The sequence below is a fragment of the Topomyia yanbarensis genome, chromosome 2, assembly GCF_030247195.1.
Source record: "Topomyia yanbarensis strain Yona2022 chromosome 2, ASM3024719v1, whole genome shotgun sequence".
In the NCBI taxonomy this organism is placed as follows: domain Eukaryota; kingdom Metazoa; phylum Arthropoda; class Insecta; order Diptera; family Culicidae; genus Topomyia; species Topomyia yanbarensis.
Window position 1 is genome coordinate 304,195,366 of NC_080671.1, and position 121,896 is coordinate 304,317,261.

A 121,896-nucleotide genomic window follows, 5' to 3' on the forward strand; every position below is an offset into this window, starting at 1 on the left:
TTATTTTAATATGCAATTGGCCACGCTTGGAGGGATGTCCGATCACCATTCGATTAATCGATAAATCGATTGGCGGCTATGGTAATAGAATATTTTTTAATCGATGAGTTGCTGCGAACTAATCGATAAATTTGTCTCGATTATTGTCACGTTTAGTGCCAGAAAAATTCAGATGTTTGTTTATAAAATACTCTTAGCTTAATGCGCTAGTTTAGCTTATTTATATCTTTTACATATTATCGCATACAAAAATAAACAAATATTAGTGGCTACCCGTCCGATCTCCAACTGCACATTGGAGTCATTAATTTCTTTTGTTGTCATGCGTTCACGTTTTTAGTATTATTGCTACACTCATACAGATTACAGACACTTTATACACAGAATAGCGAAGTGTCAAAAATTGCAGCCAAACGGACTATCAAAAAGTGCAGCCAAACGAGCATAAGGGTTTTGAGAGGGGAAGTACATGAGGAAGCCCATGCAAAGCTTTTAGGAGCTTGCACGATGCCAGTTTACATTCATGGTTGCTAGTTTTACTGTTTTTCTCTCCGCAAGTCTGTTATATAATACAGATAATGCATATGTTATTTTCTGCTTCTTGCAATTACGGGACACTAGAATGAAACCGCCTTCGTTGATGTAAGTTTCCTCGTTGAAGGTGCTGATTTTGGTGATTTGGTGATAGCTTTTGCCATTGTCGTTACTGATTGAACAGTAGCTATAATTTTGTAACTTTTTTTGATTCAGCTAACGGTAATATAGATTGTGAGTTGGATTTTATTTCCATAGACGAGTTTTCTCTAGCGGCCTCAGAGCAAGGTTTTTCGTAATATGCTGTATGATCACAGAACTGACTTGCTCCACTTTTTGCTTCTACGAATCACTCGTTTCGATAAATCACCAATAACCAGTGAAAGTAAATCATTTAGTACTCGAAGAGCACAATATCTAACTTTGGTAAGTTGAAGAATTTGCGAAATTTCCTCTTATCAGTATTTGATACTGATTTAGCTCAAGATTTTTGAGACCAAGTTTGGGCTAAGCTTTTTGCTGTAATTGATGAGAGTACGCGATAAACCTATACCACTAATCGTATTCAAATGAGTATCATACACATAGTAGAACTAATTCGAATTCTTCGAAAAAAAGAAATTTCTTTGAAAACACTCATATCTGTTATTAACACTAATTATTTATCAATCTGATCTTTTGTTGCTAAATAATCGAGATAATCAATGAATCGATTAATAGTGATCCATCAATCATACTAATCGATTAGCACGAAAAATATTCGATTACTGAATAATCGATTAATCTAAAAAATCGGACATCCCTAATAGAATTCGCTGCGATTTTCAAGATTTTTTTCGCAAACAAATGCTTTATTCAAGCAATTATCAAGTAATAATCAATCCCGGGGCCCTGAGTTGTAGAGGGGGCCCGAACATTGAACAGAAGGAGTATTTCAATAACAATTTATTTGAAAATGTAATTAGTTTCAATATTAGTATGATTTCGTATAGCTTGCCTAAATTTTAAATTGCAGCATGTTAGAATACAAATATATGATTTTCTCAATTAGAAGATCAAATATTTCATGATGTTGGTGATTTGATGAAATATGATGATTTTTTTTTTCATCTCGTAAAAATATTTTTCTCTATAGCACGTATTTTCGATTTTAGAAATTATGACGACGTCGTAAGTGGTTTTATGGACGTTAATAAAATGAAAATATTGCAACTAATAAGGCCAAACTGTACTGTGGTCAAAAGTTTGTTCTAGCAAGAACAGAAATTACCAAATATGGTCCAATTTCTATCATAAAGTTAATCGTAAATTATATCATAACGTTTATACTGCATGAAAGAACGATTTTAATGTGCAGCGGGCAAAACGACAAGAAATCTATAGTTTCGGAAATATGCGCAGACTGATATTTATTTTCTATTTCATACTTTACTGTAATTTACTTATGGACCATTTAAAAAAATCTTAAGTGATTTAAAGTTCTGCGCTCTCGAAAAAATGAGTTTGATTCGTAACTACTAAAGATATAACAAAAATATACATTAGCAAGTTCAATTAGTCAAATAGAACTTGAGAAACGAGTTCTGAATAACCCGACAAATCAAGAAAGAAATGCACGAAGAAAACGAACCTATACTAATTTTTCGTGTTCACTTGGAAAATATTAATTAAATACGAGAACCCGTAAGTTTTTCATCTTTAACTAAATTTCTCAATTTAAATAATCTTTTTCCATTTTCTGGTATTTCGTTGAAGAAATTCTATCTTCTTCATATAATCTAGAGTTTCTATTGTTTCTATTTTTTCTCGTGTCCCATTGTGTCGCATTAGATTTTTTGTTTCTTTTTCCATTTCATCCAGGGTTTTTATTCTTTCCATTTTCTCCACTTATGCTTATTTTACGTTTTTAAAACATTTGGCTCAATTTCTATTTTTCTATCTTCTTTCGTTTTATACATGTTTTCTGATTTCCACTTCGTAAAATTTTACATTTTTTCCACTGTTACTTCATATAGATATGCCTTTAACGCATTAATTGTTTAAATTTATCCTTTTTCTCTATTATAATATTCCAATTTTTACGATTTCTTCTAGCAGTTTCATTTAGGGTGTGTGCTCCTATCGTTGAGGTGTACCTATAGTTGCAGTAGCACGCCTAACTAAGGAACCAACCATCAACAAATATTTTTTATCGATTCATCGTACTAAAATTATGCGACAATAAAACTGTTATTCTTGAAATTTACTCAAATAACTATTGAAAAAATTATATTCTTTGAATTTTGAGGTCCCTTGCACCTATAGTTGATCTAGTGTACCTATAGTTGCAAGTCCCATAAGAAATCAATGGGATTTGCAACAATAGGAACCGAAATAAGCGATTGCACAACTATTGGTACATGTGTTCCCATAGTGGTACAAGCGGCTTTGAATTCATATATTGGTTATTAAACAATCTTTATATTTTTCCTATGAAGTGGGGATTGAAAGCTTTCATTAAATAAATTATCATTGCCCCATCTATTCATAGATTTTTTTAGCAAAAGTTTTCCTTAAGTATGCGACTATTGGTACATCCACCCTATACCTATTTCAACCATTTTGTTTTCACTTGTTTTCTATATTTTCACTTTTATCCATGTTTGGGCTATTTTCACTTTCTCCTAGTTTTTATCTTTTCTCCAATGTATTCTGTCCAATTGGTTTCATTTGTTTCTATTTCTATTTTTTTTCGATTTCTCTTGTTATCATTCCATTGCACTTATTCAACTCCAAACCAGTTATTTTAAAAAATGCCCTTTTTCATAATTATTTTATTTTTATTCTTAACTATCCTTGTTCTTTATCATTTCTTTTATTTCGAAATATTTTTCTCATTTTCCAGTTTTCATGCTTTCCACTTTTGTTTTTTTTACCAATTTTTAAATGTCAAACATTGTGTGCTTTTGTTATTTCTACGTCTAACGCAGTGTATCCATTTAGTTTTTACTTTTCATAATTGTTTACTTTTTTGCAGCCTTATTTTTATATTTTTGTTGTATTCATTTTTCTTACTTTTGCCATTTTTCCTGTTTTCCATGCGATGAAATTTTATTTTTCATTTATACCTATCCTCATGTCCGCCTACTCTCTTTTGTCCCTGATATAACTGTTGCAACACCGATGTTGGAAATAAACCAAATTTGCATTATGTGCTCCTAGTTTCAAGATATCTGTATTTTGTCATGAAAAACTGTTCTTTCCCACCCATCGTATTCAGTTTTGAGATAGCTGTTAAATTTCGAATAAAAACTTATTCCCTTTCTCTTATATCAAACTGTGTTCTTCAGGTATCTGCTACGCCGCCATGATTTCAAAGTCAAGATCTAAAACGTCGCGTTAAGGTCGATCCACAACAAACATAATCGATTTCATTCGACACAACTTTGTGATGGTCCGGTTCGTTTAATTTCTTGGTATCATGGCGAAAAGTCTTTGTTATTCACTGACATGTTCAAAACAACACTTTTCTTCACTTTTCGGTCCAATTTTTTCACGTTTCGACAAACACCTAAAGATCGAGTTATACCGTACGGTGTATGATTAGTGCTAGGGACGTTGCGATATTTTCGATACTAGTACGGAATCGATACTTCTGTTTTCGATACTCGATTTTTTGGTATCGATACTTCAAGCACGATACTTTACTGATATCGATACAATCTTTACGATATCGAAAAGAATCGAAGGAACCAGTAGTTGGAAGTATTCGATTCGGAATTCTGAACGATTTTGAAATGATTTCCGTGTGAAATGTAATTACCTATTCAGGCTGAACGGTTGCGGAATCGGTTGTTGTATTTGAGTTGCTAAATAACTGGAGCACCGATTGCATTTGATAAAAAAATCGATTCCGAACATTGCCCATTATTTGACAGTCCATGAGACTTTCTGATCAGCCAACTATTTATTGTCTATCTTTTCTGACATTCGACGTCTGACAGAATCGTCGACGGATCAGACCAATAAAAAATATTTGTCGAAAGATTTTTTTCTTTTTGCAGGAGCAGAGTAAAACGTTGACTGACAAAACCCACTGCTGAATTGCCAAACAGCGTTGGTAGATTACCAAATTCAGGAAAAGCTACTGTAAAAGTTTGGAATCGAATGGCGATACTTTCAAGTATCGATACTACGACTACGATTATATCGAAAGTATCAGTAACTGCATTCGATACCAGTATTGATTCTAAGTATCGATGTATTTTAATATCGAAACGTCCCTAATTAGTGCAGAGCGAGCTTCAAGCAAAATAAGCAGAACAATCTGAACTGTCAGTGGGGCCCATAATTTGTGTGCCCGCTGAGATGTTGACTTATGTCAGTTCAATGCAAACGGGATAGGGGTGCCATATACGTGGTGTTCTTAGCTTTAAGATAGCTGTAAAATTTTTCGTAAAAAAACTTATGTTCTTTCTTTTGTATATCAAACTGTTTTAAGTTTTAAGATAGTTGCAAAACAACCGAAGAAAATCAGCGATGTTGTTTTCAGAGGCTGTTGTAATGTTGTTGCTCACCGATTGGGCAGGCTTGTTATTTGCTCACACAATGAGCCACAAAGAGAGAAATACACCGATTAAAAATAGAGCAGCAAAAAAACACTGCGATGTGCAGAACGACCGCACAAAGAGAAACTTGAAAACGAAAAAGAGTAAGATCTGTGCACCAAGAGCTGCACAATTTCGTTCAAAGAGTCACCTTGAAGAGCCACTTTTTTGTGCCTCCCCTCACTGGAAAGCAGGTAGGAAGGCGAATCAAACTAAAATTCAGATAAAGTTTGATCGGAAGAACGTTTTAAAAATATTTTTTGGTTGCCTTCTCTACTTATGTGCGCGTGGGACTAAGATGCACACTAAAGAGCCTCTTTATTACTACTCTTTGTAATGTGCAGCCATAGAGTAGAATACACGTGTGGGAGCAACGCACATCGGAGTGAAGAGTTTTATTGTGAGAGAAGAGCAGTGGTTCGCATGAAAAGTGCAAAGAGCGTTTGTTATTCTTCTCTTTATTTGCTCTGAGGTGCATAACATCCCTGCGATTGGGTCGAATATATTTTTTCTTTAACGATGTTTAGGTAAATCCAGACAAAGATCCGATCAGATCCATGCAATACCGACACCTGGATTATTGAATTATTGATAAATCGGCTTCTTTCATAGTTACTAAAATTTCGTAGAGATGATTTGAAAGGTTTTACGATCGAAATTTGGTCGATTTAAAATAAACGAATTTCTTTACATGATTTTCAAAAACTCTTGTCGCGTGCAAAAAGATGCCCCTTTTTTGTTTTTGACATTTGATCTTCATCTATAAAAATCTCGTCCAAGTAAGAGCAACCCAAAAAAAATTTGTTCCCGTTTCACCTGAATCCGACCTACTTTCACGACGAGTTAGCGCAATCGTTAAACATTGCCAAATCAACTGGCACCAGTGTGATGGCAACTGGAAGGTAAAAGTTGCCAATATTTTCAAGCATATGAAGTTGTCGACATTCACACAGAAATATCTGGTTTGGCAGGCTTTCTGTAGATGTGGTTGAGAAAACGACATTACGACCATCACGGGAAAAGGACATGTATTGATGAGCCGATATCTGGTTACGGAGTCACCTCTCTGGCGTCGGTGATAGTCACTCAGTGCGAACAGAGACCGACGGAAAATATACGAAATAAAGAATTGACTGTAACACCCTTTGAAATGGAACAATCGTTTGAATTAACAGAACTAAGAGTATTGTAGTATAGTCCTCCACAAAAGTGTCTATGTACTATACATATCCCTTTAGATCGCCCTATGAATTATATATGTATCGAGGGCATATATTGCTGAACGAAAATATAATAAGTTTAACTGCTACTACCTGCTACTCTGCAAGCGGTAGCCTCTTAAAGTTAGAGAAAAAATTCAAAAAGAGGCCATAAATCCTTAAAACGAAGAAATAGAGAGTTGGAATATTCCGCCAAAAAATGTATTTTTTAAGCCTCTACAATTTTTCTAAACATTGGAAAAATGCCAAGACTCAAATAAAAAAGTAAAAAAGTTTCTCTACAAACTTTCCATGTACACCTTACCATTTAAATAATAAATGAAAAAGTTATTTTTTTAATCATAGTAGATACCCCCTTAAATTAAAATTTGTTACCAATATATTAAAGGGCTCAAAAAATATAAAAAAAAACTTTCCAAAGACATTTAAGTGCTATAACTGATGGTTTCGTCTAAAATATCAATGTCCGGCTTTTTTTGATTTCGTCCCACTGTGAACCGTTGCAAACATCGATTAATAGAAGACGATGTACGATAGGCGAATTATACCGAAAACGAAAAGTGTCAATTGGTTGCTTCGTGTTTGCTATTTGACGTCCTTGGAATTTTTCATGGTGCTACGTTTAATCTCGTATACAATGACAAACCCTAATCAACTGATGAGCTAGAGGTCAACATTGAGGGCGCATAGGCAAAATTTTGTCTGCCGTTCTCGAAAATTGACCAGAATTAAGCCGAATGGGATTTATAAAACGTTGTCGCGTTTGACATTCTGGTTGAAAACATTAAATTGCATGGCATATGCTGCCAAAATAATCAAACAAAAATTGTTATCAACGATTTTTTGTGTCTCACATTTAATTTTGAAAAAAAAAATTAAATAAATAACACAAACCTTGACCGCAAACAATAACAAAATGTTGGTGTAAATCCCTATAACACAAATGATGTCGTATCTTCCATCCACATTTAAATCGTTGCGAATCAAGCCATCTCTTCACCAACGACTCAAACATAAAGGCGATGGAATTGTCCTGCTCCTAATGCAGTTAGTATGCAATTACATAATTATACATACACCACTCAATTTTTGTTGATGTCAGTTCTATAGACTCAGAGACAAACCGTACAATCGTTTTCTAATATTCAGAATATGTTTGGATTGATGTCTAATGCGTACGAATTTAAAGAAATCTTCAACGCGGATATTTGTTGCGTATTGCCATGGTATTTCAGTCACTGTATCCTAATTAGTCGACCACAAAGCTTCCTCCCCATTAAGCAATATTGCAAATTTCCTACGAGTAGCTCACATAAGAAAACCGGAAACATGGTTTCCACTTTCATAATACATTTTCCGTTCGTTTGCAGCTCAAAACAATTCCAATAAAATTAGGTCAACCACCCACACAGAACCGGCAGAATGAGCTCTAATCAATGTGGATTTTCAGTAATTATATAACGAGCAGCCCATAAACTCTCAAAACTAACGAACCCTTTCAGATCAGCCAGGCTCCGGTTCTTCCGCAACATCAAATCAGTCCGGATTTGGACAAGCGATACGAATCGAACTAACTATTCACCGTTACCACTAACATTTCCAGGCACTACAACACCACTTCCTTTTTGATTTGTGCATGAAATTGAACTGAAGACGAAAACGATTTGGATCTCGTTGCACTATATTTCCCATCAGGAATTGCAGCGCAGTCATGTTTTTATTTCCACATACTAAAGTGCACTGGATCGTTGGACGAAAAGGATAGTACCGAGTAAAGAATACGCGTGCAGTAAAATAGAAGAAAAACATGATAAATAAAAAATAGATAAATAAAAAACCGTCATTGCGCTTTCGAGGTGTAACAAATGTGTATAAGTCCTCTTTGGCATTCGGTAATGCCGTACAAGCAAATGTTCGTTAGTTCCTATACTTCGGATATATTGCTGTATCCATGTGATTCATGTTTACCCACAGGAAATAACAACATTTGTTGAATATGCAAATTGTAAGTTTGACACATTATTCTCGACTTTTGCATCAGAACCGATTTTAATGTGTGAGATTTTCGAAAAACTAATGAATTAAAGTTGTTGTTTCACTACAGTTAATCATAACAGTACGTTCAAGGCTGGAGAATGTTTATTTAAAATAACACTGTCTATAAATTGCGCATACTCAGGATTTGAACTGGTAAAATAAAAAAAATACATCGAAACAGTAAAAAAAACCGATTTAACCTACCTAGCAGTACGTATTTTTCATACAGCACACTGTTTGCTCATTCATAAGTTTGCAAAGCTTGTACGAAGTACGTATCCTACTAGAGATGGGGTGAAGTATCGAGTCCTGCACGAATAAAATCTCGAATAAAATTAAAGAATTATAGAAAGTCAATAAAATAAATAAAATTCGAGAAGTTAAATAATTAATAAAACAAATCGAATAAAATTAATATTAATGTGAACATAAAGAAAAACTGTAAAAAATCTAATTCATATCGCAGAATGAGCAATTTAAATCAAACTAACATTAAAAAGCGAATAAAAATAAATAATAGAGTAAAATGTATAAAATAGAATCAAATAAAAGTATAAAATTTATAACAATATTAAAATTAAATAAAAAAAACTTGACAAAATAAATAAAATCTATTATATAAACAATTAGAACGAATTAATAATGGGAATAAAATCAATCCAATAAAATGATTAATAAGAGTACAATTATTAAAATTACTAAACTGAAAAATGTCAATGAAATACAAAAATAACTGAATAAATAAAATCAGTTAAACGAATAAGATGAAAAAAGGGGCAAGTGCTCGGTTTATAAGTCTCCTCTGGCAATGAAAAAGAAGCAATTTTTAAAAGGGCTCAAAAGTTTTTGCATGCAGTATTTTCTAAAAAAAGTTCAATTACCGTATTTTATAAAGCAAAACAATCTGCGAAAAAGTTACAGAAATGAAAACTTCTGCACAAAAAACACTAAAAAAGTTGTGACATTTTCCACAAAAACAAAAATGGTGTTAAAAATTAAAATACACAAAAATATATTTTTAATTTTTTTATCTTTCGTCAACAAAAATTTAAAAAAAAAGAAAACTTTTAAACGTAATTACATTATGGAGTAACATCAATAAAGTAGGTATTTTAACGATTACTTCAAGCATGTTTGTAAATTTTGTACAAATTGACAGACAATACTATATTTTTTTATAAAATTCTAAATGTCATTTAAAATCAAATTGCATTTTACCAAAAACTCCAAAAATGCGATAGAATTTGAGATATTTGTAATTATGTTTAAAAAATATTAGTTTCGTAAAAGTATGTCTTGTTTATAAGTTCTTCGTGTTTAACCATCATTAACCCTCCGGAAGGCGTGCAAATGCCCCATTGAACGAGCAGCCGCTGGTGCTCTAAGACGATTTCGCTAGATTTTCTGAGCAGCGTGCACTCAGTGTACTGCGCGACTTCCGGAAGGTTAACTCTCAACAATCATATGTTTATCGTTTTAAACATAAAGAAAAAAAAAATTCAGTGTATTTGGATAATAAATTATCAAAACAAAGTTTTCCTAGCAAATTTTAGGCTATTTTTATGATTACATACTTGCACTCGAAAGCATTACTTGCTTATTAAATATGATTCAAAATGGCATTTCAAATCAAAATGCTCATAACAAAAAAAATCAAAGATGCAGTAGTTTTCAAGATATTTAAAAGTTTGTTCCAACAAATACAATAATTGATTTTGTTGAAACAAAATTTAAAATATCTTGAAAACTACTGAATTTTCGATTTTTTTTTTGCTTTTAGCATATTGAGTTGAAATTATACTTAGAATCATATTCAATAAGAAAATAATACCTTTGATTGCAAATAGCATGAATTACTAAAATAAAAATATTCTAAAAAATTGCTCTTGAATCATGAATCTGACTGTGGAAAATGTTCAGTCTTTCATGTTGGCGAAACGAGTTTTATGAATCAAAGATGGTCGACAATTTTAATGATTTTCGGACGGACGTGGATTTCCTCAGTTATAAAATAAAAACGAATGAAAGGGATATAATGGTTGAAAAAATAATAGAAATAATATGAAGAAAATGTATAAAATACACATATTGTGTATAATATCTGAAATGCATGAAATGAATAAAATAAAAACGCTTTTAATCCACCTAACAGTCTGATGAGACATTTCTTATAACTCTTATCACTCTCTTCGGATATTATATCGTTTGAGAACATTTAAAACTTGATGTTTCGCGATGTTTTTGATAACACATACTACATGGGATAGTGGCAGGACTCAGAGAATCGCTCAAATCAGCATAGGACAACATCAGTGCTAGAAATCTCAAACCAAATCAATGGGAAATCGAAAAAATGGCCCTTAAAATAGACATACCATCGAATTATCGTTAATGCTCTGTTAATAAAATATCTAAATTGTGGTGGGCAAACTGAATTTTCCTAAAGGGGTTATTTATTTATCATTTGCATGTATGAAAAAAGCCTTATGTTTACATTTGTGAGTATCGCCCTTTTCACAAAAAAGCGTTGAAATGAAATCGCAGCTCCTGATATCACGCTATCTCTGAAGTGCATGCGCGCATAGTTCCAAATTTTATTTCGACATCGACTTTTTCTAAAGGTGACTTCCCAGTAGTATCCTTGATTTGAATTATTATCGCTAATCCTAATGCCAAAGAACAAATAAAAACCTCTCGAAACGAACCGTTTGGGGAAATCACCATCATTACTGGAATTTTCAATTTCACGAAACTTTTCGATAGCCTTCCGACACTTGCGTTAATGCACAGGGTGCACAGTGCTCCGAAAATCTAGCGAAATCGTCTTAGGGCACCAGCGGGTCTAATTCAGAGCTATCTGCGAGTTAAATCTGTAAAGAACACTAAAAATTATTTTCTATTCCATAATTTTCAGTTCAGAAATTCGAGAGATCGTGATCACCGCAAGCCATGAAAAATAGACTACGTTGTGAAGCGATGGTCATTATTTATTAAAAAATCACGGTTAAATAAAAAATAAAACTATTAAAAAATTCAAATAGTTTATAACTTTCACAAACTTATTAGGAAACATTGTTTAATAAGCTTTCGTAATATTGTGTAGAAAAAAAGCTGAAAATTTCAGTATTTTCTCTATCTGCAACATATAAACCCTTAAGTATACCAATTAATTGGTATACGACTTGGAATAGGTTCGCCAAATTTTGGAAGAAGTCTATAAAATAACCCCTTGAAAGCTACCTAAAAATTGTTGTAGTTCGATGCAATAAAAAAATCATATTTGGCAATTCATATTTGGCTGATAAAATTGGGATGTCAATGTATTATAATAGATATTCAGCATTCGAAGAAGTTTCTTGTGAACGAGTATAGAACGACTTTGTTTCTACTTACTTGAAGTCAGCGGCATATCCAGAAATTCGGTTAGGTGGGGGTTTGGTGAAAATCGATCTTACTGTCCAAACGGCATAATTCCGAAACCATAATTTTTGAAGTTTTAAAATTATGCAGTATTATTTTCCAGAAAATCGTAACAAGGTTCGTGTCTTTGGCGAATTTGTTGAGACTTTATTGTAGTCATGAATATTAACCTGAGAAAATTCACATTAATACTTCTTGGACGATATACCGTCAAAATTATTTTGTCAAATGATGCGCTGTTTAACGTTTGTAAAACTCATCGAAGATACTAAACCTCCGAAATTGGCGGTTTCAAAATGATGTTATCTTGACCTTAAATTACTGTTTTTAAACATTTGACCTATACATACAATTGGTCATACAACAAAAATCAAATGCTCATCAAAATCGATCAGAACCTGCTAGAGTCGAATTGAAATCGTCATTTTTTTCATAAATTTCTCTCTACATTCGGAAAGTGTTATCCTCGTTATTAATCATATTACGTTTTCGTCTCAACTCGACGCATTCCCAAAATAAAAACCTGTTTTAATCCATCGAGTGGTGCAATTGTGCTTGTCTCATTTGTCCAGACTACGATTCCATGGCTGGTTATGTTCAATACAATGGTGGAAATGAATATTACATGTTCAGCACGATTTGCACATACATACAATGGATCGACAGCCACGATCTTGAGATACTATGTGATACTGAAACATCGCTTGAAACCAGCGGCGGATCATGGAGAAAGATCCGGGAGGTCCAGGTCCTGCCGAAAATTTTCAACTTGTTAAGAAATTTTAAACTAGTTTTAATTTTAAAGTAGCAACCCCTCACTGCATACTCCCTCCGGGCCGGTATGATTGACGATTTTTAGAGTGATTGCATAACCTTTCTATATGAGAAAGGCAAAAATGTACCAAAGTCCAAAGAAGTCAATTTTTGTCAAACATCTCAATGTTGCATTTTAAAGTCATTTGGCATCAAAAATACAAATTTGATTTTGAAAATTTTTCATTTCAGTTTATATGGGAATTTGCTGTGTGATTGCACTCTTCAACTCGTAACTCCGGCACCGGAAGTCCAATCAATAAAAAAATTCAATAGCAGCCGATGGGAAGGTTGTACCTTTCATTTGAGAGGTCCCATTTTTACCACATACACACATACATACGCACACAGACATTTTCCGATCTCGACGAACTCAGTCGATTGGCATATGACACTCGGTCCTCCGGGTCGGGATTAGATTGACGAATTTTAGAGTGAATGAGAAAGGCAAAAATATTTTTAGCAAATGTTGAAAGTTATGCATTTTTCTTGGTGAGCTGTTCTATGTTTCATAGACATTAAATCAATTTTAACTTCGCTTCCTATTAAATAAAGACCCTTATTACAGTACATTTCTACAAAAACGAGCTCAATTTGAAAATAAATCTGAGGATTATGATTGATTACAGAACTCTGGAATTTTCTATTGGAATGTTTTCAGGCAGGAATTTGATATTGATGCTATTAGACAACTGTGAAATCAAGACCAATAGATCAGTTACATATCAGGACTCCATTCCGACAATTTATCAAAAGTCCTAATGATGTTAACAACAACAGGTTATCAATCTACGGATCAGATAATTGTTATTGTAATATTGAATTAAATCAGTCTGCACCAATAAATTTTCAACTTCAATCCAATATTTTTTTTGGGTGTTGTGGGGGGGGGGGGGGGGGTGTTGTATGGTGTTAAACCCCAAAACCTTCTCTTGGCTACGCCATTGCTTGGAGTTATTTTTTTCGCTTTTCATTTTCCGATATGTTTCAGATCGATCCGATGGTTATAAGTTAGAAAAATTGCAGTCAGAAGGTTCGCACAAATGAACATTTTTGTACTGATAAGTTATCAAGTTCCTTCCAGACAACTTGGAAGTGTTCGGTGATTATTTCTAGCGTTTGTAGATAGTAAAATGAAATACAAAATTCGTTTTATCGAAATAATGCTTAGCTTATTTCAATGGATTATTACTATATTGAACAATAAATGGGCGACAAAGAGTAATCAACAAACAACAAGCCATAACTATTAAAGTATTCAAAATAGATATTTAAAGTCTTTAGTAAAGTTATTCGCACAAGTAAGAGCTACAAATTTGCTGAAGACATCATTTCGATATAATCACTTCCAAGAAAATTTGTGAAAATATCTCACTCATAGGGGGATTGATCAGCAAAACCACAATCCCAAAGGAAGGCCATATTACCTCCATTAAATTCTCCGAAGATACTATTGACCTAAAATAAGCCGTTTTGGCGTTAATAATAGATTATATGTTTTTGGTCATATTTCTGGCAATGGGAAATGATAAAAATCTTTCGTCCGCATTTAATGTTAAATATCTCTTTTGATAATAGTCCGATTTCTACAATCTATAGCTTGTTCGAAAGGTATTCGTTGAAGCTATCTAAAAACATATAAATTGTTAATCTATATTGTCAATTTCGACAGATAATTTTAAAAAAATGCGAAAACGCCATTTTTACGCATTCAAACATTCATATCTTGGAAACTAAACATCAGAATCAAAAACAAATTAATAACGTTCATACTGTTTTTTAGTTCTTTCATTTAAAGTTGGTTTGGATAAGATCGGTTCAGCCATTGCTGAGAAACACGAATGAGAATTTGTCCGTTACATACACACATACAGACACACACACACACACACACACACACAGACATTGTCCCAAATCGTCGAGCTGAGTCGATTGGTATATAAGACTCGGCCCTCCGGGCCTCGGAAAAAATCTTGAAAGTTTGAGCGAATTCTATATTTCTATATTTCTATATTTCTTTTATAAGAAATGTAAAAAGTAATAAAATAAACAGAATGAATAACTAATGTTAATAATATATTAGGTCATCAATTAAATCGTAAATACAATTAAATTTAAAATAAATTCAAAACAATTACAATGAATGCTATCAATAAAATAAAATAATAGAATGGACAAATGGATAATGTGAACAAAAGGACTACAACGATACAGATGAATGATAAGAGAAAAAACAAAGAAAGTGATGACAATACATAAAATTGATAAATTAAACAAAATCAATAAAGTGAAAGAAGGCGAGTAAAATAAAAGAGGTGGATAAACTTAATAACAGGAATAAAATTAAAAATACAAAAAAAATAATAACTAAACAAAATGAATCTAAAAAAATATAAAAAATAAACTAAATAATTAAAATAAACAAATGGAATACTAACTAAATTAATTGAATAAAATGAGTAAAATAAAAAGAAATGTTAATGAATAAAAAGAATAAGATAGATTTGAGGGGCTCACTTCAGAAAGTCCTGAAATGAATCTAAAATCCCTTTTATTTGACGTTTAGTTTCCAGCATCCGAAGAAGCGGCATAATAATTCTACAATAAACCTTTCAGCGCAAAGTGATGAACGTTCATACACAAATCGAACAAAACCTCAGAATATCGAAAAATATTAGACTATTGGAAAGTTTCTTACAGGTTGTTATACCTTCTAAGTTGACGGTTTCGAAATTATGTGATCTTGACCGTTAGAAAAGTTTTTGAACATTTAATGCATTCTTTGACTTTATTGACATATTATAAAAAAAATTATAAAAGCCATCTGTTAGACTAATTTTATTTCTGAACATTCACTAATTTATCAATCTTATATTAAATTTCAGCGTGTTCGAAAAAAAACCATTTTCACCAAACGTCCTCCCCTCCCCCACCCCCCCAAAACCAATTACCATTCTACGCCGCTGGTCGAAAGAATGTGAAGAAGGGGTTTTCGGATGCATCTAAAAATTGTTTTTCAAGACTAAAGTGTGTTTTGTAATATGAAAAAAAAATAACCAAGAAAAAACCTCAATCCGTGGCAAAATGCCTTACCGTTTTCGAGAAAAAATATTTGAAATTGCGTCACAAAACAATGTAATAAACTATGCCCCTTTAGCAGTTATGTGACCAACAAAAACACCTTTAACAGTCCAACGAGGGTACCCGGGTACCCACAAATTGAAATGCTCATAACTATGGCTTCCTTTAACCGATTTGGACACTTTTAGATGTGTTGGATTTGATTCTGTAAAATAGAACCGGAAGAATGGATCTGGTTTTTGGTAATCCGGATTTTCCGGAGTATTGTTCCAGTACTAGGATATGATTTGTAAATTTTAATAATGTCCTAGCAATATAAGTATCAAAACTCTTCAAATTGTCTCGGAAGTCTGTTTTTTATTGTTACGGGACCCTATGGCAATTTAAAAAATGGAATTGGAATGGAAAGGCTACTCGCGGCCCCACGGGAACCTGCTCCGGAATGTCCGTTCCGGGATCAAATCACCAAATGGTTCCAAAACCACGAAATACAGCCTACTGATGCAATTCCAAGAATTTTGATACCCATATTGCTAGTATTCCATTGAAGTTCGGAAATCGTAACCCACCACTAGGACCTGCTTCCGGAAACCCGGATTCCCGGGAACCGAATGAAGTAACCCGATTCATTTTTATCAAGTTCAAAAGTGGATGAGTTCCTGAATCCAAAACACCCAAAAGTATCGAAATCGGTTGGATATTACCTTAGTTATGGGCATTTTAGTTTTGTGGGTACCCGGGTACCCACGTCGGCCTGTTACGCAGTAAAAAAATTCAGGAGCCCCTTCTCAACACACCCCCCCCCCCCACCCTTACTATGTCAACAATATTATTAACCCAAAAGCTTGACTTAGTGAAATTCTAAGATGTCACAAAGTTTCAATTTCCAGCTATGGATAAAACATGGGAATTTCATTAATTGAAACTTAAAAAGGTACCCGGGAACCGCGTCGGACACATAACGGTTAAAAAAGTTTTATTTGCAATGCTCTCAGGTTAGGTCGTAGCGCATATACGAAGTGTCTTAGATCTGCAGAGCGGGCTGGTTTGCAAAACCTATGCATCGATATCTACAGTCTGATGGCGTTCTTTCACCTTTGGTATGAAACCAGGTTGCAGACGTCAAGAAAACTCAACGATTTCTGGCCTACAAATTTACTGACGATTAACAAATATCATTTGCCGAACTTTGAATCAGAACAATCTTTGACTTAATGCAAGGAGCATAAAAGGCGGTCGAACAGTGGTTTTAATTAACCTGTAATCCAAACAAAACATAAATGGTTCTTTTCACAAAGAAGCGAATAACAACCGGTGTTCGTCTCGTAAAGCTCTTTGACTCGGAGCTACTGTGTGCGGACTAAGTCAAGCACGTTGGAGTTATATTGGATTCCAAAATGAACTGGTCTGCTCACATTAAAATTAGAGTCCAGAAAACGTGCATGGACTTCGGGCAGTGCTGACGGATTTTCGCGAAAACTTGGGGTCTCCAACCAAGATACATCTATTGGATTTGGACGACAATTGTACGTCCAATGCCATCATATGCATGATGGATGCCTTGTGTGGCGGCAGAAAGGTGAGGTAGTGACAAACCAGTCAAACCATCTGCAAAGAATAACGCTCGTGGTATTGACTGGCGCGTTCACCACAACGCCTCAACGCACTTCTAAATATTCAATCTCTATAAATACAGCTTAACCAAGAAGCACTATCATGTGCATGGAAACTGCAGGTCACTGATCTTCAGAACAGTAACAATATTGATCTTACTGACAGTCGTACACGACTGTGGTCTCAAATGATTACATGGGGTGAGGAATTTCTTACTCCCACCCAGTGGCGTAGCCAGAAATTTGGTTTGGAGGGGGTTTTGATGAAATTCGCAAATTTTTTGAAAAAATGCTAAAATATAAGTTTGATAAATTATTGAAAACTCAAAAACATAAGTAGTCTAACAGATGTCATTCCAGTCTACAAACAAGAAGGATCAACATGGAACAGTTTTCAAACCTCTATAGATTATTTTCTTGTATAATATGTCAATGAAGTCAAAAATTGCGATCTTTTAAAGTGGGATAAATGATCTAAAAAAATTTCAACGTTCAAGATCACCTAATATAATAATCCTTGACTTTGAAGGTTTGACAACTTCGGGAAGTTATCAACATAAAACAGCGCCTGCTTTGCTATAGAAATTTTAGTGATTAACTCTCATAGAGGTAATTATGGTGAATTAATTTTTCAAAAATATTAAGAGACATGGTGCCTTCAGCAATGTTTTTGATAATGTCATTTCAAACAATTTCGTTGAAAATATGAAGGCTATATGAATTCAACATATAGGGATTTAAATGGACTGGGCCTGCTATATTTCTTCTTAGCGAAGAAAAATTTAGGTGAAAACTATTTTTTTCTGCGCTACGGATAAAATTGTTTGAAACAATCATTGCGAGTTGAGAACACAAAACCTATTACTAAATTATGGATGGATGGAACTGAAACTTGCGTTTCGACTTCATCTCATCAGAATCCGACACTAACTTGGTAGGCGGACTAAGCTTGCGCCGAATTGATGCTAGCTTCTGAAAATGGAATCAATCTTTGTGTTTTTGAGTCCTTTTAATATCTGGGAATTATTTGTTTTAAATCCAGTTCCCTTATTTTTTTGTAAGCTTCAAAGGCACCTTGAACGCAATGTGAATTTATTATTTAATTACCGCAGAAGAGATTTATCAAATACAGTAATTTCAGAATAGCTTGTTGTAAAGGTTTTCTACTACTATATTTCGATACTCTGAATATGTGGGATATTTATGTCTTTGACAAAGTTGTTTGAAATAGCACTTTCGAAAACTTTGCTGGAGACATTAAGTCTCGACCCAAATTTGGTTGAAGAGTAATTCTTGTCTATAATTACTTCTAAGAGGATTAACCGTCAAAATTATTCTATCAGCAGATGAACAGTTTTACGTTTTGAAATTCTTCAATGTTACTTAACATCGAAATTTGGCAGTTTCGAATGAATGTGATCGTGACCGTTAAAAATTTATCGAGCATTAATTTTACTTTTCTTCATTAGTCAACCTCACAACTTGCAGTACTAGTACGTAGCACACAAAATTTTAGTACACCATTCATTGCATCCTGCTAAGAGGCTATTCATATAGTTGATAATACAACAAAATTCCAATGCTCATAAAACCGATCCTGACCTGCTAGAGACAAAATTACATCAGCTTTCAACTAGTTTCTGAAATGTTATTCTTGTTGTTAACCATATTGAATTGTTGTCTAAACTCTACACAATCTAAAAAAATACATTTTCAGCAAATGTTGAAATGTATGTAAGTTTTCGGTAAACAAGCTTATGTTTTATATGCAATCAACCTATTCAAATTTAGATTCCCATTCGAAAAATTGTCTCTAATCCATATTTTGAAGCATCTTTCCAAAAATGAGCTCATAATAATTCAGACAGTTATTTTATTTTACATTGAAGTAATTTGACAACTATGGGATTTTGGCTAAGAGATAAGTTACAAGATCCCCTTCCCACAATTTTCCAAAAGTTCTCATGACGCTTTAAACACAGTTCTCAATGTAGTGATCAGAGAATATTTTTCCAAAAATATTTTGTGGAATATTAAATTAAATTCGTCAGCATCAATTTTTTTTCAATCCAATTAATTGGATTGAATTGGGCTACGCCACTGCTCCCACCCACAAGTAGTTTTTTCTTACAGGACATTCCATATGAAGATTTCCTCTCAAGAGGAGTGGTCGTCTGGCTACATGAAGAGACAATAAAACGAAAGTGCCCTGTTAAACTGATGGTTCTCTTATGGAGGCACGTATTGGTGTCTACTGTCTTGAAAGATGTTGGAACAGTCTCACTTGCTAGGTAGACACTGTACTGTATTTGATGCAGAAATCGTTTATGTGCGGGCTCCAATCGGTTCTTCAAAGGAGCTCGTCCGCTAAAGTTATAAACTTCTCCGAGCTAGTAATCGCATGCCGAATTCAAAAAAATTAAAATAGCATTGACAATACTATCAACCTCGTTTGAGAGTCTGGATATTCGGTACTACTAGTAATGAATGGACCGATTTGGTCGGAGCCGGTACAGAGATTGACTTTGTTGGTCCTGAGCCTGCTTTGCCAATTCCAACAAATTGGATAAAGGAAAAGACCCAGCCTTGGGTTTCTTGCTATTGGATATTGACTATTGGCGCAATCTATACAAATTTTTCGTCAAACAAAAGCTTTTTTGGAGAAACTGTTCCGTTTTGGAAACAACACTGAGGCATGTTGATCAAGGCTTTAACTGCAAACTCAATTAGTCTCATATCATCTGATATGCAACTGCCCAGCAGTAACGCATTTGGTATTTTGAATTTTCTGTTGTCCTTATATGGACGAAACTGTACTTCGTCGACTGAAACTTAGTAACATACTAAAGTTTTTAATCCCGTGCGGTAAAGAGCTTTAGGCTTTCTCGTAGACGATTTAAAACTACTTGTGATTTTAACTTAGCTGCTTTGTGTTTCTGTATTGAAATTTTTCCCAGTGTTCCAATTCTACATCCTCCTTTCCCTCTTATCAGGGAAATGAGGAGATACAGCTAGGCACAAATCCCCACTACATACAAAGAACGTGTAACTTGAGCCAATACATTCTGATTCCTGATTCCCTGGATGTCGTTACAGTGGCTTGTTATATAGTATTGTTTGATTTGAAAGATATATGTCTAAAAGATATTGTGTTTTGACAAAATCATTCATATCTCAGTCACTAAATTACATAACCATAACCAAAAACAAATTCATACCGGCTTGAACCTTCGTTCGAACCGGTCACATGTCTTGATAGCTCCTGGTTTACCTAGAGTTTTTCAACAGCAACAGTCTTTCTCAAGGCTACCTATATTTTCGCTCGATCAGTCTTTCTCAAGACTACCTATATTTTTTCGACAATTAGTGTTTCTCAAGACTGTCTGCTTTTTCTACTCAATCAGTCTTTTCAAGACTAAAACATTTTTCAAGAACAATTCAGCCTAAAGAAATATTTAATTCTTCCAACATGCCTGTGTGCCAAAAATTAAAGCTAAACGAAAAAGGGTATCTTCTCCGCCAGAAAATTCAATTGACTGCAGCAACTCATTCGATATTTTATCCGAACGTGAAGCTGACGAAATTTCTAAATTTCCTCGCATTGTGTATAATGCCAATGAGAAGAAAACGCAATCACCTCCGCCTATAATAATGATGATCTCCGACTTCAAAGCCTTTCGAACTGAGCTTTCGACGTTCCTTCCGGACGTAAAAGTCTCTTTTCACATTGGCCGAAGAGGAGAATGTCGAGTTACAGCGGAGGAATTGATTGGCCACAAACGACTACTCCAGTATCTTACGGAGAAGTTATATAAATTTTATTCATATGATTTCAAGACAGATCCAACGAATTGGAAAATTTACTTGGCTTTTCTCCTTCACAAGTTATTCTTATGAAGAGAAAGGCTAGCGGCGATAACACGCCAGTACGCTCTGGAATTATCCAGGAGCTTTATTTAATTCATTTTAATCGCAATAAGGTTAATAATTTGAAAATATTTGAAAAAGCACGTTTTATTTTCCACGTGCGAGTAAAGTGGGAACATTATACATTTGGACAATTCAAAATCTGACCCAGTGTCGTAGATGCCAAGGCTTTGGGCACGGCACCAAAACATGTTATTTGGATTCCAAATGTATGATCTGAGGTGATAAATCGCACACGAAAGATACTTGCCCGGTAAAAAAACCACAAAAAGTTTCAAATGCGCTAATTGTAGCGAAAATCATAAATCAAATTTCTGGGGTTGTCCTGTTCGAGAAAAAATTATAAATTCTCGTTCTAGACAACAAAAACAACAAATAAAAAATGCACCTACTTTTTCAGGCACACTTCAAGAAAACACATCCAAACGTGTTAATCCGATTCAAAATAGATTAACAACTTCTTCTACCTCTGTCACACTATCCTACAATGGTGTGTCATCTTATGCTTCAGTGGCAGGCAACAAGGCCAAAATGACGGCTACCGTTACCACGCCTACAAACTCGTTTGCACCCAACGCTTCCTTTAGTCCAATGGATCTAGGTAGCGTAACGGAAGAAAAAATTAAAATACTTGCAAGACTCTATGTTACCTATTATGATTGCCATGTTAAATTCTACCTCCACGTTTGAAGCTTTTCAAGCGAGGCGGGAATTTGCTATCAAAATTGTAATGAAATTAAAGTTTAACAATGACTTTAAATAATCATTTAAATTTATTAAATTGGAATGCTCGTTCATTAAAAACGTGCGAAGACGAATTTTTCAACTTTTTGAGGATATATAATGTGCATATATCCGTTGTGACCGAAACTTTTTTAAACCCAAATATTAAATTAAAGTGTAACTCTAATTTTGTTATTCATCGATTTGATAGAATTGTTGGATTCAGCGGAGGAATCGCAATAGCGGTTAATCGCAGAATCAAACATTCCGTTACGTCGTCTCTTGACACCAAGGTGATCGAGAGTTTGGGCATCGAAGTTGAAACTGATCTTGGTATCATCTTTATTGCTGCAGCCTATTTGCCTTTTCAGTGCACTGGCGAGCAAACTAATTTCTTGAAAGGAGACTTACAAAAACTTACAAGAAATCGGTCGAAATTCTGCATAATCGGTGATTTTAACGCCAAACACCGAGCCTGGAATAATGCTCAAAGCAATTCCAACGGTAAACTACTTTTTAATGATTGCTCTGCTGGTTATTATTCAATTTTGTTCCCGAATGGTCCTACGTACTATTCGTCTGTAAGGAATCCATCAACAATTGATTTGGTTTTGACAGATCAAAGTCACCTTTGTAGCAAATTGCTTACACATGCTGACTTTGATTCTGATCATCTTCCAGTAACTTTTTCACTTTCTCAAGAAGCTGTTTCCAATTCCATTAGCTCAGTGTTCAATTATCACAAAGCGAATTGGGAAAGGTACAAATCTTATATTGAGAATAATTTTAATCATGACCTTGATTTACAAAATAAAGCTGACATTGATACGGCATTACAAAATTTAAGTAATTCTATTGTTAATGCTAGAAATTTATCAGTACTAACAACACAAAGAAAAAATTTAATATCTTCAACTTCTGATTCCCTTGAAGACGTCAATATCAACGTTCTCGTGATCCTGCTATGAAGTGTATCTATCAGGATCTACAAAAAGAAATCAAGCATAGATTCACACTCCTAAGAAATGAAAATTTCGCAAAAGAGGTTGAACAAATCATGCCAAATTCTAAACCTTTTTGGAAACTTTCTAAGGTTCTTAAGAAACCTCAGAAACCAATTCCAGCTTTGAAGGAAGGTGACCACACACTTCTTACAAAACGAAGCAAAAGCTCAAAAACTTGCTCAGCAGTTTGAAAGCGTCCATAATTTTAATCTCAACGTTGTGAGTCCTACTGAAACCGAAGTCTTACAAAAATATGAAAACGTTTCAAATCAAGTATTGTCTCTAGACGATATTGTTGAAATAAACTATGATGAGATCAAAACCATCATGAAAAAGTTAAAAAATATGAAAGCTCCAGGTTATGATGGAATTTTCAACATTCTTCTTAAAAACCTTCCCGAAATCACCATGAGATACTTGGTCAAAATATTCAACAAATGTTTTGAATTAGCATACTTCCCTGAAAGATGGAAAAATGCCAAGGTTATTCCTATTTTGAAGCCAGATAAAAACCCAGCAGAAGCGTCTAGCTATCGACCAATTAGTTTACTTTCTTCTATTAGTAAATTATTAAAAAAAATCATCCTAACTAGAATGATGTCACATATCAATGAGAATTCTATTTTTCTTCCTGAGCAGTTTGAATTTCGTATTAGATTAATCATCAACTTGTGAGAGTAACTAACATGATAAAGGCAAATATCTCAGAGGGCTATTCCACTGGAGTTGCTCTTCTAGACATCGAAAAAGCTTTCGACAGTGTTTGGCACAAAGGATTAATTGCCAAAATGTAGGATTTCAATTTTCCAATTTACATAATAAAGATAATTAAAAATTATCTTACTAACCGTACCTTACAGGTTTCTTATCAGAATTGTAAATCTAATGAGCTACCCGTTAAAGCATGATGATACTAGCATCTCAGCCACTGGTAGGAGTCTTCGTATTATCTGCAGTCGACTGCAACGAAGCTTGAATATTTTCAATGATTGCCTGAAAAAATGGAAAATTTCCACTAATGCGGCAAAAACACAATTGATTGTGTTTCCGCATAAGCCAAGAGCTTCTTCTCTTAAACCAAATAATAACCATATTATTAAATTTAATGGTTTGAATTTAACGTGGTCAGATCAAGTTAAATACTTGGGTTTGATTTACGATAAAAAAAACTCACTTTTAAGGATCACATTGAAGGAATCCAAATAAAATACAACAAATATATAAAATGTTTATACCTTCTTTTAAATAGGAATTCTAGGCTCTGCCTAAAGAACAAACTATTAATTTATAAACAAATATTTAGAACGGCAATGCTATATGCAGTGCCAATCTGGGCAAGTTGTTGTGCTACTAGGAAGAAAACGCTACAAAGGATTCAGAATAAAATTCTGAAAATGATTTTGAAGCGTCCTCCCTGGTTTAGCACAAATGAGTTGCACAGACTCGCAAACATAGAAACATTGGAAATTATGACGAACAGTATTATAAGCAACTTCCGACAAAAATCGTTGCAATCTTCAATTGCAACGATTAGCTCTCTGATACTCCCTCTTCATTTACAAGACAAGCAGGTTTAAAACATCCTACTGAAAAAAATACTTAACTGCAAAAGCATATTATATCTTAATAATAATAATAATCATGTAAACAACAGGGATGAAAAGTCACCACTTGTGGCTGAACACCCAATATACTAAATTAGAAATGTAATGCATTCAATCAAATAGACAATTATATATATATATATATATATATATATATATATATATATATATATATATATATATATATATATATATATATATATATATATATATATATATATATATATATATATATATATATATATATATATATATATATATATATATATATATATATATATATATATATATATATATATATATATATATATAAACCTAAAACAAATTAATGTCGTTAAATTATCACGTTTGGCCTTTCGTTTAAAACTTGATATAAATACGCGCCCAGGCACACGCACACACACATGCACAACCTACAGCCGCACACAAAACATTGCCCATACGAATTGCTGATACTCCCTGTTGCTCTGTACGGCCATGAGGCATGGGTGCAGAAGCAAACAGACTATCGAGTGCTCGGTGTATTTAAGAGAAGAATACTGCGTTCAACACTCGGCGGATCAGTAGAAGATGAAGAATGGGGCAGATGCGCGAGCTACGAGCAGTACACGGTTAAATAAAACAACCTGTAGAATAAGTTCTTTTAACTTACTTTTGAGTTGTGCGTGGCTTTCGCACTTATTAGTGTTGTCAAAAACAAAACGAGAGATTCGAATCAGTCGAGGTTTTCCGGGGAGGAACGTACTTTTGAGTTGTTTGGGGTATACTCAAAATTAGGTAAATTCAACTTAAATTTGAGTATAAAAAACCTATCAATGAGTTGTAATTTTTGCCGTGGTTAAATGGAAATTACCTTCAACACGGTTTACCTAATTTTAAGTTCCCCCACGATACCACGAGATTGAGTCAAAGGAACTCAATTTTAGGTAGTTTTTCGTTTCCGTGTACCAAGTATACAGACATGCTGACGTCGGAGGGCTGACTATAGTGGGCTGGATATGTTGCGCGAATGCTGGAAGACAGACACCACACTAGATAATTGAATGTCGTTAAAATATAAAAAGAAAAGAAAATGTGACTAACATAGTAGAAATAAAAAAGGAAAAAAGTTAAGATTTTCATTAGTTTTGTTCTTATGGACGCCATATGATATTCAACGAATTCTTAGGCTCACTTTTTACTTTTTGATAAAAAAAACATACATGATTCAACGCAAATTCATAAATTACGAAATAAATTACTTGATGGGATCGAAACAACTATGAACATATTTTAACCCTAGAACGTTGCACTGGGGTACAAATGCGCCCCACGCCGTGTGAAGACGAGAATTCGACATTTACCGACCTGGGATCCTAACCATAATTCAATTTAGAGATCCTAGTAAGAGTAGGAAAAGGTGGTATAGCCAGTTTGCTTATAGCCTTTGTGGAAGCAGATGTCATAGCTGGCGTGGAGTATATTTGTACTCCAGTGTACGGTTGCCGTTAGTGTTTCGTCAGGTTTCATGCTGTCAGTGGAAATGTGATTCTTGACAATACCAGTTTAAATACCGGTTGTTTTACTATGTAAGTAAAAATTAGTATTATATAATTGTTTTTAATCATTTAATTAATTAAATTCAATTTTGAAGCGAAACAAAAACCCGTTCTCATTTTTGCTGATTTGTATTGTTTTATTGTTTAATTTTTCAAAGCAATGGCTCGCAAGTATAATTTGCGCACAGTAACTGCTGTAACAGTAACGTTGCGTGTTACCAATGTATAACTGGTCAGAAATATTTTTTCATTTCAATTTCCACCCCATTTCGAAGTATTTTCAAAAACACAATTTTTAAACTTTCACTCTTCAAAATAAATGCACTTTTTCAAAAATATTGAAATTGCATTTTATACCGTTTCAAGATCATTCTTTCAATTTTAAGAATCATTTGATTTTTTTCAAATCGGTTGAAAATTCGCAAAGTTATAGTAATTTTTGTGAAAAAAAGTCAAAACCGCTATTTTTTCACTTATTATTTTGTTCAAACATTGATAGAATAAGTTTCTGACTTTCACTTACATAGCTGTTTTTGCAATAAAAAAACGAAGAAACTGATATATTATACATTTTTTTTCTTTGCATTTTTACCTGCGAAAATTGCGATCTAACGCGTGGGGTACATTTATACCCCAGTGCAACGTTCTAGGGTGGAAAACGCAAGTGCAACGTTCTAGGGTTAATTAGCGAAACACCTCGTCGGTCTGGTTAAACAATGAGCAGGATCGATGTCACCAATCGTGAGAAATTAAATAACATTCAAACTCATGTACAACAAAGGTAAATAGCCATAGCTTTGAGAATAATTCGAATTTCGAAAAACTACCCAATTGTATTTATTTATCGTTGTAAACCCACAACAAAAAGTTCACAGGAAACTCTCGGCTGACAAAGAATGGTTTGCACGCTTGAAAGGATATTATTATTATTATTATTATTATTAAGATACTCATTTACGAAAGAGCTCAATTTTTGCTTAGGAACATTTTTCTAAAAGTAAAAGCTTTTGTACACTACCTGTTTGTGAAATTCTATGGTCACTTTTATTCATTTCATTGGCACATTAATGTCATGTAGCATCGGCGGAAAAGATGTCATTAAAAATCGACGAGTTGTATAAGAGTTAATAAAAGAAAAGAAAGGAGGTGTTAAAAAAACCCACAATGTCTTTTTTAAACATAAACTTCGAAATTATTTATCCTTGATCCACAATTGAGGGAGGTCCATAATTGTGAGATGTCAACTTTTTACCGATATTATTGAATAAAATTAGCAAGCGAACAGAAACAAATTGCCATACACTATTAGGCACATAGGACATGGTTGAAATATAGCCCTGACCTTAACGCAGCAGCAAGTCTGAATAATTGTCCATACCTTTTATTATCCGCGGCAATTTTGAATGATCAGCTATGCAGCATTTCCCAGCCAAACCAATTATTTGATTTGCCAACTTTCACTGGCAATGAAATTTCAGAACATTCACAAACGCCAGCTGCCTCCTATACTTCATGGAAGTAGTACTTTATCTTTTTCGTTTATCTCACGTTTGCCTACACTTTTTGCGGATCATAAATACTGCACTGATACAATACTTCACTCTAATAGGAATGTTACAAACTAGCTTTTCTAGTTTTTTTCGTAATTCAAATGTCGGAAGAACGATAGATTTATTAGAATAATGTTCAATATTATTTTTATGCTGCTGGAATAACTGGAAGCAAAGATTCCGATGTAATTGCTCTCAGAACAAGGACATGAGCATAAAGTTAGCAAACATACACAGAATCAGCAAAATGGAGAGGAGAGAGTTTACAGTTTAGTTAGTCCTTTTTCTTCAACACATCTGATGTATTTCTCGCCGCACTACCACCTAAATATATTCATACACCCTCTCACACTCATGCCAGATAGGGTTCGTCGCAGTTGCGGTAATTACCGCAACCGCGCGGTATTTATCGCACCCGCACCGCAAATTCTGCGGTGCAGTGAGACACTTTTTCCCGCAGATGCGGTGCGGGAAAAATCTTTTACCGCGCGGTTTTACCGCAGCCGCACCGCAAAAAAAATATAAAGTGATAATTTTGATTATTCTAAATTGATAAACAGACTGCTATTACGAAAGAAAATCTAGCTGTGTTCGAAATAATTTGACGCTAATATTTTTACGACATATTTTGGACTAGTTATTTTATACTTCTAAGTAAAACTTCACAAACTAACCATTTCAAATACATAAAATGCAAGATCCAAATAGAGACAAAATTATTAGATCATTAAAAAAATTGTACTCTTAAATCCAATTTAAAAGTGCATCACTTCTCCCGATTACTATTGGAAATCGTGGAATTATGAATCGTTTTTATTGAACTCTTTCTCAAAAAGTATGCTACATAACTTTTTTTCGCGTACTTCCTTTCAAATTTACTATAACTTTCTACCAAGTCCTAATATTTTTCAGTTAAGTTAAGACTATTTTGTAGCTTTTTTGCCAAATGCCGCATAGTTTGACTCCTGTTCACTTCAATTGAAGCTTTGTCATTGTCTCTTTGGGAAAACGTTAAAGGAAAATACATTAAATGCTAGAACTTTCGAACTAGCCTTTAGAAAATTACACTTCATGCATTTTTAAAGGAAGCAATCTTAGTTTTTGAATGAGAATGCATCTGTTTCTTGACGAATGCGGAAGTTAGAGTTTTGGGATATTTTATCCGTAAATCCCCTATTTTTAAAAACCATTTCTACTGCATGCTACAAATCATACATTTTTTGCAGTTTTTTTAATGTTCAATAATTCTGTACCGGTTGAGACCCGACTCCTGATTAGATGTAATGTATAGAGCAATTTCAGCGTTAATTATGGTGTCGTTCTTATTGATGAAATACAGTGTGTTTTTATTTCACTGTATTGGAGTATATGCGTTACTATATAGAAGTACTGGTATTTCGACGTTAATTTTTTTTTTTTTTTGGTGAAATTCCTTTAAGAATGAAAGGTGGTTTTTACTACGTAAATTCGAAAATCATCCATTTCATTTTCATATGTCAAACACATTGAAAATATGAAAATTTAAAGAAAAAAATATGCAACTTCATTTCTTATTACATTTTTATTCCACTTTTTTCAATTAACTGAAGGGTTTCTAAAATAAAAGTTTTCCTATTACTGCAGTAGAACGTTTTTGAATGTATAATGTTTGCCTTAAAATGTACGGAATTTTATTATTAGAAATGCAAAAGTTGATTTTTTTCATAAACATTATATTCTGAGGAATCTCTTAAAGTTAAATTTCGTGTAAATAAGAATAACATTTTATTATATATGGTTACACAAATGAACAAAACAACAATATTTTTAAAAATATAAAAAAATTACCGGAATTACCGCGCGGTGCGGTGCGTTAAATAAAGTGCGGTTGCGGTAAGCGGTGCGGTTTTATTATTTTTTTGCGGTTGTTGTGCGGACAATCCATTTACCGCCCACATCCGCACCGCGACGAACCCTAATGCCAGAGTTTCTCGATTGAATGGAAAGTAGGAGAGTCGATGGTGAAATGAACACATTAAACAAATAAATAGTTTCTAACTAATTATTCAAAGAGATACCTTAATCACCTTATATGCTTCTTATTATAGTTTGCATATAATTGGTGAAAATACGTCGACATAAAAACATTTTTTCAAATATTACTCTAGATTACAAAACATGTCCAAAAAATGGATTCCGTTTATAGCATGCGGGTAAATGAACATACAGTAGTATTAGTTAAATTAGTTAAATGAACACTTTCTGGTGATTGCCATAGAGGTTAAAATTATAGAAAAAACGCATTTAATCAACCCAACAGTGTGATGAGACATTTCTCTTCGGATATTATATCGATTAAAAACATTTAGAACATGGTGTTTCGCGAAGTTTTTGATAACACATGCTACATGGGACAGAACGCAGAGAAACGCGCAAATCAGCATTCTTCAATAAATGCATTTTGTAAAGAAAACTTACAAGGAATACTCATATGAAAAACTCCCAAAAATCACCAAGGTGTTTATTATTTACTATACTTTATCAGACAAAATAACAAAAAAAGATCGTAAACGTCGTTCGCTGTCAAATAATTCAATCGTTTCGGCAATTTTCACTGACAGAACCTGTTTTAATCCACCTAGTGGTGCTATTGTACCTTTCTCATTTGTCCAAACTACATGGCTGGTTATGTTCAATATAATAGTGGAAATGTATATTACATATTCAGTACGATTTGCACATACAGATACAGTGGATCGACAGCCACGAACTTGAGTTGCTATTGGGATTTTCGATTGATGTGCACCAATGTAGTAGAGTGCACTGATTTTGCCCTTTCTAGCAGAAGTGTCAATAGAACATGCCCAGTTTTGTACACTTCTGCTAGAAAGTACAAAAATGGTTGAGTTCCAGTGCACTCCACTACACCGGTGTCAAAAAATCGAAAATCCCATATGTGTCGGTTCAGAAACACTTAAACCAGTGGCGGATCCAGGAAGAAGGTTCGGGAGGTCTAAAAATCCCACTAAAAAATTTTCAACTTACTAAGAAATTTTAAATTAGTTTCAATTTTAAAATAGTTTCAGACTCAAAATCATTTCAAACCAAATTTTTCACTGGTTTTTATTAAATGCGGTTATTGCGTATTACGTAATGTGTTCATTTCAAAATCAAAATTTCAGACACACTAGGAAAGTTTATTCTGGAGGCACATTTTATTGGGGGAGCGGGCTTGACGAGAGGAGACTTGATGGGGGATGGGGGGGGGGTTAGGAAATCATCTTTGTCTGATGTGTGTGGGAGCGCGGGGAGGTGCTAACTGCTCACCGCGTACCCCTAGCTACGCCCCTGTCAAAATACAGAAAACCTATATTAGTAACAAAAAAATAGGGGAATAGGTTTGCGATGTTCAGTCATTGCATAACCTTTCTATAGGAGAAAGGCAAAAATGTGAATTTGCTGAGTGGCAGTACTCTACCACCCGTAACTCCGGAACCGGAAGTCGGGATTCAATGAAATTCAATAGCAGCCTATGGGATCGTTGTATCTTTCATTTAAGATAATAAATTTGAGACAATCGGCCATCTCCGAGTAACCGTTGTGCATTTGTTGGTCACATACATATACACACATACGTACACACACCGACATTTGCCGAATTCAACGAACTGAGTCAAATGGTTTATGACACACGGCCCTCCGGGATTAGGTTGACTATTTTCAGAGTGATTGCATGGAAACTGCCAGTAAAACATCGGGCTTAGAATAATTTGTTGATAATTGCTTTTATTTTATATAAATGTTATGATTGGATAATGTAGTACGCCTAATCATCGTTAGAAGCTCGCGAACGTTTTTTCCTATAGGATTTTTAAGACGAACGATGAGTAGTTAGTCCTGGATCATAAGACGATTTTGTTTTCCGGACTGCAGAAAGAACCGACTCACATCAACGGGAACATCACGAGCCGCGTTTTCGAGCCCGATCGCGGATGGCGCATCAGTCGTGAAGACACTCGATATGTAGCTGGCAAATAATAAGCTTTTTTGCCGCAGTTATACTCGCTGCTTCGTCCTAATAAACCTTCCTAGACGGAAGATCCGTTTCCTTTCTCTTAGTATTAACAAAAGACCAGAAGCTATTCTGCACGGGTACGTTCCAGATTCTGAAGCATTGCGTTAGACCAGACAGGTTTCTCAGGAGGTTGACATTTTGGCACGGATGTTTATAAACAGTCAAGCAGTAATTAGTTGTAAAGATCAACGGCAGCATCTACAGCGACTTGATTGTGTAGTACCCTCCAGTCGATCAACAACAGGAAGCGGCACAGTGCTACTAGATCAGTTTGACGGAAATTACGACGATCCACATTCAAATTAAATCTTTTGGTGTTTAGTGCGGCACGATTGTTTTATATAGAGCTTGGGAATACAACTAAATGTATTTTAGTTCCAATTTTGGCTAGTTTTTCGAGAACGACTGTAGAAATGTCTTGAATAACGCCCTTAATGTTGATCTCTACCTCATTACCCTTTATGTGGTCTTTTACCTACATGGTACATAAGAACTCCAATCCTATCCTTATGGACCGCGGCACCGAACTCACGAACAAGCTTAGTAAGGACTAAATAGAAAATGCAGGTGAGATATTTGGTCGTATGCTGACAGGGAAGAATAAAACTGAACAGCGTCTTTTCTCTATGTGATTCTGAACAGCGTCTGTTCCGGAACGGGCGATTGAAAGAGAAATGCGGTGCCTCGTCAGCTATATCCAAGATGACAGCTTAATCACTGAGAACTGACATACAAGTAAAGTTTTCAACTTGTATAAGAAATTAAACTGTCGCTTTGAAATGACAACAGCAAGTAGCAACTTGCCACTGGTCGGCGCTTCGATCGGCCAGCAATCGCTATACGGGACTTGTATGCAAACTTGGATACAATGGTGACTCACGCATGCAAACCTGTATGCGACGGTGATTTTCAACGTATTTTCATTTAAATGTTTACACAGGTTTATCGGTAAAGTTTGTTCTAGCTTATATGTCTGTTCTCTGTGGCTTAATTGCGAGGCTAGATGTCGCAGCACAGGTAAGGGATAATGCTGAGTAACCAACAAAACCATCCTGCCAAAACGTAACCACCTGCTATGAAAAGTATGCTACAACAATGCCCGAAGGACCTCCGTTAGGAGTGTATTTATTTTCATAAAAAAGTTTCAGGATATGTTTACCTGTTTGATTCTAAATGCACGATTTCTAAAATACGATAACAACGATACTCCCTGTAAAATGTAATGTAATCAAATTAAATTGGTTAAAAAGGGTATGTTCGGAAGTCAGAAGTAAAAATAATGATTGGTGCAAAATTCATTGCGATTTCTTTTTTCATATAATATTTAGCATTGCTCAACAGTGAAGTGAATGAAAATGGTAGCAAAATAACTATCATTAATATAATGACTTTCTTATGACTTGTTTTTGTTTCTATAAATCTATCTGAAAAATTCATCTCACATCAACAACATAATACTTTCTAAACAACAAACAAAATAAACGGTTTCTTTAACTCTTTTAAACTTATACATTTAATTGTCATTTCAAATCTTTCGAATTACACCTTTATTATAATAAAAATAACACAAATATGAAGAAACGATTCATCGTTGGAACCTAAAAGATGTCTACTGAAAACAAGTACGTATGAATGGCAAAGTAGTTTTGCTCATATCGGTAAAACAATAAATTAGGAACATTTCTAAACAGTACGGTGCTATCTTGATGCTCAACATTTGCTATTGCAGCCTAAAACGGCACGGTAAAACATGTAAACAAAAACATTCAATCAATATCGAAACCTAAATACAATTTGCACCAGGTTTTATGCTGAGGAGCATTACGTTTTCTCTCCCTGTCCCTTATAGCCCTTAGGAAGGCGCTATTTTGGTTATCCAGTTTAGTCATTTTTTGCATCGGTTGGCAATATGCTGATATTTGGCTATTAGCTTCCTGTGTAAGAATATGAGATGCCTTGCGGCATCCGTCGACTATAAATTTAATCATATATCGACGATGGTTTTCAAACGCCTGGGATTCGCCATAGAGCGACTGTAGCTCATCGCAAAATTTCAAATCGTATGCCGCCACGTTGAGACAAAACAAAAAAGATCGCAACTTGATCTCATGAGTTTGTTCTTTGTTCACACTGGGGGTTATACATCGGAGTAATGCATCTATACTTCCGACAACGTTTCCCATCAGCGTTCCAACATATTCCAGCAATTCTGGGAAATCATTTCCATCATGTTCGTCAAAATACGTTCCCTCAAGCATTTTTGTCAGTACAAACTGACGGTGATTGTAGCAGCTGTAGTCGTGGATGTGTTTACGAATAAACTTTTCAGTTTTGAGGATTTCAAATTTCAACAGATGAGGCGCCTTCATGATAACCCACTGCCGGTGACACCAAGCATGATAATTTGTAGTGCTTTTGTCAGCGCACTTCTCGCACAGACTTATTTCAAACGACCAGTCGATGGCATCAAAACCTGCAAATTAAATAGCGAACTAATTAATCAAGAGTATCGAAAGAAATTTATGGTTAGATCAAGCAGAAGTACATATTTACAAGTATAATGGTAAAATATATTGAGATTTTTTGCATATCGCAAAAAGACTAAAGTACTAATATTCAGTAGCATATGAAACCCCGTTACCTTAAGCTGCGAATTCAAAAAACACATGAATGAAATGCGGTACTAAAGATTGACGCTCATACTATCATTGAAAATTAAACATTCAAAAAGGTATTCAATTATCTTGTCTTATAATTATAATTATAAACAAAATGGTTGGCATTGTTATTGTTATTGTTATTGTCATTGTTATTTATGGGTGTGCAATAGGGCTGTCTCCGCTGCCAATTTCTGCAACCTATGTGCATTAACTGTACACCTACCGCCTCACCGTTGCACTTGACAGTATGTGCAGTGCTTTATGGTCACACCTATGACCGCGCACCCGGCTTTCTATGAGCGTTTTGGCGGCTCAGAGGCTGTCCTTCTATGTTGGTCAGAGATACATTGCTCCTATACACATCCATGCATACATGCATACATATTAACTCCGCTAGCGAATGACGGATCTCAATAGTAGCAGGTCAGTAATAATATACGTATCTGGAACTATTGAGAACCAGAGCTATAGGTCCAAAGCCCTGGTAAAGGAGGATGGTTGTGATGATCTGGGCCGCGGTCACCACGTAAAGCAAGATAGGTCATAACCCCAATTCCAAGGCGTGAAGCGACCCGTGCCGAGGGATGAGTGATCGAGGGGGTGAAAAAGATGCTCGATCGCTAACGGAGCCTGTGGGGGTACCTGGGAAACCCCCACAGTAAGCGTCCCTTACCACGTTACTGCGGAGCTCTGGCGTGGCAGACATTTATTCTCGCGCAACTCGTGGGTATTTATATGGAGATGAACAAAAACAAAACAAATAAACAAACGGAGGTCCCAGTCCCTTTGCTAGAGGTGGTTTGGCGAGGTCTCCCCCCCGTGGAGAGAGTAGTGGAGCGACGAGTGCTGCATCTGATAGCCCCAGTGACCCCCCAGCAGTGGTAGGAAATAGCCCTACCAACGCACTGGAAGGGCCACTATCCGCGATGCGCAAAGTGGTGGAGCAGCTTGATTCAATAATCGAGTTTACTAGCGCAAAGCAAAATATAAGCAAGGAGCTGAAGCAGAGCCTTCTGGTGCTCCGGAAAGCTGTTCGTGTCGCAAGACAGGAACAGCAGGCTTACGTCAAGAGGGTGGAATGTCGGGAGAAGTCCGACAGAGAAACCCAGACAGTGGCCTCCAAGAGGGAGGGAAGAGAGAGGGTCGACATAGGTACCCAGACAGGGGGCTTCACCTTCTATGGAGCAGCCATGTCGCTCGAAGCGGCGGCCGAGTTCTCCTCGAAGGGCAAAGGCAAGGGCAGTCGCAAGACGGCGTCGAACGCGACTCGCCCTAGGAAGTCGCCAGGCGAGGGTGCAAAAACCGACACCACACGGCGTGCAACCATTAAGGTCAAACGCCGTTTGGTCGAGGTAAGCGAGGGCGAAAGTCACCTCGCTGGGCAGATCGGTGGTACCAGCAACCCGGCGCAACCGGGATAGGGGGCGTAAACCCCTGGACGCTGGTGACCAAGAAGAAGCCGGCACCGACACCAACACCGCAGGTACTGCGGCCCGCGAAGAAGGCCAAGGACAGAGGCGAGGCCTTGTGGTTAAAAACCGACAAGGACAAATACGCCGACGTCCTTTAGTCGATGTAGGCGGCCGAAAGCCTTTCGGCCCTTGGGCAAGATGTGCGTAGCGTGAGACGCACCAACACAGGAGAAATGCTTATGGTGCTGAAGCGAGGCGCACAATCTAGTGCGGTGTACAAGGCCTTGACCCAAGAGGTCCTTGGTGAAGGCGCCCAGGTCAGGTCGCTAGGGGCGGAAATGACTCTCCAGTGCAAGCACCTGGACGAGTGCACGACCCCAGAAGATGTTGTCGCTTCCGTCAAGGAGCAATGCGACGTGACAATCGAGCGGGCCTCTGTGCGTTTTAGAGGGGGACCCTCTGGCACCCAAGTAGCCTACCTCAGGCTACTGAAGGCGGATGCCAAAAAGGTAACCGAGAAAGGTAAGCTGAAGATCGGCTGGTTGGTATGCCCAATTAGCATACCCCAGCCGCCTTCAGTGGATAGGTGCTATCGGTGCCATGAGTCCGGCCACAAATCCTGCGAGTGCAAGGGCATAGACAGGAGCAAACTATGTCGTCGCTGCGGCAAGGAGGGGCATAAGGAGCGGGGTTGCACTAAGGCGCACAAGTGCCTTATCTGCACCGCTAAGAAGCAAGCCCATAAACATGCTATGGGCGGACCTTCGTGTCCCTTCGGTGAGGTAAATAAGAAGAAGCCGTGAACGTCACACAGCTAAATCTTAACCATTGTGCAGCAGCCCAACAGCTGCTGTGACAGTCGGTCTCGGAGTCGTGTTGCGATTGCCAAGATCAATGGTGTGTTCTATTGCAGCTGCTACGCTCCACCAAGGTGGCCAATAGAACAGTTCAATTAGATGATCGACAGGCTCTCGTCAGACCTAGTGGGCCGGAAACCGGTAGTCATAGCTGGAGACTTTAACGCTTGGGCAGTGGAGTGGGGCAGCCGCTGTACAAATAGCAGGGATCAAGCGCTAATGGAGGCGCTTGCGAAACTCGATACTGTGCTAGCTAATAATGGCTCCGCTAGTACATTCCATAGAAAACGGGGTGGAGGCGTGGATTGACGTAACATTTGGCAGCCCGAGTCTGGTTCCAGGCATGGAATGGAGGGTAGACGAAGGCTACACCCATAGCGATCACTTAGCAATCCGCTTTAGGATCAACTATGGTGTGCAGCATCCGAGGGCGGGAGATCCCTGTCAGGTACGCGAGTGGAAGTCCAATCACTTCGACAGCGAAGCTTTCACCGCGGCCCTGGGACTGGAGGCCAACACCGACAGTCTAAGCGGGGATGCGCTGGTAGCTGTTCTATCACGCGCGTGCGACGCCACTATGCCGAGAAAAACACTGCCAAGAAACGGCACATGCCCGGTATACTGGTGGAGTGCCGAGATTGCAGCTCTACGGTCAGCCTGCCTCAAAGCTAGACGTAGGATGCAAAGAGCTCGCACCGAGGATGCAAGAGAGAACCGCCGTGAAGTGTTTCGAGCTGCGAAATTGGCCCTGAACAAGGTTATTAAAAGCAGCAAGAGAGCGTGTTTCGACAACCTGTGTGAGAGTGCCAACGCGAATCCGTGGGGTGACGCCTACAGGATTGTGATGGCCAAGACCAAAGGGGGCTCTTCACTCCCAGAACGGTCTCCGGACCGGTTGGCGACGATTATCGAAGTACTCTTCCCGTCTCGAGCCACAAGTCCCTGGCCACCTGCACTACGATGTAGTGCGGGCACGGCCGAAACGGTGGCTCCGGTGACGAATGAAGAACTACTCGCAATGGCTAAATCCCTAGCAATGAACAAAGCTCCAGGGCCGGATGGAGTTCCAAACTGCGCTCTCAAGGCAGCGATCATAGTGAACCCGAACATGTTCAGGCTAGCTATGCAGAGGTGCCTCGACGAGTGCCGTTTCCCCGATAGATGGAAAAGGCAGAAATTGGTGCTGTTGCCGAAGCCCGGGAAGCCGCCAGGCGACCCATCGGCATACAGACCAATCTGTCTGATCGACACGACTGGCAAACTACTTGAGAGGATTATCCTCAACAGGCTAACCCCGTACGCGGAAGGTACGGACGGCCTGTCAAGCAACCAGTTTGGCTTTCAGAAGGGTAAGTCCACAGTGGACGCTCTCAACTCAGTGATAAATACTGCCGAGATAGCGATCCAACGAAAAAGGCGAGGCATACGATACTGTGCGTTAGTGACACTTGACGTGAAGAACGCATTCAACAGCGCAAGCTGGGATGCCATCGCGCTCTCGTTACACCGGCTTAGCCTACCGGTGGGTCTGTACCGGATCCTGGAAAGTTACTTCCAGAACCGCGTACTGCTATACGAGACCGATGCCGGTCAGAAAAGGGTTCCGATTACCGCCGGAGTCCCACAGGGCTCGATCCTAGGCCCGGTGCTATGGAACCTCATGTATGACGGGGTCCTGAAACTGAAGTTCCCTCCTGGGATTAAGATCGTCGGCTTTGCTGACGACGTAACCTTGGAGGTCTACAGGGAGTCAATCCCTGAGGTAGAACTAACCGCTGAACACGCGATCAACACGGTGGAGGAATGGATGAGCGCGAGAGGCCTGGAGCTCGCTCATCATAAGACGGAGGTAGTTATCGTCAACAACCGTAAGTCGGCACAACATGCAGTTATCCATGTGGGAGAAGTCGCGATCACTTCACAGCGATGTCTGAAGTCTCTCGGAGTCATTAGAGACGACAGCGGTAGCTTGGACCCTACCAATAGCACGTGTACTGGGCTAGGACGTAAAGGTCTTCTCCATTGTACAAAAAAGGCATACATACGGGCTTACAGTCATACACACATACATACCTACTAATTGGCACAAATTGAGAGCGTGTAGCGTCGTGTCATATAGTCTGTGTAATCCTATGGAAAATCATCCTACCATTGCCTTATGGTCTACGTCGTATTGATAAATTTCGCATTGCATCCGCTTCAATCTCTTCCTAATCTCCTTTTTGTTTCCTAGGTCCGAAGCGGACTACTAATTGATAAGGTAAAGATACAAGCAGTATTAGTCCTTACTCGCGAATACTTTTTCCTACAACTGTACTGATTCATCTCTATCTTATAACAGAATTCGATTATCTCTGTACTAGTCAATATACGTATTCATTACATTATGGACCATCTTCAATTTTTTCCTACTATCATTATGCTGAGGAGCTAGACAAGTAAAGGTATTTTAGGGTTTCAGAAAAAGAATCTCTGCCCATAAAGGACATAAAAAATATTTATCCACTATTCCCCATAAAGTTTGCTCGAACCGAATATCTGCCTGGTTCGACTCGAGCAGACCACACCGACCCAAAATGGCTGCTTATCCTTTCTGAGAGCTGGTGTGCTTGGTCGAGTTAAATAATCATAAGAACAAGTCCTGAATAATTAACTATCTCTTATATGCTGATTGATTAACTTTCAAGTAGGAGCACATATCTACCAACCAGCTAAAGGACTTCCGAACCAATAAGAATGGTCCGAGCCAGTCGAGTTCCTGAAATTAAATGTTTGTTAGTGCTACTTATAGATTTCATTTCAATGGTAATAAGTAAGTGCCTCATTCCCTCTCGCTTTCCGCTGCTCATCTCTATCACCATTTCGACGCCACCGGTCAACCGTCTCATAGACGAGATCTCTTTCATACAATGCTCAATTTCCGTCGGAACTTGTATATGAGACGCTCAAGGGGTTCCACAAGCTCGAATATCAACTATCTGTAGGGAAAAGTATATATATTTTTTATAAAAGTTTCCTAATCCTATAATCAACTAAGGTTGTCTGTCGATTCTAATGCAGAAACGCTAATGATGTTACCATTAAGAATACGTCAGACAACCTTAATTGACCCACTTTGACACAAGTTTGGCCTTACCAAGCCGTAACGCGGGTGGAGGCGTGAAAACTGCCGAATAGGATTTGAGAACAGCTTGAAACATCTGATGTTGTTCCAAATGTATGTGATTGTGATATCCAAGACTGACTTAGATAGTTCTATCGGGCCTAGTCTGCATACCTTACATAGCTCGACTCAATGTTCTTTATTCACCCACTGCTAGCAGGTTAAATAAAATTATCTCAAAATTGGAATATTTTCAAATTAACTCGTTTAAAACCAGAGATGTGACGGACGAAAAAAAATCTCAATTATCTCTTCGACGCACACTTTCCAGGTGGTATCGATCCGGAGCTAAACAATGCTAACAGAACTCATCCTAGTGATTCGGACTCGTGGGGTTAGCATTCACATTGGTTAAAACTGAAACGGTCAATTTGGCAGTTGGCAGCTTAACTCCATACAAATCGCCTAAAAATATGGAACCTTTCCCGTGCTGCTGCAAGAAGGAGTTCATAATCTCAAACATGTCTACTTCACGGTGTTTACAACATTAGAAAAACTTTCTCACTCAAGCACTCGAGCTTGGGTGTATCCCTAGATATTGAGGGCGCTTTTGTTAATGTGTTCCTCCAGTCATTTCTGGAAGCGATGTGCGGTCATGGAGTATCTACATATATCTTTGGTATCACATGCAGTTGTCATTACACGGCACTTCATGTGAAGATTCCCTCTCGAGAGGAGCCGTTGTCTGGCTATATGGATAGACAACAACAAACGCAAGAGCAGAGTTAAAAATATTCAAATTCATTGAATGAAAATTGATCATATTCAGCCACATTCATTTTCAATACTCAGTAACGCAGTTGAAAACGTCAAACGAACAAACCGCCCATTCATCCATGCAGATTTTCATTCGTCTCCGATTATTACACGAAGCGACTGTGCAGCAACGAATCAAACGCATCAAAGTAGGCCCTGGCACAATATAAGCGATGATGATTGTTGTTTCATATGCTTTACCGGCATTTGAAAACATTTTCCTTGATAATTAGTGAAATGAATATAATGTACGATATTCAACTGAATGAATGACATGGATATTTGAATGAGTATTTTTCTATTCAGTGCGAGTCGCATCAGGTTCATTTTCAGCCGTCAAAAAAGGGCTTCGATTATTTGTAACTCTGCGCAAGAGGCCTGTCACATTGATGGCTCTTTAATGCAGCGATGTCCTAATACCGGTGTCTATTGTTGTGAAATAAGACTGGAACAGTCTCACCCGCTTGGTGGATATTGTACTGTACTTCAAGGAGAAATCGTAACTATTATGTTAGGGGTACAATCAGCCCTTCAACAGAGATTGTCCGGCAAAGCAATTAACTTCTACTCCGATAGTAAGGCTGCAATAGAGGCCCTTAGCTCGGATAAATCACGGCCCAAGCTAGTGATTGAATGCCCAATAAGAAGAACTTAGCATTTACAATACTATCAACCTCGTTTGGGTGCCATGACATTCTATTACTGGTAATGAAACGGGGTTAACGAATTGGTCAGGCGCAGAGATGGACTTTGTTGGTACTGAGCTTTACCAGCTTCAACAAGTTGGATAAAGGAAAAGATGTGGCCTTGGGCTTTAACCGATCACTGCAACTATTGGCGCACTCTACAATCTTGATACCAAACAAAGCTTTTTTGGAAAATTTCAGCGTTTGTGTGTGTGCATATGGTCGGTGTTAAGTCAGATCGGACTAAGTCGCAAAACATCAAAAAATGAGATAATGATAGCACTGGATAAAGAATTTAGTCAGCTACATTCGACTTTTGCCAGATTTGAAATATGTAACAATAAACAAGAATTATGGCAAAAAATAATGTCCAATCATAATGTAAAGGATGCAGCGATGCAAACTTTAAACTCAATTTTCTCGAAATGAATATTTTGTCACTTAGTCCGGTCTGACTTAACACCGACCATATGTGAGATGTACTTCAGCCACACACTAGAATACTACTTTGAGGAGAAGTGGGATAAAACGGGCATTGAAAATAGGTCCGAAGAAATAGCTTGAAATTTTAAAATCTCTTTAACTCTGGTTTAACTTTATGAAATCTAATTCCGTTTAGTTTTTCTACAATTGCAGACGAGACGGAAAATGTCACCCACTAAACGCTGCTTAAGGTCAATTGTAGCGGGCAGTGATTCTGAATGTGATATTTATTGCACGGTTCAGATATGTGCGGGCGTAGGGACTCCACGATCACGTGTATCACTAAAGGCTCAAGCGTTTGTGCGTTAACGTGTTCGATCGTGTAGGCGTTTGTATGTCGCGTGTCTATCGTGTATGTAGCTTCGCGTGTATTAACTCGATTTTATAACCGTGTGTCCATTCGCGTGTGATACTGGATGATAATGCGCAGACCGTGAATCTGATATTTAATTTTCAGTGTACAGATCAGATGTTAGAAGAGAATGAGTTCTTCCATATCACTAGAGTTGTCATGTCATGTCACCATGGAACGTTCTGTCTAGTGAATATGAGCGTCATTTTTTGTTCAACTGAAAAAGTATCATTGGCCATTACTGCAGTAATAATAATTTGGCAAATGTTTAATAATAATTTGGCAAATGTTCACTGCTAAATTTATTTTAAAGAATGTAAATCTATTTAAAAAAATAAAAATAACGCTTCTCGGGATTCCCGAATCGTGAATCAGTAAACGCAAATTTCAGGGATTCGAGAATCCCGGAAATCGGAGAAATTTCGGAATTCCCGGTAAATAAGTACCCGCGATGGAAGTTCTACTCTTAAGCGCACGCACTTTCGAAAATATGAAAATGAAATATGAATATGAAAAAATGAGATACAATCGTGATTCACTCTATCCAACAAACGAATGTGACAGACGTCAAAAAAGAGACAGAGACAGCCCCAGAGTTAAAAAATGACGAACCAGCGAATCACGACTGTATAGTTTAAAGATTCTATTATGCTTAAAAATGTGTAAATGTAGTTTTGTCCTAAGGATCCAAATAATTGTAAAAGATCGCATATTTCGATTCGAAATCACATTCTAATATGTTAACATTTCTACAAAATGTTCTCCAGTACTGTTTACTTGAGTTCTAAGTTTCTTATAAAAAGAAAACTTGAGGGAACAGTTCCCCGGCAACAAATGGTACATTCCGGGAAAAATTCATTCCGAGAAATGATGAGTAATCAATAAAATGTAGTTAAAACTTGCTGAACATTTTGGAATGAGTACAGGACAATGCTTCATGGAAAGAATCAAGGTACGAGAATTTGAAATTGGAATGTTTTTATTAAATTAGAAATCAGATCGTTGCAGTTTTTATAAGCACCCTAAAAGATATTCGCAATACAATCTATTATTAGTGAATACTGAAAGTGATGTTTGCAATGTCGTCAAGTGAATCAGCAATAATGATATTTATTATGAATCAAACAAAGAAAATATTCCGCCGATTATTGTATGGGATGAGATCAATAAAGTAACAAACACCTCAAGTAATTAGAAAATTGGTAAATTGGAACTGTTCTATGTGATTATTTCGAGATCAGATATATAGTCGTTTTATTTGGTGCAGTGTTTGGTCAGTATGTTAGTGTACTTGGTACATCTCGTGGTTCATAAAATCTTTTTGTCAATCTTGAAACGAAAAAAAATCAGGAAGAATTTTTAAAAATTTACTGAGCAGAGAAATTAAATTAATATTAATTGCGATTACGGTACAATCACTGAGAACTGACATACAAGTAAAGTTTTCAACTTGTGTAAGAAATTAAATAGTCGCTTTGAATTGACAACAACAAGTAGCAACTTGCCACTAGTCGGCGCTTCGATCGGCCAGCAATCGCTATACGGGACTTGTATACAAACTGGGATACAATAGTGACTCACGCATGCGAACCTGTATGCGATGGTGATTTTCAACGTATTTCCCTTTAAATGTTTACACAGGTTTTTTGGGAAAGTTTGTTCTAGCTTATATGTCTGTTCTCTGTGGTACAATTGAACTAGTTACGGAATTTGCGTTTCGATTTCGTTTCATCAAAATCCGACACTAACTTAGTCTAAGCTAGCACCAGATTGACACTAGTTCCAAAAACAAAAATGCTATTTGTGTTTCTGAGCAAACCCCTACTTCTACGTGATGTCCCACAAGAAAAGGAGCCCTGATTAAGCTGGTGAGAATTAATGAAGTCGAAAGTTGGTTTGGCTTGGCAAACCAAGCAATTTAAGTAAAAACTACTTTTTCTCCACCAAGGAGTAAATTTTTTTAAGCCTCATTTGCACGTTAAGAGCACAAAACCTATAACTAAATTAGTTATGGAATTCGCGTTTCAACTTCGTCTCATCAGAATCCGACACTATTTAGTTCTTATCTATTTTTTCTCCACTAAGGAGGCCATTTGGCATAAATCCATTTAGCATAAGCTCATTTGACATAATGGACGTTCAACATAATGGACATTTGGCATAATTTTGACTAATGATCATCCTGCAAGTCATTTTGCATAACGGACATTAGGCATAATTTTGAGAAATGATCATTCCGCATGTTATTTAATATAACGGACATTTGGCATAATTATTTTTAACTTCTGCACTAAGTAATAATAATAATGTGTTAGTCCTGCCACTAAGTATCGGATTCTGATCAGAGGAACTCGAAACACATCCTTAATAACTAATTTAATTGTAGGTTTTGTGCCCTTTATACGCAAATGTGGATTAAAACAATTTTCTCTTTAATGGAGAAAAATAGTTTTTTACCTAAATTTTCTCCACTAAGGAGAAATATAGCATAATGAATGTTGCATTGGCTTGCCTAGGTTAATTGATTCTCATCGGCTAATTAATCCTCATCGGCTTAAATAAGAAATCTTTTTCTTGCGGGACATCACGCGGAACTAGGGCTCAGAAACACAAATAGTGTTTAACCGTTGTGTGTCCGACGCGGTACCCGGGTACCTTTTTAAGTTTCAATTAATTAAGTTCCTATGTTTTATCCATAGCTGGAAATTGAAACTTTGTGACATCTTAGAACTTCACTAAGTCAAGCTTTTGGGTTAATAATATTGTTGATATAGTAAGGGTGCGAGTGAGGAGGGGCTCCTGAATTTTTTTTTACTACGTAACAGGCCGACGTGGGTACCCGGGTACCCACAACACTAAAATGCCCATAATATTCAACCGATTTCGATACTTTCGACCGTTTTGGATTCAGAAACTCACCCACTTTTGGACTTGGTAAAAATGCATTGGGTTACTTCATTCGGTTCCCGGGAATCCGGGTTTCCGTAAGCAGGTTCCAGTGCTGTTTGCGAACTTCAATGGAATACTAGCAATATGGGTATCAAAATTCTTGGAATTGCATCAGTAGGCTGTATCTCGTGGTTTTGGAACCATTTGGTGATTTGACCCCGGAACGGACATTCCGGAGCAGGTTCCCGTGGGGCCGTGAGTGGCTATTCCATTCCAATTCCATTTTTCAAATTGCCATAGGGTCCCGTAACAATAGAAAACAGATTTCCGAGACAATTTGAAGAGTTTTGATACTCATATTGCTAGTACATTATTAAAATTTACAAATCATATCCTAGTACTGGAACATTACTCCGGAAAATCCGGATTACCAAAAACCAGATCCATTATTCCGGTTCTATTGTACAGAATCGAAAAGTAGACGAGTTTCTGAATCCAAAATATCTAAAAGTGTCCAAATCGGTTAAAGGAAGCCATAGTTATGAGCATTTCAATTTGTGGGTACCCGGGTACCCTCGTTGGCCGGTTAAAGGTGTTTTTTTTGTTGGACACATAACTGTTAATTTTTTTGGAACTAGCGTCAATCCAGCGCTAGCTTAATCCTGTCACTAAGTTAGTGTCGGATTATGATGAGCCTCTCCAATAACTAATTTAATAATTGTTTTTTATTACCTGGTATTGATTATGTTTCGAGTAAATACATTTTATAACTGATTTTGCCTTTTTTTAAATATTAGCAGTTCTTTTGAGTGTCATTTGTGAAATGCTTGTGTTTGCTCATTTTCGCAATTATGAGTTATTTGTTTATGTGCTACGTTGTAGTATAAATCAGATTTAACAAGTTTTTGTTGATGTAGCGCACTAGAACTTGCGTTCTACCAGACGTATGTTTTGTTATGGTTATCATTATTATGATCGCCAGTGAGTTTCAGCATTCCATACATCATCTCAATAATTAAAATTATCCTTCTTACTCTTCTTTATATCATGAGCTGTTCTTTAAAATTATATACCGTTCGATCAGTATGATGATGATAGTTAACTTTATCATTTCTGGATAACGCCAAGTTTTTCAAACGATGATTTGTTGAATGAATTTACATTTATTGGATAATCGGTTGTCACACTGCTCTAGCACTTGGGCGAAACCAAGGTAATGCGGTTTCACCGCATAACCGAGACCGAGGCGAGGTAGTCGTCGACCCGCCCTCAGAAGCAGGCAAATATGTGACCCACTCGCTTGCCCGGATTACTCAAACATAGGGGCTATGGATTAGTTTAAGTCCGACGGAGTGACTTCGAATAAACCAATTAATTTTGAACCTTCAGCAGCAGCACGGCTTTAAAGTATGCCGAATGACCTTACTTCTCGCTTAGTCTAAAATTATGTATGTTTCCCTGTAGATAAAAAATGGCAAATTACCTCTAGTGTGATCACTTCTCAACATTATGCCAAATGTTCGTTATGCCAAATGACCGTTATCCTGGAGATAAAATAAATTATGCCAAATGTGCGTTATGCCAAATGACCTTCACTGTGAACAATTCTTAAAATTATTCCAAATGACCATTATGCCACATAACCCTTACACCAAATGTCCGTTTTGCTAAATGACCGTATGCCAAGTGACCTTTTGCCAAATGACCCAGACCCGAAATATAATAAGTTTCAATTGAAGTTAAACAACTATTTCTCATTATTATTATTATACCTCCTGCATTCTTTTGTCTTTTTTATCTTTTGTATTCATGACGAAATCAGTTATGACAGTGAAAAACTCCCATCTATTAGTTGAGCAATTTTTCCTGCTCTGATAATCGATTAACACAACCGTGAATAATCGAACAAATATTGGCATAATAATACCAAGAGGGCCTTAAGGGCGGACTGCTTAACCCTCAAAAAGCAGGGAGTCTCAGCGGCCCGAAGGATTACAATTCCCTCGAGTTTTAATAAGCTACAACTGATCGACCGTTTTCGAGTTTTCAATTCTTTCGCTGCTAGAACGACAAAACAGAGGTTTTCAATTTCATTGTGTGTTAAGGGCGATGTTAATTACAGCTTACCTTTTTGAGGGTTAACAAAATCGAGAAAATCAAAGTTTTATTACTTATATCCTAATTTCACAACACTACAGTGATTTTGAACTTTTCAAGTGGCCTAGTATAGGTCTCTAAGAGCCGATTTCTTCACCCTCGCTTAACGTTTAAGCCAGGTTTAAACGTACTGGTGAGCCTGGTTTAAAAGTTAAGCGAGAGTGAAGAAATCGGCCCTAAGTCCACGTGGTAAATGTGGTTATGTAAATAAAAATTCATTTTTTCATTGCTTCGTACAAAAAAATTACGAGCAGCACTATTCCCGCCTGTTAAGTACTACAGTGACGTATCGCTTCACTGAATGATCCAAAAGTTTAACGTTTCATGACATTTTAACTCTCCGGCACTCGCGCGAAGGAGCAGCTGCTGGTGTTGAAAGAAGATTTTGCTAGAGTTTTTGAAGGTGTTGCACTAAATACAACGGCGTGAGTGTCGGAGGGTTAAACGTAAACCTTTATTTGAGCTTTCAATAACGAGGTTAAAGTCCCAATAAACAATACAATACAATATTTGAACTTTTCAAATACACTAACATTTTCCAAAAGCTTCATTTGTTTTTCCTTTAGCGGGCCACCCTAATTAAGCCAGTCACTTATAGAGCGAGTTAAAATATTTTATTTGAACAAAGCAAAATCACACCTATAATAGCTAAGGTGACAAAAATGTCGTTATAATAGCTAGTTCAAAGTTACTACTGTCATTCCGATAGTACCAAGCAATTTGCAACACATTGTAAATGAGAAAACTAATACGCTATGCATATACCACGTGGGAGAGAGCATACGAAAAAGTTACCGCTTGTAGTGACTGTAGAATGGGTATGGGCACTTTTCTCAACATAAATGTTTCACTTTATTAAAAAGCATGTACAACAGTAGAAGTGTTGTGATGAAAACGACATACATAGAAGTTATTCAACGCTTAATTGAAACGATAGAACAACCGGACGTTCACTTGATTGAGCACATTCCAGTGTGGGCAAGATGGGACAAAATCATTTCTCAACGTATCCGCGCGGGCCTGGTGCAACCAACCACAATGCAGTGAAAAAACCGCAAAGCAAAATGCTAGCATCATGATACCTAATTATGCTAGATAGATTCGAACCTCCAACAAGCAAGGTGAACAGTGCTGTGGAGGCTGCCAACATACCATTTCTAAAGGCTTAGCCGAATGTATTCCGGAGTTATATAGACAATACAAGCTTAGTTTTTTTAACATGTTTTAGTTAATTAATTTAACCTTCAATTAAATGTAGGGTTTGTGACTTTTTTTATAAAATTTCCGAAAAAACAGATAAGTTCAGGTATACATAATGGGAGAGGTGTAGAATTGTCAATGTCAAATTGTGTACAATTGTCATCAGGCTGGCGGAGAGGATCAAAAATTGAAGTTTCTTGTCGACGTGGTATTTGAACGACCCCTTAGATATAGAGCCAGATATAATACTTACTCTGAAAAAGATACAACCAACGTCTATAGGCAAAGGCTTCGTTGGATTTTGGCTTTTTGCTCAACACGACCGTGGCGAACTGAAATTCTTTGGTAATGTCCAGCCTATTTTTCGCAAACAGCTGTCGACGTAGATTCCAGAATGTCGCCACATCAGGATTAATGAGAATGGCACAATTTAGGTACTTGATGATTGAATTACTATTTGCACTACCAGATACCAGCAGTGAACCTGTGCCACTGTTCAGTGATGTTGAAGGCGCCGAATTCACACCAAGAATCTTAGAGCAATCGGCCTTTTGTTGCAGTATCAGACGATGTGAGTACTCATAAACATACTTAACGCACCATGACTGAAGTCCCAGATTGTGCTCTAGATGAACAACGGGAGACTTGTTTGTGTTGGATGGCATTGGAATAATTTCAAATCCCGATCTGCAATTGAAAAAAACGCATCTGTTCAATTTATGAAGTATTTCAGCTGTTTCCAATGGGACATTTCGCAGCATATTTCGAATAGCCTTGTGTCAACACTAACGAGCTAAATTGTGTCAATCAATTGATATGAATTAATGTTAATTTGCAAAAATGCCGTTGAGCGTTTTCATGACGAAGGCATCGTTATTTTCGTTTTCATTCATCGTATATTCCTTCAGAACAATCTCTAAATACAAATTTGAACGAAATTCACAATATGTATGTGTTTCTTAATTACCCTCGATAGGACTTTCTGGTAATTGATTCTAATCTTGTAACAAATCACGCAGTCAACACACAAAAATGTTCACGAGCACCTTAATAATTATCACATTCTTCATAACCAGTCGAACTGCTAAAATGATACTTACAATTCGGGATCCTTGAGGAAGACCGCATAGATTTCGTTAATAATTCTCTCACAGAAAGCATTATCTTCAATCAAGTCTACAGCATCCGAGGTCATCTTGACGTTCCACTTTTGCAAACTGAAATAAAGCGCTGCAAAAAAAATACGACCGTTCCAAACTCCTCGCCTCTTACCGAACCACACAAGACAAAATTCTACCAAATAATAATGAACATTGTCAAAGAATTCGCGAATATATGAAGAAAAATGATGTTGCGCTTCACTCGTATTTTGATAATATACTGTGCTGATGAGCTGAGCAGCTGCCCCAGCTGCCTCTTTAATTAAAATGACATTTGATTTGACATTAGAAAGGCACGACTGTACTAGGACTGTACGAAAATATCTGTAATTGTGTTAGTAAATATAACAGTATCACAAGCGCGGCAAAACCTCGCACAGTGAATTAACGCGGAATGAAAGTTGGCTAAAATCTCCAAAGCTTTTAAAATTACAAAAATACCTAGGCGTTAATTCCAGTGCTCCGAACTCAATTCAGTTGATTCAACATGAGAAAATGTTAGTTTTGGCTTCAGCGTTGCAATCCTGTTTAGCGGTATACCACAAAGAAAAAACTTTATAAAAAATTTTAATGTTCAAATAAAAAACTTTGTAAAAAATTTTAAAACGATTGAAGCTTATCTCTTTTGTTTACTACCAACATCTGTTTTTTTTGTTTGTGTTGTCAAAGTGACGGCTAAGACCGTGTGGTCCATCTTGCCATGTTGTTGTCGTTGTTATAGATATTGGCAGTGTTGCTAATTATATTGTATATTTAATTTCGCGTAAGTACTCAACTATTTGCTTCATGCTTGCTTCGCATTTTTCTTTGAAGATTTTTTCCAACGGTTTGAAGTATTCTAGACATATGTATTTAGATCTCCTAAGTATATATTGTGGGCATATATATAGAACGTGTTCTATGTTTTCTGTCTCTTGGCATATTTCACAAAGATCGTCCGCTTCCCACTTCCATAGCGCTTTCCTGTCTTTAGTCAGCATATGACCAGACCGGATCCTGCTGAGAATTCGAACCTCTGATGAACTGAGAAGTAGATTCTTAAACCAATTTTTTTTCGACGGATGTGGCTGAAATTTATGGTACGTTTTTCCTTTGTCCAAACAAGTGGCTCTATATAGTTTTCTCCAGTCGTCCCATAGTTCATCTCTCGCCAGCACAAGTGAATCGGTTAGGGTAAGTGCATTATAAACGCTTTGTACCTTTTCCGTTTTTAGTGCTGCTTCTTTATCAGCTAGTTCGTTGCCAGATATGTTTTGATGGCTAGGGATCCATTGTATTTTTATGTACCTTCCTTCTTGCGTATGTAGCAATTTTATTATATTCGTTAGTATGTAGTTGTTTTGCCATTCTTTTCTGTTCCGTATGAGGTCGCAGGAACTGGCTGAATCTGTGAGTATTACCGTTTTTATGTACTTTTTATCTATTGCCCACCGTATTGCCTCTTCAATGGCCATCAGTTCAGCATTAGTGATGTTGACGTTTTGGTTAACTTTCTCCGATTTGAATGTGCTCTCCTGCTCATCGTAGACAGCTATGGCGACACCTGTGCCTGAATGTGTCCTTTTTCTGCTAGCGTCCGTGAACAATCTTTTGTAGTCTTTGTACTTAGTGTTGATTATGTCAAGATACAGTTGTTGCCATTGGGTCTTTGACCAATTTTCTTTCTTCTTTTGGTTTCTCGTCAGTGTGGTGCTAATCTTGAACTCGATGTCGATGTCTCCCACTATCCTCGGTCTGACCAGTTCAGGAAATTTGGTGTCCTTCGGGTGTATCTGCGTCAATACATCAATGTGCTTGTCTGCGGTGGACGTAAGGTACGACCAAGGGTACGACCCATTAGAGCTGCTCCTGTCAATTGTTGTTTGTACGAATCCGGCCAGTTGATTTTGATGGTAAACACTTCTAATAAGTTCTCTTTTGGTGAGACCTTCAATCCTCAACCGTATGGGCATTTGCCCCGTCTCAGACCATATTACATGCACAGGCGTGGATTTCAGGTATCGCATGGCTATTCTCAAGTAGCTGTTTTGTACTACCTGCAGTTTCGACAAGTTGGATTCGGCTGCATTACCATAGATGGATGCGCCGTATTCCAATCTGCTCCGGATAAGTGAATTACCAATCTTCACGAGGGTTGCCGGGCTGGCAGCACTGCTATTTCCCGCTAGTAGCTTCAGCAATGGTAGTTTTTTGGCCGCTTTTTCCCGGATTTCGTCGATGTGTTTTCGATGGCGTAACTCTCTGTCGACTACGTATCCCAAGTATTTGTGTGTGTTGTTTATATTGATAAGTTCTCCTTTGATTTTGATTTTAAGATGATCGGTGTTTTTCCTTGAAAATGGTACAACTGCGCACTTTCTTGGGTTGATGGTCAGTTCAAGCGATGATAGTTCATCCGTAAGATAGCATAGAAATTTGTTTAGGGTTGTCGCCGCCTCTTCTAGAGTGTTTTTCATTACGATCACAGCGAAATCGGCAAACTGCACCAGGACGCACCCTTCTTCCTTTATCTCGTGTAATTCCGTTGTGTACAAGTTAAATAGGGTTGGCGATAACGGGCAACCCTGTGGCAAACCTTCACCTACTAGTTTTCTTACCTCTCCTTCTTCTGTTTCCAGGATGTATTCTCGTTCTCTCAGGTACGTCCATAGCCAGGTTATGATTTTTTGTGGCAAGGCTTGTTTTGCTAAAAGTTTAAGAAGTTTATCTATGTTCACGGAGTCGAAAGCCTTGGAAATATCCAGGAATCCTACCAGACACTCCATGCCTTGGGCTTTAGCTTCCATTACAGTGTTTACTACATAGTTGATACAAGTTGTGGCAGAGCAATTCTTGCGGAAACCGAAAGAGTTCTCTGGAATAAGGCCTTTTAGTTCTGCTACCGCTTGTATTCGGTTTTTAACCGCCGAGTTGATTAGTTTCATGTTTACATTCATTAGGCAAATTGGCCGTTTAGAGTTGGGTGAGGCTGGTTCCACTCCTGGCTTAGGGATTGGTTTGATTTTTGTTTTTCGCCATCTTTCTGGGACTATCTCTGACATAAATACCCTACTGAGCATTTCGCACACCTTTAGTTGTATGTTTACAGAAACGCCTTTCAGGATAGCATAGGACATTCCATCCTCTCCTGCTGCTGAGTTTTTCTTTCTAGTACTTAGTACTCCGAGTATTTCTTCTTCTCGCAGCGGTAGTTCGAAACCTTCAAGCTCTTTCTCTGTTAGATTGGAAGGACAAGTAGTGTCTCGAAAGCTGTTTCCGAAAAAGGTGTCCATTAATTCTATGCCCTGCTGTTGCGAAATAGTTGCCGTTGTCCTGGTTTTTCCTTCGAGCGATGAGTCGATACCTTTGACGATATTCCACACGTGTTTCGCGGGTGTGTTCTCGTCGATCTCCTCCATAAGTATTCTCACGTAGGCTCTCTTGGACTTCCTGAATTCTCTCTTGAATATGGCTCTCTGTTTCTCTTGTTCGATGTAGTTTGTGTTTGTTTTCGATCGATTGTAGTTTCGTAGGGCCTTCCTTTTTTCTTCGTAAAGTGCGGCTATATCACTTGTCCACCATTTTTTGAGAAAGTTTTTCTTCTTATTCTTTACTACATATGTGGCTTTCTCGATCGCCTCCTCAAATATGGCTTGCATTTCATTTGGATCGTAAATGTATTGAGGCCTGATTGCATTAATTACCTCGACTGCCTTGTTTTGGTTTACCTTTTTAGTGGTTCGCTTCACAACGGGTATGTCGCTAGTAATCGTCAACTCGATTATTAAATGTATGCTTCCGAAATCTTCTTGTAATACTTGCCAATTAACTTTACGAGAAATTCCGGTTGTTGATAGCGTAATATCCACAGCTGTTGGTCTATTATTTGGGGCTGGCGTTATTGTCGCACTGCCATCGTTTAGCAGGATGAAGCGTGACCCTTCGATTAACTCATTTAATATTTTTCCTCTTCTGCATTCTGGACTTGTTGCGTTCCAGCTAGAATGATGTGCATTGAAATCGCCCGCTACAATAACTTCACCTTGCTCCTTCTCTAACCAAAGAAAAGCTTCTTTGAGGTTTTCTAAAGCTTCCTGGCTGTTATTAGGGGGAAGGTACATCGAGTAAAGCCTGATCGTACCTAATGGACCTGAAATTTGTATTCCAACGACCTCTAGTGCTCCGAAAGCAGGGATGCCCGGATAGAATTTTACACTAGCATTTACCCTACAAACAATCATAAAACAATAAATATTATAGTTATTACTGTTTCAACATTGTTCGATGCCAAGTTCTCACAGTAGATTTACGATAAAATTTCAGGTAACAATAAATTTCACTGTTCAGCAAAAAACTGATACAGTGCATTCACATTAAATTTTGCTGTTTTCGAGAAAAAAATGTATAGAGAAAAATTAATTTTTTTAATGTTAAGATACATAACCACCCTCCTTTTTCACTGTAAAAGTCTATTTTACATTGAAATTTACTGTAGAAACGTTAAATTTTATTGTTTTTGTATTGTAGCATAACACTAAAACTTACTGTAAATTATTGTAAAATTACTGTACTGTCACAGTGAAAATCATGGTTTTGTTACTGTACATTTCTATTCGGGTGTCAATTTGTTTGAAATCTATGTCCGCACGTATTAGGATTCCGACCCCACCGTAACCGTTACTTCTCCTCTTGGAAATCAGATTGAAATTTCGTATAGTGAATTTTTCTCCCTCCTTCAGCCAAATTTCCTGCAGTAATGCTATTCCTATATTATTGGATGTCATGTACGTGTATATTTCTTCTCTCGTTTCACTCGGACGGATGCTTTGGATATTGTGTTGTATTATCTTTAGCGATTTATAAGCCATTTCTGTTTGTTGAATCTATTCTTAAATTCTCTGTTTGGTTCGTTTTATCCTCTGCATTTATTATATCGTTAATCCTTCCGAATGTATTAAGTAGTAACTGGTCCGTGTAGATATCCGTCCTAGTATCGTTTAAGCGAGCGGCAATCTCATCTCTAAGCTCGATAATCGGTTTCATCCAGATCTTTATTCTGAGTTGTTTAATGAGTTCCTGTCTGATTTGTGAGAGAACTGACTCTATTACCGTTGCATTGTACGTTAATCCGGTTATCTCATCATTATCGCACTCTGCACTTGTTGCCCTGGTTCTTTTAATGCTGTTGGAGCGTCTCCAACCTCTAGATCTTGGGCCGCTTATTTCGCTACAAGAGTGTTCCGGCTCCTCCACCGGTTGGAGCTCTGGGAAGTCCTCTTCCGTTTCCAAGAGTTGGAACCGGTTATTTAGTTTTGGGTATAGCGCTTCAGCTTCTGTATACGTTTTTCCTCTGCTCCTCATAGTTAACAGGATGTTCTCTCTTCTTTTCCTTTCCGGACAGTCTCGATCGTTTGATTGGTGATTCTTCTTGCAGTTAGCGCATTTGGTGGTGCTTTTGCAGGCTCCTTCGTGTGTTCCTGCACATTTGCTACATCGAGCCTTGGCTCTGCAAAATTTGCTGGTGTGTCCGAACCTCCAACAGTGATCACACTGCTTGACTGGGAATACGTATATTTCCGCCCTGAAGGAACAGCCATAGATTTTGAGGAACTTGGGCACTTCCTTGCCTTCGACAACAACTTTCATGTTGTTCGTTGGAATTAGCTGGTCGTTTTTTTCCTTTTTATGCGCTCCACCTTTCTGACTGGAAATTCTGCTGTTATGTTGTCCTTCACCTCCTGGTCCGTGTAATCTAAGGGAACTCCTCTCACGAAACATATTGTTTCTTTGAGTGACATCGGAAAAAATAGTTTTAGGTTATGTTTGGCAAAATCAATTTTCTTCAGCTCGAAAATATCCTCTTTTTTGTTTAGTTCCAGTTTATATCTAAACCTTCCGAGTTTTGTGATTTCCTTGCAGCGAGTGAAGTTTGCCTGTGATAATATTTTTCCTACAGTTATCGGATGGTTGCAAATTTCTCCCTCATAGTTGATTGGTTCAATAAATGCAAATTCGGTGAGGGTTGTTTCTACATTGGTTTTATTTCCATTCTTGGCGGGTGGCTTCAGCCCAGTAGCTGTTCCGCCAGGTTTTTTAACGCCCTTCCCTTGACTTCTCGTATTCATTTGGGTAATTTGAGATTTTTTCGACCGCACGTGTCTATCGAAAGATGGCCGCCCTTCTAGCCAACCACAGCTCACTTTCACACGAATGCTTTAATCGATTTTTTAACTAATTAACCGATTCACTGCACAATTTCTGCTCCCGACGCTTGCAGTATACACTAATATTTTAGATTCGCTAAATATAATCCTTATTTAGAAGAATGTTCACTAGGATTTAAACAAAAAACGCGCACTTCAAAAAACACGACCGCACACCGGTGCTTCCCACGCGCTTTTTTGAAAAAAGCAAATTTTATTCATAGATTCAACCAGACGCGTCCATGTTTTTGTTTATTCTGTCTCAACATCTGTTTCTTTTAAATAGAATTTTGAAAATTGGCTTTAAGGCCGTAATCATATGTTTGTCGAGACATGATTTTTTGCAATTTATAGCAGCACATAAAATTATCTGTCAAACCTAAATATCATGTGACAACTATTGAAACTCATGTATCGTGCATCAAAATTATAATAGTATGCCACATAAAAATTTGATTCATAGCAAATTTCACACCATTTTTCTATCTGCTTCTCTACCTCTGGAGAGGCTCTGACCCCGAGATTTTCACTGATCTGGGGGGTGGTGGATTTTGAGAGGAACAAGACAGAAATTGGAATCAAAGCGATTGCTAGGCATTTTAGAGCACTTTAATCTCTATTTATTACCACGTTAAAGTGAAACTGTAAATTTTTCACGCTTGAGAACGGTTTTATCGGTTTAATATGGTGTGGTATTTCACTTCCCCGACTAAGTGCCAAGAATACAAAAGCACCAGCTACTCTCACTGTGGAGGTCGAACGAGCATTGCTCTCCTCCGCAACTAACAGGAGAAGGAGAGCAAAGGAGGCAGAGCTGCGACATCACACCATGTGGTGTTGGTTATTCGTCACCAACAAATTTTAATTTCGCAACAAAGGGATAAAACTCACCTCCCTAGCCCAGTTAAGGATCGCTGCTGGAGTAGCAACAACACCGCAAGAACTCGTTTGATGTTGACCTAGTCAGTTGGATTAGAACAAATCTGCCAGACCTTAGTGCAGCTGGTGATAAGCACCACTAAGAGTGAAATGATTTGGTAAAATTGCAGTAAAATAACTTTTTTACACCATTTTGAGCGACTTAGTGGAATGCAATGTTTCAATTGTAGCACATAGCGAAATATTACTTTCCTTAACCCTCCGGAAGTCGCGCATATGGCTTACCGAACGAGCAGCCGCTGGTCCCCTAAGACGATTTCGCTAGATTTTCAGAGCAGTGTGCACTCAGTGCACTAGCGCGACTTCCGCAAGGTTAATTTGTAGTAAATTTTGCTTGTTTTTTATTTTCATTGCTTTGTGAAAGAAATTAGCAATATTTGGTGAACTCTTCGTCATCTTGAAACGAAGGGTTAGTTTGGAAAAATAAATCTGAACCAGAGTAATAGTTAATTTAGACTTTTTAAATATTTTGTAAAGAATCAATTAATTCCAAAAAAAATTAACCTATGCTTCTTCCCACCAAACCCGGAGAAATTGATGTAAAACCCGGAGCCCGCAGATCGCTCCCGAAAACCGGAGTCTTCGGGTCAAACCCGGAGGGATGGCAACCCTATCTCGGCTTTCTGCTGCAAATTTTATGCATTGAACATTTTCGGTCTTGAATGCATAAACACCACAGCAGTATTAAGAATACGAAAATGAAGAATATTCAAACTCTGCATTTTACCAATTTGAACCTCAACTAAACAGTTTGTTGTTACAAATAAGCTAAATTTTTCAAACAAAATGTGGACCAGACTTTTACCAGGGAGACGTGCGATACTTTGTCAGATATATATCGAAAACAATTAAAACACCGGCGACAATCGTAATCTAGTGTTCTGTATCTACTCGATGAGATACAGCGCAAATTCGTTAGTTGGGTCACGACTGCGCCCCAACTAGCGAATCGTATCCGTTAATTGGGGCAACTGACAGCTGACAAAAATTACCCAAGTGAAACGCTGATTTTTTGTATTCTTTCATAAAAAACAAACAGAAATATTTTACAATTCACAAAAGTTGGCTGTTTCCTTCCAGTTTAAAGTTGTTTTTTTGTGACAAAGTATGTCATTAGTGTTCTTTTTGCCATCAATTATTTTTTGATAAATTCCTTCACATAAAACAGGAAAAGCCGATAAAACACAAACATACTACGTTGCCACTAGCTAAAAAAGATTGGATAATGTGATTGAATACATCAGAGATGACCTTCAAAAGTTACTAAACTAACGTCTCTGCGACACAAACTAATTGATGCTGAATGGAAGAAGCGAAATATTTAACACATTCATTTCACTAAAATCATTCCGAAATATGAATTCAAAAAATAAAATTCCATTGAATTTCAAAGTATGATTTTTTCTGGATCGCCACAGAAATCAACCAATGAACCCCTTGAAATCAATGACATTCAAACGTTAATCAGTTTTTGACTTTCAGTTTTGACATAAGAGTGCCTTTTAGTTTTAGTTGGGGAATGCCCCAACTAGCGAACACCCAACTAACGAACAGCTCATCTAGCGAACACCCAACTAACGAATTTGCGCTGTATTCTCTATAGCTCATACTCGTTTAGCTGCACTTTTTGACAGTCCGTTTGGTTGCAATTTTTGACACTTCACTAGTCTGTGTATAAAGTGTCTGTAGTTTTTACATAACATTGGGCATGTTCAGGTGTGCTTGTTCTAGATTCAAAATTTTGACAGTTCTATAATATGTAACTGAAAACTTTAAAACTAGTACTTGCTGTCCTCAGCAAGTTTTAGCGGATATTCTATTCAGTTTAAAATTTATGTCGTGTCATGCCTTCAGCGTTGATGCATTTAAATTTATTTTTCCACAGTCTATCGGGTTTAACGGCCGATTTCTTCACCCTCGCTTAATTTTTAAACCATTTAACCAATACTTTTAAACCTGGCTTAAGCGAGGGTGAAGAAATCGGCCCTTAACCTAACCGGCTTTTAAACCAGGTTCACCAGTACGTTTGAACCTGGCTTAAGCGCTAAACAAGGGTGAATAAATCGGCCCTAAGTGTCTTTGCCGAGTAGTCTCCATGTATTTAAGGTTCAAGCTACCTTTTTTGAGCATGTGTTAGAATTGAACGCTGGGTATTATGGGTAAAAAAATGTTCAGCTTTGCCACCAGATTATCAATTTATCAATTTTTGAAAAGGTTTTTCAAAACTCTAAAAGAAGAATATCAGTCGGTTTATTAGATCATCACGATTCAATTCATGCAAAATACCTGCTGGAAAAACCATCGGATTAGCTAAATGGTGCTTGTGAAAAAGTGGCTGTGATTTTTTGTCACACTACTGCACCGTGCTGGGGTACGCAACACAACTGCGCAATGAAAAAACCACAGTCAATTTTTCAAAAGCACCATTGCATGAATTGAATCATGATGATCTAATAAATCGACTGATATTCTTCTTTTAGAATTTTGAAAAGGTTTAAATGGATAAACTGGTGGCAAAGCTGAACACAATTTTTCCTACTCATATTACCCAGCGTACAATTCTAACACATGCTCAAAAAAGGTAACTTGAGCTTTAAAACACAGTTCTAAACGTGTTTTAAAATTAACAACAAACAGGCTCTTACGCTCGAGATGGCCGTCTGTTTTCTGCACTATTTGGCATTACATGTGGTGAAACAAATTTAAATGTGGCATCACTGCCATACCAGTGAAAACAGAAAAACGGTTAACCAGTACGTTTAAACCTGGCTTAAGCGCTAAACAAGGGTGAATAAATCGGCCCTAAGTGTCTTTGCCGAGTAGTCTCCATGTATTTAAGGTTCAAGCTACCTTTTTTGAGCATGTGTTAGAATTTAACGCTGGATATTATGGGTAAAAAAAATGTTCAGCTTTGCCACCAGATTATCAATTTAAACCTTTTCAAAACTCTAAAAGAAGAATATCAGTCGATTTATTAGATCATCACGATTCAATGGTGCTTTTGAAAAAGTGGCTTTGATTTTTTGTCACTCTACTGCACCATGCTGGGGTACGCAACACAACTGCGCAATGAAAAAACCATAGCCACTTTTTCAAAAGCACCATTGCATGAATTGAATCATGATGATCTAATAAATCGACTGATAATCTTCTTTTAGAGTTTTGAAAAGGTTTAAATGGATAAACTGGTGGCAAAGCTGAACACAATTTTTCCTACTCATACTACCCAGCGTACAATTCTAACACATGCTCAAAAAAGGTAACTTGAGCCTTAAAACACAGTTCTAAACGTGTTTTAAAATTAACAACAAACAGGCTCTTACGCTCGAGATGGCCGTCTGTTTTCTGCGCTATTTGGCATTACATGTGGTGAAACAAATCTAAATGTGGCATCACTGCCATACCAGTGAAAACAGAAAAACAATCCTCAAGTAGTGTGCGTGCAGTCTCTATATATACGCAATTTTCATTCCTCTTTTATATACTTTCTCATTTGAACTGGTTGGAACACAATGGAAATAGAATCGCTTTGACAGATTGAAATCAGCTGGAAACAGTCTTATTTACTTTGAGAACCGTTCGAATATTGTGAAATGATTTAGAAGAAATTCTCGTGAATATCGTAAACAGACCTAACAATAGCGAGATGGCATCAAAAGTAGTTGCTACAGCGACGGTTAGGGCAGTTAAAAGGAAACTTTTACCCACAAGAGCTGCACTCATTTTGGTAAGAAAAGATTCGAAATATAAGTAAGAGGACCTATCCCGAAACATTGAATTTTCCTACATATGCGTTTCAGACACCCGCTGCTGTTACAAGAATTAAGCATCTCCTAGACGGAAAAACAGAATACGTAAGAATACCGATTCTAAGTTTCGACGTTCCTAATTTTTTTGCTTTTCGACAGATTGGATTGAAGGTGGGAGTTCGTCAGCGAGGTTGTAACGGATTGTCTTATACGCTTGATTACGCTACTACCAAAGGTAGGAACTGTTCCAAATATTATATAACAAGTCTAATGCGATTATAAGCGATATACTAAATATTTAATATAAATGTGATTGTTAGAGTTTTTTGTGCTAGTTTATGGAGATTATTTCACTAATTTACTTATAATCCAATATAAAAAAGTTTTGATTATAGACTAATATGTCAAAATGTTTTGGTAGCTAAAATGTTACTTTTTGTATGCATTTCGATTTATTTTTATTTTTTTTCTCCATATATGGGTTAGTAAAACAACTCGAAGGATGTTGTGTAGAAAAATATGTGGTTAATATTAAAGATCTAACTCGAGTGAAGAGAATACATTATAGGCTGTTAACCTCATTCCAGGAATTGATTCATTTTTAGACATTTTAAAAAGAAACCGGATGAACTTAGATGGTCCTCGGGAATTTTCATTATTGAGGACACGTGCCAGTACTAGGCTACGATATGTAAATTTCAAAAGAATCCTAGCGATATAGGTACCAAAATTATTGGAAGTGCCTGTTTTTATCGTTACGGGCCTACATTATGAATAAACCCCAAAACGGTCATTTCCGTTCTTACGAAAATTTGAACCGGTTACATACGTTACAATTTGTTATAAACCCACCCAGTTAAAACATAACTTATTAATAATTGCTTAACAGTAGCAAAATTCTAAAACCATCACTCTCTGCAATATTTTAAAATAATCGATTATTTCAATTAATCCTATCTCTGGACATTAATCGATTACAGAATGGTTGGTGTTAAGTCAAATCGGACTAATTCGCAAAATCTTAAAAAAATAGATAATGATAGCACTTGATAAATAATTTCATCAGCTACATTCGACTTTTACCAGATTTGAAATATGTCACAATGAGCAAGATTTATGTCAAAAATGTATTTCAAGTTAACGTACTGCGATTGTATACTCGTTTTTCTCGAAATGAATACAATGACACTTAGTCCGGTCTGACTTAACACCGATCATTTGCAACTATGTGAAAAATAATCTTTTTGCTATTAATCGATCAACCAAAAAATGGCACTATTTGACTAAACCACCCAGCAATACAGATTGGTTTGTTCCGAAAGTATACTCAAAAGGTGCAGCTTCTTTATTGAAGGCTATGATGTGGAAGCCAACGCTCGCCAAAGGGAATATTTAGTTCTTCCATGAAATGTAAAATCTCATTTTCCGTTTAATTTTTCAATAATATGCAAATGAGCTTAGTTGAACAATCTTTAAATTAATTTTACTTAATTGAACAACGGCTAGACCGTGCAGATTTGAATTTTTGGCTATTTTACTATTAACTATTACTACTGTGACCTGTTAAAGGTGTTTTTTGTTGGACACATAACTGATAATACCATCAATCCGATTTTGCTTCTTTTCTATCGTACCTGATGTTCTCAACTTTATAATCCTGATAAAAAAAATCATAATCAGGCAGTGATCACATGTGGTGATATTGGGGCAATGATCTTTTTCTAGCACATTATCGCTTCAGAGAAAATCACTAGTGATCTTAACATTGAAAATGTCTTACTTACACTATCTGGGGCACGGTGTCATTCTAAAATCTAAATTCAAATGATGTCACGTTTTTGCGTCACTATTTTGAACGCTAATAACTTTATTTTTGAACGGATTTCCGTCTGGTTATTAGCAAAAAAATCGGAATTACCTGAAATTATGTTTTATTGCTACATTGTTTTTGTATTCCAATAGCACACTAATCACAAACAAGCAAAAATGAATAGATCTCGGAAAACGTGATAACTCCCATACATCAGTCAATCCATCCCGAACAGAGCCGTCAATAGGGAGCACCTAAGCAACTCAATCAGATACGGGAGGCTATTTATAGAGGTACCGCGTGCTCGTTTGCGTCAGTCTTTGTTCGATTTTCGCACGAGCAGGACCTGTACAATAATGTCCGGACGATACGAGTCGTGTATATACGATGGTTTGCAAAGTTGGTGGATAGGGTGGCCTTTGGTTTGAACACTGCAGGGTGCGTTATGTTTGTATGCCGATTTATTTTTATGATTGTGTGCGCGTTCTGTTAATAAGACGCCAAAAGTTTTTGGTGGTGGGTGTATACGTAGGGTAATGAGCCTATTGGCACGCACGTTTTATATTTCGAATTTACGTGATGTGTTTTTGGCACTAAGGCATCTGGCATGTTTCTGTATGTTTAAAGCACGGGTAAACTTAATTGGATTTGCATCAACTGAAATTCGTGGTGTGTTGAAGATGTTGGTGGGTGAGCGGGGGTCTATATTAGAGTAGCATCCAGAATTGATTTTTGTTTCTAAAAGGTTAAATTGAAGCGAACTTTGGTTGTCAACCTAAAAGTAAAGCCATCTGACGAAGAGAAAACATCGATTAGTTTTTATTCCAGGTTTGCAAGCATTAGTATTTTATGTTGTTCGAATTCCGTAGGACATATTAAGCAGCCTAGTTTTTATCTAAGAGGTTCAAAGCAAAACTGGAACGGAAACAATCACCCTGCGTTTTGTTCTATTATTTCAAATATTAAATCTGGTATACGCTACCGATTTTTTGTTGCTTCATTTGAAACACGTTTGGAATTTCTGTGGTACAGTTCTAGATTCATAATTGTGACAATTCTATAATGTAAAACTGAAAATTGCAAAACAAGAACATTAGTATTAGGAAGTGAATTTTTACTATAATGCCGTATTAAATGAACATTTTAGAAAAATATGAATTATAGAAAATTTAATTGGAGAATAATATTTCATATTTCGTTGCAAAACCAAATATTTAATTAAGAGAGTGTGGGCTTACTCTCAGTAGAGCTCTGAGTGTATCGATTATATTTCACATAGTTGCTAATTGTAATCGAGTATTGCTAAACGATAATTGATTAATTGAAATAATCGATTAAATTAAAAGCATAGAAAAGAGCATGGTGTTGCACAAGAATTTATAATTTTGCTATTGTTGGAGAGTAAATAATAAATTATGTTTACGGGAAGGGTGTATGACAAATTGCAACCTATGGAATCGGGGAGTAAGCTAGCATGTGCCGTAACCTGTTTTTACTGAAGACACGCACGCTCTTGGAAAAGTTGCATTTTCAATGTCACCGTGGTTGTGTCCTCTACACAACCCTTTATTTTTTATGGTTGTGATCATAGCACAGCATGATCAGCAGTGATAATTATCACTGATGATTTTTGATTTTTGGTAATTTTCCCAGCACTCAATTGCTAAATAAAGCTAATCTTAGGTCACAAAAAATACAAAAGTCTGACGAGATGCCAAAAACTTGAAAATGTTATAAAAATCGAGCTATATGAAATAAGCATTCACATGACGTGCCGACATCGGGGCACAGTGATCAGCTTCCATACAAAAGTCGGACAAAACCTCAAAAGTGACCGAATTTGATGAAAACTTCGCATTGTGGCAATTTTGTGGCGCTGAGTTCATATTTGATCCTATTTTTTTGTTTTTTCTGCCTCAACATTTTGGCACTTAGGGTGGTTCGAAAATTCAACATTTACAAATATAAAGTGCTCTATATCTGAAAATCCATTTTCAAAAAATTTTGTGTGGTGAGTTTTTAACAGAGTATACATATTTCAATTGTTGATAATGCTGAGAGACATTTATAAATTATATTACGAACCCTGGGTAATCAAACATTACCATGCGTCTACTTCAGACATATCATGAAAAATTTCCTTTTTTCATACCTCGGGGTAGAAAGGGGCAAAACAAGACATTCATTTTCTGAAAGTACACTAATTTTTAAGTGTCATTAACTACAAGTGATCTTTCCGAACTGTTTCAAAAAAAGTTCAGCCATATTAAACATAATTTTAATTTAATGCGCGATTTGTTATTTGTTCTAAAAATATTGTCCCCTAGACAATATTTTTAGAAGATTCTTTTTAATCTAAGAGAAAAATGTTAAATCATGGAAACTCCAAAATAAAATTTTGTGATTTTGTCCGGCTCGGCGACACTGTGTGGGGTTTACGTCACGGGGGCTACTTTACGCCAAAATTAAAGAATGTTTCTTGAGCTTCTAGTTCAAATTTAACGTTTTATTTAGATAAAGGCAAAACATATTATTATTCGCTGGTTCAACACAAATATAAAAATTGGATGTAGGGTTAAGAGAATGCTTGCAAGTAATCATAGTAGGCGATAATACGCATACGCAAAAAAACATTGTAACTTAAATTATCTGTGATATAGGGCGACGAGCCCATTTTTGCCATGTTTCTATTGTCACCATACCCATTTGAAGCCGTTGGTTAGAGCAGTGTCTGCAGTGTTCAACGCATTGAGTCAAATGGTAGCGCAACAATAGGGGCACTCAATTGCTGTTTGTACTCAAACACGAGAATTTCACTGTTTTCAGCGCATTTGTGTTATTATACTGGTTCTTAACAACGAAGCAAAGTTGTTGATGTCAATTTTTAGGCATTTCATTGATTGTAGGCCGAGAAGTTAATGAATTAGTGAGGCACCCTGCTTAGTATGGTGAAAATAGGCACTTTACCCTACTAATATAATTATTATATAAGATGATATAGATTATTATATACTGAAGGCATGAGCTACAATCGAACCCAACGGTTCCAAACGAGCAATGTAAACAAATATGGCAAATTTAGGAAGCAACTCGTGGGGAGTATTGAGATTGAAATAAAAAGAAATCCATGTTATTATGTTTACATACGAACAGTTTAAACTTTATATACATACATACTAAATAACTTTTATGATACAAATTTTAAACATTACAAAGCTATTGATCGATTGTCTAGTCACTCATTTTAAATAACTGGTAGATACAAAGTCTGAAAATTATAAACTTTTCTCCTATTATCGTGATATTCGTCATAAATATTAATTTTGAATGGCATCAGCAATTGCAATTGGCGACAATATTGCTATTACTCAGAGGTGTGCGCCGATGCATTTTTAATCGGCGGCGGCGTAAGCGACATATTTGGCCGGCGGCGTTGGCGGCGTTACGCTGTTGGACCCTATCGTCGGCGCCACGCCGGCGTGTGTCGGCGTGACGAATATTGACGCCTATGTAACTAAAAAAAATCTTGGCAGTACAATTCCATTCCCAAATTTTCGATTTCTATTGTATCAGGCACATACAAACAGACGTTACAGCTTGAAGAACATTCTAAAAAAATCATCGCCCAGAATGTACTAGCGACATCTGTTGAACACATTGCACAAAATGTAATTCTCGCTACCACATCAAATATTTTTTTTAAACTGAAGGTCTAATAGTGCCTACCCTGCTTGCGAAATGCAAGATAATAAATGAAAGGTGGAACTATTTTTACAGTTGTAAAATTTGATGAACGAAATAGAAAAATTGTCGATGTCGCATACTACGACTTCGCATAAAATAATGATTGCAATGGACAAATTTGAAGAATGCAGAGTAACGACTGTATTTCAATGACCCATAATAATTATTTATTGTTCTATATTTGGGAAATTAAGCAACGGTAAAACAGTTTTTGTTTTCATACTGTGTTGCGTTTCGGCTTCGCCTCATCAGAAACCAACACTAACTTATTGTCGGACTAGATTAGCGCCGGCTTGACGCAAATCCCTCAAAATCAACACACACTTTGTGTTTCAATCGAACGACTGATCAAACGTGATGTCCCGTTCGAGCAGAAGTTCTGTTTATGCCGATGAGACAAAAAAAAAATATAGCATAAAGTTTTTGTTTTGTTTGAGGAAATTAATTCTTGTTGTCGTTTCATTATCTTTTGTTTCTATTTAGTCTTCTTTACCGTCGCTCTTTTAGAATCCCGCAGATATCAGGTGCCATAACCCGAGTCGCTATTAATGGCATTACTGCGCAGAAATGTCACTTTTAATGAATGTGTAAGGACACCTTTCAAGGTAGACACATCCCAGTTAAGCTCAGCCGGGAATGAGCCGGAATTCTGGCTGGTTCCAGTTCGTATTCCTGCTCCAGTGACACAACCGATTCTAGTTAAAATCGGTTGTGCCACTGGATCCCGTGTACGAACTGGAACCAGCCAGATTTCCAGTTCAATTCCGGCTGAACTTTACTGGGATTACTTCATTTATCAGGCTGGCGTTTACTTTTACTTCTTGTAAGTACAAAATCGCCGCGATGATAAAGCATATCGTCGCTGGTGTGCTATCTTATGACAAACGCCATTTTGGGGTGAACTGAGTTAGATATGCCATGTTACCAAGTTTTAAAATCTCCATAAAGTCGCGTTTTCAGAATTTTGAAATTCTGCTGAGTTACTGACATATAGCGAAACACGATTATGACAAGCGCCAATTTCTCGAGTGATCGAGTTGTGCTATCTTATGACAAAGAAAAAAGAGACAACATTCTAGGTTTGTTGGCTTGCTATAAGCCGAAAAGCTTATAGCAAGCCAACAGATGTCTCTGATGATATAGGTAATTCCTATGCAGATCAACCATAACCATTAGCTAGGTTCTTGTCTCGGGAGCAAAACTTTTCCTACCATAGTTTTGTTTCTGGGAATGGTTGGCTTATATATTCATGATTATTGAACAAATTTCCTTTTGAGATTTCCACTTGTTTTGGAAAGTATACCGAAATGTAGTGATGGATTATACAAGAAGAACATTTGTTTCGTCTAGTCACCTGTCAACAATAACATTGTTTGATATACATTGTCTCTAAATTGTCAGTGAAACCAATTTTTGTTCATTGTTTTTCCTGAATAAAGGAGGAAAATTGGAAAAAACTTTGTGTTCTAATACCATCATTTTGTAACCTGATATTGCTGCTATCGCATGGAAAAGTATGATATTGGACATAGTGATCTACAACGCATAATTTTACGAATCAGTTATAATTCATTTTTATATGAAATCTTCTGTACACATTTGTGACACGTCATACATATTTTATCATCAATACACAGTTATGACACGTATGTGAGCGACTTTGGTTTACATTTTAAGCAAAAACTGTAAATATAGTCAACCGATCTTCGCACAAATCGAGAGTTTACTTCAGAAATGATAGAAGCATCGAATGCCTTCTCCGAAAAGCTTCTAACATTTATAAATTTTAAGATATTCAATCTCAAACTTTAAAAATCGTTTTTCTCGAAAAGTGCTAAATGGCGCTTGTCATAAGATAGCACAACAGCGACGATATACGATTCCATGGCACTACATTTTCTTTCAACGTAAGATTTTCTTCTATGTTGAATGCAAAGTATGCTCGATGTGCTGAAATCATACAGATCTACACTCTGACAAAACCTAAATATACAGTTACTATCATTCATAATAATTCCACGACTTGATATTTTAGCTCCTGTTGGGTTGAAACTGATCACTAAACAAGTCTGATTGAAAATGGTCTGAGCGTATCTCTAGTTTTCGTTGCACCTGCACACCGCCAATTTCTCCAGCAGTTCCGGGGATCAACAAATTCTAATCCATTGCATACACTTAGTTAGATTCGATACACCGAATCAATTAATTTACTAACATCCTATTATGCGCTTACTCACAGATCGGCATCGTGTTGTAACTTAAGAAATGGTTGGGCACTTCGACAAGAATGAGTTTAACATTTCCAGCCCATTTTGTTTGTTTTGGTTACGTCCTATTTGTCTGTGATACTGGGCTGATGCAACTGACACTGAAAATCTTTCCTGAGTGGGGCTAGATCACACGATGAATAATTTATGAGACTAGAAATCTTACCCTCTGCATCACCACATCAGTGCACCAACGTCGCGAAAAGTCAAGATCACTCTGCCCAACTATTCTTCAAGAAAAAAATTTCAAAATAAGTCACGATTCAATCAATGATAAATAAACCTCATATTGAAAATATTTTTTGTGTTTTTACAAAACTAGTTCACGCAAAAAAAAGATTCCATTATACTCAAATGTTTAGTAGGTGGTTGTATCTGAATATGTTTAATATTTTTATGATTCTAGTTCATAACTTGATGATACATTGATTTATATTAACTTTATTGACTAAAAAGTCAAGAATTGAACGATGTGCACTAGGGGCAGATCACTTGTGATGCATTTTTTAAAATCAGCTAAATTAAATGCATTTCTTTCCATCAAAATAGAAATTCATAATGTATTTTGCGTTGCGTGCAATATATTTTGCGTTGCGTGTAAGACGTCAAAACCGTACAAAAAATTAGCTCTACATTCAACAAAATGTCTAACAAAGTGAATCAGCGTAAGACGTTTGTTAAACAAACTTTTCTGCGAGGGAGTGCAAAGTTGATGCAAAAATGGAAATTAAATGCATTTTTTTCTAATTTGATGCAAATTTGTTATACATTTCTAGAGTGATCTGCCCCTAGGATGTGCAACGGTTTTCGTAACTTCTCGTCGTGTTATCGTGATATTTTAGTCTTGAGCTTCGGATTTTTTAGACAGAGTCACTTGTCTTATAGTTTTCTTAATTATTTCACGGACATGAATTGTGGCTAGGTAATGTATTTTTGGTGCTCAGCGCAGTTTCATTTAATTCCGAACATTACACCGAATCTTAACAAAAGAATAACAGGGTTACAGGTCCTAGTAGTTTCCTTGAATCTAATGCTCGCGCCTATGAGACTCGTTGCTAGCAGTTGTACACAATAGCTCACATAGAAATTTCAAAACCAAAGAGCAGAGCGAATAATCCATGAACAATAGTCTGAGTTCCTTGTAATTGTAATATAAGTATATTAAGATTATGTGAAAGATTTATTACTTTATGAACTATATCATGAACAGTTTCACGAACTCGACTTGTGAACATATTAGGTATCAACTATATCTTGAAAGTGGAAGTGTTTTTTTTTTTAATTTGTGGCCCATTCCACAAATGGTCAATTGTAACTTATATGCTCGCAATCACAACCAGTTGACGAAGCAAGAATGGATCCATGAGTTACATCCCGAGTATCGATTTTCGAGAAAATATCAAGACTTTGTTAATTTTGTGATCTAATTCACAACCACTAATACCAAATATTCGGACCATAGACAATGTTCATAGATTTGTGGATAAAATTATGAGCCAATGATTTTCGAGTTCGCGAATTGTCGGCGTGAGAAAAAAGCGTCGGCGGCGCGCCGCCGGTCTACCTTTCGGCGTCAGCGTTTGTTGAAATTTACCGGCGGCGGCGGCGTGGCGCGGCGGCGCACATGTCTATTACTCATCAGCTGTATTTTCGATATATCCTCTCTAGTCCTACGAAAAACATTTACACAGGCTCAGTTACGTGAATCAATGCGTTTTCGAGTTTTTTTTTGTTTTTTTTTTTGACACGGCTCCATGCGTTAGCATAACTGAGCCGTGGGTCTTTTATGATTTTTACAATATGTAAAAATTAAAATTTACTTTCATGTGTCCATCGGGTCTTGTTGACACAGCTTGCTGCTGCGTGTTGATATCCTTTTCTTTGGTGGTGAAACATAGGGTGCTCCGTCTGCCGCACCTTGGGGGTCATTCGGTCCGTCTTCTCTTGCATTTTCGTTCACGTCCATGTCGTCATCGGTACTGCATTCATGATGTTCACGGTCCGATGTTCTTGTTTGTTTCTTGTACTTACGGGTCGCTGTTGTAAATCCTTCGTCGTCGATATTTGATTCTTTATTGCTAGTGTTGATTGTTGGTTTAGAGGTATTTAGTGTAATCGTTGTTACTTCGCTGTTTGAAATGGCAGTTGGTTTGGTGTTGTTTACTGTTGAGTAGTCAACAGCAACACAGTTTACCCGCAACGGGACATCCTCTTGCTTTGCATTGTCACTCATTGTTTGTTCACGCTTCACACACTAGGTAGAAGGAATCCATTTTTGCCTTTGCAAATAGAAGTATGAGACGTATGAGTATTTTGCAAAATATTTCTCAAAAGAAATTCGTCAAGCATTCATTAAAACATCAAGTCACTCGCTATTTACACAAAACTTCTGGTTCCCCAAACTAGTAGTTAAAAAAAAACTTGGTAAACCGTTCAACCAAATTCACTGTTTTTCTCTCCGTATGTCTTTATATTTAAAACATCGTCTTTGTAAAAACGCTATAGTAAAAGTGTGTATTGAAGCAATTCATTGTGGAATTACAGAAAGGACAGTGTAGGCGAATGGCCTTATGGTTTTACCTTACTAAACAAAAAAGCTCCTTAGTATATCGGAAAAGGACATCTCATCAAAAATGGGTAAACTGACCTGCCCAATAAATATAACAGTCCCATTCGCCTGAAATGCCTTTGCACTCCGGAACACAATAAAACCACTTTTAGAAAAATACTAAAACAAGGTTGTCTAATTCATAAGACTCAACGAAAAAGTAAATCATGAAGAGCGTTTTTCTCAACTTGTTGTTTTTCATTGTAGGGCTTATTGACTCTCCAAAACAAGGTTCTTGGATGCGTGGTACGCAGTTCTTGAACATTCCCTTTTATTTTTACGAGCACGACATTCATTTTCATTCACACATAACCCTTAACAATAAATCAAGAAGTTAACGTAAGTTTGGCAGCGACTTTACCCAAATTTTCATTTCTTTATATGGGACCATTCATAAATTACGTAACGCAAAAATTGCCCAAAATTGACTCCCCCCTCCCCTTATGTAACAAATTGTCACAAATTTCTTCTTCCCCCCCTCCCCTGTTACGTAACAAATTCCAAGAAAAAAAATTTTTTCTTCGAAGAAAACATGTTACGTAACGATCTAGTTAACACCCCCTCCCCCTATGTCACAACTTGTCACAACTTGTCGTACCCCCCCCCCCCTAAATGCGTTACGTAATTTATGAGTGGTCCCTATCTCATGTTCAATCTTGATTTTTCAAAAGTTCTTTTCACTGTCTTTGGAGGTACTTCTGCTATATATAAAACATCAAACAGTTTCAAACTTGAAGTTGCGTAATCGTAGTTCTTGAGTGTCCTATTTTTGGCGTAAAGTAACCCCCGATGACGGTATGCGTAAAGTTCATACATCCCTACAACGATATTTCATCTCCTCCTAGTTATATCTAGCTTCAAAATAATTTACTAAGACTTTATACCTTCTACAAAGAATCTGCGAAAATAGTTGTACGGTATGGGGCGAAATGAGAATGCAAAAATGAGCCTATGCATTAAATTCCGAAAAGTTATCTTTATGTGAACGTTTTATACCTGAAGCTACTACGAATGATAAAAAATAATATTTGATCGTGAACAGTACTTACAAAGAAATCATTTTAACAAAACTTTTTTTAATCTAATAGTTCTGAAAAAGTTGTTAAAAACCTCTACCACGAATTTCCTAAGAAGAATATGCTGCTAAATCAATAAATGATAAGAAAAACCTGTTTTAATCCACCTAGCGGTGCAATTGTGCCTTTCTCATTTCTCTAAACTATGGCACGGAGGATTTTTATGTTCAACATACTTGTGGAAATGTACATTACATTCTTAGTATACTTTGCACTTATACGCAATGGCATGCCAGCCACGAACTTGATGAGCTACGTGTTGACGGTGAAACACTTGAAACAAAAAAATATCATACTCCATTAGCCTAATCAGCATTAGATCAATGCTATCTGCTTGCTAACTCATTTTGTCATGCGGGGGTGGGTATGTGAGGAGGACGAAAGTCCCATGAACGAACGACTCCCCAGCTTAAATTGGTATGCTTTGTGATATAGTGGTGGTTTAAAGATGATGGGGTTGAAAGGGAGGGGTATGAGGGCTGGATGGGGTGGTGGTCTGAGGGCTGATTTAAGGAGATTTTTAAAGGAGGGAAGTGAACAGTAGAGGGGGGGGGGGGGTGTAACCCCTCTCCGTAAACCATCAACTACGCCCCTGTTAAAATCCAGAAACCTTATGCGAGTCGAAAAAAAATTTATTTAGGATTAGGTTAACGTTTTTCAGAGTGATTGCATAACCTTTCTATATGAGAAAGGCAAAAATGTGCCAAAATCCAAAAAAGTGAATCGCCGTCAAATTTTTTTTCGAGTTTGCATCAAATCTCGACGTTTCATGCACCTTGAACACATTTAGCATCAAAAATAAAAATTCTATTTTTAATTTTTCCTATAGTTTATATGAGAAATTTCTGTGTGGCCGCACTCTGAAACCCGTAATTCTGGGACCAGAATTCCGATCGATCCAAAATTCAATAGCAGCCGATGGGAAGGTTGCACCTTTCATTTGAGACTAAGTTTGGGCAAATCGGTCCAGCCATCTCTGAGAAAAATGAGTGACATTATTTGACACATACGCACATACATACACACACACACATACACACACATACAGACTTTTTCCGATCTCGACGAACTGAGTCGTATGGGATATGACACTCTGCCCTCCGGGCCGGGATTAGGTTAACGTTTTTCAGAGTGATTGCATAACCTTTCTATATGAGAAAGGCAAAAAGATGGTTGACTATTGTCAGAGACATAACCGAAGTGAAGTAGAATACACTTTAGGCTGCTAATGTGAATGCTACAATTTTGACTATCTTCTGATAAGTTATATCAAAACCAACTATTTCGTTATTTCTAATGGAATCGATGTATGTGTACCGAAATATCGGTACACGTACATCGAAACCTAAAATATTCCTACATATTTATCCTCATATGGTAACCGTGAAAATAGCATTTAATGAGAGTGAAACAATTCATTTGGCAACAGTAGAGAATCGTATATACTTGTACCGTTATTTCGCTATTTCCATTAGAAATACCGAAATAACTTATTTTAATAAAACCTATCAGAAATTAGTAAAAATTGCAGCATTCATATTAACAACTTGAAATGTATGCTACTTCATTTCGGTAATGTCGTTGACATTACCGGCCCATCTTTCTAATCTAAAAAAAGAACAATTGTTTTGAAAACCTAATAACTGCATAACCTAAGACGATTTAAAGCTACACTTTTGTGAAATCTCGACAAAAAAAACAAAATTACGTGTTAGTCCAACGAGCTTTTTGTCCCGTTGTTGTAGTGAATTATTAAAATTTTGAACATTTTTCAAAGCGTTATGATTGTGATTACAGGGAAATGTTGGTTGAATGATATTTGATAAATTCTCCCAATTAATGTTCTATAGCTATGACTATGATCATATTTCCTTAGGAGGCGCGTTTTACCCCATGATTTAATAAATAATATGCTCGAACCTTAACCAAGCAGATATCTTAGAGTGAAGTTTTCACAATAATGGAGCTTTTCACTTGCGTAGCCGCGATATTCACAAACAAAATAAGTGAAATGCACATTGCGTCATTTAGCCGCACATAAAATAAGCCGGGCTTAATGTGGATACAATTAATATGTTTTAAGGAAAGTGTGTTTATAGCATGATGATATGTAAAACTTTTTCTCTGTTTGCTCCGAGGACCGAGTATTTTAAGTTTCCCCTGGTAGTCTAAAATAGCTCTATAAACCCGCAAATAAACTTTCCGAAGTAACTCGTATCAAATCATCAATCAAAAATCATAATGTCAGCATCCAATAAGCCAACACCATCTCCTTTACACAACGAAACAACCAGTATGCACTACGGCTTGCCAGAGGAAACACACAGATAATTTCACCACGGTGCAATCTGGAACGCGCGCCGTGGTGAATTTATCTGTACACGCACCTGACGCCACAATAATTTAAAGAACAAGAGAGCGCGGTTCTCGCACTAAACCACCCCATCGTCAATCCATTTATTCAGCTCTGAAAAAAAAGCTTTCTGCTTTTTCTATGGTGTGTCATCATTGTATCTTCAGTGTATGCATGAAACTGGCACGTCATTTCATGATTAGAATGAAATACTATCAGCGCCTAGCGACAATCATGGTATCTATTACCTACCATCAAAGAATGTGAGCTGACATGAAACGCAGCAGCTGCTACGCTTACAACGTCAGAACACAAACTAACGAATTTTTCTTGTGTTCCCTTTTTATACGCGTCGCAGTTCATTCGATGAAAAAGAGGCAGTCCCAGCAACGCTTGCTTTTTGAGCGAATTGTACCGACCAATCATGAAACGGGACCCCTATATTGAAACGTTAGAAGTATTCTACTTCAAAAAATTAATAAAATTATTTTAATTTTTGTTATAAAATATGACTGTGCTGCGACAAGGTCGTTTAGCCTCTCAAGATTTGTTCATATTACCCCACAAGGAAAAAATAGCAATCCAAAATCGGTAATTACACACAATGATTATTTTCAAAGAAGACTGAATATGAAGAATATATTATAATGTACCAATGGGGACATAGTTATTTGCGTTTCCTTGACTTGTTAATAGTCTATTGTTGTGCGAGTTAAAATTTAGATGCACAAATGAGCGATCGAAATTAAAAGTCGCAAGGATATAACATGCTTCGCAAAACCCGTTTCAAACATATTAGAATATAAAAATCGGAAATAAACTTCAAGCATAAAAATCAGACAGATAATTCTTCAGCATAAGAATCGCTTTAAAAGTTCTCACCCATAAAACTCGGCAAGGGTTAACCTCCAGTATAAAAAACGTTTAAAAATAATTAAATCGCTCGTAGGAGCATCCGTATATCTTGATGTTCAAGATTAAAAGTCGGCTAACAAAAACTACTTTGTAAGAATCGGGTGTATTTCTTTCCGATTTTTTTACTGAGAGTTTTTTTACCCGACTCTTACAAAGGAATGTCCTAGTCCGATTTTTATGCTTGAAGTTTATATCCGGTTTTTATATTCTAATATATTTGAAACAGGTTTTACGAAGCATGTTCTATCCTTGCGACTTTTATTTTCGGTCGCTCAAATGAGGGCATCTGCGATGGGTTTGAATCTACGTGCGATGTACCCGATGATTTGCAATTTCTAGGTTTGTTAGGGTATGGATAGAGTTCAACTTTCCATCTTTATGCAATGCGTGTTCGTGCTTGATATGTTTGTAAGTGCGTTTGGATCAATCGAATATGTATTTATTATGTTTTTTTTTTTTCATAAAACGTTTATTTGACACGGCATTTGCAAAAGCTTTTTTACGCCGGGGTTTTTTACATAACATGTTACAAAGGTTCTTAAGACTATCACGTTATAAAAAAAATTCACTTTCTAATGCTAACACTGAGGATAATCATCATTTTGAATGTTTTTAATTATACTCTATTTTCTTGAATTTCATTGTAAACCTATTGATAGTTTTTCTGTAATCTTTGTTTATTTTTTTCTTTATTTATATCGTTTTATCTAACTTAACTAACTGCGAAGAAATCTAAATTGTTTGTGGGTAGCAGGGGAAAAAACTAGAAACATTGTGGGGATAATTATATTTGAATATTTATTGTTTTCAGGAAATAATAAATATGGCTCATGTATGTAAGATCTCGTAAAGCGAGGATATCACGAACAGGTACATAGGGTGGTTTTCTTCTGGCTCGTAAGGAGTCTATTAATTGGGATCTGGCTTCACGATATTCAGTGCAAGACCAAGCAACATGTTCAATGTCTTCGTAACCCTCTCCGCAAGCACATTGATTATCTTCTGCGATCCCAATACGGCGGAGATGCGCATTCAACGTATAATGGTTGGACATGAGTCTAGACATCACACGAATGAAGTTTCGACTTACATCCAACCCTTTGAACCATGCCTTCGTTGATACTTTAGGGATAATTGAGTGCAACCACCGTCCCAGATCTCCATTGTCCCATGATGTTTGCCAACTAGTAAGCGTCCTCTGACGAGAAGCGCTATAAAATTCATTGAAGGCAATAGGTCTTTCATAGATGTCACCGTCCAGCGCCCCTATTTTGGCTAAATTATCCGCTCTCTCATTACCCGGTATGGAGCAATGAGCGGGAATCCACACTAAGGTAATTTGATAAGATTTATTTGTTAATTTAGTTAAGTATTCTCGTATCTTCTTCAAAAAGAACGGAGCGTGATTATCAAGCTTTAATGAGCGTAGTGCCTCAATTGTGCTGAGGCTATCTGTGAGGATGAAATAATGGCTCGGAAGTAAAGTATCAATGATTTCCAGACTATAGTGAACTGCTGCTAGTTCGGCTGTATAAACGGAGGCAGGTTCTGCAAGCTTGAAAGAGATCGAGGTGTTATTGTAGAAAATACCGAAGCCAGTGGCCTCATTGATTCGTGACCCATCAGTGTAGAACATTTTATGGCAGTCAATGTGTTGGTATTTACTTATGAATATTTTAGGGATCTCCAGAGAGCGCTGGTGATCCGGGATTCCACGAATTTCCTCTTGCATGGACGTGTCGAAAAATAAAGTGGAATCGGGAGTATCTAGTATATTAACACATGTCAGAACATAACTAGAAGGCGTTATTTCTTGTGACATGTGATTGAAGTACACTGTCATGAATCTGGTTTGGGATTGAAGCTCGACAAGTCTTTCGAAATTTTCAATTACAAGTGGATTCATAACTAGAGCTTCCATTTCCCGACGGTTTTCAGCTTCCCGGGATTCGGGAAATAAATATGAAATTTCCCGGGAAATCCCGGGATCCCGGGAATATGGAAAAAAATTAAAAAGTGGATCACTTTCTTGAAAACGAAACGTAAAATTGAAAAGTTTTCATACTCGTTTGATTGCATGTATATCTGTCTTAAAAGCAGTTGTCAGAAGATGCTGATTGGGTGGAGTACACATCACTGAATCATTTGATAACTCGTCACTTAGTTTGCATAACATCAGCTTCTTTTAAAGTTTTTTCTTGGGTACATGTACAACTTAAATTTGGTATTAGAATTATAATTGGGACGATATACTAAACGCAGCTGCTGGAGTTAATGTCCAGAATTGGAATGCGTATCAGAACATTTCAACTTCAGAACAACTTAATGCAAACCACCTTCTTTGGTAATCTTGAATGAAATGATTGAGCTGCTTCAGGGTAGTGTGCAATTATTTTCGATTAAGTTAGAAAACATAATATATGGAATCCATTTCCGTCACATTAGGATCAGCATCATTGAGAATTAAGTATGAATCAAAATCCAGCAAATAATGGACGAAATGTGCAGTGATGGGTGAAGTCTACCATCGATTTCCTGTTACGAGCGAGTATCTATCAAAATCTGAATTTCTTGATCTTAAGGTATTTCAAAAATTCAGCGTGCGTCTTTGAAAGCGACTTTCAAAGAGTTTGAATGCGAATGATATGACATGACATGACGGATACAGCATTCTGTATTACTTTTTATACATCCAAAAATTTAAATATTCGGGCATGCAAAATTCACGATAAAGCAGATATTACAGTTCCGGTAAAACAAATTACACGAAGTATGCATTCGATGAACCGACCAAATATTTCTGCAGATGCTCTAGAAACATTTCTTATTTTAAATAGCGTTTGAGTTAAGTACAATATCTCTACAAACAATTTTTAAAACAAACAGTGATTGATTTTTTAAGAAAGTAACACTATTTCCATAACTAATTTGTGTTTACAGGCCCTTTCATTTAAGATCTACCTATTAAAATGAACTGTTAAAAGAACTGTTAAAAAATCTGATCAATCGGCTCATCGGTTGCAGAGATATCTTGCGCTCCGCTAACGCTACTGTAAGGAAATGCTACGGAACAACGGCCGGCAAATTCATCCATTTTTGCATGAAAATACGCACATTCTTTAGCAGTGACTTGAGTAAGACTTGGACTATATACTTGAAAAGTCACAAAAAAAATATCTGAGAGCTTAAACTATATATTTCATTGATCTGCAAATCAGTTGAAAAAGCAAAATTTGCAACCACTACGCACCCCAAATGTTGACCGGTCAAAATATTTCCTACAGAATTTCATTGGCAGAACCTAAGCCTTTTGGAATAAATTAAAAATCTTTTTCCCGGGATTCCCGAATCCCGGGAATGAGAAAACATAATTTCCCGGGAATCGGGAATCCCGGGAAATCAAAAAATCCCGGGATTCCCGGGAAATAAATTCCCGGGATAGAAGCTCTATTCATAACCTCACATCGTATAAGTAAACGAGAGGAGAGATCCCAGAATCGATCTTTTAAGGGAAGAACTCCCGCTAGAACTTCAAGAATCATCGTATGTGTCGATTGCATGGAACCTAAGGCGATTCGTAAACAACGATACTGTATTCGTTCCAATTTAATAATGTGAGTGTTTGCAGCTGAACGGAAACAGAAGCACCCATATTCCATTACTGAAAGTATCGTTGTTTGATACAATCTTATCACGTCACTTGGATGAGCACCCCACCAAGATCCGGTTATTGTTCGGAGAAAATTTATCCTTTGTTGGCACTTCTTTATCAGATACCTAATGTGGCCTCCCCATATACCTATGGAATCGAACCAAATTCCGAGATATTTAAAGGTCATGACTTGGGCTATCGTTCTACCAACCAACTGAAGCTGAAGCTGAGCTGAATCACGCTTCCTTGAAAAAAACAACCTGTTTTCTCCGTAGAGAAATCGATGCTTAACTTCAAAGCCCAACTTGATAAATTATCCAAACTATCTTGCAGTGGTTGTTGTAAATTTATAGCTTTTGGTCCTGAAACAGAAACCACGCCATCATCTGCAAGTTGCCTTAGAGTGCATGGGCTGACAATACAATTATCAATGTCATTCACGTAAAAATTGTAGAGAAGGGGGCTTAAACAAGAACCTTGTGGGAGGCCCATGCAACTTATTCTGAATGTTGCCAAATCGCCATATGAAAAATGCATGTGCTTTTCTGACAATAAGTTGTATAAATAATTATTTAATATTGGTGAAAGACCACATTGATGTAGTTTCTCGGAGAGAACATCAATGGAAACAGAGTCGAATGCTCCTTTTATGTCTAAGAACACAGACGCCATTTGTTCTTTTTTACGTAAGCTAGTTGGATTTCTGACGAAAGTAGCGCCAGACAATCATTCGTTCCCTTTCCTCTCCGAAAACCAAACTGGGTATCTGATAGCAAGCCGTTCGCCTCAACCCAATTGTCGAGACGTCGTAGGATAATTTTTTCCAACAATTTCCTGATGCAGGATAGCATTGCAATCGGTCGATACGAGTTATGGTCGGAGGCTGGTTTTCCCAGTTTTGGAATGGCGATAACTCTCACTTGTCTCCAGTCGTGCGGGACTATGTTCTGCTCAAGAAGCTTATTGAATAAATTCAACAAGCGTCTTTTTGCTAGGTCAGGCAGATTCTTCACCAAGTTGAATTCAATTCTGTCTGGACCCGGAGCATTATTGTTGCATGAGAGGAGTGCAATTGAAAATTCCATCATTGTCAAAGGCGAATCTATGGAATCGTTACTTGTGGGAGCATCGCGAATGATTTTCTGCGCAGGAGCAGAATCTGGACAAACTTTCTTAGCAAAATTAAATATCCAGCGATTCGAAAAATCTTCGCTTTCATTAGTTACGTTTCGATTCCTCATTCTTCTGGCTGTGTTCCAAAGAGTACTCATTGATGTTTCTCTTGAAAAGCCATCAACGAAACGTCTCCAATAACTAGACTTTTTGGCACGACGTATACTGTCAAATTTGTTTTGTAAAATCGAATAATTTTCAAAGTTTGCACGTGTACACCCTTTCTGTTTCATAATTTCTTTGTAAGCAACTTGCTTAGCTTCATATGCATCCGAGCACACTTTGTCCCACCAGGGATTAGGAGGCCGGCTGTTCATTATCATACCAGGATTGCATTTCGTTTGGGTTTGTTCTGCTGCTTCAATAATCAAACCCGCTAGAAATTCATATTCTTCGGTAGGTGGTAGCTCTTCCGTCGAAACAAGAGAAGTGGAAATTAAAGATTGGTATTTTTTCCAATCAATATTTCGTGTCAAGTCATAAGGGACATTGATTGAATTCGTGAGGCCTAATTCACTGTTAATTTAAATAACGACTGGCAAATGATCGCTACCGTGAGGATCAGGTACAACCTTCCACGTGCAATCTAACCGAAGTGATGTCGAGCATAGAGATAGATCTAATGCACTTGGTCGTGCGGGTGGTCTGGGAATGCGTGTTGCTTCGCCTGTATTTAAAACTGTCATATTGAGCTCGTCACAAACATTGTATATCAAAGAGGATCGATTATCATTCAAGAGGGAACCCCACAATACTCCGTGCGAGTAGAAGTCTCCCAGTATCAGCCGCGGAGCAGCCATGGATTCCACTACCTCAAAAATCTGACGTTGTCCAATTTGAGCTTTGGGAGGTATATATATAGAAGCGATAGACATGTCTTTGCCTTTAATATTCGTTTGGACAGCTACAACCTCAATGCCCGCAAACAAGGGGATGTTAATTCTATAGAAAGGATAGCACTTTTTAATTCCTAGAAATCCCCTAGAATTCAATCGCTGCAAGGATGGGCCATTGAGCAATCAGCTGCTCTAAAAATGTTCTAATTGTTGGGAGGAACGCTAAAAGTATACTTTTTAGTGGTTCAGAAATATTGAATGCTTTGAAAATCCAATCAACAATTTCAATAAACCTATCCCCGGTTAGATCTCTCCTTCAAGGATCGTTTAATTTTCTCCTCCCGCAATTTATATATGGGACATGCAAGGAGCTCGTGTGAAGTTTCTCCGCAATGTAAACATTTTTCTAAGTTTTTATTGCATGTATCCTCTTGATGAGGCCCCCCACATTTGCCACACCGTACCTTATTGGAACAGTAAGTGGCTGTGTGGCCAAGCTGTTTACAATTGAGGCAATTCATCACACGAGGGATGAAAAGGCGAACGGGGAGACGAATTTTATTAATGAGAACATGGCTAGGCAAAGCAGACCCAGCGAAAGTTACACGAAATGAATAGGATGGTCGGTAAACTTTATATTCACGCGTGAAGAGTTCGCAGGCTACTATCTCGTTAGCTTGTCTAATGTTATCAATGCTAACTCGAAGTTTATCTTTATTTACTTTCACGATCTCTGTAACAGCAGAAAATCGTGAAGTCAGATCCCGTGCAATTTGCACAAGGTTTAATGGCTTTCCTTTCCGCCTGAAGAAAACCTGCCAAGGTCCAGAAGACCCTTGGGGGTATAATTTTATTCTAAGGGGAGTTGAGGGAGGGGGATCAGAAGAATTTTGCTCTTGTGAAATGGAGGATTCCATCTCACTATCCTCCATCTCGCCTACCATACACAGTAAGTAAATTAAATACTAACACTAGCAAAATTATATTAAAATCTACCTGTCCTTCGAAGAGTTGCAGATTCACGCTGTCTCCCTCTGTCACGCTCGGGTTGAACACAGCGCAACCACCACTACCAAGATGGAGCCGCTGTTTACCTGTGGGTCCAGGGGTATTTCCTTACTATGCAGCGTCGCTATGTACACAAATACACAAAAGCCCGTTTCTGCACTAGCACAGATGAATAAGTGATGATGAAGCGAGACGCTTCACCAACAAGATGCAGCTCTGTCTCACTTAGCGCCGACTGTATGCAGCGTAACCACTACCACCACCAAGGTGGGGCTGCCGCTTACCTGTGGGTCCAGAGGTATTCCCCTACTACGCAGCGTGGCTAGGTACACAAATACTCAAAATCCCGTATCTGCACTAATACGGATGAATGAATGATGATGAAGCGAGCCGCTTCACCAACCAGATGCAGCTCTGTCTCACTCCGTCGCAAGCGCCGGTTGTATGCAGCGCAACCACTACTACCACCAAGGTGGGGCGCCGCTTACCTGAGACTTCGTTGCCTTCGCACCAACACTCGCTTATCGCGTGGTACCACCACCAAACGACCGCTCTCGCAGCCAACAATCCTGCCTGTCTCCGCACCAACACGGCATCAAATACTGACACGGTACACAAGCTTCTAGCCTATTCACGGCTTGCACAGCCTTGGTTGCTACAACCAATCAGCAAACACAACCTTTCAAGGCGAAGGCTAAAACTGTTATGAATTTATTATGTTTTAGCAAGTAACATTGATTTTTACTTTTATTGGTAATAATTTTGTATCGGGTCGCTTATTGCATGCATTTTTATTAGCATTTTTATGTTTATGTATGCCTCGCGTTGATGAGATGAATGGAATATAGGTAGAAGTCTCACGGCGGTTTGTATGTTCCTTTTTTGGTATAGGAGACGAATCACTATGACAAGTATTTAGATCTATTGTGTATGTACTTAGTAGCTTAAGTGTTATTGGTCCACAAATTTGATATTTCGAATTTACGTACTGCGTTTTTAATGTAAAAATTGTGCATTTCTTTGCTATTATACGAACAGTATCACAAAATTAAAGTCTATATTCGAACTTGTTGTTGATTTAGAACACTGCTTTTTGGTATAAAATATCATTTTTTTAAATTTCAGATAAAATGGACGAAGAGGTAGTACAAGATGGCGTCAAAGTTTTGATTGACAAAAAGGCTCAATTATCGTTATTAGGTATGTTATGTTCAAACTGTTTATTTGGTGTAACTGTAGAATTTCAAATTGTTTATGATTTTATTTCATCACATTTAAAATATAAATTAATCTGCAATCGATTGAGGAAAGTATTGGCCTGCGAAATTAAAAATACAGAAAATATCTTCGGCTTTCAACATTGATGTTCTTTACGAACACGATATCATTGCATGTACCTCCATGTGTAGTTGCTTGTGATATATCAGAGATCGAACGAAGCATAAGACATTCATTCCTGAAATGAACAAATTTCATATTTTTATGTTTTGGAACGTCTATGTTAAAATCTCTAGAAGCAACCATCGGAATATTTTTCCAGGCGTATACTGCCCATAATCGCAAGTCAGTCCCATATTCAGTCGGATTCCCTATCTACATGGGGCTGACTTGCGATTATAGGCAGTATAGAACTAAATGAAAAATTGCTTTTCTTTTATTGTCATCTGGCGAAGAGCAGCCAGCATTACCATTACTCTGCCGTTCTACGCACAATTGTTCCATGTTACTTTTTGAACATTTTCATTTTTTTTTCATTAAACAATTCTTTTTCAGACATATTTTCAAAGAACACACCCAAATCATACAGTTTGTTTGAAAAATTCGTTAAAAATACCAACGCTGTTTGTCCCATTCCTGAAATTCTACGCATAATTGTCCCACTAACAATAAATCCAAACAAAGTATATAATAACATAATTACGCGGCGCCCAATTAAGAACCACATTATGCTAGATTCTGGGGACTGAAAAAAATTGTGGACAGAGAAAGTTTCAGTAAAAAGAGATGGGTGCGATTTTAATAAGTGCGGTAGTGAGATCAATCCTGTAAAGTTCCTCATCACTGCCATCGCTTCCAAATACTTACTACATGACGAACGCATCCACTTCTGATTTTGATGTAGCCAGAAATCTCCTGACGTGCACTTTGGTAAACAAAAGGAAAAATATACATCATTTGTATAGACCGTGGTAGGACTGAATTTTCCAGTTTCCATCTGATTTCTCGGCATAACAGTTCCATTTTCTAATGAAAAACTGGACTGTTTACATTGGAAACGTTGGCTCTGAACGTAATTTCAGACATAAAGCTTTAATTATTGCACTGTTTTTCTTCAGATTGTTATTATAATTTACATATTCAATCGCGTTTTTCGCAGTTGTCAATTCGTGAACATGAGACAATTGGGCGTAGGTAGGTTATTCCAGATTAGTGTAACTCTTTACGCCACCAAACAGAAAAAAACGAGAAAATTTATATTGAGTCTATTCTTTGGCTACCTGATACATTACAACTCTAAGCATACCTACCTAAAAATTTAATATTTTTTGTATTTAAAAATTTAATATTTCACATGTATTTTTCAAGGTACCGAAATGGATTATGTAGAAACCAAACTATCGGCGGAGTTCGTGTTTAACAACCCAAACATCAAAGGGACATGCGGATGTGGAGAATCTTTTAGTATTTAAGATTTGATTTGTAATGTTTCGGACTCAGTAGAATAATAAATTTACGTAGAATTACTTAAGTCAGGCGATATAGTAGTTTTTGGTATGTAGATATGCTGTGCTATTAGTTTTTGGTAAGTAGATATGCTGTGCTATTAGCTTGTCATAAGTAAACACAATGCTGTACATACTATGTTGAAGTATTTGACCAAATAAATCCAATGTGCTATTTAAATCGAACATGGATTTTGTGGTGCGAGTTGGAATTTTGTTTCAAGTATCAAGAGAATTCTAGAAAAGTCTTGTTAACTCTGCAAAATATAGATAAAAAATGTATGTTGTATATGAATAAAATAGTGCCACTAAGCCTCTAAACAGGTCTTTTAATCCACATTCATAAATAAAACAATTTCATAGACTAAGAGAAGTGATCGCGAGCTTATTGGATCCAGTAAGGGATCGTACACAAATGACGCAGTTTTTTCCGACGATTTTCGACCCCTCCTTCCCCCTCCTAGGATTTCGTAATCAAACTTTAACCTCCCTTTTGTAAATAACGCAGCATTTTCCAAGACCGCGTAACGCGGGCGTCCGATGAAAACATCAAATATGTTTTTTATGATTCATGTCCTTACAACTAGACTCTAACTAGAGTATAGAATACATCAGCGTTGCGAACAGTTCTATGACTTTAAAATCATGGCGGTGTACAGGGTCGTATAGGTGGAAAAAACCTCAAAATTTTATTTTGGATTTTTCATAATTTAACAGTTTTCTTTGCTTGTAAACAGTTTAAACAGAGCCTTCTCAAAATATTAAATCTTGAGGGAGAAAGTTCAATGTTTTACAGAACTTCAAAGGTGAAAAAGAGGATGAATTCTGATAAAACTATATCCAGTTAGTTAAGATTCCGATTATGGTCGAATTTATTTATTTGTTCTTCCCTCAATTCGTTGCGAAAATTCGATCAAAAAGGCCCATTTTCACCTAAAAGATGCTATTTTTTAAAATTTTACGAAACTGGTTTTAAACTGTGGAGTCCCGTTTTACAAAAATCTTTTCACATTGATGCAGTAGGAACCCCTTAATCCCTGCCATCTTTTTATTTGTTCTGCTCCCATGCCCAGTTCGTCGGGATTTTTTTTGAAATCATAAGGAATTACAAATTTTTTTTTCTGATTTCCGATTTTTTGCAAGAATTTCTAACTCCTTGAAACTAAAAAGATTTTAAATTTGTTTTTAGCGGTTTTCGTTTATTTTGACACTAGATGGTGATGTTTCAGGCTTTTTTAGACATCTTCGACAAAAAAATCGATTTTCATCATTTCATGTACTCTCTTTGGAGTTTTTCGAATATTGTGAAATCAATATTCAAACGCCGCACCACCTTAATGATGTCCGATTGAGCTAAAAAAATGCATAGATTCCTTTTTCGATGTAATAAGCATTTTATGTAACACTTTATGCGAATGTTTAAGATGACCATTTTCATTGATATGACGCTGTAAAGAAATCCCTAATAAAAAAATTATACACGAATTTTAACCCATATAGTCCAACGATTCCACATATTGTTTGGATTATACCCTGAACAGGTCGTTAGGCTCTTGGATCATAAGATGTTTATTAGGGATGTCATTTTCGAGTTTATGTCAATGTATAAAACATCCATTGACTCTTGATAGTTTTCTTTCAAGAACAGTAATAACGTAACGTTAACGTAATTTCACTTCCTCTAAGGGTCCAAAACTGTTTGAGTAACCTATTAGAAAATAATTGGTCAATAACCCGAGCGCACTATTTTCTGGTATCATGTCAAAATCTTTTTATTAATTGATTATTAATACCTCATTAAGGTATTAAGCTGGTACTGAAGAAATATTCTTCAATACCTGCTTAATATCTCAAAGAGATATAATATTTTTTAGTATTATTGATGTATTCCAGTAGGCGGAGGTCAGCTATTTTCGTCCCTTATCACCTATTTTATAAGGTGATTCACCGACAGTGTTATCTTTGAAAATGAACTATCTTGGTTATGCAACTAATTTCCCTGATCTTATTTTATTGCAAATAATTAAGTAGGTTTTATTTTATTATATTCAGAATTACACATATTTTGTCGCATGTAATTTTAAATATTCTTCGATTTGATGGCATTGTAAGGGAACACGTATCCGCCGTTTAATATAAGGTGGTGCAATTTTGTGTAAAATCCTTACTGTAAACAGGAAAACCTGAAATTTTAGAAGCACAGTTTTCAGTCAGTTTTATTGAAAAATTCAGTTAAAGTAACTAATTAGCACACATTAAACATGGATAATACATATTTTTCGACGCTTTTGAACATTTATTATCAAATGCGCCTATTTAATTCGTCACATCAAAATGATTGAAACATACATACATCAAAATGATGAAACATACAATACCAATTTGCAGCAGTTATATCAGCACGAATAATATATGGTCGGTGTTGAGCAGACCGGACTAAGTCGCAAAACCTTAAAAAATGAGGTAATGATAGCACTAGATAAAGAATTTCTTCAGCTACATTGGACTTTTAGCTAATTTGAAATATGTTACAATAAGCAAGAATTATAGCAAAAATTTATTTCAAATTATAATGTAAAGGATGCTGCGATTCAAGCTTTAAACTCGTTTTTCTCGAAATCAATACAATGTCACTTAGTCCGGTCTGACTTGACACCGACCATATGTTTTATTGTCATTCATTGACTTACTTTTAATCTCATTACTTAATTTAATCAAATCAAATTAATTAATTGTTCTCATTGTATCGAATACTTTCAACTTGTCATGTTAACTATATTTCTTCATGAGTATAAATATATTCTAGCTTGATTACTTGGTTACTTTCTTTTCGTTCTTATTGTCTCCAATCGCGTTCTAGTAATTAGAGTAAAAATTAGCGTCATCGGTTGCATATTCGATATACGAAGCTAGTCGTTTCAGGTATTTCGGTAGTGCTTATTTTATACCGTTTAAAATGCGCTTCAGTTAGCTTAACAACGAGCGCGAATAATGATAACATAAAAATCGGCACCTTATTCAATTGATCAATATATAGTCGTCATTTCATTTGCGTTGCGTTGCGAAGCACGGTGCTATTCGTAGATTGCATACTAACGATTATCATGTTGCCTATCGGTAATTAAACTCATCTTGCTTGTGAGATAAATGATCGGGAATGAGCATTATCTCTTTTGAGTTCAGTAAACCAATAGCATGAGAATCGTTATTGCCGGCCACGACCATCTTCACCGATACTTAGAATAGGGTAGGAAATGTTGATGTAATATCTACTTAAGGAAGGCCACCGACTCAGCGACGCTTCCATAGGTATTACGAAGTTGGATTGATGGACAGGTATAGATCTAGGATTCGCCACAAGCAGGCAATGCGACCACGAAATGAAAGTTTTTATGCGGTGAGATGGTTAGTCTCCGAATATACGAATACTCAGAGCAAAAAGATATTTAGTTATGTTTTTTTGTGTTTAAACTCTGGATAGCCGGCCATCGAGAGTGATTTACTTTTTCCCTAAACTACAGCAATTTGAACTCCAAACAGCCGGCCGTGGGAGTATTGCTAAAACTGCGAGCTAATCTGATATCTTTAATCGACAATCGGTACGATCGCGCGTAATGTGGACAAAAACTATGTATAGTGCAAAATGATCGCGATATAATATCAAGAATAAACAATTTGTGAAATTTTAGAATGGATCGCGTGAATGAAAGAAACGAACGTCTATATAGCTTTAACTACTATTTTTGACGGAAACAACACTGATCGAGGTATATTACGATGTTTCCGTACCCGAATCTATAGAATAAGTCGCATTTCTAGATTTTATGATAAACGCGCCGAAAATTTTCAGCAAAATGCATTGCGATCTTGACAGCTACCCACGCGCAGCGTTCAAAGGAGAAAGATAAACAAACATATCGCGACGCGTAAAAAATTCAGAGCCAAACAAAACCCACTCGTTGAATTTAGCCCACTTATACATTTGGTATTTCAAAAATTCGAAGCCCCCTAGAGTACTATTGATTTCGAAAATAAACAACTGACTGGTTCCCCAATTCAACCCTTTTACCTTCGTTGATATCAAGGAAATCTAGAGAAAATTTAGAATAGGGCGCAAGTAACAATGAGAGTCCCTCCGTGGGGTCCCTCCTCCCGTTCACTACCACGGCCATTCCAACATTTACTACTTTACTCTGCACAACATTCCAGTAAAAACCGTCGGCTTTCGATATGTACTGGAAAACTAGTGCAAAGTGTTGCAATGACGTCGCAATAAACGAAAGAGAAAGTAAACAAAGAGAGGCTCTCAATGCCACCTACGCCCCATTGAAAATTCTCTCTAGAAATTAATATATTCCTACCTTGTTCGTTTGATTTTCACCCCGATGCATACTTGCCAGAGCCCTGCTTGCTCTTTCTTCGCTCGATTCCGCCGCTGAAGTATGGTTTGTGAGAACCACCACTACCCAGCTTTATACCGCTTTCTTTCTTTTTCACTGCACACTTGCACAAGTTTCTCATTTCCAATTTGAATTCACACTCATACACATCTATCCTCATCCGCTGAGTGAATCTGTAATGATACCAGAGAGGGAGAAAAGGGGAAAAAGAAAAAAAAATCGCTGTCTCTAGTCTTCGTATTCGCTCCGATTGTCGCCGTCCCTCGCCATCGTCCCGCACAACAGAGGCGGAATCTCGTTCTCCGCTCTCTTCGCCTGGTGGTACTGCTCGCTCGGTGTGACGCGTTCTTTCGCGTTTTCTATTTCTGCCAATTTTAACGACATCTTCACTACTAAAAATCTTCACCGGTTCCCGGAATTTCCAGCTGCACTCCGACTATCCTGCAACACTTAACACTTCCACATCCGTACACTGCTCACTGCCTACAATACCGAAAATTACACCGATGAAAACAGCACTGTTTACTGCTCCGCAAAACGCATCTGCTCAGCTTGACTATCGCCACTCGAATCTATATAGTCGTCATTTCATTTGCTATATGAAGTTTATACACGATAAATAATACTTGTATTATGAAACCTTCAATTACATAGGTATTGCCATATCTATATCGACCAATGTCTCGAAACACTAAAGATAATTCGCCGGAATAAAGAAACAAGAAATAATCAAATCGTGAACATACCGTTAGATTCAATTAAACATGAGCAACACTTCCGACTGTCGGCAGTCCGGAGCGGAAGTTGCTTTTTTGCAAACCGATGATTTCCAAATTAATTCAACAAGCGATAAATCTATCATAAATTCTCGGCAGCCGGCTGTCCAGAGCAATAAACACATGATAACACTTCTGAGAGTTGCATAGATTGTATCACTTATCAAGGTGAATCCAGATTTGTGTGACTCTTTACCCCATCCTACTAACAAAAAGTCCTTCCCGTGGCAAACGTGGGGATGCAGAGGTATACACGGTCTCCATAATAACGTTTGCTGCACTAACATTCCTTTCCTTTCCCGATGACTATATGGACGTGGTCGGCGCCGTTATTGACATTGCAAAGTATAGAACTCTCGAAACGTGCACATTGAGAATGGATAGCTACTCCCAGGCCCCATTCGTTGATTTTCCGGCAATTTCGCTAGTTCTGGTCAATCACGGAGTAGCAACTACGAATTGTACGGTCATTATGCTCATGCTCAGTATTAAGGTTAAAAAGGTTTTATTATTATTCAGGTAGGGGAAAATTCACTCATTCGTTTGATTGCATCTGATAGCCATTCATCCTTGGCTCATCAGCACATAATCAGCCTAATGAGCATGGAACAACGAACCATGAGAGAATGCGATGAATCCTCTCTCCATTATCACGTTTGTTAAATCCGAAGAATCAGCGAGCACGCACCAGTAGTGAGTGGTAAAAATTATACTAGAAACGAGCCGAATGTCAACAGAATAGGTAGGAATTAGGTCATTCAGCCATATGCTGTTTACATTTTTTTAGAATATCAATTAAAAATCATTTTGAAGTTTTAAAGGTTGAACATATGAATGGCTGCCCGAAGAGAAATATACAGTAACAAATCCATGATTTTCACTGTGACAGTACAGTAATTTCACAATAATTTACGGTAAGTTTTAGTGTTATGCTACAATACAAAAACAATAAAGTTGAACGTTTTGCAGTAAATTTCAATGTAAAATAGACTTTTACAGTAAAAAAGGGGGTGGTTATGTATCTTAACATAAAAAAAGATTTTTCTACATATATTTTTTCTCGAAAACAGTAAAATTTAATGTGAATTTACCGTATCAGTTTTTTGCTGAACAGTAAAATTTATTGTTACATGAAATTTTATCGTAAATCTGAGAACTCTGCATCTAACAATGTTAAAAAAAGTAATTATTATAATACTTATTGTTTTATGATTGTTTGTAGGGTAAATGCTATTGTAAAATTCTATCCGGGTGGCGTCCAAAAGGGGCTAACCCACATTTTGAATTTTTTACAGGAAAAACTTCCGCATTTCCAAATTAACATTGTTTTTATTGTTAAAATACATTATTTTATTAGTAGTTCATTGACCCATATTGCCTAGAAAAAATAAGATCATTACATATACTACTTTTCAATTCATGACCATTTTCGTAATTCGGGGGGCTAACCCCAGGGGTAACCCACAATTAACACGTCCTTTCCTTATCATTCGTTTTAGAATTATAGTGTCTTTGGCAAAGTTGTTGTATGACATCTAGCGCTTTATTTGATCTTTTCATATTAGTTCGGCATTCAATCGCTAGGGCGGCGCTGTTATAAACTTTTTAATGGAACGAGATAGAAAGATGGTCTCTATGGCAAAGTTGTATGTCTGGTAATTATAAGTATATCTTCTGAAGAAATGAACTTTGTAGGTCCGACAGATTTTGGCGCATTTTTGAAAACATAATCAGTATGTGAATGTTTTTACTAAAACCTTCTCTATCTCGAAATATACAGGACCTAGAAAGTTTGCATCTTCAGAAGATATGTTTAACCCTCTGCTGCCCAAGCCCGTCTTTTAGCGGGGTTCAGTAGAATCGCTGTAAAAATTCTCTTCAAAATAGTCCCACCTATCATTCAAATACGTTATCTGCCTGTTGAAATCATGATATAAAATGATATTTGAGTTGAAAGTTGTAAATTTGAGGATAACGAAAAAAAAAATATTTTGCATGTGATAATACAATTCGATTGGAAAATTATCTCACATTTTGGAGCTTTCAAAAACAAAAATAAAAATTATTGATAAGTTAGTTTACAATAGTACTTTGCAGTAGAATTGAAATTTGGTCTTGAACTAATTTCAAGTCCAGTAGGGTAACTCCAATTGTAAAACATGTTACGAAAAGTCCTATAATATACGTTATGATAAACAACGCTTTTGTTTATGCAACTCTCTTCAAACAGTAACAATGCTGATGCTTTACCAATTGTTCATATATTCATTCATATTCATATTACCAATTGTTCATGCGAGAATCGACGGTACTCCAAATTTATTCCGAAGCTTTTCAATGACTTACGGTTATTATCAAAGTCGAATTGGAATTTGAATCCGTTTGAATCATGGAAATTCGTTTCCCTCTTCGCTCTTCCTTTTAAATGCATGAATGCAAGATAAAAAAGTGCCGCCGCCGAAAAACTGGAACCCAATAATACACCAATGACATATTACATGACTCTATATAATGGTCAACTATGCAAACAATCTTAAACTAAAAATGTCCCACTTGCACGAATAGGTGGATTAAGAAAATTTTAATATTTTGTGTTCCTGCCAAAGAACCTCACAGTAAACAACTCAAAATCAAAGAAACCCGTCATGTCGTTCTTAAGTTACGCGATAACAAACGGAACAATTCCATTTTTATATATAGAGATATCCAGCAAAAGGTGCATATATGAGAAAAGCACAATTGCACTGATAGGTGAATTAAGAAAATTTATATATTTTATTTTTACGCCAAAAAACCTTCCACAGAAAATAACCAACAAAATAACGCAAAAATCAATTAAATCCGTCATGTCGTTCTTGAGGTATGCGATAACATACGGAACCATTTCATTTTTGTATATGGAGATTTTTGTTGGCCCAGCTGCCCAATCCTACCTTTTGGCGGGTTACATGTTTTGAGGTTTAACTGAAAAACCCGTAACTTTTGTAAACCGGCAATATGTTTTTCGGTTTTCTTATCATAAAAAGACTATTTAAATTTTTCGAAGGGAAACAAAAAAATTGGGCAGTAGAGGGTTAAAATGATAAGACCTACAACTTTCTCGAAGACACATTTCTATCTAGCTTCATTAAAAAGTTGATAGCGACTGAATTCCGGACTAGTGTGATTCAACCAAATAAAGCACTAAATGCCATACAGAAACTCTTCCGAAGATACCATAACTCTATAACGAAAGATAATTGATTACACGTTTTTTAACTTTCCGACCACAATGTACCGTTTTTCCCTTAATCCCTTATTGCTCGGTAAACTTTCAACGTAGATACATGACACCTTCACTGGAATTTTCGAAAAAAATATTCTCAATAATATATACATAGCAAGTGTATGAGCGGCCCTTATATTCAGGAACGACTGTTTGGGCCGAAACGTAAACTTACAAATTAATCCAACTAAAGCAATATTATATCGAGTTCACCGATATTCTCTGCTGGCGTCCAAATGGGGCTAACTCACATTTTTCCGAAATCGACATTTTTGCATTTTTTGATAGTTCTAAGTAATCCACGCGTACTGCCATTTAAGAATTTTGAAAATAATTTTTAGATTTTTTGCTATTAGCAGTCAAAGTTGACCATGGAGGTAACCCCATGGCTGGCTTCCAAAAGTGGCTAACCCCAGAGTTTTATGGAAATTCAAATTTTCTCATTCGTTTTCCGAGGTTTTAAGAAAAAGTAGTCAATCGATGTGCAATCAGTAAGTTTTGTGTTGTAGCTGACATCCCGTATAAATGTGTACCATATGCCAACCATTGCATCAAACGTTGAACAACCATTTTCAATATGGTTCGTTCAACAATAGATTAACCATTGCCTAGTATAATATCGAACATAACCAGTGTCGTTTTTCCATACTCGACCATACGAACAACGGGTTGTTACGAATAGTCACCATACCAAAATGTGCTGTTTTCCATATACATTTTGACAACATATCATTCAAGAACCACACAGATTATGGTGGCATGCATATTTTAAGTCTAGCGATGGATAAAATATTAGCTAGAGAAAGAATTCTCTTGCCATTCACATTTCAATTCTATCGATTGATGAAATTTTATTTTGTTACGCGCCATTTTCTGAAGAAAGCTTCGTTGACACTAAGTGGACAGACACTTTATCCAATTGAGCTATCACAGTAACATTGTAAGACGAGGATTTTTGACAATCTTAAACTACAGATTTTTGGAGCATAGTAAACAGATATACGAATAACAAAGACCATCAGAGCAATATTAACCACTGGCACAAATGTACAATGTAGTATACAAATCTCTAATATACGATACACGGAAGGTATTGGAAATGGTAACTAAAATGGATAATGGTAGTATAACAGTTCAATTATAATGGTGGAATATATCAGTAGTATTCCCAATATGGTGAGTATTATATGAATAGTTTGGAAATCCGAAGATTTCTGGAATGGTATTTATTTATACGGGATATCGGTGACGCCAGCCATTCATATATATTTATATATTTAGAAAGATGAACTAATGCCGGTTTATGAAATAAAAGGAGAATTTTATTCTTCATTTAACGACCCAATTGAATTCTGAATGATTCAAAATTCACTCACTCATCAAATGCATTCGTTGACTCGTTCAGTGAACTGCATATACATAATTCTAAAAGTAAGCATGGGGTGCGATATGTAACGGGAAGGATGAATTAGAATATCTCCTAACTTTTTGTTCGGTTCGTAAACTTTTTGGTGATTATACAGAATGAATAAATAATAATGTAATTATAACGTGAAAATATAACCTAGTCTGAATATTGCTTCTGTGACATATAAATTCGATAACAATTGTTGCTTCGCAGACAAGGACTTTGAGATGTCGCCTTTAGGAATGACTTGAAATAGTAGTGCCGGATGCGACCGGCAAGCGATAGAAATTGTGAAATTCAATCTTCTTTAAAAGGCTAGATTTTTGTAAACAAACTTTTCGCTCATTATTCCCGAACAGAGTGGGATTTCATGCAAAATACATGTTGATCCACATCGTTTCCCTTCGTAGTAGCAATAGAACAAGTTTTTTTGCACTACAATTATTGTAAATTAAGTGTAATCAGAGCAATAAAAGTTTCTAATCTTTTAGCGATATTGAAAATTATATTTAATTGTACAGAACAGCAAGTAATATTACGCGTTGGTGGATAGTGGTACATAAAAACGTGTTTACTCCAAAATTCGTGGGTTAACACAAACATATTTTCTAAAAAGCTTGACGGGAAGGTACCGTATATCAATATTTTTCAGGAGTGGGCGTAGCGTAGTTGGTAAATCGATTGCCTTGTACGCAGCGCACCTGAGCTCGAGTCCCGACCCCGCACATAGGGTTAGAAATTTTTCATAAGAGATTTTTCTAACCCGAAGAGGCGAATGACCTTAAGGTTAAAACTTCTATAATCGAAAAAAAATCCAAGCCCTTTGAATTCTCTTTGTTTTCTAAAAGAGTTTTACAGGTGGGCTTAGGAATGGAATAATCAACGTCGTTTTGGGATAAAGGATCCGTTTAGTTTTTTCGAATCTGCTATCTACTTAACATGCTCAACAACTCAACAGTCGAATTAGGACCGCAGGCCGATTCAGAACTCCAGTTGTTTCTCAGTCATGGTAATATTACGAAAAGCACAGATCAGCTAAATAGCTGGATTTTAGTTGGCCGCAGCAGTTAACTAAATCAAGTGCATTCTGTGGTACTGCTAGGTAATATTTTCGTCTTATATCTCTCTGGATAATACTGTTTTGTTTAATTGGAGTGGAAATAGTTTAATATGCATTTGTCAAATTCGGACCTTCTGACATACATTCTATCATTCATGATTCAACCGTCTGAGAATGAAGTGTGCGCAGCCGGTTAAGCTTTTAAGTAAAACAAAAAAATTTCCGAATCATTTAAATGTTATAGCTCATAGCGCCCTTGTTTTTGGTTCGATCTGGATAGCTCCTATTCTTTATAGTTTATTAACTTAAAGTTTTAAACATCGAAGAAAAACTTTTCATTTCACAATTTTAAAGCCAATAATAAGAATGTACTTAAGTACGATAGAAGATATTGAAAAAAATCGGATCGCAAATTCCTGGACTTATTACATCGAAAAAAGCCGTATCGGATATATGGTACTAAATAGAATATTATATCGATATCCTAGGGCTTATAGGGAATTTTGTTTAACCAAAAGTTAATATATTGAATCAAAAAAAGGTTCTAGATAGCAATTTCCGACCTCTACTCGTCACGTCTGTTTGACTGAGATTAAATTGTTCTTACAGTTATAGTACCTTGTATTCTGGTTGCTGTTGAAAATCGAAATAGTGAACTTGCGCCTTTCGACTTTTCTCCTATTTTAAGCGTGCGCAACTAAAGCGCAACTGGTGTAGATGATGGGAAAGTTAATTCTCTAACGATCGATTTCTTCCCCCGGGCTTAACTTTTAAACCAGGTTTACCACTAAGCTTAAACCTTGCTTAAGTATTAAGGGGGGGGGGGGGGAGGGATGAAGAAATCGGTCCTGCCCAGTGAGCAAATTTTCTGGCAGAGACCGCTCTGCTAGATTTCTGTAAGTCTTGGTTTGGCATGATGATTGAATGGCGGGCTGAATTTTTACAGCAACAAATCGGTCACCACCGAAAACAAACCGACCAGAACTGCAACGTTGTACGAAACTAACTGGCTCAACTACGATGGCCGCCTCTCGCTCGTTGTAAAAAAAACAGCCCGCCTTGCACCACGCCGTCACTGACACCTACCGTTTCGCGAATTCAGTAAACTTTTCGACAGCAAGTGAGAATTGTGGCCTATCTAACCCTATATTACTTATTCACAAACACAAAACAAAAATGATCTAACCTATCTTCACGAACAAAACCGTTGACAAACGCGAAAATGAACAAAAATTTACAACTAAATGTGAACGGTATCGAACAGCGGTGAGCATAATTTTTGTGTAAACAAATACACTCTACGGAGTGTACACAAAAACATAGGGTAAAAAAGGTATTTTGGCCCACTTTAGGACATAGTTTTTAGAATTTTGCGAATAAGACATAAAGGCTGCAAAGGTTGGTAAACATACTCATACACAACATCGGCTTACATCTGACCATCAATACAGATCCCTTAAAAACGTATAATTTACTAAGAAATCAAAAAAAGTTGTATTTTTCATAAAATACTTTTTTTTCTATTTCCGCCACCCAAATTTCATTTTGGCCCGTGGCGGAAATATATTTTGGCCATGGGAACAATTTTGCAAACATATTGTCGCCCACTTCGTGTATACTCGCAGTAATTTAATATTGGTGTAGTAAACTACCGTCACAGAAATAAAGAATAGAGAATTATCAAATTCTATTTTTATTCCAGCTTTCTCTTTTGATTCATCCATGTTATTCCTATTAATGTGACTGAATCTCTGAATAATGACTCGCCATCTCAATCGTTTACCATGTATCTGTCAAGTCATTCCAATCGCATAACATACCATGGGGCCATTGGCACGTCTCGTTCTCGATTGGAATGACACTGTTAGGTAAATGGTAAACAAACAATTGAAATGACAAGTCGTCATACTAAGGATTCAACGTCTTTATTTCTATGGACCATTGCAAGATGACGTCAACTGAATAAAAATACTCGTGTCTAATATGTACATATGGTTATTTTTCTCGTAGAAGGCTATTTGCACAAATTTAGTTAATTTCTAAATCTTACGTCAGTTTCAACTACTGGTTTACTATAGAAAATGTCAGGGTGAACATCCATCTCGAGCTATTGATTTGAGTAAGATCGAATGGATTATTCAAAAGTACTGCCTTTTGACTGTATTGACAGCTTATACCGCTAGTTTGGAATATACTGGTACGGCAGCGAAAGTGTTTCAACGGAATTTCATTCAATTGCTTACAGAAGTATTTTATACATGTTTTCTCGAATATGGAAGTCTATTATATGCAACAACAGTATTTATTCAAATGAGCTGAATAATGCCGCGAGCAGCAACAAACACGAGATCAACAACGATCGGGCCCAGTACCACTAAACAAGCAGCCATTACCAAGAGTGAAGTAACAATGATAACACCAAATGCCTCCAAACTAACAACCAACACCATCAATAAGCTTCAGTCTATTCTCAACCACCAAAGGCATCAGTCACAATACCAGTGTGCTCTCTGCTGCTACCCAAGCCAGCGCAAGCAGATGCTTTTTTCTTGTGTGCTTTGTCTGAAGAACAAAGGGAACCGTTACTATTATTCTATCAAGATGACTGAGTCTCGACAACAAAATGTGATTCTTCGGGCCGACACGGTGGCCATTGACTTCCGGTCTTTCCGCATAAGACCGAGTATTGGTGATGTGGAACATTTGCTGAAGGAGAAAATGCAGCTTCGGTTTTCAGACGTCAGTTTCATTCAGTTGGAGCACGTCAGACACGCGGTGCTGATAACGTTCAACAAATTCGCCCAGGCAAAAAAATCATTTCGCAAAACAACTTGAAACACGTTCTGGATTGTGACACCGCAAAAATCAAGATCCCTGTGTATATGGATAACGGAAACGTGGAAGCTAAATTACATGATTTGGCACCACATACTTGCAAAGTGGCCATTAAAAGATTCATGTCGTATTTCGGAGAAGTGGAATCAATCACGGAGGATACGTGGAGGAAGTACTTTCCAGGTATTTCAAATGGTGTTTTTGTGGTGAGAATGCGGGTAGACCAACCCATTCCCTCTTACCTTACCCTGCAGTACACAACAGAAGGGGTGATACTATTATACAGCAAACTCTATGTACATATCAAGGACAAACTAACACGTGCCAATTCTGTGAACATACGGCACATTACGGACAACCCTGCCCAGAAACCGCTAAGAAAAGCTCATCTACAGAAAGAAATACCAACACTCAGTCTCCAATATCATTCCATGAGCCACAAACGGTTGCCAAATTTGTGGCTGCTGTTCAAGCAATAATGACAACTGCGAAAGCCGCTTCAAGTACCACAAACTCAACAGTTAATTCCAGCAACGAGGAAGCTACTAGCAATGACGGAGGGTTCACGGTCGTGACCCGAAAGGGAAAGAAGTTAGGAACAACACCTGATCGCGAACATCAAGGCAGTAACCCCGATGATGACCCGGACAAGTACGAAGACGACAAAGATACAAATGACCCCCTTGATATAGTTGACGTGGATGCAAGGATTTCCCCGACACGAAAACGGATCTCCGCGCGCAATGGCAAGTCGCGCATACGGCATCGATCTTAGCATTAATTGTTTGTTATTTTTATTGTTTACATCATGTAAATATATAAAAGACCCACGGCTCCGTGAAGCTAACGCCTTGACCCGTGCCAAATAAACGAATTAAAAAAAAACACCATCAATAAAGAATCAAATGCCGATGGAAACGGATTTACAAAAGCGAGTTATAAGTTCAACAAGCAAATAAAAACATGCGACTGTTAGCATCATGAATGCAGTACCGAAGACGACATGGACGTGAGCAAAAACGCGTGACAAGACGGAACGAATGATCTCCATAGTCCGGGCGACAACACAGAATGTTTCACAGCCAAGGAAGAGAATCTCAACACGCAGCGTCGAGCTGTGGCAACAAGACCCGATAGGCAAGCATTTAAAAAAAATTTAATTGTTACATAGTATAAAAATCGAAAAAGTCCCACGGCTCATTTATGCTAACACATGGAGCCGTGTCAAATAAACAAGAAGGAAAAATATGCGAAACAACAAGCTTTGTCGCCTACATTCTTCATTGAGTAGCAATAACGTCAAGAAACGGATGAAAAGGTAAATTGCAGAAGATATGGCAGAAATGTGTTTTATCCCTAAATCGTACAATATATTGTGGTCATAGCTTATTGTATGATCTGCGATGTAATTTTTCGTATAATTTACGCAGTTTTACTTTCGTCAATTAGTTATGATTACAGTAACATGATTTGTTCAACAAAAAATGACGTATTTTAATAACAATATGTTTTGAAAGTAGTTCGCAACATTGCTACTTCCTCCAGTTTTTCCATCATTCCTGTATAGAGGTTGATGAGTTTCCACAATTTTGCGATTTATAATGGTAATATGTATCTGCAACAATAATCTTGGTATAAAATAACTGTAATAAGAGTTTTTCAAGAAAACTGCGACTAGATTTTCAAAATTTTATGTAAATTCGTTTAATAAACATAAAAAAGTGTTTGGGTGGGCCAAAATATGTGAAGTGGCCAAAATACCTCTGTTACCCTATATTTTCAACAATTGCTAAATTGCTACCCTGACGAGTCAGGATGATATATAAAGGGTGGGAGCATTATCGGGTTGTGACTGTGTTTGTGATCGTCGTGAAAACGGTTGGAATTGTGTGACGTCATAACACCCATAACAGCAAGAAAACATTGGAAAATTTTCAGATTTGTTTAGTGATTAGTAAAAATATTATACTCTGACAAGAAATTTTAACTTTATTGATTTCTCTAAAATCAGTTTCGGAAATGTTTAATTTTTTTATCATTTTTTCGCACTACAGCACTTCGTTTATCACATTGATTTTTGTTTAGTTTTGACTTAAGATACTTCTGTTCTTTAATATTCTTCTTTATGCTCCTTACACGAATATTTATTTTCATTTTTGTGAAGTGTTTGATAACTTTCTCATTGATGTAGGGAAACTTGTCTTGCAGTACTTTTGTAGTTATCTGTTTAACTTTTTTATGTTGCTTCAATCCAGAGTTATGACCATTATGAAGATTGTTGAATACCGAATCCATATTTCTTGCATCTTTTAACCAATCTTCTGATGGTTGCATCAATCCACCGTGCGACAATTCCATTACGTAGTCGTTATTGAGACTGCTCATAGCTGATTCACCCAGTTCCTCAATTTTGTGCGTATATGACCCGATCTGAGAATGATTATGCTTGAGCGATCGAGCGACGAATCCCATGACATAAGAAAATCCATCTTTTTCTTCTAGTGTCCATTCCTTGTCGTCAGCTTCATGGTTGCAATCATCGAGACAGTTCGAAATATCCACTTCGTCTTCCGGAAAAATATGCGCTTCTTTGAAAATGCGACATATGGCAAAGTCTTCTTGAATGCGTATTACCTGTGAATTCTGATTTCGACTTAGCTGTCGTTTTAATCCTCTACCAAGCATTATAAGCCTTAACCGGTTTAGTGCGTCTAACGGAGAAGGATGATTATGCGGTCCCCCGTTTTGGCGAATTTGCCCGAACAAATTTTCCAAACAGGCCTGGTTCACTTTATAGGTCATACCTTGTTTAATCAATACTCTGCGAAAGTTAACCTGACCCATTGCTTCCTGCAGTGCAGGATTCCGCTCGAAGCTCTCGACGCTGAAATGCTTTGAGCAAATGAAAAATTTTCTCGTCGTATTAGATGTAAGGCGGCAGAACCGGATACACTTTTTCCGCCGATCATTACGTATCGGGCACCGATGAAATGATACGGACTTTGTTGCCGTCTTTTTGTTGTTTGTTGCACAATCTGGCACCGCACACTTCATTGGTGTTTTTAGTAGAACGTGATACTATAACAACGTATGAAATCGCTTTTTTCCAAATTTATCCTCCTTTAGATACAAAACAGTTTAGGACGGATCAGTAAACAAAGAGCATATGACGACACACTTTTTTGCTTTTTTCTGATTTCGCGAAAAAATTGACAACCGCACCACTACATACACAAATGCTCTCACCCTTTAATATACCATCCTGGTCGTGACCCAACTAACGAATTTGCGCTGTAATATTCTTCTTTTAGAGTTTTGGAAAGGTTTAAATGGATAATCTGGTGGCAAAGCTGAACACAATTTCTTACGCACGCTACCAAGCCTTGAGGTAACTTGAGCCTTAAACTATGTGAGGCAGAAAGAAAGGCTATGTGAGACGGACAATAGAATGAACAGAAAAAAAAGAAAACATTAAAATTTTATTGGCAAGTCCCGTCCCAGAGCTGTAAAATACAGACATGTCTGTAAATCTGTCATCGCCATGATACATTCGCCATCATCTGCTCAATACAACTCATTGACCTTATAACGTCATTATATTGTCAAAGTTGACAAGCTTCTGTCTCTTGTTTGCAGACATTGTATCGTTCTTTTCGTCTGACGTTCAAAAAATTTTCCGATTAATCATCGATAGTTTCGGTCGTGTAAAATTTGATAAAAGTGCTAATTATTTTGCACTAAAAGTGCAGCCTGTTGTTAAAAGGTGTAAAGCTATGAATGCGATTCAAGGAAATACTGGTATGTACAGAATTGCACAAAATAAGCAAACAGATTTTGGTCAGACATTTTATTGACAAACTTTTTTGTTCTGACCGGAAGAAAATTTTCCTCACATCCACTCTTCCATACGTGAAAAATTCACTCTTCATGTATCAAACAATGGTCACTTTTTGTAGCTATTAACTGGTTAGACAGTGTTTAAAACGCACCTGCACAGGAGGATACAGTAAACTTGATTACTCAAGTGGGAGGAGCGAGTTTACAGAAGTGCACAAAAGAAGCAATCATGGCAGATATGATGCGAATTAGTGGAAGCGGAGCACTGGCAGGATTCCAGCGAGATAAACTCGGTTCGCCTTCTACAGGATCTGAAGATGGTGGAGGAATTGATTTGGGTGACATTGCACAGGAATTGGATCAAGACGAGTTTGATGGACCAACTACGTTAAATGGTAATAATTAAAATAGAATAGTTTATGTAGTTCAGAATTTCCGGAGGCATGAATAATTTCAGGAGATCGCCCAGCAATCACCGCACCACCCGAGAGCGAATGGTATCATGGCCGGTTGGATCGATTCAGTGCAGAACAACGATTGAAATCTGCATCCCGGTTGGGGAGCTATTTAGGTACGTTTTATTTGAGTTTGCGATGTATCACCGCAATAATATAATTTCTCGCATTTAGTACGTGAAAGCGATCGAAAGCCCGGTTCATACGTATTAAGTTATTCCGGAAGGACAGGCATAAATCATTTCCGTATTACGGCTGTGTGTGGAGATTTTTACATTGGAGGTAGGCAGTTTTTCTCGCTGAGTGATTTGGTAGGTTATTACACGTCGTGCAGTGATCTACTGAAAAGGGAAAAGCTGCTGTTCCCAATCCCACCACCAGAACCAGTCAACGATAAAAAGCGTGTAGTTGCAATACTACCGTACACGAAAATGCCAGACACGGATGAACTCACTTTTCAGAAAGGAGATATTTTCTTTGTTCATAATGACATGGGCGACGGATGGCTGTGGGTAACAGCTCATCGTACCGGCGAGCAGGGTATGATTTTTCGCGAATTAGTCGAAGACTTGGATCCAAGTATCGATCCTAACACGGTATTTTCTTGGTTCCACCCGACCTGTTCGAAGAACGAAGCGGTCGATATGTTGGTCAAAGCCGGTCCGGGAAGCTTTCTTGTTAGACCTAGTGATAACTCTCCAGGAGACTATTCACTATTCTTTCACATTAACAATCAAATTCAGCGTTTTCGTATTGAGAAAAAAGGCGTACGCTATCTTATGGGAGGACGAACATTTGAATGCTTGGATGCGGTTATCAACCGCTACAGAAAGGAACAAATTGTAGAGGGTCATACACTTATGCATGCAGTTATCAACGGAAGCCAACCCGAATACCATCCACCTACAAATGTGGCCAGTGCTGCGGAAAAGATTTATGCAACACTTCGAGAATGCCGTGATCAAAATATTCTTAAGAAAACAAAAGGCATCAAACATCATGGTTATTTGTTGAAAAAATCAGACAAAACTTCCAAATGGAAACAGCTCTACTTTGCTCTGCTGGTGGAAGGATCGGAAACACATTTATGCTTCTATGATAGTCCGAAAAAGACCAAACCAAAAGGCTTAATTGATCTCTCGTGTGCTTATTTGTATCAGGTAACGACAACTGAAAATAAAAATGTATTAGACAATATTACCTAATTGCTGTTTTGTTTTTACAGTGCCATGAATCGTTCTGGGAAAGACAACATTGCTTCCAGATAGTCGAGCGTGCGCTTCCATGCTTAGCAACGATATCCTATCTATGTGCCAACAGTCAGGAAAGTTATGTTGAATGGGTTAACGCATTGAAATCTCATTGCGTTTCTCAGCTCAGCAAGGCTCAATCCAAGGTTCCACGTCTTCGAGAGTTACGTTGTCTGAACCTGCAAATTCTCGAAGCTCACCGTTTACCGTTCAAGCTGGTTCCACATCCGTACTGTATTGTTTCTCTAAATCAAGTCAAAGTGGGCAAAACGCGTGTTAAAACCGCTCCAGATCCTGTCTGGGAAGAGGAGTTTGTTCTAGAGTAAGCATTGAATATTCAATTGGTACATGAGTGTTAGAATAATGCTTTATCTTGTGAATTTTCAGTGACGTGCCGCCTGACGTCGTAACAGTGACCATTACCGTACTGAGTAAAGGCAAACGTGGCAAAGACTCCGAAGTAGCCGAATTGATTGTAGATCTTTGCGGATTGAAAAACGGACAGGAAACGGAGGAATGGTACCCTCTAATCGGAATGACCCCAATGGGTGAATGGGGATCTATCCGTTTGCGTATACGATACTTGGATGATCTCGTTATGCCCTGTGAGGAGTACAGTCCTTTACAGCAGTTGCTAGTCGAGCCGGAATTGAACGCGGTTCGTGCTTTAGCTGAAATTTGTCACAATGACCGTATCCCGTTGGCTACTTCATTGTTGAAAGTATTTCGTCACGAGAAACGTGAAACCGAACTGCTAAGAATACTCTGCCAAACCGAAGTTGCACGGGAGAATGAAACGACCACTTTGTTCCGTGGTGCGTCGCTTGCAACGACTCTTATGGATCTCTACATGCGTGCTGAGTGCACCATGTTCTTACAATCTGCTGTGTCCGATACAATCCAAAGAATACTCGAGAGTAAGCAATCGGGAGAACTGAATCCAACTAAGATGGATGTAAATGATGACGCCTGCTCAAATGCGGAGTTCTTGTTGATGATCTTGGACCAGGTTACACAATCGATCTTTACTTCCCCAGACGCGTGTCCACGAACAGTTCGATACATTTGCAACTGTCTACAGAAGGCGGTAGTTGCAAAATGGGCATCGCCTAATGAGCGCCTGGTGCGCACGCGAGTCGTTTCCGGGTTTATATTTTTACGGCTCCTCTGCCCTGCTTTGCTCAACCCACGTCAATTTAGTCTAGTCGGTGAAACACCCCACCAGATGGCTACCCGAACACTTATAATGGTTGCGAAATGCTTGCAGAATTTGGCCAATCTTGTAGAGTTTGGTGGAAAAGTATGTCTGTCTGTGATTCATGGCGAGATAAGTTATTTTTTTACTGTCTTTATTTTCTGCAGGAACCTTACATGGAAGTGGTGAATCCGTTTATTCTTAAGAATAAAGAACGTATGATCGTTTTTTTGGACCAACTGTCATCAGTTACTGATCCAAATCCACCTCCAGGCTGTATGTTGGAACAAACGAATTGTACGCTCTCTAGCTCAGATGCTGGTAAGAGATTGCAAATATAATACAAATAACTGGTCAACATTGGTTGCGATGTTTGTCCATCGTGTGTTTCACTGAATAACTTACTATTATATTTTTCCAGGTCGCGAGCTGGCTACTTTGCATCACATTTGCGTTTCGTACCTCCCGGAATTGCAGTCAATGAGTAAGACTAACAATGCGCTCAAAAAGCTGGTCACCGTTACCGATATGCTTTCAAAGCATAAACTTAAATACCGCGAAATGATTAGCTAATCTGTCTCCCCATGCTACAGATAGAAACGATGAAACCACTTTAATGGTCTAATAATCCACAAAGGATCGAAAGTTAAAGAAATGTTATTGAAACAAAACAACAGAAGTTTCTTCATCGTTATAAAATAAATATACTACCCATATTTAAACGTTTCTGAGAGCTAAGACACTAAATAATCAAGACAGTTACATCTTATTTTGGTTTTACTCTACATTTTGGAGTATCACTTAAAACTTAAGCTGCATGTTTATTCTACTGTTTTGACGGAGAATTGCATTCCTCGTCGCTACAATCGTGTATAGCATTTCGCGGTACTCAGGAGAGATAACTTTAGGCGTACTTTTAGGAACGGAAAAAAGCAAAAAATATATTCCATCGCACAAAATTTATAACTTTCAGTTCAAAATTTGAATGTTAATTTTTGGAAGTACCAGTAGCAATTGTCCTTCGAATTTTCCCGTAAAGCATGCATAAACTTTTGCAAAATTCAGTAAACATACGTAACCCAGTAGCAGAAAATAAAAGATTTGCCACAAACACAGCAAAATACCTACTCTTCCTTCGTACTCCGCAAAGCGAATCAGGGCTTTACTTCTATCTAACACATAGATTAGGTAGATGTACATTAGAACGCATTTGTAGCAAGTGGATGTATTTGAATCAGTAACGCAGAAAACTCTGTTTTAGAAAAATCGACACAAGAACATTTTTGTAGAATAGTGATAAACAACTAAAAGAAATTATTCAACGGCATAATGAAAAACGAATTAATTTTTATTAGATGTGACATGTGGGAAAAGCATGATTATACCAAAAAGATGAGAAATTTCAGTCCTCAGTTAGTGTTTAGGAAAGCACACTTGATTGCTTAATCATTTGAAAGTGATTGTTTGCTTCATCCCGCTTGTCGAATGCCAATAACGTGGTGCGAGTACAGAGCATGGATGCCGACGGACGTGCAACATCCGCCATTTTAGTTTGTAACAAATATTTATATAAACGTATGTTATTTGCTACTTTTGATATCCATGTTTTTTATTTGAATACTTTACCTTCTCTGTCACCCAGATCAATTAGGCAATGCTTCAGCCCAGACAGTTTCCGATGCATTTTTATAATCATATTCAACGTAAAATATAACGAGTAATTATGAAAATCAAACACATCGTTAGATTCATTTTTGAGAAAGCATACACGATAGTAAATCTAATGCAAGTGATATTGTACTTGAGGTAGATATCTAGCTAGAGACTTCGGTGAAACAGGATCGTTTTAATGCGGTTAATTACCAAATAGATGTATTTTTGCCCTAAAATATTTTACCCAAGGTGGTGCTGTAGTTAGTGCTCTGCCGAGTGATGCAGCAAAGTTAGTATGATGCGGCTTGGTCACATTATCGAGGCTAAGGATTTGAAAACGGCGCAAAGACGCTGAGGACTTGCCGGACGAGGTGATGTTAAATCCGTCGTCGCAAATGTAAGCAAGCCTGTGATCAAAAAAGGTAAAATGCAAGATATTTCACTGTCAAATTCCTCGAACAAACCTTCGACATCATTTTAGTGATTCCAACACCATCTTTCGAGTTCTCATTCAACCAGCAGAACGCACTTGTACTAGTTTCTTTCAGCGTGCAATTGCGCGGCATGTCAGAACAGAAAAAATGACAGCAGTCGCATTGAGATATCTGACGTTTAAAATACGTACACTGAGATCCCGCATTATTATACTACCGCCCTCCCCTTAAGCCCACAAGCGGTTTGTTTTCCTCCCAATTCGCAGTGCAAATGATTTGTTTTCCTCCCAATTTAAACGTCAAAACGGCACAATACCAACACAGCTGGATAAGTCTATATGCGCGCGCATTACGATACTATGTACACAGAGAACAGACGTCCATCTTCAGCGTTCAACTTGTGTAAAATCTCTAACGGTTTCGAAGGTAGTTTGGATATCTAAACCAGGTGCGCTACTGTCGTCATGATTTTTTGTGGCTGAGTGCGACAGAATTGACAGCGGTTATTCCTCTACCCAGTCAAACTAGTCCGGAACCGATTCGGACTTCCAGCATGAATTCCAGCTCAAATGCGTCAACCGATAGAGTCGGAATCGGTTGTTTTCTTTGAGCTAGATTTCATGCAGAATCCATCCAGGATTTCGAACCGGTTCCGGAATCGATTTGACGGATAGTTGGGATAGGTTGGTGTGGCGGCGCTAGTGTTTTTAGTATATTAATTCAAATGTTTACACACGTTTTTTAAATATTTTTGTTCGATCATGGATGTCTGTTCTCTGTGCTATGTAGTAGTGTGAGTGTGTGAAATGGGCATAATATAATACATCATATTATGATTAGTTCTATGTGAACTTGTTCGATGGCGTTGCTGAACTGAAGACTGAATTTTTGGGCGAATGACCTAACGGTTAAAACCCAAAATAAACAATACAATACAAATACTGAATTTTGTCGAAGTTGACAGGGTCTGCTTTGTGGCTTGGGGTTAAAAGTGTTATCAGTCACTTTTAAATTTGTAATTTAAAAAACTTGTCAGTTACATAAACTTTGTATCAAGTCAAGGAAAAAATCTGAAGAAATCTGTGCATGGCAAGATGGACCACACGGTCTTAGCCGTCACTTTGACAACACAAACAAAAAATAAATCTGTGCACGCTTTTTCTTTTATCAAGGAATCGTTTATAGTGCATGTAAATATAGTTTTATTTTCAGTTCCAAACGACTTTTGACATATCTCGAAAGAACTATATAATTTGCATTTTAACAAAACAAGTAAAACGCGAGTTAAAAAACTATTTTTTTAAATATCGTTACAGTTGAAAACTGAAAAATCCAACCCGCGACAACCGATTTTTGTTCTATTCAGCGCTAATCCACAAGAGAAAATACGATTGTCGCTGGTTGTTTTACAGTTTTCAACTGCAACCAGAATAAGTCGCATGTAACATACACTCGCAATATTAATTATGTATAGAATAGTATCGACGCTGCCATAAGTACACAGGCCAGCCCGACCCAGGGTGATTTTCTTTCGCCTATACGTGCCAACTTCCAAAAAATACCGAGCATGCTGAAATAAAAAAAATGTATTGACAATCACAAACTACTCTTTTGCACGTACCCTGTTTTATTTCTATCAATCAGACTGGGGACGATCGATCTCAAATATGCACAGGTGCAGATCATCAGGAGGAGAACACAAAGCAAACTTTGAAAGTTGAATATTGCGCTCTGAAAAGTGAATTTAGTTGGATCATAGGAAGCAAGAAACTTCATGGGACTTACCATGGTTACAGAGTAGCACTTTGACTTTTTATAGTGACAATGCAGTCTATGTTTGATATTTCACGTTATCTTTTTTTCGGGCGAATATTTAAAGCCCGTATAACAGCATTGATCCTATCCAGCCCCCTTTGAATTAGAATTTAAACGAAAACAATAATCACTCGATGCATGCGAAATTTATGTTTTCAAGCATTAAAGAAACACAAAACGTCATTGAGAATTCGACACAAAACTTTCATGAGGGCCAAAGGCGCATCAGAGTTGATCGAGTTGATGCATATGAGATGTGCGGAGACAAACCAAAGGTTCTAATCGAACGCAAAGACTCCCAGTTAAACTAATTCCGGAACCGGTTCGGATTTCTGAATGGAGTCATTATGGATTCCAAATCAAATGCAACAAGCGATTCCGACTCAGAATCGGTTGTTGCATTTGATTTGGAATCCATACTGACTTCATTCAGGATTCCGAATCAAATTCCGAATGGTTTGACCGGGCTATGGTTTAAATATAAAGACATGCAGAGAGAGATAGTAAATTTTGACACATATTTTTCATTAGGGCCTATGTCGCAATGTACTGAAATGGAGGAAAATCAGTTTGAATCTAAGACAAGACAAGACAACTAGTAATACGATTTCTGGCGCCAGCGTGGAGCCAATTTGACCTCTTCGAATTGGACTTATTGACTTATTTGACGTCTAGGACACCAACACAGTTGCAATGTGTATAGACAACATACATATAACGCTATGTTTGTAATTCGCCATCTGATTTAACCTCATTTGGCAAAAATTCCACCCGATTTAACCTCAATCTCGCACTAACACAACTGCATGTGGATTAGTCAATGGGACACTGTTTTAGTTACCACAGGGTTCATTTCGTTCAGTGTTGGCATCATGATCAGTGCCTAATAATTTAATTTGATTTCATCGATTATGTATTGTTTGTGGCACTAAAAACTGGATTCTAACCGCACCCAAGCAACCAAAAGTTCGTATAAGGGAGCTGCATAAGCTTCTCGTTTTAAGTAATTTTTCAGTACGTTTTATGTTCTAATAGCAGCTTAAGCAGCTTTCAAGTTCCATCAAAGCTTAATCAGCTTGAAAGTTCGCTAAGAACTTTATGTGAACTTTAAAGTGTGCTTTTTAAGTATTAACCGAACTTCTGGTTGCTTGGGCACTGCGCTCTGACCACTCTTTCATTAAATTCTTCTCATAGACTGGTTAGTTCGACTGGTCTGTCTATGAAAGTACCATCTCTATCACTAGAAATACATGTGTTTTGACCAGCGGTGCAAATTTTCATTTTCAAATACCAACTTTCAGTTCAATCAAACCCAAACATGATTCAAACTCAAAGCCTCCCTCAATCATTCACTTTCAAGTTGGCGGGATTTTCATAACTGAATCGTACGTCTTCATTTCAAATTGATGCTTTTTTCATTCACCAACCAAAGCTGTTATCTGCTCTGTAAAGGCCAGTTTAGGTTAAATGTCAACATGTTTTGCGTTTTCAAGCTTACATGGACAGTAAGAACTATGTTCAGAGTAGTTATGTTGGAAAAACCTAGTCAATACCCCAGTAAAGAGATATTCACATGGTCAATGAAATTGAAAATGAATGGCAAATGATTGAGCAGGTCGGCTGTTTGAATGAATAATGGAAACGATCAACTGCGAGTTGAACATAGTAGGGCATGATTTCAGATTTTTTCCTCCTTCAAGTTCAAAACAAACTGTTGAAAATTTGCAGCTCTGGTTTTGACAGCTCGCAGTTTTGAGATCACTCGCACTTTGAAAGTGCGGAGTCCAGGTTGGTGGGAAGTGCGCAATATCTTGAAAATTTATTATATTATAAAACGCTAAGATCATGTTCAGGAGTGTTTCAGTTTTAGATTCATAACTTTGACAGTTCTATTATATAAAACTGAAAATTTTAAAACTAGAACTTACTGTCCCCAGCAGCAGTTTTAGCGGATGTTCTATTTAGTTTAAAATTCATGTCACGCTATGCCTTCAGCGTCGCTGCATTCAAATTTATTTTCCCCCAGTCTATCGGGTCTAAGTGTCTGTGCTGAAAACTTTGCATGTATTTAAAACACAGTTCTAAGCGTGTTTTAAAATCAGCAACAAATAGAACGGCGTCGTATAACAGTTTTAAATTTTAAAACAAAACTGTTCGAATTTATAAAACAAAACGCTCTGCTGGGGATGTGAATGTTTCAGTTCTAGTTCTACTTTGAAACTCCTATACAAAATAAAACGCTCCTGAACATGCCCTAAATATTTGAATAAAGACTCGACATATTAATAATAATAATAATAATAATAATAATAATAATAATAATAATAATAATAATAATAATAATAATAATAATAATAATAATAATAATAATAATAATAATAATAATAATAATAATAATAATAATAATAATAATAATAATAATAATAATAATAATAATAATAATAATAATAATAATAATAATAATAATAATAATAATAATAATAATAATAATAATAATAATAATAATAATAATAATAATAATAATAATAATAATAATAATATTTGAGTTATAGTAATATTGTCGCACAGTTGGCACTTTGCTGATGCCATTCAAAATTAATATTTATGACGAAAACTAGTCGATAAGTTTATAATGTTCAGACTTTGCATCTACCAGTTATATAAAATGAGGGACTAGAAAATCGATCAAGGGTTTTGTAATGTTTAAAATGTGTTTAAATTTACTCGTACTTTATAAATATCATAAAAGTTATTTAAAATGTATGTATATAAAGTTTACTCTTATGTAAACAAAATTACATGCATTGCTTTTTATTTCAATCTCAATATTCCCAATTAGTTACTTGCTAAATCCGCCGCATTTGTATACTTTGCTAGATTGGAACCCAAGATAAAGAGAAAGAAAGGCGGGAACATTTAACACTTTTGAATGTATTAGTTTTATACTTGCAAAATTAAGCATGGCGTCCGGTCCGGAGCCCTTGAAGTAAACATAAACTTCCGAACGAGAATCTTGGTTCTTTGTCGCATGATGAAAGGTGAGAAAAAGCCGCCCTAATAAATTATACACGAACATTAACCCATATAGATCAACGATTCCACATATTGATTGGATGATACCCTGAACAGGTCGTTAGGCTCTTGGATCATAAGACGTTTATTATGGCGAGCTTTACCTCGGATCTACTGATTCGAACACTCAGGGACACTTTTTACCTCGAAAACACCGATTAAAATAATTATAACCGAACCGAAACAAAACTTAACAGAAAGGGCCACTACGTCATTTGTTTGTGCTTTTCTTCTTCATATCCTCTTGTTTTTTCGGCTTCATCGAAAAAAAAATGACAAGCGCACTCACACATAGAAAAAAAATGTGCTTACTTGTATCCGTCTTGATTGGAACCGTTGTTTTGGGTTCGATTGGAACTTTTCGCTTCAGTCTTCGCGCATCTCTATCCAGCTTTTTACATGCCATAATGGCGGCCTAAATTGTTTACTTCGTAATACGTTTAATAGCCCTTTTTGACAATAATCGTTTACGCCAGCTTGACAGCAGCGCCCAGTTGAAGATGTCGGGCGTTCATTGAATAACCATCCAACGCATTGGACTAACGTAGGGTGACTTTCTCTCACTGGACGGATGACGTAAACGATTATTGTCAAAAAAGGGTAATTAAACGTATTGCGAACTAAACAATTTAGACCGTCACACAGTGGCACGACGAGTGACAAAACCCTAAAAATTAATGTCTTGTAATGTAAATATTTATTTTATTTTTCTATTAGTTTGAATAAAGGTATCACAAAATTTTACTATGATCGGATGAAAAATGAATTTTTAACATGTCGTTGAAGCAAGTGATTTCGAGGATTTCTGTTCAATTCAATTCATTAGAATTTTTAGTACCTTAGAGTTTCAAATGGCGATATATCAAGAACTACACAGCCGATTGAAACAATTTTAAGTTCATCGAAAAGAAGAATGAATATGCTAAACTATAGATGAGAGATTTTTGTGCAAAACTGATGTACGTTTGTTGTGCATCAAAAAAATCCAATTAAAAAGTTTCATATCGAATCAGTAATTTATCTTAATACGTCTTCCAATTTTTGAGATGGTCTCCCATGGGTCACTTATCATGAATCTGACTCAAAATTTAATATAGTTTCAAGATATATAGGCCTCATCTTGCGCATTTTTGCACCGAAGTTGGTATATCTATGTTTTTGAAAATACCAATATGGAGGCGCCCTATAGCTCATAAATCTACTTACAAGTTAATTGCCTAAACAACATCATATTACTGAAAAATTAGTGATTTTTCCTAGTTTTGTCAACCATTTCTGCTATCCGGTGAGATTGGCTACTATGATTAATGTTTATATTAACCCTTTAACGACCAACGCATTCAAATGGGTTTATATGAAAGTAGTCGAAAAAATGAAATATGGAATATCAAAACTGATAGCAGAAGCGACCCAAAATTAGCTAAAACCCCAAGTTTTAGCCACATAGACCAATTGGTGCCACACGCTCATTGAAAATAACTCAAAAGTGAGTGACCAGCCACCCAATTCCATAAAAAGTGCACATGGTCAAAAATTGAGTTTTCCTCTCTTACTCAGTTTTGAGTTCGGGTACAAAATGTCAATTTTGAGTACTTTTTACGCAAAGACAAAATTTGACATTTAACCGATCTGTATTTTTAATAATACTAACAAACGCATTAATCTGTATATAAAATTCCACTTACCTGTATCTCTAGTTGTTAATACGATGCTTATAAATTTATTCCGAGGTCCTTTCTCTATTTTCCTGTAAATAGGATCTCGTGCTATTGGATATGCAAAATAATAAAGTATGTTATTTTAAAAAAGAAACCACACTTACAAAAACTTACCTTTTAGTTTTCCGAATGTCTCCTCGTTGATTCTTTTGCTGTTGAATCAACATTTGAAACTATTTTCAATTTTTTGTGTGCGGGCTGTTCCACTTCGTGCACCAGTAAGTATTTTTTCACTCAAATAGTTGATAATTTCATGGTTACTCCAGAGTTCAGTCAATTCTACTCAAATCGATACTCATTTTTTGACAGTTTGCCCCGGTTTTTGAAATTGAGTAGTGGAAACTCAAATTTTGAGTAGTTTTGAATGAGCGTGCCAACGACACGACTAGACACTTCCATTCCAAAACTGTATCTCAAATATGACTACCCCTCAGTGACTCAGGTAACTGGTAATGTCAAGTATGACATTTGGTTAGAAAATTCTTGAAACCAGCAACTCTGAGAAATCTGTTATTTTTCATACTATGTTGCGTTTCGGCTTCGCCTCTTCAGAAACCGACACTAACGTATTGTCGGAATAGATTAGCGCCGGCTTGACGCAAATCCCTTAAAACTAAAACACACTATGTGTTTCAATCAAACGACTGATCAAACGTGATGTCCCGTTCGAGCAGAAGTTCTGTTTATGCCGATGAGACACAAGTGAAGCCGAAACTTGTCTTGGCTTAGCAGGCCTATGCGAAAGCACTATGCTATATTTCACCCTAAGGAGGAAAATTTGGTAAAAACCAAAATTTCTCACTAGGGTGAAAATTTGTTGGTAAGAACCAGTCTTTGTACAGGAGGGCACAAATCCTTATTTCATACTATGTTGCGTTTCGGCTTCGCCTCTTCAGAAACCGACACTAACGTATTGTCGGAATAGATTAGCGCCGGCTTGACGCAAATCCCTTAAAACTAAAACACACTATGTGTTTCAATCAAACGACTGATCAAACGTGATGTCCCGTTCGAGCAGAAGTTCTGTTTATGCCGATGAGACACAAGTGAAGCCGAAACTTGTCTTGGCTTAGCAGGCCTATGCGAAAGCACTATGCTATATTTCACCCTAAGGAGGAAAATTTGGTAAAAACCAAAATTTCTCACTAGGGTGAAAATTTGTTGGTAAGAACCAGTCTTTGTACAGGAGGGCACAAATCCTTATTTCATACTATGTTGCGTTTCGGCTTCGCCTCTTCAGAAACCGACACTAACGTATTGTCGGAATAGATTAGCGCCGGCTTGACGCAAATCCCTTAAAACTAAAACACACTATGTGTTTCAATCAAACGACTGATCAAACGTGATGTCCCGTTCGAGCAGAAGTTCTGTTTATGCCGATGAGACACAAGTGAAGCCGAAACTTGTCTTGGCTTAGCAGGCCTATGCGAAAGCACTATGCTATATTTCACCCTAAGGAGGAAAATTTGGTAAAAACCAAAATTTCTCACTAGGGTGAAAATTTGTTGGTAAGAACCAGTCTTTGTACAGGAGGGCACAAATCCTTATTTCATACTATGTTGCGTTTCGGCTTCGCCTCTTCAGAAACCGACACTAACGTATTGTCGGAATAGATTAGCGCCGGCTTGACGCAAATCCCTTAAAACTAAAACACACTATGTGTTTCAATCAAACGACTGATCAAACGTGATGTCCCGTTCGAGCAGAAGTTCTGTTTATGCCGATGAGACACAAGTGAAGCCGAAACTTGTCTTGGCTTAGCAGGCCTATGCGAAAGCACTATGCTATATTTCACCCTAAGGAGGAAAATTTGGTAAAAACCAAAATTTCTCACTAGGGTGAAAATTTGTTGGTAAGAACCAGTCTTTGTACAGGAGGGCACAAATCCTTATTTCATACTATGTTGCGTTTCGGCTTCGCCTCTTCAGAAACCGACACTAACGTATTGTCGGAATAGATTAGCGCCGGCTTGACGCAAATCCCTTAAAACTAAAACACACTATGTGTTTCAATCAAACGACTGATCAAACGTGATGTCCCGTTCGAGCAGAAGTTCTGTTTATGCCGATGAGACACAAGTGAAGCCGAAACTTCTGCTCGAACGGGACATCACGTTTGATCAGTCGTTTGATTGAAACACATAGTGTGTTTTAGTTTTAAGGGATTTGCGTCAAGCCGGCGCTAATCTATTCCGACAATACGTTAGTGTCGGTTTCTGAAGAGGCGAAGCCGAAACGCAACATAGTATGAAATAAGGATTTGTGCCCTCCTGTACAAAGACTGGTTCTTACCAACAAATTTTCACCCTAGTGAGAAATTTTGGTTTTTACCAAATTTTCCTCCTTAGGGTGAAATATAGCATAGTGCTTTCGCATAGGCCTGCTAAGCCAAGACAAGTTTCGGCTTCACTTGTGTCTCATCGGCATAAACAGAACTTCTGCTCGAACGGGACATCACGTTTGATCAGTCGTTTGATTGAAACACATAGTGTGTTTTAGTTTTAAGGGATTTGCGTCAAGCCGGCGCTAATCTATTCCGACAATACGTTAGTGTCGGTTTCTGAAGAGGCGAAGCCGAAACGCAACATAGTATGAAATAAGGATTTGTGCCCTCCTGTACAAAGACTGGTTCTTACCAACAAATTTTCACCCTAGTGAGAAATTTTGGTTTTTACCAAATTTTCCTCCTTAGGGTGAAATATAGCATAGTGCTTTCGCATAGGCCTGCTAAGCCAAGACAAGTTTCGGCTTCACTTGTGTCTCATCGGCATAAACAGAACTTCTGCTCGAACGGGACATCACGTTTGATCAGTCGTTTGATTGAAACACATAGTGTGTTTTAGTTTTAAGGGATTTGCGTCAAGCCGGCGCTAATCTATTCCGACAATACGTTAGTGTCGGTTTCTGAAGAGGCGAAGCCGAAACGCAACATAGTATGAAATAAGGATTTGTGCCCTCCTGTACAAAGACTGGTTCTTACCAACAAATTTTCACCCTAGTGAGAAATTTTGGTTTTTACCAAATTTTCCTCCTTAGGGTGAAATATAGCATAGTGCTTTCGCATAGGCCTGCTAAGCCAAGACAAGTTTCGGCTTCACTTGTGTCTCATCGGCATAAACAGAACTTCTGCTCGAACGGGACATCACGTTTGATCAGTCGTTTGATTGAAACACATAGTGTGTTTTAGTTTTAAGGGATTTGCGTCAAGCCGGCGCTAATCTATTCCGACAATACGTTAGTGTCGGTTTCTGAAGAGGCGAAGCCGAAACGCAACATAGTATGAAATAAGGATTTGTGCCCTCCTGTACAAAGACTGGTTCTTACCAACAAATTTTCACCCTAGTGAGAAATTTTGGTTTTTACCAAATTTTCCTCCTTAGGGTGAAATATAGCATAGTGCTTTCGCATAGGCCTGCTAAGCCAAGACAAGTTTCGGCTTCACTTGTGTCTCATCGGCATAAACAGAACTTCTGCTCGAACGGGACATCACGTTTGATCAGTCGTTTGATTGAAACACATAGTGTGTTTTAGTTTTAAGGGATTTGCGTCAAGCCGGCGCTAATCTATTCCGACAATACGTTAGTGTCGGTTTCTGAAGAGGCGAAGCCGAAACGCAACATAGTATGAAATAAGGATTTGTGCCCTCCTGTACAAAGACTGGTTCTTACCAACAAATTTTCACCCTAGTGAGAAATTTTGGTTTTTACCAAATTTTCCTCCTTAGGGTGAAATATAGCATAGTGCTGTTATTTTTTCCAAACAAACTATATATTTACCTTTGCAACCCTTGGTTACGCAGGGAAAAGAAATTTGACAACAAGAAATAGGTTGATTATAGAAGAGTTCGATTCATCACTTCGCTCCCAGATTTACTGATAAATCTACAAGTACAGGCTTCTTTACGTTGACCAACCTCACCAAGTGATAATTAGGAAGGTATGTGAAGGTACATACACAAAATAAATGTTTCAATTAACTTAAATATTCACATTCCGCAGTACTCCGGGCTGGACCCTTGTGTATGTACGACCTTACCGATTTATCTTGCTACTAATCATACATTTGACATCTATTTACCGTTTATCATCACAAGACCGAATCCTCCGAAAAGTTACGACAAAACCGGAATAGACCCAACCGCAAGAATACCTCGAGTCTACGAACAACCCGTATTGTTTTCCAGTAATAAATGTGCAGCATTTTTTGTAGCTGTTGCATACACAATTGTTCCAAAATAAATGTAATAATTATCAATCAATTTTAGGAAGATATTCAAACAGCATCGGTTTTGTTTTATAATTTTTCGCGATTTACAAACCCCTTAGATATTTCGAGCAGTTAGTCTGAAAGATATTTCTCTGTCTCAGGTGTACGTAGGATTGCCACCCCTCCGGGTTTGACCCGGATACTTCGGTTTTTGGAGGCGATCTTCTGGCCTCCATGTTTTACGTCAATTTATCCGGCCCCGGTAGGACAACAGGTAATTTAAGCTTTAGTCTGAATTTTATTGTTTCTATGCACTATGTTTGAAGAGGGTAAGTTAGGCTTTTACCACTTCTTGGGTTCAGATTTATTTGTCCGACCAACCCTTTTTTTCTAGGTGGCCAAGATGCGTCCAACAACTATTTCGGATTTAGTATGAAAAACATTACTTTATTACCACTTTAGAAAAAAAAAATATTACGCCATTTTCTAAATTTTTAAATTTTTTAATTTCGTTGGAGCGTGCACTGTGCGTCATCATGGCACGTAAGAAGCTGGATTACGAACTGAACAATTTGGACCGCCATTATGGCATGTAAAAAGCTGGAAACAATCATCTCTGGTCAGAACAGAACTAGCAGACAAAAGAACTTGTGCTGAACCGTGCAGCAAAATTGATAGTTTTGTTTTCTTTCCATGTTTCGCATATCTTAACACTTAAATAAACATCGTCTTTGGTTTTTTTTATGGCATGCAGTTTTGACGTTGATGGGTGCTATAATACCCATCTACGGTTACATTCTTTTAAGCGTGTAAATCAACACGTGCGGAGTGCGGATTAAACTTTTATTTTTGTTTATAAGTTAGTTTTGAAGCATAAAAAATTAATATTAATCAAATGGCAGAGTTTAAGAAAACGAATGCTAAAGTTTACGCAAAAACTACAACTATCCAATCACCGGATACAATCTATTGGAAAAAATTAGGAGTAAACTGCATCTTATTAATAAAGAATAATAAATTTAAGCATCATGTCTCCTTATAGGTTCCCACTCTGGTTAAAGAATTTGGAGCGATTGACTATATTGATTTTAGTCCGGTGGAGCCGTATCTGTTTGCTGTCACGGCATCTGTTCGTGTACAGATATACAATCCGGTCACAAAATTAGTGGTGAAAAATATTACCAAGTTCCAGGAAGGCGCTCATGGAGGATCTTTTCGTAAGGACGGTAACCTTTTAGTTGCTGGCGACGACTTGGGAAAGATACGCTTGTTCGATGTATCATCAAAGTCGATTTTGCGGTTTTTTGATGGACATCGAGCTCCGGTGCATCGGACCTTTTTCAATGCAGATGGGCATCATATTAGCAGTTTCTCAGATGATAAAACCGCTCGGTACTGGGACATTGCGACAGAAAAGCATTTGAGCACATTTGCTGAGCATTCAGACTATATTCGTGCTGGTTGCACAAGCCCAGTCAGTCCTAATATCATTGTCTCCGGAGGTTATGACTGTAAAATCAACATGTACGACACGAGAACGAAGGAAAAAGTCTTAAGTTTGGATAACGGATGTCCGGTGGAATCCCTTATTTTTTTGCCGAGTGGTGGAATATTTATCAGCGCTGGAGGCACTTCAGTGAATGTTTATGATGCTTTGGCTGGAGGAAGAAAAATTGCGCAACTCTCGCAACACCACAAAACTGTAACCTGCCTTCAGCTGGCCAGTGATGGTAAACGATTAATATCGGGAAGCTTGGATAGGCACGTCAAAATATATGATATTGCCACCTACCAAGTTGTTCACACAATAGTCAATACGAATGCGGTGTTAAGCTTAGGTGTGTCAAAAAACGACGATACACTAGTAACTGGAATGGTTGATGGTTTAATAGCTATTCACCGACGAGATGGAGATGATCGAGAAAAAGAAGAATCAGATAAGAGTATGAGTCGTCGTTCAAAAGGTCGTTTAAGATACGAAAACATTTTTGAAAGTTCCGATGCAAAAATAACGGAGTTTCGTCACGATAAAATTGAACAGTTTGACCGTATGCTGAAAAAGTACGAATACAACAAAGCACTGGATAGCGTAATGATTCCTATTGTAATGGGCCAACATCCAGAAAAGACAGTTGCTTTAATAAAAGAACTTATTCGACGAAAAGGTCTGCACAGAGCCTTGGCGGAACGAACACATTCGTTTCTAGTGAGATTTATCGGATTTGTTGTTCGGTATATCGGGGACTACAGATTCACCCCAACATTAGTAGATGCCGCAAACATTCTGCTAGATGTTTACGAAGATGAATTTAGTAAGTTTGCGGGCACAGAGGTTGGTAAAATGTTTCTAAATCTCTCTAGAAGACTCAAGAGGGAAGAGCAAATCATTAATGATTTTCAAGAGGTGCAAGGGCTACTGGAAATGATCTCGGCTGCTGCAGATGTAAGACAACATTCTAACGATGAGGATGATAAAGAAAATGTGTTGCTGAAAGAATTCGAAGCGTCTTCGAGTGCCCAAAAACAAGCTGTTATCAATGTTGATTAAATATTTAGACGCACATAGCGCTAATATCATGAAATGAAAAACTATTAATTTTTCATTGTGATACATGTAATATTCGCTTTACTTAACAACTTTTTGTAGTTCACCTATACTCACGTTTCAACTGTTACTGTGCCTATTGGTCACATGATTGGTCCGAAACATTCCTTCATTATATGGTCGGTGTTAAGTCAGACCGGACTAAGTGACAATATATTGATTTCGAGAAAATCGAGTTTAAAGCTTGAATCGCAGCATCCTTTACGTTATAATTGTAAAATTATTTTTGCCACAATTCTTGTTTATTGTCACGTATTTCAAATCTGGCAAGAGTCTGATGTTATTTAATATTATCTCATTTTATGATGTTTTGCGACTTAGTCCAGTCTGACTTAATACCGACCATATAGGTTGTGCCAGGTTTTTGCTCAAATCCATTATAATATCCAAGTTGTACTAATTAGCGATGTTTTATCTACTAGTGAATCTCAGTAGTACATTATTTATGGCGATTTCGCTTGAACCCGAAACTGAGTCAGATTCTAACCCCAACCGCTGTCCGTTCATACATTTTGACAGCAGTTGGGGTTAGAAACTAGAGTGCTCTATTAGAAACTGACTCAGTTTCGCTTCAAACAAAAACCACATTAGCATCCTGAAATTCTTTGTCGGTTTTTGGGTGCTATCGGCAGTCGTCAGGGAACCGAAATACACAAACCCAAGGATCACCTCGATATCTCCACCATCAAATGATTTGATGGTTGCTTTCATTTTTATTTCTCTTTTCTCAAAAGAAAGGTTATACAATCGTTCTAAAAATCGAATTTTTAACTGAGGTCCTAGTGTCATATAGCATTCGAATCAGTTCGCCGAGAACGGAAAATGTCTGTGTGTATATTTATGCGTGTCTGTGTAAATTTGACCGAAAATGTCACCCAAATTCCTCAGAGATTGCTAAACCGATTTCCACAAAGTTAGAATCAACTGAAAGGTACAACATTCCCCATCGGTCGCTATTGAATTTTCAATGGTTCCGACTTCCAGTTACAAAAATACAGGGTGATGAAAGCGATCACGAAATAAATCTCAATTTCAACGTATACTGTCTAGCGTTTAGATCATTTGGGTATCAAGTATCTTTCAAACACGTGGAGTAAACAGCTCGCCGTCGATCCCCCGCCACAGCCGATTGTAGCCAGTGACCATCAGTCGTTCCGGTCCTGTGTGTGGCATAGGCGAAAGGGTCTCGCCAGGTGTTTGGTTCAGGATTTGATGTCTACCGCTGTAACCGCAACGCACTAAACAGCCATAAGACATCGAGTGGTGGTGTGCTTATCGCTGTTCGCTATAGCATAAAAGCCCGAGCGTTTAACCATGACCGGTGGACGAGCTCCGAGCAAGTGTGGTTATCAATGAAACTCCGAAAGCAATCTGTTCCTGTGTGTTGTGTACTTTTCAC

At 37.2% G+C, this 121,896-nt stretch overlaps 5 protein-coding genes across 7 annotated transcripts; 3 read left to right on the forward strand and 2 right to left on the reverse strand.

Annotated features, from left to right (window-relative positions):
• Nucleotides 1–33,015: 33,015 nt before the first annotated feature.
• Nucleotides 33,016–49,748, reverse strand: LOC131683435 (protein prenyltransferase alpha subunit repeat-containing protein 1-B). The gene is made up of 3 exons (XM_058965420.1): nucleotides 49,420–49,748; nucleotides 48,573–49,006; nucleotides 33,016–34,177 (listed from the first exon to the last, which is right to left on the reverse strand). The coding sequence occupies exons 1-3, from the start codon at nucleotides 49,512–49,514 to the stop codon at nucleotides 33,471–33,473; spliced, it is 1,236 nt and encodes a 411-aa protein (XP_058821403.1). The 5' UTR covers nucleotides 49,515–49,748; the 3' UTR covers nucleotides 33,016–33,470.
• Nucleotides 49,749–60,129: 10,381 nt separating this feature from the next.
• LOC131683437 (iron-sulfur cluster assembly 1 homolog, mitochondrial) lies at nucleotides 60,130–84,835 on the forward strand. Its single transcript, XM_058965421.1, has 5 exons — nucleotides 60,130–60,327; nucleotides 60,401–60,454; nucleotides 60,509–60,584; nucleotides 82,917–82,991; nucleotides 84,378–84,835. The coding sequence occupies exons 1-5, from the start codon at nucleotides 60,247–60,249 to the stop codon at nucleotides 84,479–84,481; spliced, it is 390 nt and encodes a 129-aa protein (XP_058821404.1). The 5' UTR covers nucleotides 60,130–60,246; the 3' UTR covers nucleotides 84,482–84,835.
• A 17,046-nt stretch (nucleotides 84,836–101,881) lies between these two features.
• On the forward strand, nucleotides 101,882–106,730 carry LOC131683439 (ras GTPase-activating protein 1). 3 transcript variants are annotated; one of them, XM_058965430.1, is made up of 8 exons: nucleotides 101,882–102,056; nucleotides 102,138–102,490; nucleotides 102,553–102,666; nucleotides 102,725–103,710; nucleotides 103,776–104,122; nucleotides 104,188–105,100; nucleotides 105,163–105,316; nucleotides 105,417–106,730. In XM_058965430.1, the coding sequence occupies exons 2-8, from the start codon at nucleotides 102,325–102,327 to the stop codon at nucleotides 105,566–105,568; spliced, it is 2,832 nt and encodes a 943-aa protein (XP_058821413.1). In that variant the 5' UTR covers nucleotides 101,882–102,056; nucleotides 102,138–102,324; the 3' UTR covers nucleotides 105,569–106,730. The 3 variants fall into 3 exon arrangements, with proteins under 3 accessions (XP_058821413.1, XP_058821412.1, XP_058821414.1); XM_058965429.1 differs by having other exon boundaries at nucleotides 102,215–102,490; XM_058965431.1 differs by having other exon boundaries at nucleotides 102,215–102,490; nucleotides 102,556–102,666.
• A 1,631-nt stretch (nucleotides 106,731–108,361) lies between these two features.
• Nucleotides 108,362–109,085, reverse strand: LOC131679520 (protein kish). Its single transcript, XM_058960259.1, has 3 exons — nucleotides 108,868–109,085; nucleotides 108,704–108,813; nucleotides 108,362–108,652 (listed from the first exon to the last, which is right to left on the reverse strand). The coding sequence occupies exons 1-3, from the start codon at nucleotides 108,868–108,870 to the stop codon at nucleotides 108,547–108,549; spliced, it is 219 nt and encodes a 72-aa protein (XP_058816242.1). The 5' UTR covers nucleotides 108,871–109,085; the 3' UTR covers nucleotides 108,362–108,546.
• Nucleotides 109,086–118,709: 9,624 nt separating this feature from the next.
• LOC131683440 (U3 small nucleolar RNA-associated protein 15 homolog) lies at nucleotides 118,710–120,550 on the forward strand. The gene is made up of 2 exons (XM_058965432.1): nucleotides 118,710–118,877; nucleotides 118,935–120,550. Exons 1-2 carry the CDS (start codon nucleotides 118,788–118,790, stop codon nucleotides 120,438–120,440), a joined length of 1,596 nt encoding a protein of 531 aa, XP_058821415.1. The 5' UTR covers nucleotides 118,710–118,787; the 3' UTR covers nucleotides 120,441–120,550.
• The last annotated feature ends 1,346 nt before the right edge of the window (nucleotides 120,551–121,896 follow it).

Excerpts from the sequence above, each read along its gene's own strand:
- LOC131683435 (XM_058965420.1), bottom strand. The coding sequence starts at position 49,514 with ATGACCTCGGATGCTGTAGACTTGATTGAAGATAATGCTTTCTGTGAG. Across the intron at positions 49,007-49,419 it reads TTCCTCAAGGATCCCGAATT|ATCGGGATTTGAAATTATTC; the intron begins GTAAGTATCATT and ends TTTCAATTGCAG. Across the intron at positions 34,178-48,572 it reads TTGGTTGTATCTTTTTCAGA|GTTTTGATGCCATCGACTGG; the intron begins GTAAGTATTATA and ends TTTAATTTGCAG.
- LOC131683437 (XM_058965421.1), top strand. The coding sequence starts at position 60,247 with ATGGCATCAAAAGTAGTTGCTACAGCGACGGTTAGGGCAGTTAAAAGG. Across the intron at positions 60,585-82,916 it reads TGATTACGCTACTACCAAAG|ATAAAATGGACGAAGAGGTA; the intron begins GTAGGAACTGTT and ends TTTAAATTTCAG. Across the intron at positions 82,992-84,377 it reads GGCTCAATTATCGTTATTAG|GTACCGAAATGGATTATGTA; the intron begins GTATGTTATGTT and ends GTATTTTTCAAG.
- LOC131683439 (XM_058965430.1), top strand. The coding sequence starts at position 102,325 with ATGGCAGATATGATGCGAATTAGTGGAAGCGGAGCACTGGCAGGATTC. Across the intron at positions 102,667-102,724 it reads CCGGTTGGGGAGCTATTTAG|TACGTGAAAGCGATCGAAAG; the intron begins GTACGTTTTATT and ends TCTCGCATTTAG. Across the intron at positions 105,317-105,416 it reads GCTCTCTAGCTCAGATGCTG|GTCGCGAGCTGGCTACTTTG; the intron begins GTAAGAGATTGC and ends ATATTTTTCCAG.
- LOC131679520 (XM_058960259.1), bottom strand. Across the intron at positions 108,653-108,703 it reads ATTGATAGAAATAAAACAGG|CATGCTCGGTATTTTTTGGA; the intron begins GTACGTGCAAAA and ends TTTTTATTTCAG.
- LOC131683440 (XM_058965432.1), top strand. The coding sequence starts at position 118,788 with ATGGCAGAGTTTAAGAAAACGAATGCTAAAGTTTACGCAAAAACTACA. Across the intron at positions 118,878-118,934 it reads TCTATTGGAAAAAATTAGGA|GTTCCCACTCTGGTTAAAGA; the intron begins GTAAACTGCATC and ends GTCTCCTTATAG.